Raw genomic sequence first — 144179 nt, 5'->3', positions numbered from 1 at the left:
AACTGGAGGTTCTGTTCTACTTTAGACAGGTTTGAGAGAAGTACAGGTAAATGCTTTGCACCTCAGTTTGGTTACACTGAAACATTGCTAAAGGACTTAATCAGAGTTATTTGGAAGTGTGGAGTTCAAATTGAAATCCACTGAGACTAAATTATTATGAAGGGGGTTTGATACATTCAAACTTTTACATTATAGTGAGCTCACTGGTTAAAGAAGGATGGGCCAAGGTTGCTAAGTAATAAAATCTAAGTCAAGGCCAGCAGCCTTGGGATAAAATTGCTCAGAAGCTATTAACCCCTTCCTTGCACCCAGGAAGGAGAAGGAAGTGCTTATAATTATTCTACACTGATACTTATGAACTGACATGGGGGCTTCAAAGAGTTAACAACCACTGTGTGATAGAACTTAAAGATGAGTATATCTTAATTGTAGAAACGGAGGTTTTAAGGTGTTCAAGCAAGCAAATATTGCCAGCCCTGTCTGACCAAAAAAAAAAAAAGGCTTGTTTGCAGCTGTGGAATCTTACTACAAACATTCCAGGTCCAGAATGATAAAATGAGTTGAGTGATATGTAATTGATGAAGTTACGTCATACGAGTTCTGGGGATTGTTGGTTGATATTTTGATTACATTTTGATCTGTATAAAGATATATGTGACAAACAATAGCCAAAGAATAGGTAGGGTGTTAAAAATGGCATATATGTGAAAATGCTTGCTCAGAAATTTATGATTGTTATGTAAGTGGCTGCTAAAATGTGTTTAAGTATCGTTTGGATATTATATTAAAAAAAAAAAACCCTCACTGTAAATCTGACTGAACCATATAGTTTGTTACCTCAGTCTACCAATTTATACTATAAACTGAAATTTATAATGGTTGAGCTCTATTCTAAAGACTGTTCAATGATGTAATCTTTTTAAATCAGAATTCTTTGGGATTACCGATTAGCAATTGAAGTGATACCAGGGGGCTGGTTGTTTGACTTATGACAGTAAAAGCATGTTAGAGAAAGTGGGGAGGTATGTTGGGTTTGAATTTGGAAGAAAGGGACTTTGATTTAAAGTCCATAAAGCTTCAGTATGTGGGTTTGTAAAGGAAGAATGAACGGTGTGTTCTGCTTTTAAGCAGAGGGTTTTGGAGGAACAGAAAGGGAGAGAGAAGGTGAAAGGGAACAGATGAATGTTCTGCTCTCATAATTGGCTCTTTAACTTAGGGAGAACATATAAAGTAATGTATGTGGGAAAATCACACATGATTCTTTGGACAGTTACCCTGAAGTGATTCCTGCATGACCTTGTCTTAGTCTTTCAGATGGCCTAGGTCCAGGAGAGGATACAGCCCTGGTTTATAGGGAACTACTTAATTCAGCACTCATGTGACTACACCTGATGTGTAAATACATGAAAATAACTGGGTGATCAGCCTTGTAGGGATATTAAAGGCTTGTCTGGGGGTGTGGAGATTTGTTTCTGGATTGCTGATAAGCAAATTTCTCTAAGCTGTTAATGGGTGAGACTTGTCCTTTAAGGAAAAGAAGGCCTCTGGGATCCAGTGGCAAGTGCTCTAAGGAGAGAAAAAGTCCTAGGATGGCTATAGAGAAGGCAGCCCAAGGCTCACTTTGGACTGAATTTTCCTGACCATCCTCAAGTGGAACAACAATGGCAAGTGACAGCCTTGCTTGGGGTGTCTTTTGTGACTTGGAGATATTTCCTTTCAGGGCCTTCTTCCTTCGTGACAATTCCTATGATCAGCACATAATGCAAATTGTGATATTAAAGTTTCCATTTCCTCAAACAACCCTAATAATTGGGAATTCTCAAATTGTTAGGAACATGCTTTGAGAAATAGATGGAGTTTATTCCTAGATGGCATGTATTTGTAGCCTTAATTTACCACAGTTGAGGTTTGGTTCTTGAGCTTGGAAAGATAGCTCACAGCCTTCTTGGTTTCCCCTGCCTCTGGGGTAAGGAAATACATCTGTAAGATATTGTTACTCCAGTGGTTATAGATGTTATAGTTAATGTGTACTTTGCAATGGGATATTCTTTAACAGAAACATCACATACCAGCTCTGCAAACAACTCAGGAAGGGATCTGTTCCTGTCAGAAGATGATTTCTGAGGATGAAGTCTGTTGGTTAAGATACCCAAATGCAAATGTGTGATGTTCATTGCTATTGTGTTAATGTCCTGTTCCTATCTGCTATTTGCCCCAGTACCCTTCTCTCTTAGGGGCTGACGTCCCCTTGTGACCGGTCTGCCAATCGAGGGAAGGAGTGACAGGACACCCTTCAGATCTCCAGGCAGTTCTCCACCGACCTGGGACCCTGGAATCCACTGAGGACGCACCCCTAAAGACACTGTCTGCAGCCTTCCCTCCCCCTCGTATTCCCCTCCCTCTCTCTCCTGCACATAGGTAGGGACAGATCTATACCCATGCTCAGCACTGAAGAAACTACAGAAGATCTGGACCTCCGCCCTTTTTCCCTTAGACATTTGGAGAGGGGAGGGGATGGGATGGCAGGAGACACTGAACCAGGTGGGGCCTGAGATTCTGGCCCTCCGGGAGGCTGTGTGGTTCCCCTATGGATGGCTGGGCTGGCCAGGTGGCACGACTCACCAGAAGCAGTAGGGAGACAGCTAGCAAAAGGAATACATGACCCACTCGCTTCCATTACTTCACTTTTCCCCCGCCTCTTGGTTTCCCCCTCCCTTGTCCCAGAGTATCCCTCAACTGGGAAATACCTTATCCCACCCGCAGGAGCGCACTGGCTGTGCCCCCGTTCTGGCCTACAGCCCTGGGCCTCCCCTAGCTCCCTCACTGCCCGCTGCACCCCCTCACAATAGTACCCTGAGTGACCTACTATGCCAAGCAGGACCTCCTCTTCCGTAAGGAGGGGGCCTCTGTGCAGCCTTGGGTGAGGAGTGCTGCTTCTATGTTAACCACTCAGGGATTATTAGGGACTCCCTGAGCAAGCTATGAGAAGGTCTAGAAGCTCTGATGGAAGGAGAGGGAAACTGCTGGCCCCTGGTATGCCCACCTTTTCAATTCTTCTCCCTAGTCATGTCCCTCATAGGACCCCTCATAATCTTAACCCTACTCTTGACATTTGGCCCCTGCTTTTTTAACCGCCTTGTTCGGTTCATGAAAGGCCGGCTGGGTGACACCCAGGTGTTGGCCCTCTGACAACAGTACCGACCCCTAGCGAGCCCCGGGCTGAGGGCCACAAGCTGCCTCAGTGGACAGGCCTTCCCTCTGCCCCCTAACAGAAAAAGAAGTTGGGAATGAAGGAGCCCCAAGCAGGGAGCTGCTTGGTCAGTGCAGCACATATCACTGTAGAACATCTGACCAACAGACCCCTGTCAGGGAACCTAAATGTGCCCATACCCAAAACATAGAGTCCAGGAGAAACTTGTGGGCCACGTATGGTGGCTAGTGATATGCTGTCAGGCATTGGGTATAAAAGACTCTGCACTCACAACTGCAGGTGGAACTCTTGTGCTGAGCTTCCCCTGGCGCGGACCAGAATAAAGGACCCTCCTGCTTGATTGCATTGTCTGTGGGTCTTCCATGGTGGTGGGTGACGAACTGGACCTTAACAGTCCCAGGTCCTTAGAATTTTAAAGGGTATAGAATTAGAGTCACACACACAGTTCCCCTTCCCCCATCTTAAACCCATATACTGTAGGATTTCTCCCCTAGCAATACTTCCTTCTTCACCCTACCCACAAAATCTGTTCTACCTCTCCGCATGAAAATCTCTATCACTAAGGTCCCTGAATCTCTGAACTGGACTTTTTCACTCTGAGGACTCTTAGAGACTTTGATGGCTCCAGTGTCAGTATTCTGGAACCTGGCAGCATAAACAATAATAATAACAGCAATAATAGTTAACCTATATACAGTGCTTACTATGTACCAGACATTGTGCTGTGTTTGTTTCTTTATGATTATCTCACTTGATCCTCATAATGGGTGGAGTGAGAAATTAATATGTTATTCTCAAGTCATTAATAGTTACTAATATCTAAAAGTTAGTACCCCCTACCCCTCATATCCTTACAAAAGCTTTACAGCTTTAAGTGAGTCTGTCTGGGAATTGCCCTAGGAGGAAGTCCTAGGCTGATAGTCTTAGATCCTAAAAGCAACCTGGATCAAATCTTCAGGGCCAATCTTGGGTACCCTTTTGTCTTAGAAGACTCTCTGACTGTATAAACTTCTTCCAGGAGGTCAAACCCAAAGGCTTGACTGATCCTCTCATCAGCCTCTCCTAGATAATCTAGTCCTGAACTACTCTCCTCTTTGTATCTGCCTCCAACTTCCTGATCATTTCTTTAAAATATTGATCTGCTTGGATTTATACATTGTGAAGCTCTTCTCCAGTTTCTTGAAAATGTTAATTAGCTTGAATGTGTTCATTGTAAAGCCATTGTAAAACAATTTAATATTCTGTCTCCAACCATTGTAAAAATATGAAATATGTATAATCCCTTCTGGGAGACTTGATTGCATCAAGATTCTCCTATAAGTAAGGGATTTTTCTGTGAATTTTTGGTCATTTGTCTTGGGGTCAATAACTTGAGGCAGTGCCCCACATTTTTTCTGTAACCCCTTGGGGACATCTGTATTGGGTCCGTGCCTAGAGACAGTGTTCTTCCCTCTCTCTCTTTCTCTCTCTCTCTCAAGCTTTATATTTTAAATGATTGATTTCTACAGTCTTATATTTTTTAATAAGTGGTAAAAGAGGATGAACCTTGAAATTTCCAAGGTCCCCTCAATTTCCACTTGATAGAATAACAACCCAGGGAGGTAGGTATAATTACTATCTACATTTGACACATGAGGAAACAGAGGCTGGCAGAGGTTAAATGACTTGCACAGGATCACACAGCTAAGTGTCTGAGGCCAGATTTCACTGAAGATCTTGGCTCTAGGCCTGGCAAGTACTCTATCTACCACAACATTTAATTGCCTCTAAATATAGTATATTTAAAGTACAATGTATTTATAAAGTATATTTGAATTTTCAGTTATGAATCACAAATATTTTATTTTTTTTCCACTCAATTTACTCTAAAAACATAAAGTGAGTTTCATATCCCAAGAACTTTAGTTGGAGAATTGTGGTTTAGAGGTTAGGGAGATTATGCTCTGTAAGCCATAAGATAAATTGATGAGAATAGAATCTTTATTTCTTATCAGATGCTTTCAGAGAAAATAAAGAGAAACAGCTGATTTAGTAAACAAAAGCAAAACCTTTAGCAATCCTAAGTATTTAGTATTCAAGAAAGTTATTCTTTTCCTAAACTCAGGTTCATAAATTTTCTGATGAGCTGGAGAACTTGGTAATCATATACATTTTTAGGGAATATAGGACAGGAAGGTTCCATTGTGTATAATTGAAAATCTGTTCCCCTAAAAAAGAACTACATTTCCCAGGAACCCACTGACTTCCTGTCCTTATGTATTTCCTATAGACAGGGGATATTAGGCAGGGACATGGAGGGTCCCGCCCTCTTTTTGGCCCTGTGAGGGAGCCTGGTGATGGTGAGTGAGGATTTTGAAATGGTTAATCAGCCATGGGCACGTGGTCATTATTTTATATCCCTCTTATTCCTATATTTCTAATGATCATCAATAAATCTCCTAAAATGCAATATTTTAATTATTGTACATTAATTTTAATTTTTACAGTTGATAGGCATTACAAGGGATACAAGGGAAGGAGAGGTCTAGCTAGGGGCTGGACTTACCTGAGAGAGGCCTCAGATATAGTGGGAAAAACTTCTAAGATGAAAGGGTACTGAAGATTTGATTATATCTGATTGGATCTAAGCTGAGAACTGTCAATGTAGAATCTAGAGGCCCCCAAACTTGTAGCCTAGAAAGATTTAAACCTGAAGCTTTCACCTTGTCACTTGAGAGTTCCTCCCTGAGGGAAAGTCCTACTTCACCAGTCTCTACTAACAATAGACCTTGAGTTATAGCACACTAGGTAGCAAGTCAGTCTCATAAACAGAAGGTTCTGAGTTTGATCCTGGAAAAGGGGGATGTGATACAATGGGAGAAGCTTCTAAAGCAAAAAGAGGCTTCTGATGGGATTAGCCATCCCCATTCAAAACTAACTCAGGATCTATTGTTAGTCTGAGACTGGTGAAGTAGGACTTTCCCTCAGGGAGGAACTCTTTTGACAAGTTGAAAGCCTGGGGTTTAAATCTTTCTAGGCTACAAGTTTGGGGGCCTCTAGATTCCAGCTGCAGAACCATTGGGTACTTTAAGGTTTATTGTTCAGTCTAAGACAAGGTCAGTCTAGGACTTCCCTTAAGGCAAGTTCCCCAGGGACAGGGACAAACTTTGGGGGTTCCATAAACAAAGGTGACAGTACAAAATCTTGATCTATACTACAAAGCAGTCATTCTAAAAACAAAAACTGGCTGAAAAATAGAGAGGCCAATTAGTAGAAGAAATTAGGCATATATAAACAAATGACCCTAGTAGACTAGTGTTTATAAAAATAAAGATCTCAGCTACTGAGAAATAGGCTCATTTTGTGATTAAAAACTGTCCTGAAAACTGGACAGCAATCAGACTGAAATTCAGTTTAAACCATTTTCTCACACAAGGTATAAAATAAGTTCCAGGGGGCCAAAGAAGGAAATTTGCCTTTCAGATCTATAACTAGGGGAAGAATCCATGACCAAACAAGGGTTAGAAATAATCACAGAAGATAAAATGCAGTTTTCATTACTAAAATTGGATTATAAACAAATCCAAGGCATCTAAGATTAAAAAGGAAATGAGGAAACACTGAGGAAGAGGGAGGAAATCTCTTACAAAAAGCTTCTTAGATAAAGGTCTCACTTCCAAGATATACATAAGAACTGATTAAATTTATAAGAAAAAATGCTGGAAGTCAAACTTGTAAATCAGTCAATCAATCAATATTTATTAAATGCTTACTATAAGTTGGGCACTGTGCTAAGAACTAGGGAGGCAAAAAGAAAAGGTAAAAGACATTCTTTGCCCTCAAGAAGCTTACAATCAAATGGGATAGACAGCATGCAAATATAAACAGGCAAGCTATTTACAGGAAAAATAGAAAATAATGAACAAAAGGAAGACACTAGAATTAAGAGGTTTGGGGAAAGATTTCCTGTAAAAGATGGGATGTTAGTTGGAACTTTAAGAAAGCCAGATTTCCCTGGTCATATTTTTTCAATAGTGGTTAAAGAGGGTGTATTTTGACATTTTCAAGGTCCCCTCAATTTCCACTTCACACAAACGTGAGCCCACAGTCACCAACCAATGATGAACTGGGAGAGAGGAGGGGTGAGGGGTATTGAATTAGGGACTATATAATCAACTTTGCACCTGCCCTTGCCCATACTTGGGCATGTGCCCTTTCTCATTGTTGTGGGGTGCAGAGGTGAACCCCTGGGGTTCAGGAAGGGTACCTTTTGCAAGAATGCAAGACTCCAAAACTTAGCTTAAAAATAAAAAGAGAAATTTATTAACTTATAAAGTAATGTTGAATCTGGCCAGGAGGATAGTATAGGTGAAACAGCAAGATGAAAGACTGCTCCCAGAATCCATCAATTCTGGGGATTATATATATTTTTACAACAGTGGGGACGCGATGCTGTGTCATGGTGAGAATGTGATTCTAGAGTGGTAAACACTCAGGCATTCAATTGGGGGGAGGTTGATCATCTGACCAGGGTCTGCCTGAAGACCGTCTTGGTTTAGGGGACAGATGGATGCCTGAGATACAGCCAGATGGTATCAGTGTAGCCTGGAGGTGCATCTCTATATCCATCTCAAATCTAAAGGACGGTCCAGGGATGATAATAATCTCAGGGTCTTATAGAAGTTATCAGATATTATTGGGGTAGGAGTCACAAGGACAGAAGGGAGCAAAGGAATTTCCCTGCTTACCTTGGCAGTCTCAAATTATTTTCCAGCTGTACTGTACCATACAGTCAGAAGGTAGGAAGGTTAGAAGAAAAAAAAAAGGGGCTTTGAATGCCAGACAAAGCATTTTGTATTTGATCCTGGAAGTGATATGGAGCTATTGGAGCTTATGGAGTAGGATGTGATGCAAGTGGACTTGTGCTTTAGAAAAATCACTTTGATGGCTTGAATACAGAATAGATTAGAGTGGATAGAGACTTGAGATAGGAAGACCCACCAGAGTTCTATTGCAATAACCCAAGTATGTGGTGATGCGAGTGGAAGCAGTGCCAGAGGGAAAAAAGGCTTATTTAAGAGATGTTGCAAAGGTGAAATCACAAACTTTGGTCTTATAATTCTAAATCCAAGGCTCTCTCCACTATACCAGGTTATTGGCTATTTGAATAAGTGTCTGAATTATTAAATTATAGAACATTTATTGGCTCATAGTTTTAGAAGTGGAAGGGACCTGAGAATCAGCTAATCTAATGTTCTCATTTTACAGATGAGGAGTTTAAGTGACTTGCCCATGCTCACACAAATTTTCAATTAGGCTCTTCATAAAATTGTAGATCATGAGGCAGAAGGAACTTCATGAGATAATTTCATTCAGCCTGCTGCTTACATACACATACGATTATTATATTAATTTACAAATGGGACAACCAAAGTCTGGAAGTTAAGGGACATGTTGAAAGATTCACAATAAGCAGGTAGCACAAGAGGACTTTACATGTTTTTTTTTTCCTTATTATCTCTTTGAGGTACAAACCCAGCAGTGCTATGGCTGGATCACAGGGCAGACAGTCTTTTAGCACCCTTTGAGGATAGTTCCAAATTGCCCTGCAGAATGGTTGGATCAATTCACAACTCCACAAGCAATGCATCAATGTCCCTACTTTGCCACATCCCCTCCAGCATTCATTACTTTCTTTTGTTGTCATGTTGGCCAATCTGCTAGGTGTGAGGTGATACCTCAGAGTTGTTTTGATTTGCATCTCTCTGATTATCAGAGATTTAGAACACTTTTTCATGTGCTTATTAATAGTTTTGATTTCCTTAACTGAAAACTGCCTATTCATGTTCCTTGCCCATTTATCAATTGGATTGATAAATTGGCTTGATTTTTTGTACAATTGATTTTTCTCTTTGTAAATTTGAGTAATTAGACCTTTGTCAGAGGTTTTTGTTATAAAGATCTTTTCCCAGTTTGTTATTTCCCTTCTGATTTTGGTTACATTGGTTTTGTTTGAACTAAAACTTTTTAATTTGATGTAGTCAAAATTATTTATTTTACATTTTGTGACTATAAGTCTTGCTTGGCTTTAAAATTTTTACCTTCCCAAACATCTAACATGTATACTATTCTGTGTTCATATAGTTTACTTATAGTTTCCTTCTTTATGTTCATCATTCACCTATTCTGAGTTTATCTTGGTGTAGGGTGTGAGGTGTTGATCCAAGCCTAATATCTCCAACACTGTCTTCTAATTTTCCCAGCAGTTTTTGTTAAATAGTGGATTTTGGTCCCCAAAGTGGGATCTTTGGGCTTGTCATAGACTGTCTTGCTGAGGTCACTTAGCCCAAGTCTATTCCACTGATCCTCCTTTCTATCTCTTAGCCAGTGCCAAATTGTTTTGATGACCACTGCTTTATAATATAGTTTGAGATCTGGTACTGCAAGGCCACCTTCCTTTGTATTTTTTTTCATTATTTCCCTGAATATACTTGATCTTTTGTTCTTCCAAATGAACTTTGTTATGGTTTTTTCTAATTAGGTAAAGAAGTTTTTTTGGAAGTTCGATGGGTATGGCACTAAATAAATAGATAAGTTTGGGTAGGATGGTCATTTTTATTATGTTAGCTCGTCCTACCCATGAGCAGTTAATGTTTTTACAATTGCTCAGATCTAGTTTTAGTTGTGTGGATAGTGTTTCGTATTGTGTTCATATAGTTCCTGTGTTTCTCTCGGCAGATAGATTCCCAAGTATTTTATATTGTCTAAGGTGATTTTTTTGTTCCCTTCTTGTTTTGTTTTGTTTTTTAGGGTCTGTTAAGTTTCCTCCCCCCTCTCCGTCCCTCCCTTTTTGTACTCCCTTCCCCCTACCCCCCTTAGTTTTCCCTTCTCCCTCAGCCTATAGGCTAAGATAGAAGTCAAGATCCCAATGGATCTAGATGCTCTTCCCTCTCAGTGTTGATTTCACTGAGAGTAAGGTTTAAGTATTACCTATTAGCACTCTCTTCTTCTCCTTCTTATAAGAGTATTCTTCCCCTCCCCTTCCCATGTGTATCTTTGTGTGAAAAAGATTATTCTATTTATTTTATTTCTTCAAGTATCTCTTGGTACCATCTTTGATTCCCCCCAACCCTTTTATTTTTGCATATCATCTTATAGAGTGATTCTTCTAATTACTGTAATAATGAATACAATTTTTGAGAGTTACAAATATCATGTTCCCCATATATTACTATATATATATATAATTCGATCTAGGTAACTCTTAAAAAAAGAGGGTTTGAATTAAAAAAAAAAAATTTTTCTCCTTTACCCTCTCTTTCTTATTTACCTTTTCATGTTTCTCTTGATCTTTGTGTTTGGATATCAAACTTTCCACTTAGTTCTTGTCTTTTCTTTACAAATACTTGGAAATCTTCTATTTTGTTGAATGCTCATACTTTCCCCCTGGAAGTATATAGTCAGTTTTGATGTATAGATGATTCTTGGTTGAAGACCCAGGTCTCTTGCCTTTCTGAATATTGTGTTCCAGGCCTTGCGGTCCTTTAATGTGGAAGCTTCCAGGTCTTGTGTGATCCTGATTGGTGCTCCTTGGTATCTGAATTTTTTTTTTTTTGGCTTCTTGTAGAATTTTCTCCTTAGCTTGAAAACTCTGGAATTTGGCAATTACATTCCTGGGAGTAGTCTTTTGGGGATTTAGTGTAGAGGGTGTTCTATGAACTCTTTCAATGTCTATTTTGCCCCCTTGTTCAAGAACATCAGGGCAGTTTTCTTAGAAGATTTCTTGTAATATGATGTCAAGATTTCTGTTTATTTCTGGCTTTTCAGGTACACCAATGATTCTCAAATTGTCTCTCCTTCCTCTGTTTTCCTGATATCTCACCTTGTCAGTGAGATATTTTATGTTTTCTTCTATATTGTCAGTCTTTTGACTTTTCTTTATTAATTCTTGCTGTTTTGCAAGATCATTGGTTTACAGTTGCTCAATTCCAGTCCTTAAGGCCTGGTTTTCTGCTTTAACCTTTTGATTTTCTGCTAAATTTTTTAAAATTTTATTTTTGAACCATTTCCCACTTCTCTTGCCAGAAGGTTTCCATCTTTTTGATAATCTCCCATTAAAATTCTTCCAGAGCTTGTGGACAAATTCCATTTTTTTAGAAGGTTTTGTTTTTGTTTGAATTTCCTCCTGTATTTCCTCTGTAGCCTGGGTTTTTCCTCTGTAAAAATTTTCGAGGGTCACTGCCTTTTTTTTGTTTTTATTGGAGAGTGTTTGCTCATGTGCACAATTAGCCATCACTGTGGAGGTTTTTCCTTCCCTTTTTAGTCAGAAATCTGAGTGAGCTGGTCAGGTTCTCTGTGTATGGAGTTAAGGAGCAAGGATTTTGCCTGAGGCAAGCTCTCGAATCGCCACAGCCATTTGCAGCTCTTCTCTGCACTACCTTCCCAGGGGTGCCCATGGTCTGCGTTCCCCTGCACACCAGGGTTTCAGGTGTAGCTGCTCTTCAGGGTAGGTCTTTGGTGGTATTAGTCAGCTCCCAAGGACCTAGAGGTGCCCCTTGCTCTCTCTAAAGGTGTTCCTCACTCACTTGCTGATTCTGACTCACGCTGGTTCCGTAGATTGGGTGGGAGAGGGTAGATTGGCTCACATTTGGGTAGGAGCTTTTTCACCCTCTTATAGTGGAGAAATGCCCAAATCCCACATACCTTCAATGCTGCACCCTACTGTAGGGTTCCTCCGTTCTTGTGGAAAGGGTTTTTATGGTCTTTCAAGGTAGTCTATATAGGTGGGTGCTAAGGAAAGGAAGCATCCTGTGTCTAGACTGGTGCCATGCTTACCCGGAAGTCCCCTCAGTACATGTTTAACACAAGTTTGTTTCACTGCAATGAATTTAATTATTTTTTTTAAATATGACTAACACTGTGGTGGGGAAAAGATTAGATTAGGAAATTGTGGCTAGGTTTCCCAGAGTACTATCTCAACACTCTAGAAGCCTTTCTATATTCAGGAATCTCACTGAGGAAATATTGGCCAATGTCTCTTCTATGGTGGAAACTGAGGCTCAGTGATAATAATCATATGACTAGAATTCAGAAGACCTGGAATTTCAGCCATTGAGGCAGTCAGTAAGAAAGATATTCATAGTAGAAGAAGAAGAGTTTAACCTGGGGCTTAAAGATCAGACAGGATTTTAATAGATAACTGGGATAGAAGAGCATTCAAATAGCTTAAGCAAAGGAGCTAAGCTAGGAGAAGGCACAGAGACATGTTAGGCCTTCCTTCATTAATCATAAAGAGATGATCCAAAACCTAGCATAGGGGTTCAATTTAACAGTGAGAAGAATATGCATTTATATAGCTTCTACTATGTACTAGGCACTTTGCTAAACACTTTTTGTTTTTAAACTCTTACCTTCCATCTTAGATTCAATATTGTATATTGGTTCAAAGGCAAAAGAGTGGTAAGGGCTAGGCAATGGGGGTGAAGTGACTTGCCCAGGGTCACTTAAGTAATAAGTGTCTGAGGTCAGATTTAAACAAAGCTTTTCCTGACCTTAGGCCCATCAATCTTACAACTATACCACTTAGTTGTAACAGTAATCAATAAGTCTCTGCCAAATTGAACCGAATCAAATTTAATTCAGATTTTTGAAAGAGTATCTTTTTTTTAAGGGTGAACCCTTTATTTTAAGTGTGAACCTTTTTTTTTTGAAAGTCTTCACATTGTACCTCTAAGGCTAGTCTGTTAATATGAAAATGAGACCTTGTGTCAGAGAATTTATAAGAGAATGAAATTTTAATGTTCAAACCTTACCTTCTGTTAGTAATCATAGTTCCATAACTAAGATAATGTAGTAGAATGGAAAATAGGCTGGCTTTCGAATTAGAGGACCTGATTTCTAATGCTGCCTCTGCTGTTTCCTTCATTGTAACCTTAAATAACTCATTGAATCTCCTGGGGCCAGTTTCTTCATCTGTAAAAGGAGATGACTGGACTAGATGACTTTCATGGCCCTTCCAGCCTTCAAGCTATGAATCCTATCATGAAAGCGCTTTTGGGGGGAAGAAAATCCTTTGCTGAGATTAGATAAGAAGAGACATCATGTCAGTAGCTGGTGAGGGAGAGAGCAGAGCTCTCAATGTTTAAAAAGTCTTGCCAAAAAGAGCTGCAGTAGCTGGGCAAAAGACAAACCATGTATTAATGTCCTAGGAAAGGAGAGTCCTTGAACAAAGGTCTTCCTATTTACTTCCATACATACAGTACTAAAAGGGTCAGAAATGTCAACCTGAGAGAAATGGGGGGACAGGAGGAATTGAAGTCCTCATCTCCATCTTCCAATCTAATTGATGTGCACAGCTAAGGAATAGACAACAGACAACAAATGAAGATGTTAATGTGTAAGATATCAAGGGGAAAAAACCCATCTGTGCCCTGTTAACACCTTAAGGTCTATTTCCCTAGAGAAAATGAAAGAGCAGCTAGCATTTGGCTGGTAATCTTTGGCTGGCCAAAGGTTGTCAAGGCTCATGGGGGCCTTTAAAACGTTAAGCCTTTCAACCGGAGCAAGAAGCTCTTTAGTGAAGTGTAACCCCTGAATCTTTACCAAAGGACGAAGAGGGAAAGCAGATTTTTTTTCTTTTTTCTTTCCCTTCTCTTCTTGTGCAGAAGTAGACCAAACATCCAGGAGGAAGCAGAAAGATACAGACTCAAAGAGTCAGGGGCCGGAAATAGGTTCAAGGAATGAACTCTCTTTCTACTGAGAAAAAGGCCAACCATGGATATCAGAGAGAACTAGCCCTAACAAGCTAGAGTTGAGCTGTAGAAAGGAGCCACACTAACTGACCACATAGCAAGACACTGAACCAGAGAAAATGATCTTAACCTTTTTGTATCCCAGACTCCTCTGATATTTTGATGAAGCCTAGAACCTCTTCAGAAGGTTTTGAAATTTATAAAACACAAGGAAACAAATATATCAAAATATTATATGTTCCAAGTTTACAATCCCTCTGAATTCTATCCATAGATCATCCTCATCCCAACCCCCCCCCCGACTCCCCAATCCCAGCCTAGAAAAGGTTAATATGAAGATATAACAAGAAAAAAAAAGACATCAGCATCCTCCAGTATTAGAGGCATGAATAGCCTTGGCCACACGTGTCCAGTACATGAGTACCTCACTCCCAACATCCTCTAAGTTTGTGCCCACTCTTCCCAAATGTATTTATGGGAAAGCACATCTCGGGTTTATGTTTTGTTTTGTTCTTCCAATGTCCTCTTAGTAAATGTCTTTGCTTTTAGCTAATCGTGTCTACTGGCTGAATATTAAAGGTAAGCTCACCAGGGTACCGATTGGTACTACAGAGTACCCATGTCTGTCCGTGGGGGGGCCCAAAGGACTCTGCAAATCTGTGAAGACAGTAACTGGAGAGTAACTCCAAAGGAAGTACTCCATAAGAAAAAAGATAATATTAAAGGAAATCTGCCCTCTGACATTTACATCAGATGCACAAAAAATCAGGAGAAGGAGATTGAAAGGAGAATTCTGTTGTCCAGAGGGATGGTGTGAACACTACAGCAGCTAGAGGTGTTTCTTGCTTCAGGCACAGGGGATGGGAAGATTGAAAATTGACACTACCACTGTTGACAGGATAAACTATGGCCTGAGGTTCTCAAAGAGCAGACTTTAACCTGATCCCCTTTGAAAAATTGATGAACCCATGACACCTTATATTTCCACAACACAACTAGAAAGCTAGCATCACCTTCCTAATCATCAGCATCCTCAAAACAAATGTTCTGTGGTAGAAATGGAGGCCAAGGCACTCAAAAGTTAATGACCTGCAAAATTTCTCCCTGCCTCAGAATGAGAGACAAGCCTAAAAAAGATGAGCTTTATGATATCTAGTTCAATCATTAATCCTCTCAGTCCAGTAACTTCTTAGGTTAAATGACTCCATGTAGGATTATTTCCAAATATCCTTCAAGGTTTGGGGTCATCAGCTAACCCATCCATGTGAGGATATAGAAAGATTCACTTATTATGTCTTGATTTTGCTATTGGGAACTGACCCTCCTCTGACAGACCTTCCATAAGGGGCTCCACTAAAATCATAATAAATAGTATTTACACAAAGCTTGAAGTTTTGCAAAATACTTTCCATATATTATCTCATATTTGTGATAACTATATGAAGTGTGTGGTTTTTTATCTTCATTTTATAGAGAAGGAAACTAAGGCTGAGAAGTTAAGTGACTTGTCAAGAATCAAAAAAGCTAGTTTCTTGTGAGGAGGGATTTGGACCCCTAATAATAACAGTAACTAGAATTTTTTTAAAGGGCATAAGGGCTTGCAAAGGACTTTAAATCATATCATTTTTTTTTTTACAATTCTATGAGATTATGGGCTTATCATTATTTTACAAATGAGGAAACTGAGTTTGAGTGGTGACTTGTCCAGGGTCATACTGCTAGTGTCTTAAGAGATGTTCAGATCCAGATCTTTGACTCCAGGTCAAGTACTCTATCCATTATATAACACTGCCTTCTGGGAAGGGGAGGATCCTGAGATGATTCTTTTGATTCCTTTTTACTTCTGCCTACCTGTGCAGTATCTAGGATAAGACACTTAAGAGTATTGTTCCAGGGCATCAATGTTTCAAAGGGTTTGATAGCATTTGTATTCCTCCATCCAGGAGAAACTGAATTTAGCATTATTAGAATTTTGAATGTAGCTACTATCTTGCTGATCTTGCCCTTTCCCAGAGCTACTCAGAATTGTCCAAGGGCAAGTACCACTCTCTTGCCTCCCCAGCCTCTGGCTCCCCCTCCCAGTCTCCTCCTTCTTGGACTATAAGAGCTTCTCCAGTCTGTGCATCCCTGGATCCTGACTATAACCCTGTTCCCCTTGAAGCCTGTTGGGTACCCAGAACCCTAGTGCTTTGAGACACCCCAGATTATAAGCTTCTTACCTTGATTAAAGATATTTTATAGCAAGAATAGTCAATTGGACTGTGTACCCAGAGAAGTTTTGTTGTATGGTACGTACTACAAATAAGAGTAGTTAGGGGGTAAAGTGGACAGAGTACTGAGTCTAAAGTCAGGAAGACAGCATCAAATCTGGCCTCAGAAAATTGCTAGCTGTGTGATCCTGGGCAAGTAAATCACGTAACCACTGCCATATCTGAAATGTTCTCAGTGAGTCTTTGAGGCTAACTTTTTAAGTCTGCGAAATGCTTTTAGCTCTCAGGAGGAAGACAAATTTAATATTAATAAATTTATGAAAAAAGTCATTAATCATTCTGAAGGTAAGAATACCAAACACCTGAAAGCAAGCTCAATAGCATTTAGCTTTCATATAAAGTATTAAATGTTTGATCCAGGGTCTTTCACTCAAGAAAAACATTCCAAAAGAGGCAACGGGGAAAAAAAAGTGACAGAAAGGTAGAAATAAGACCCTGCATCTAACATGGATCATTTCCATCTTGAGCTCATTCAAACAGACTTTTTAAAAATTACAATAGCCAGACTTTTGTGGTGACATTCAGAAATGTACCCAAGATGTATTGGTACTGACAAAAACATGGCCCTCGGAGTCAGAACTCTGGAATTCCATTCTCAGCTCTGCTACTAGTAGACTGTTCACCCTTAGGCAATTCATTTTCCATCTCTAGACCCTAAATTGCATGGTCTTTGAAATGAAAAGAGGAACAGAAGGATGGTTTTAATTTATGACCTTATAAGGTCTCTTTAAGCTATGATATTCTATGATCCCAGGAGATCCTTCTCTTCTCACACACACACACACACACACACACACACACACACACACACACGAATCTTTCTGGAATGTGTATTAGTTAACACTATTTCTTAAATGAAAAAGACATCATTTAGGACAAAGGTTTTGCACTAGAAATGTGTTTTATTTAGAAAGGAGAACCTCATTTCTTTTTCCTCTAGCTATTCACTCTTTCCTCAGCCTCCTCTCCCTGCACCCCTCATCTTTACTTACACAATATTGGCTTTCTTCCATTTTTTTGTCTCATCCCAAATCTTTCCACTTTAAATTGTTTTGGTTTCAAATATCCCACTTTGAGCCAACTCACTCAAGACTAACTTCCATCATAAAGCAGTCAAGAAACTAAGTCACTTGGGAGTCCAAGTGCTACTAAGTATATGGAAGTGCACAAGAAGAGCCCAGAAAAGGTTAGTGGGTATAGTGGAATAGAGCAACAGGCCTGGAGTCAGGAAGACTATTCTTCTTGAGTTCAAAACTAGCCTCAGACATTTATCAGTTGTATACCCTGGGTAAGTCATTTAATCACTACCTGCCTCAGTTCCTTCATCTGTAAAATAAACTGGAAAAGGAAATAGCAACCCCCTACAATACTTCTGCCCAGAAAACTCCAAAAGTCCAAAATTTTAGAGTCAGAGTTACTGAAAATGACTCATTAACAATTAGATGCTAAGCACAGTTGTTTCTAACTATCAAAGGAGTCCAAGTTAATGTCTAAATTAAAGCATCCTGGGAGGAAGCACCAGTTGCCCTGACCTAGTTACAAATTTCATCATGCCTTTAAAGATGCAAAGTAATTTGAATGTTTTATGATATAAACTTTTTAAAACTTTCACTACCCAGAGAATATAATTTGACAGGGAAGTGGGCAAATATATACATATTGTACTTTGTACTATACAATGTACTTTAAACCTAATTCAGTTTTTTTGGTCTTTTCAGAGCTTCACATAAATTCCACCTACCATTATAGGCATATACCCACTAGCATCCTTTTTGCTATTCTGCCCATCTTCATCCCATTTATACCTCAATTCTATTGGCCTTACTATCAAATTTCTTTGCAAAAAGGTAAAGACAATCCATACATACTGCTTATCTTAAACATATGATCAAAACTGTTATGGGCGCGGAAGGATACCCTTTTGGGTTCAGGAAGGATACCTTTTGCAAGCATGCAATGACTCCAAGACTTAGCTTAAAACAAAAAAGAGATTTATTAATTTTTATTATTTATTTATTAATTTTATTTTTTTTATATTTTTTTTTTATTAATTTAGGAATGTAGAGAGTGGCCAGGAGGATAGCAAGGTAGAACAGCACGACGGGGAGCAGTTCCTTGGGAGGACAGCATGAAAGGAAAGGCTGTTCCTCCATGGGGACAGCATGGATGGAGAGGCTGTCCCCCAGACGACATCAGTTCTGGGGTTTATATACTCTTTAGGTGCTATGTCCTGGTGTGGACAAGACTAGAGTGAGTGTTAGTCCCTGAGGTGGGGTGGGGTGGTCTTCTAACTGGAGTCTGCCTGGAGGCATAAAGATTCATTTCTTTGTCCACCTTAAATCTAGAGGACAAAAGAGGGTAAACATCTCAGGACCCTGGGTGGGGTCATTGGGTGTTTCTAGGTTAAGAGTAACAAGGATGCAAGGGCAAAGGAGTTTTCCCTGATAATAATTGGCCTGGGTTTCTGGGGGTACAGTGCCCTTGTCAAAAACCTTTGGACCAGAAAGGATTTTAAAGGACTTCTAAGTTTTATACTTTCATTTTACAGAAGAGAAAACTATGCTATAGAGAAGTTAAATGATTTGAACTGAATTAAAATGAGCAAGTAGCAATGCCAAGTCTTTCTGAATTTGCATATGCTAAATATGTTGCCATTAAAACCTAAGTCCTGCAAGAATAGGCTTGGTTTCTAGGTCTCTGCTGACATAAAGTAGGTATCAATCCATTGGAAAATGACTAAACAAATTGTGGTAGATGGGTATTTTAACTGGGTTTTTTGCAAATGTCAAGTTTGCCTCTGCCCCCTGAGAACTTACCCTGAGGGAAGTCCCAGTTTGGGACTGAACAATAGACCTTGAAATGTTTGGTGACCCCAGTTTGGGTGGGACTAATGGACATATTCAAATGTTAAATACCCTTTTTTTGTCTTAGTAGTTTCTCCCATTGTGCAAAAATTAAATTTTATCTCTAATAATAAAAATATTATATTTTAGGAGGCTTAGTAAATGATCATTAGAAATCAAGGAATAAAGAAGATACAAAATAAAAACCACATGCCCATGGCTGGTTAGCCATTTTCAAAATTTTTCCTGCCTTACCACCATCACTGCTAATGCTACATCATGCAAAAAGAGAGGACATGGGAGGCGTTACTGCCCGTTAAATACCAATAACGTGATCTCGCTAACATGGAAACACAGGTGAGATTATAGGGAATTCTGGGAAATATCAAGGACTTCTGGGGAATGAAGTCTAAGGTTCAAAATCTCCATTTATACATTCCCCCCTGAGACCTGCAGAAAACTAGTCTCTCTCATGGGTCTTGTAAACATACCAACTTTGAAATTGCAATAATTTGAGGATAAGAGGAAAAGAGAACAAAACCAATGATTGCTAAGCGCATTGACAAAAAGCCAGTTGGGGGCAGTCCCCTTCAACATAAGGGTATACATACAAAACGAATGCATTTAAACCCCACACCTTTCAAATCACCACATCCCAAAGTTCACTCTGGATCTGGTACAGCTTGTGGTCTATGGAGGCATCTTCATGGTGTCTTCTCCAGACAATTCAGTTTCTGGATTTGGAGAGGTGGCATGTTTCTTAACCTAAAATTACTCTCAAAAGGAATTTAAACTTTGCAATTTACAATAATAATAATTATACAATTGTATTAAAGTCCTTTCCCTGGTAGCCCAGCCCTTGACTTGACCTTTTTCCTTTTGTATTCATTGTAGTAGACCACTCCCAAATACCCTAGCTTCTGGCTACAATCTCTTTCCCAAGCCTGCTTGCAGCCTATCAATATTGGTTTGCTGTACCATGTTCCCCCAAAGGTATAAAAGATCCCCAAGTTCTATAATTCTTTGGAGAATCATCTAGCACTGTGATCCTCCCAGAGATACTGTCCTCAGAGCCCCAGGGTTCTGACTATGTAGTATCTAGGCACCTGGCTCTGTGATAATGGACAATTATTGGACCTATCTCTTTCCTGACTAAGGACTTGGCTTTTGCTGACTACTTTAGTAATTCTGTGTTATTTCCAAGTTAACAGTTATAATAGAATAATGGAATGTATATTACATAAGAAATGATAAACATGTAAATTCAGAGACTTATGAACTGATGCAGGGTAGAGTTGGCAGAACCAGGAAAATAAAGTACACAATGAGTACAATCATAAAAACAGAAAGAAAAAATGTGCGTTGTATGATCAACCTTGGATTCATTAAAGAGTTGAGAAAATGCACTTCTCATCTTCCATTGCAGAGATGAGGTACTATGGATGTGGAATACTGCATTGCCCTCATGGTCAATATGATGTTTGGTTTTGCTAAACTACTTTTTTCCCCTTTTAATTTTTTTAATCTTTGTTACAAGGCAAAATCTTTTATAACAAAAGGAAAAGCAGTTACATAAACTGTTGGATAAGAGAAGAAGAAAGTATGTCACAGAAATAAATGTAATGCAAAAAGGGAAATTTTAAGATCACAAGTTAGGGATTTAACAAGCAAGATGATATAAAAGTTAGAAAGCAGACAATGTGAGAATTAATTTTGCCTTAACTATATTTTTTATAAGAGTTTTGGTTTTTCTCTTTTTAATTGGGGTAGGAAGGAGAAAAAAATGCTTATTGATTGAAAAATTAAATATTTTATAAACTTTTAAAACATGCTTATATTGATATCAGTTATTATTATTAATGACATTGAGATGGCAAGCTGAGAGAGAAGGTACTAAAGCAAGATAGACATAAAGCTTTGGGGCTAACTTTACTGGCAACTTTTTTTTAATAGCTACTAGGTAGCTAATTATGTACTGAAGGAGGATGGGCAAACATGAAAATTTTGGGAAATGAGATTTTTTTTTAAGATCTTCAGAAATTAATTGTTCAGAATTTGCTACTAAGTAACTATTCTTTAGAATATAAAAGCAATCACTGTTTCATGTTTGCTTGCAGAAACTTAACATTTTGAATGGAATGAGCTTTCTAATTTAGAATTAAAATTCTAGTATTGCCACTCCACAAGTCAAGTTTTAAAAAAAAGTTCGACTTAAAGAAAACTGTAGGTGACTGTAAATTCACTGATGTAGTACTATACTTTATAAATATGACTTGTAAGATTTTTATCATTTAAAATGAAAAGAAATAAGTTTTTATTGTTTTAATTTTGTTTACTATGCAAGACAAATAGGAAAATAGGCACAAATATAAGAACAAGAGCATTTCCCCCAACATAAATGGTTAAAGAATATGAAAAAATATTTTCAAAATAAAATTGCAAACTCTCAATAGGCATATTGAAGATTGTGCAAAATCCTTAATGAGAGATGCAAATTAAAGCAATTCCAAGGTTTCACCTTGTGTGGGACTAGGTCATGAGCAATGGATCCCACCACTAAAATACTCAGGAACTCAGAGTTTAGATGCAAAGTATAAGTAGCAGTTTATTCTTTTGTGAAAGGGATACTCCTGAGCTTTGGATGCTTAAGGAATGTGGAATCATTAAAGTCAGAGTACCAATTTAGAGTTTGGGAATCCCAAAACCCTTCCTATTTATCTCCCTCCTCCCATCCAGGGAACAGGGAGTAGCAAGGTATACAAATGCAAAGGTAACACTAAACTTCCTTGATGCCTTCAAGAGATAAGGTAGTTAATTCCATAGAATGAAAACTTCCGGCCTCCAGAAAACCACCCAACCAGTCAAGGTCTTTGAAATTTAAAGTGGACAGGCTAAAGGTTTTGTTTTCAAAGAAGGGAGATTCCTATCCTAAAAGGTCTAAGGAATACAGGATAGAAAGGGTTAAAGAAACACTTCTTAGGAGGAAGACATAGATTATATCCCATACAACCTCTCACTCCTCAAGTTAGCATAGATAATAAAAAATGCAAATGTTGAAAGGGTTTGGGGAAAATAGGAACATAAATATACTATTAGTGCCATGAATTGGTCCAATCATTCTGGAAAACATTTTAGAATTATATGAGAAATCATAAATTTTTCTTATCCTTTGACCAAATGATCTCATTACTGGATATAAACTCCAGAGGTCACATAAAGAAAGGCTTGTTTATCCATCTTCTTTTTTTTTCATGGCAAAGTAATATTCCATTCCATTATACTGATGTAACACAATTTGCTTAGCTAATCTTTAGCAATAGAAATCTACCTTATTTTTTGTTTTAGTCTTTCAAATTTTGCTTTTCTTTTAATTTGTTATAAAGAAGGGTTCACTTAGAGAAGAGAGTTAATGGAAAATGATGTATAAAAAAAGGTATAAAATGTTAACAAAAAGAATTATTTTGCTATTTGTAAAACATTTAGGGGCAGGTAAATGTTAGGTAGATATTAGGAAGGATAGGTGGAAGATTTTTATAAAGAAGTCCAGGGGGCAGCTGGGTAGATCAATGAACTGAGATCCAGGTCTAGAGACAGGAGATCCTCAGTTCAAATCTGGCCTCAGAGACACTTCCTAGCTGTGTGACCTTGGGCAAGTCACTTAACTTCAATTGCCTAGCCCTTATCACTCTTCTATCTTGGAACCAATACACAATATTGATTCTAAAGGAGAAGGTAAGGGTTAAAGAAAGAAGTTCATTTTTGTAAGAAGACAGTGGGAGTAGAACGTAAAGATTTCTAGAACTCCTAAACCTCCCCCCCCCAAACAACCTGTATAATTTTTGTAAAATCCAAGATTCAAGATTTTTTTAGAGAAATTTCAGGAAAAGAAGCTTACTAACTCCTCCAATCAAGAAAATGAACTGTTTGAAGAAAGTGCCATAAAGAAACCAACACTGCATCAGAAGATCCAGAATGAACTTTGGAATGTAATTGATTGTACTGAAGGGGGTTGAACACATTTATTCTGAATGTAAACTCTCATGCCAAAGGGGACTGCCCCTAACTGGCTTTTTGTAAATGCACCTAGCAAACATTGGTTTTGCTCTCTCTCTTTTGTTTCCCTCTTATCTCCAACTATTGTGATTTCCTCTTAGAAAGTACAATATTGTATGCACATTTAGCTAGAAAAATCTTTAAAGGTATAAGCTGGTTATGTTAAATGATTCTTTGGAGAGACTAGTCTCCCAAAGAATAACAGGGGGATTGTGAAGAGTGAATCAAACTCTTTGTCTATCAATCAGCAACTTTTAAGTTAATCAATCAAAAACTTAAGTACCTCTACTTAATACCTTACCAGTCACTAAGTATGAGAGTTCACAAGTCACTTGCTAGAATGGGTGACAACTCCAGAGGCCACTATCTCTTCCCTGGACAGTGCTAGGCAAATTGAAAGGCTGTGATTGATTTCCATAAAGTGGAGGAGTGACAGGAAGTGACATTGAGAAAATTGCTTTAAAAGGGCCAGCTCAAGGATTCAGTCAAGCTCTCTGTGTAGGTGAGCTGTACTGGAGGAAGAGACTCTTTCTTTGGATCCTGAGTCAGTTTGTGGTGGTAAGTGGAGTGATTACTTCCTTAGTTCTTCAATGAGGAGACCCTATCTGCTCATTGGTGCTTCAGTGGGAAACTCCCTTCAGCATAAGTTCTGGTGAGATTCTTGGCACTCTTAGCTTTGTGTGTACTGAAAGTTCTTGTATTCTTCAGCATCTCCTGGCTCTTGGCTTCCTAATTAGGACTTTGGATTCTGGTGAGATTCACTTTCTGATTCCCATTTGCCATCTGGAGACATTAGGATTAAACTTAGGGTATTTTGTAGCTAGACAGTACTTTCTGTCTCTTTCACTACATGTTGTGGGGGGATGGGGTGGGTGGAAAGCCTATCCCCCATGATATCACTGGAATCTGGATCAACAGATGGAAGGTACTGGGAGCAGATGTGTTTGCTGCTGCCTTGGCTCCCTGAGACTCTGCTGGCCTATGGCTGGGGATTTAAGGAAGGGACATCTTGATGTGTGAGGGTGCCAGGACCTAAAGGCAGGCACCCAAGTCTCATCACTAACAAATAGGGGGCTTTGAAGACCAGAGAAACACAGAATAGATACCTGCTCTGTCTCAGGCTATGGTTGGAGAGGAGTAAGGAAGGAGCATACAACAGTGAGTGTGTTTCCTTAGGGACTGGAGCCCTTCAGCTATGGTCACTCTCAATAGAGTGAGTCCCTGTTTGTTACCACAGTGGGAGGCAGACTGGCTACTTTCAGCTGCAGTGGTGGAACTGCCTACAGACTCTGTAGCACCAGAGGCCAATCACCAACTGGGGCTTGAGCAGGGTTGGGAGTACATCCAACTCTAGATTATAAAAATTGCAATAACTAAATAGGACCAGGAAAAAATAAACACACAAAAAAAATCCTAAAACCTGAGATAACTTACATTAACACAATAGGAACCCAGGGACTCCAGAAAAAAAAAAAAGCTACTAATTAAGTCTACTGGCCTGGCCACTAACTAAATAAGCATGTAAAGGAGAAAAAAATCCAACTATTGATAGCTATTATGGGGACAGAGAAGATCTCAGTTCAGATTCAGAGGACAATGAAGTAAAAACACCTAATCTCCTACTTCAAAAATAGCAAAGAAACAACCATAAACTCAGGAGGAGCTTTTGGAAGAGCTTTGAAAAAAAGATCTCCAAAACCAAATGAGAGAGGTGAAGGAAAAATTAGGAAAAAAATAAAAGCAATACAAGAAAATCATGAAAATTATGAAAGAAATATCACCCAAATGGATTTGGCTATAACATTCCTGGGTGTTGTCAGTTGGGGATTAAGTACAGGAGGTGATCTGTGGATTCTATCAATCTCCACTTTTCCCTCTTGTTCAAGGATTTCAGGGCAGTTTTCTTGAATAATTTCCTGTAATATAATGTCCAGGCTTTTTCTTTTGTCATGGTCTTCTGGTAGGCCAATAATTCTTAAATTGTCTCTCCTTGAACGATTTTCTAAATCCTCTGTTTTGTGAATGAGATGCTTCATATTTTCCTCAATTTTTTTTCATTCTTTTGGTTTTGTTTTATAGTGTCCTGGTGCCTTGTGAGGTCGCTTGATTCTAGTTGTTGTATTCTGGTTCTTAAAGACTGGATTTCATCCTTAGTTTTTTGGCCGTCCTTTTCCTTTTCGTTGGATTTTCTTTGGAGGTCATCTTTCATCTTCTTCACCGCATCTTTCATCTGCTTTGCCTCATCTTTCATCTCCTTTGCCTCATTTTCCAGCTGGTTGATTTTGGCTTTCAAGACACTATTTTCTGTTTCCAGATGACTTACCTTAGTTTTTAAGTTCTTTTCTCAATTGTTTTCAGCCTCTCTTAATTGTGTTTTGAATTGCATTTTGAGTTCTTCCAAAGCCTGTATCCAATTCGCTGGGATTTTTTATTTTTCCTTTGCTGGGTCCTCCCCCTCTGTTTCATTCACTCTTTGCTCATTACCTGTGCAGAAGCTGTCTATTGTAATTTCTTTCTTCTTTTTCTGTTGTTTGCTCGAGTTTACCCCTTCTTTGCTCCCCATATTTGGCTGTGCTCTTGCTCCTCTCATTTTGTTTTGGTTTTGGGGTTGTCAGTCTCCCCTCTTGGAGCTTTGTCAGATCTCTTGGTACAGTCTTTAGGGGAGGAATGTTAGCTTCCCTGTCCTCTGGAGGCTTTTGATTGGATTGAGTTCAACTGGGCTGGGCTGTATGTGGTATGAAGCTTTGAGGCTCTGAAGACTCCTGGAAGGCTGGGCCGCCCAGGCTCTCTCCAGTTCTCTCTAGCTGCTTCTCCACTGTCTGCAAGTGCCTTTGCCCACCTCCCTAAACTCTGAGCAGTTCTGATGGGATTAGATTTAACTGGATTGGTCTGGATGTGCTCTGAGGCAATGGTGAGACTGGAGCCCGATGGAGGGACCCAGCCACGGACCGTTTCTCCCTGGCTTCCTCCCCGCTGTCCAAGCTGGATGCTCTGAGCCAGGTGCCCCGCTGCTCACAAGGTAGACCCTCCAAACCAGCACCTTTGCCCGCTCAGAGGTTCCCGCTGCTGCTGGGGGCTCAGCCCTCTGGGTTGTGGGGGAGGGGTCCTGGGACCTACCCTCTGCCTTCCCTTTAGCCCTGCGTATTCTCAGATTCCGGCTTTTGGGGGGCATACCTTTTGATTTGAGTCCAGAAGGAGGGTTCCCCGCTTCTGTCCTGTTGTTCAGATTGAATTTCGGTGCCCTAGGAGCATTCAGTCTGTATCGGTTAAGGAAGGGTCTTCCATGAGGTCTGAACTTTGCTGCTTGCTAAGCTGCCATCTTGACTCCTCCTCTGAACTCATATCACCCAAATGGAAAAAAGAGATACAGGAACTTATGGGGGGAAAACAATGCATTAAGAATTAGAATTTGACAAGGAGAAGCTATTTCCTAAGACAACAACAACAACAAAAAGCAAAAGTATAAAATAATAGACGAGAATATAAAACATTTCATCACAAAAACAACTGACCTGGAAAAAAGATCAAGGAGAAACAATATAAGAATAGTTGGAGTCCTCTAAAGTTGATCAAAAAAAGAACTTAGATACCACAATCCAAGAGATCATTAAGGAAAAACTTCCCAGAAATTCTAGAAATAGAAAATAAAATAGAAATTAAAATAATCCACCTATCACCACCTCAAAGAGACCTAAAGACAAAAATGCACAGAAGCATCATTGCTAAATTCCATAGGCCTCAAATTAAGGAGAAAATACTATAAGCAACAAGAAAAAAAAACAATTTAAATACTGTCAGCTACAGTCAGACATACAACACAATGCAATTAAAAGGATGCAGGACATGGAACACAGCATTTTGGAAAAAAAAAAGAACTAGACTTACAATCAAGAATAACATCCAGCAAAGATGAGCATAATTATAAAAGGGGAGAAATAGGAAACTAAAGGAGTTTCAACTATTCCTGGAGAAAAACTCAGAATTCAAGAGAAAATTGGATCTATATGAAACATACAAAGGTAATGAGAGACTAATCATAAGCAATCCAAAAGGTTAATTTATTTGATTCTGGTATCCCTCCCCCTGGGGATGGCATCATTGCCTCAGTTTGAAGGGACAGGTATGGATAGAAGACCTGAGCACAATGGAATCTAATGGAATGAGCCAAAATGATAGTGGAATAAACAAGAAGGCACTGTGGAATGGCTATCTCATATCAAGGAAGAATGAGAAGAGGGATAGCTACAGAGAAGAGGAAGATGGGGTGGAGGGCTGGGAATACTAGAACCCAACTCTCATCCGACCTGGGATAGAGAGAACAATATATACAATTAGAAGGGTAAAATTTTTCTCAACTGTACAGAGAAATAGGACAGGATAAGGGAGGAACTAGGAGACCCATTTGGGGGGACTAAGGGAATAAGAGAAAAGGAAGGGGTGGGTTAAGAGGAAAGAGGGCAAGGGGGTAAGAAAAGGAAGGGAAGAAAAGGATACCTAGAGGAGAGTATATATCAAGGGGATAAGAAGAGGGGATAAGGCAATCAAGAAGTAGGAGGGCACAGTAAGGGAATGAGGAGGGGGTTTGGGGAAAGGTGAATAGAATAAGAGATAAAAGGTAAGGTGGAAGAGTTATGGTAGTGACCTTTGGAAAGGTGGGCAGATTTGAAACTAGAAGGGCAAGGGGATAAGGGAGGGTTCTGGGGATGGGATGTGAATAGGAGAGGTATTGGTCAAAGAAAATTAAACATCTGAAAAAAGATACAGCAGAAAGAAAGGATGAGGGGGACAAGCAGTGAGGAGGAATCAAGTAGATGGAAATGCACAACTAGGAAATATGATTTTAAGTGTAATGGGATCAATTCACACATGCAAAGAAAAGATTAAAAAAAGGCCTTGAAAATGTGTTGTTTATAAGAAACAACTGAAAATGAGAGACAAACATAGAGTGAAGGTGAGGGGTGTGTAAAGGGAACCCCTTCCTCCCAGGGTTGTGAACTTTCTGCTCCTCCTAGTCAGCCCATTAGTGTGGCTGGAACACTTCAAACAGAGACTTTGATTGGCCCCTGAGATGCGGTAGACCAGCTCAAAGGGAAAGGAAGTAATGTGGGAAAAGAGGAGATAGAAATGAGACAAAGAGATAAAAAATAATAAATTAATAATAATAAATAATAATAATAATAAAATAATAAATAATAAAATAATAATAAATAATAAATAAAAAGAGATAAATAATAATAAATAAAAGAGATAAATGAGAAATGTAATGTGGGAAAAGAGGAGATAGAAATGAGACAAAGAGATAAAAGAGATAAATAATAATAAATTAATAATAATAAATAATAATAATAAAATAATAAATAATAAAATAATAATAAATAATAAATAAAAAGAGATAAATAATAATAAATAAAAGAGATAAATGAGAAAAGAGATAAAAGGTAAGGTGGAAGAGTTATGGTAGTGACCTTTGGAAAGGTGGGCAGATTTGAAACTAGAAGGGCAAGGGGATAAGGGAGGGTTCTGGGGATGGGATGTGAATAGGAGAGGTATTGGTCAAAGAAAATTAAACATCTGAAAAAAGATACAGCAGAAAGAAAGGATGAGGGGGACAAGCAGTGAGGAGGAATCAAGTAGATGGAAATGCACAACTAGGAAATATGATTTTAAGTGTAATGGGATCAATTCACACATGCAAAGAAAAGATTAAAAAAAGGCCTTGAAAATGTGTTGTTTATAAGAAACAACTGAAAATGAGAGACAAACATAGAGTGAAGGTGAGGGGTGTGTAAAGGGAACCTCTTCCTCCCAGGGTTGTGAACTTTCTGCTCCTCCTAGTCAGCCCATTAGTGTGGCTGGAACACTTCAAACAGAGACTTTGATTGGCCCCTGAGATGCGGTAGACCAGCTCAAAGGGAAAGGAAGTAATGTGGGAAAAGAGGAGATAGAAATGAGACTGTAGAGGAGAGGAGGGGTTCTTTGGAGGTCTTTGGCTGGGGGGGTCTTTCTGCGATTCCACATTGATGGCTAGGGCAGAAGACGCTCTTGTGGATTGGTAAGATTAGGGTGGTAGGCTAGGAAATATTTTTATTTCCTTCCCTCCTTATTTCTTTCTTCGACTATATATGAAATTTGTATTGTTAAAAACTACTATTATCCTCATGACTTAAAAGTTAATTATTTTATAAACAGCGACCACAATAATCTTTTTTTAAACTAATATTATATTTCCAAACCAATTTCTAAATATTACATTTGGCATAATATTAATTTTCAATATTACAGGAGCTGGAACAAAATATACTACATCTCTGCTGATCCAGAGAAGGCGGGAAAAGAAGTTATGATCTCTGACAGAGTTGGGCTAGAATGGATAGATTTGGAAGGGATGAACAAGGGAGGGGGAGGAGGGTTACTCTGAGTAATGTAACATTATCAATATTGTACCTATATCTACCGTGTTATAGCATCCATATTTTTAAAGGAAAAACTAAATGAGATACAGATGTAAATAAATAACAAAATAGCAGCAGACCTTAATTTTTCCCTCTCAGAATTAGATAAATCTAACAACAACAAAAAAGAAATTAAGGAAACGAATAGAAGTTAAGATGAATAAGATAGATATCTAGAGAGTGCACACACATACACATGCATGACATTAGTAATATATCTAAGTTTGAACACACACATAATCCAAATTTCTGATGGGACAACAATGGCTAAAACAGTGTAAATGTTCTGCGAAAGTCTTACCTTAACACTAATTCTACTATACAGGTAACTCTGCATCCCTGAGAGGTTATAGCACTGGAAAAAAGTTCCACTGGGTATGACCACACTAGCAAAATATGGTCCTGGTGATATATGTTAACTGAGAACCTGACATGTTAAAGTGATCATATTAAATGCTGACAGGAAGATGAAGAAACATGTCTGAATGCTAGATCAGCTGTGATTATTATTTTTTTAGAAAACGATATGGAAATCTACATTAAGATCTGTAAAGCTGTTCATACTTGTTAATCTAGAGATCCCATTACTAGGGTTAAGTCTTAAGGGCATTATTGAAAGAGTAAAAAGCTGTGTAAGTATGAAAATGTTCATGGAAGCTTTATTTGTTATGACAGAATAATTGGAAATAACACAAATGCAATGAATAAAAGAAATGGCTGAATAGATAATGATATTTGAATGTAATAGAGTATATCATATTATTGAAATGACAAATATTGGAAATATAAGGAAAAAAGGGAAATTTATTAGATTAAAAGAGACAGATTAAAAAAGAAGAAAAGAGAATATGGACAATAAATGCCATGATTACAGTTTTTCAAATAGCCACCATATCAAGAGAAAAACATATTCAAGTAAAACAAATCCAAAGTAAACTCAAAAATAGAGGATGTTTATGTTAGCATACATATAAAATTTACATTTTAAACAAATTGTAAATAATGTAGTTTGTGGACTTGCAGTTAATCTTTTTTATACATATGTTCAGTTAGATGAAGTTAGTGGTGTTACCAAGTATGTAATAAAAAATAAAATAAAACTTTAAAAAAAATTTTAAAAATACTGTGAAATACAGTGAAAAAAGGAAGAATAGATTTCAGACTAACTGCAATCCATGAGGAAAAATGAATTTTTAAAAATGAACAAAGTCCTAATGGGAACTTGGAATGATAGAAGTTATGATATGTCAAAGTTCAATAATTTAGTTTATATAAACTAAATATATATAATTTCAAAACAAGTTTAAATACTTGCAGTGTTAGGTTCATATTCTTATTCATTCACTATCAGGTCTAGGATATGTCATTTAATCCTTAAAATAAAAATAGAAAAATTTTAAAAGAAATCCATAGATTTATAGATAACAACTTATAAATGCTATATGTGGAGGGGATGAGGTCCAAAGACAATTTCTGAGAGATTTTTAGTTCATTAGAAAATGGCTTACAGAATTTTCTGCAGTAATTTCCATCTAAATCCCAAATTTCAAATGCTTAAATAAATTAGAAACCTGATTACTCTATTTCTTACTGCAAAATTAAACACAAAGGGCCAAATTAGCTATCAACTCAATTAGTGTTTACTTGGGCCCTCTATTCACTCTACAAGTCAGATCAGCAATCTGTGTAACTGAGAAATTTTCTACTAAGAATCCTCATTAATCAGTACCAATGACTTCACTTTAAAATCCAGAAAAACTCACATTAAACATAAGCCTGACTCCCCCAAACTAAACAGATTCTGTCACTGCTTCGCTATCATTCCCAAGCAGATAGTAAGTTTCATTTAATGGGCTAATGCTACAATTGCTTTGTTCTCTAATTTTTCTTGAATTATACAAAAGAACCCCGTAACAAGACCTAATCCCAGAAATCTGGAACCTTCTGATGTTCTACTGCAGGGTGCATGGAGAGCACGCTGAAAATTACAAACAGCATCAGGCCAGCCACAGAAATGAAACCTAATTTACAAGCCAAAGCTTTCTTCTTAACATTAAAGGCAGCAGGGTTTTAGTTGAAAAGTAATTCCATGGACTGCAGTGCTTTCTAAATGACAAAGGCATCATGACAACCAGAAAGGCTGCACTGCAATAACTTCTAAAATTATTTCTAGAAAGTAAGCCACAAGCTTTTGTATGCCATTTGCAGGGCCACATCTGCAATGCAGTCACTTAATGCTGGAACAGGGTTTTTTTCCTTTGTTGTTGCTGAATTCAGCACTCACTAAGCCTCTGTGAAAACCACAGATTTACTGGTAGATACCCATGAAAAGCCAAGTCAACACAAAACCAAATATAAATTTTCCCATGGTGTCTCAGCTATAACTGAATGAACTGTTCTTTTTTTTTTTACGCCCCCCCCCCACCAACCTCTTACATATTTCCCAAGAAAAATAAGTATCTGCCTTTATTAATATGATCCCCTTATTTTTTCCCAAATCCCTCTTTACTTCACTGTCTCCTAAAAGACTGGCCCCCACACTAGGATTTCCCTCCAAAGTTTTTATCTAAACATATCATTTTATTTGAAGAATTTATATATAACCATGAAGCTTTTACTATCTATTCTCATGTTTAAAATATTTTTACTATTATCCTCCAGGTTATAAGTTCTTGATTTTTTTTTCTTTCTCCATTCTCTCTTCTATCTACTCCAAGCTCAAAATCTATAGGAGCCAGGGGAACACTAAAAAAAGATTAAGGACCATCAGGCCATTCTACAGCCACAGAGGAAGCAAAGGCACAATTTGGAGAATATTTACTTAAGAGTTACAACAGAAAAGACAATATTTCAAAGTAGCTACCATTTTATAAAAATATACTAAACAGATGCTTTGTTTAGCAGACTGCGCTGTACGCGTTGTGCAGGGGGCCCAGGGAGCTTTAGAGTCCACTGGACAGGGTGAAGGCACATACAAGAAGGGCTTTAATACAAGCAGGATGTGGTAAGTGGATTAGGTGTCGGTGGTATAAATGTAATTGCTGGGCTTCAGAAGAAAGATATTATTACAATTAAGTGTCGAGAGTCCAGAAGGCTTTTACTGAACCAAGTCTTGATACATAGGCACGATTTCAATAGGAAGAGATTTAGGGGGCAATTCCTGGTGATGAACTGGGATATAGAAAGACCTGAGTTTGATTCCTACCTCAGACACTTCCTGGGCAAATCACTTAACTTCTCTAAGCCTAATGGGAATAAAAGCACCTTCATCACAAAACCTGTTATAAAGATCAAATGAAATAACAAATGTAAAGAGCTTTTGTAAACCTTAGAGCAATATATAAAGACTAGTTATTGGACATGGAAGGGTAAAATGGAGGGGTAATGATGACAGAGAGATGAAGCATTAAAATATGGAAGCAGAAAAATGAGTATACTTGCAGAATAGTATTACTGGAAAATCTGAGCCCAAAGTAGCTCAACAAAATTACGGCATATAAATGGAGCAGATATTACTTCACAAAAAGAATCATAGATCTAGACAAAGAAGGCATCTTAGAGGTCATGGAGTCCAGCTCCCTCATTTTTTAGATGAAGATATTGAAGTAAAGAAGAGTTCACACATTCAGGGTCCAACTACTGGAGTTTGTATAGTTGGAAGGGGGGATAAAACTGGAAAAGTGGGTTAGGGTCCTGAATGCCAGACTGAGATTGGTTGGCAGTGGTGAATCATTGAAAGTTTGGGAGCAAGCCAGTAAAATTATCTGTGAAAAATATTAGAAAGCTCACTCTTGAATGGTGGATATGAGAGACTGGTGAGAAGATGAAATGGTTAGGCTATTGAAAAAAAATCTAGTCAAGAGGCAATGAAAGCTTGATTGTGATGGTGCCAACAAGAACAGGGAAGTATTCATTTAGGTTAGAGCAAGGGTTCTTAAACATTTGGGGAATCATGGGTCCTTCATGTCAATCTGGCAAATCCTATGGACCCCATCTCAGAATAATATTTTGTTATTTATTAAATTTATTACAAATTGTATTTGTTATGGAGGTTATAGTATGTGTTTATTACAAAATAAATTACACAGGATTACAAAGGAAACCAATTATATATTTTTAAGGCCAATTATATGGAAATGGCGATGCAGCAAAGCACTGTGGAGTGCTCAGGGTGTGTTGGAGCACAAAAGACAACACGGCCATCCAATGCAGCTGAGGAAGACCCCAGGTGTAACGACTTTTCGTGCCACTGGACCCAGGCTTCCAACGCCGAGAGTGGGACTGTCTCTGTGCATCAACTCTTCCACTTAAATCTCTTTCACGCACAAGTGTCTTTGTGAACACTCATCTATCATAGATGAAAACACACAAAGACAATCGTCATCCTTGGTTACCGAGAAACTACTACTATATGGAAATAATCATCAAAATGGTTTTCAAAAGGCGAAAAACAAGTTTGAGGACTCGTCAGAAAAAGATAGTCAAGGTAGAAGTGATAGAAAGTGGTGAGTGATTGGATGGGCAGGAGGAACAACTGTGGGGGAAGATGTTAAGGACAAAGAAGAGTCAAAGCCTTGAGTCTCTGTGACTAGGAAAATTGGTGATGAAATGTCAGAAATGAAAAGTCAAGAATACAAGATGATCTATGGAAAGAGAAGTTCTGTATGTAAAAATGTCATAGATGGCAAGACTATAACTTGGAAGGCAATTTCAAGGCCATTTTGTCCAACTCCCCTATTTTACAGAAGAGGAAACCAAGATCTGGAGAAAATAGTGGTGTTCTTATGATTATACAGCTAGTAAAGGTCAGCCACTGAATCTGAACCCAAGTCTCCTCGACTACAAGTCTTAACACTCTCTCCATAACAGCAAGGATTATAATTATGCAGCCCAGGTTTTATATTTCAGAGACAATTTCAGTTCACAAAGATAAAATATGCTTTTCCTTCAATTCCAGAATTTAAACCCATTTGTCTATTACAGCCATTACATATATAATATATATAATATTTATCAGTTATCATTTTTTAAAGGGGCTGATTGAGGATCAAAAACTTTTTATCTCAAGACAGACACATCAGACAAAGGCCTTTTACCAGCAGTTACTCACTTCCTGAGTTGAGCCACTTCCTTCTTTAAACATTTCCTTATCTTCATCAAAGTGTTTTATGAAATTAACATGACAGACTTATTACAAAATCTACTTTTAAACAGCATATCCTAACATTATTTCAATGACATAGAAATCAGGCTCCTATATTCAGTACCATTATTATGGGGATGTTCTAGCATACTAACTGTCTTCCGTGAAAAACCTCATTACACCCACATTCTGAAAGGATGAGAAAGTATCAGAAAGAAAAACTGAACGCAAATCTTTCATGACTCCTGTCCATCTGTCACTAAAAGAAATCAAACCATAGAATCTCTCATAGCTGAGAGAACATCTTGTTGGATTTGTCAATTTACTAAAGCATCAGAGCCATTAAAGCTCAGATAACTAGAGATAAAGATGAAATTACTCATCAAATTACACACCATTTTTGGAAACATAATTTATAAATGATAATTGCCTTGTTGTTAATTATCATGAAATTGTACAAATTACATTTTTAAGAAGTTCCTGACAGGCATGAGAATACACTGCTAGTGGCTGGGAATTAAAGACAGCCAATTCTAGAAGAGTTTGGAATTATCAAAGAGAGATTACTCATTTGTTCCCATCTTTTGACTTGGAGGTCCCTCTACTGGGAATATATCTCAAGGGGGAGAAAAATCCCACATGTACCAAAATGTCCATGGAAATGTTATTTGTTTTTATTTTAATTACAAATTTTCACATAACTTTTCCAGAGTTATATGATCCAAATTGTTTCCCTTCCTTCTTCCTTCCTCCTCCTGGAGCTAGCAAGCAATTCAATCTGGGTTATACATGTATCATCACACAAAACATATTTCGATATTGTTCATTTTTGGAATTGAATAATCTTATAAAACCAAAACCCCAAAACATATAGCCAAATAAACAAGTGATAAATCATATGCTTCCATCTGCATTCTGATTCCAACAGTTTTTTCTCTATATGTGGATAGCATTCTTTTTTATAAGTCTCTTAGAATTGTCCCAGATTATTGTTGTTAGTAGCAAAGTCTATCATATTGCATCTTTCCATAATACATAACAACAATATTTTATGGCAATGAAAAGCACGGGAAAAAATCTGGGGCCCAGAGTAGCTCATAAAAAATATGGCACAAATGAGGGGATGCCCATCAATTGGGGAATGGCTGAACAAATTGTGGTATATGTTGGTGATGGAATACTATTGTGCTCAAAGGAATAATAAAGTGGAGGATTTCCATGTGAACTGGAACAACCTCCAGGAAGTGATGCAGAGCGAGAGGAGCAGAACCAGGAGAACATTGTACACAGAGACAAACACACTGTGGTATCATCGAACGTAATGGACTTCTCCATTAGTGGCAGTGTAATGTCCCTGCACAATCTGCAGGAATCAAGGAGAAAAAAACACTATCCAAAAGCAGAGGACAAACTGAGGGAATAGAAACACCAAGGAAAAGCAACTGCCTGACTACAATGGCTGAGGGGACATGACAGAGGAAAGACTCGGATCGAACACTCTGATGCAAATACTAACAACATGGCAATGGGTTCAAGTCAAGAACACATATGATACCAGTGGAATCACACGTCGGCCACGGGGGGTGGGAGGGAGGAAAAGAAAATGATCTTTGTCTTTAATGAAAAAATGCATGGAAATGATCAAATAAAATACTATTAAAAAAAATATGGCACATAAATGGAGTAGAATATTACTTCACTAAAAGAATCACAGATCTAGACAAAGAAGAGACCTTAGAGGTTGCTGAGTCCAACTCTCTTATGTTTTAGATGAAGATAGTGAAGCAGAGAAGGGGTAGGGCATCCAGTGTGCCAATTAATTTTAAAATAAAATAATTTGTTTTAAAAGTTCTCATTCAAAGCACTAGTGTATAATTGAAAATCTGTTACCCTAAAAAAGAACATTTCCTGGAAGCCCACTCACTTCCTGTCGTTACATACTTCCTGTAGACAGGGGATATTAGGCAGTGACATGGAGGGTCCTGGCCTCTTTGGCTTACTGGCAAAGATGGTGGTGGTAAGCATGGGAGATTTTGAACTGGCTGATTAGCCATGGGCATGTGGTTTTTATTTTGTATCCCTTTTATTCCTTTATTTCTAATGATCATTAATAAATCTCCTAAAATATAATATTTTTATATTTGAGATTAATTTTAAATTTTACACTAGCACCATCACAAGGTTCATTTACCAACAGACAATTTCACAAAAAACAGATTAGGAGTATAAAGTGTCATAAAATATTTATTTTTGTCAGAATAACTGACAGCTTTCTAAAGAGATACTTTTGGTTTGTGTTTATAACAAGCATTTCCCCCTCCACAGTTCATTCAAAATACTTCAACTCTGAGGTAAATTATGAACTTAAAAATATATATATATATATATCCACCCCGAGTTTTCATTATTAAGCAAAAAAAATTAATTCCTTCAAGCAGGATAAATAGAAATTATTCTCTCTTGTGCTAATTTGGTCAACATAAATGCACTTTACACAGCAAAGTAATCTAGTCACTTATTGGCAAATTTAAAGTGAAGATAAAGTAATTTACAAATTCTACCCCAACAGAAGGCAGTACTGCCTTTCTCATGTATTTTTTACAGTTATCAACACTTCTGGCAATGATAGGGTTGTTTGTTTAAGATTTTTAATAGCATAGACAACAGAGGTTTCAATCTCAAACACTCTGGGAAGGCATTAATCTGAATCTTCATCATCGAGATAGTCCTCAGCATTGCTTAATGTCCGAACCACATCTAAAAGAAGAGACAAAGCAACCAGATGTTAACACTTTTAACATTTACAAACTACTTTAAGTCAACAGCAATATTGTTTATCCTTAAAGTGTAGGAAAGTGGAAGGTGGGAGAGAGAAGAAACAGATTGGACTAAAATTGGGAGAGAAGCCTATAAGTATAATAGGAAAGAACACAATACATACATATCAAAGGGGCATAAGCCAATCAGAATGAACCAAATCATCCCCCAGGTCCTTTCAGTTCTGTTATCAAACTCAACATCCACCTCTATAAAGAATTGCTGTTCAGTCATTTTAAGTCGTGTCAGATTCTTCATGGCCCCATTTGGAGTTTTCTTGGCAAAGATACTGGAATAGTTTGCCATTCCTTCTCCAGCTCATTTTACAGATAAGGAAACGTAGGCAGACAAAAGTAAGTGACTTGCCCAGGATCACACAACTAGAGTCTGAGGTCAGGTTTGAATTCCAGAGGATCCACTATTTCCCACAGGACCTAGCTACTCTATAAAAAAGAAATTCCTCCTTCAATCTACATATCAACTTATTACATGTTTTGGGGATATTTCTGAGAGTCCTGCAGAAAAGATCATTAAGTACTCCATCCCCCCCCAAGAATGCACACAGCCGACACACTTATCTCTGCAAAGTACATGGAAGGGGTCAGTTATACAGAACAATTATGGACTCACAACTGCAAGTTTCAAATGGATAAATTTTACGGATAAATCCATGATTGTTCCCTTCTATCCCCCACTCCTTTACCGAGAGGCAAGAAGAACCTAATGTTCTGAATAGGCTTTGTTGTTGTTCTTTGTCCATCATCTCCAAAGAGGACCAATGATATTGGGAGGGTGACGTCTGACTCCCAACTCTGCCTCACTTAAAACAAGTTGCAAACAAGTAAAGCACTCTGAGGGCAGACACTGGCTAGCTTCCATCCTTAGGTTCCTAGCTGCCAGCATGGTGCCTGGGACATGGCAGGATTTTTTAAAGCGCCAGCAAGTTTCTTGATAAGGTCAAACGTACACAAGTGAGAGTGAGGCAAACAATGACTAAAAGAACTGAATGAATAAAAGCCTCCTCTAGCCAAGTGACAGAAGCCACAGAGCTAGAGGGGCAAGGCTTGGAATCCAAAGATCTGAGTTGAAATCTGGCTTCACACACTTACTAGTCCTATGACCCAAGGGCATGTCATTTAACCGGTTTGCCTTTGTTTCCTCATCTGTAAATTGGGAATAATAATAGCACTTACCTCCTAGGACTGTTGTTAGAATAATATTTGTATATTATTATCTGTGTAATATTGGCATATACATATATTTCTTTACGTATTTATAGATATATTAATATACACTAACACATATATATTTCAAATGAGATAATATTTGTAAAGCACTTGGCATAGTGCTTGGCACAAAGTAGGAACCTAATAAATGGTTGTTCCCTCCCCTTCTCTTTAAAAATATCTACTACGGGCAGCTGGGTGACTCAGTGGATAGAGAGCCAGACCCAGAGACAGGAGATGCTGAGTTCAAATCTGGCCTCAGACACTTCCTAGCTGGGTGATCCTGGGCAAGTCACTTAACTCCCATTGCCCAGCCATTACCACTCTTCTGCCTTGGAGCCAATTCACAGTATTGATTCTAAGATGGAAGATTAAGTGCTTTAAAAAATCTGCTAACCTAAGAGAAGCTACTCTTAGCATCTACCTATCAAAAGCATTTACACCATGTTTTAAGGAGATTTGATCCTTAGAACAATAAAGTTAATAGGCTTTATAATTATCCCCCTTTTGAGGAAACTAAGACACAGGAAGGTTAAATGAATTGCTTGGGCCACACATCAAATAAGCTTGTGAGGCAAAATTCAAACTTGGGTTATCCTGACTCCAAGTCCTGTGCTTATATCCTCTAGCTTACCAGAGGTACCAGAGAAGTAGAAAGTGTAAACAAAAAATAGAAAGATCCAAAGAAAAATGTCTAATGCTCCCTCAAAGCTGGTATTCCCTTGGATAGGGCTCAAAACAAAAAAGGTATCTTCAGGTAGCTCAGCCAATTGTTCTAGCTAAAGGCAAGAAACAGAATTTTTATTAATTTTTTCATTTTATTTTTTTCTATATTATTCATTTTTGTAATAGAGTAATCTTAAGAAGCGGAATTTTTAAAGGCACAGAAGAGAAAACTGTGGCCAGGCAAATGATGGAGTAAGGAAAGATGAAGGGAAGCAAAGAAGAAGGCAGATGGAGGAATAAAGTTATAGGAGGGGAAGAGCCTATAACAAGTTTCTAAGTTTACTTGGAGTCTATAGATCATTGGGGAAATACACACATGCCCCATGAGAAGTCTGTACCAGATCTCAAAAGTAACCCCATTTTTAAAAAACCCTTACTTCTCATCTCCAAGACAGAAGAGTAACAAAGGCCAAGCAACTGGGGTTAAGTGACTTGCCCAGGGTTTGAACCCAGGTCCTCTTCATTCTAGGCTTGGCCCCCATCAATTTTCTTAATAACTAACAACTTTGGGCAGAAAAGAATATAAGTAAGGAGCTCCTTAAGACCAAGTCTCCCTCTCCCGACCACCCCACTCGAGGAGAACCTGCATCCTGAGGCCCTGCTCTGCTGGCTGGTGACTCCTTCACAGGGTTCACTAGAAAGGAAGGCCCCCAGACTCACGCCCACATTCCCTTGCCAAGCTTCCCTCCCATTCCAGGACTCTGCTCCTTTGATATGTTATTGTCCCCTGTTAAAATTCAGGCTCACTGAGGGCAGGCACCACTTGTTGGTTTGTATTTCTATCCTCAGCATATATATATATACATACATACACACACATACATATATATATATACATACTTACAAAGTTTTTGTAATACATAAGTATTATTTTATTATAATTTATGTATATAAATTATAATTTATTATAATTAATTTTATGATATATTAGAATGTATATAAAGTTCTTATTCTGCCAGGCATTTTATATATATATATTAATAGATGCTTTATCTAACTATTCATAGCAGGCATGGCGTAATTTGGGACTCCTTTGGGGGCCCCATCCACCATGCTGCTGGCACAGGGCGGTGAGTAAGTGTTTCAGGGAAACAGCTGGTAGGGTAGATGGAAGAAAAAATTAACAGAGTAAAATTAATGGAAGAAGGAAGTGGCTTAGGTGGCTTCTGCTGAGATAAAATCAGTCCATGATGTGCCATCGCCATCACCCCAGCAAAACTCCTCCTTTTGTTTGTTTTGTTTCTTTACTTTTCTCTATTTTCTCTTTCCTAAAAATTTTGGTTTTTTATGACTTCTTGTCCTCCTTCATTGTTACCCATGATGTGTCCTAACTGAATAATCAATTAATAAACATTTATTAAGTGACTACTATGGACCTGGAACTGTGATAAGCACAAGACAGTCCCTACCTTCAAGAAACTTGCAATCTAATGAGGGAGGCAACATACAAACAAATATATGCAAAGCAAGCTATATATAAGATAAATAGGAAATAATTAATAAGGTTTGGGAAAGATTTCTTGTAGAAGGTGGGATTTTAGTTGAAATGTGAAGGAAACGAGGGAGGTCGGTAGCCAGAAGACTGGAAGGAAAAGCATTCCAGGAATGGGGAACAGTCACAGAAAATGTCTGGAGCCAAGAAATGGCACCTATTAATGGAACAGTCAGGAGACCAGTGTCTGTGGATCAATGAATACAGGGTGCTGAGTAAGATGTAAGAAGACTGGAAAGGTAGGAGGGGCACTAGGTTATAAAGAGCTTTGAATGACAAACCAAGAAAGCAGAGAGGTAAGGATAGAGAGAAAATGACCCTGAAACTTAGGGGCTACCTATTACCCCTCCCCAAGAGATGAATCTGTAACTACTGTTCAATTTAACTACCAAGAACAGCATGCAAGTTTTCTGGGGTAAAAACCCCATTATCATCTCTTGACTGAAGCACTAAATGGTGTTCCCCAAGGTAGAGGAAGTGGTAGAATTCCCTTCAACTACCTTTGGGTGGGAAGAGAACCAGGGGAAAAAATGGTGAAATAAAATGTATGCATTGTTTCTGCTTCAACATAATATCATGTGGAGTAGGCATAAAATCCTACCCAAACTCCATTTTCCATCTGTGCCTTTGTACTTTTGCCTCAGAGAACTCCCTTCTATGATGTTCAAGCTGCATCTTCTATGTAAAGACTTCTCTGATCCTCTCAGCCAGCACACACCTTCTCAGACCTCCTAGTTTTTAATTACTTTGTATTCATTCGGCATATACTTTAACATTTTTTCTTGTTATCTCCCCTGCCCTCTTGTGAATAAGGATGGTTTCATTTATTGTGTTTGTATCCTCAATAAATGCTTGCTGATTGACTGAAGGAAAGAAAGAATAAATTATGCCCTAACACTAACCTTGTCCCTCTTTTTACATTTGAGCCTTTATAGAAAGGAGGGAAGAGAAGATGACAAAGGAAAAGGAAGTGAGGATAGGAGTGGTACTTGGAGTGAGTGACACCCACAAGTGGAAAAGAATTAAAACCATGAAAGAAAAGGCTTGTCACAATCATTTCACCCTTTTTCAAATACTAAAGTAGGTGTGAATTTAGTGGCGACACAGGAAAAGTCTTCATATAGTGACTGGGTTTGAATGACGGCTTAATATCAAAGGACAAATATTCAGAGGGATTACTCAAAGAGAAATAGTGGCCCAAATGTGTTCAGTGTTTTTTCTTTTAAAACTACCACACGAGCTCTTTTTATGACTGTTGACAATCAGTGGTCTCTTTTGGACACAAATATTATGTAAACAAAGTAAGGAATGGTGTTTCCATTGAAATAGTTTTGAGCTTCTGGGAAACGATTATAGAACTTGTAATAAATTTTGAGAATGTTCTATTAAAAAAACTTGTTGGGTATTCTGATGAGCATGTATTTTATTAATTTTTAAACTTTGTAAAATATTTTAAAATAACAGATATAGCTACAAATATATCTGTAGCAAAGGATCGGAAATACTATTTGACACTGAGGAGCACTAAAAAAGAAGCCTGAGAATGGGCAGGGGAGAAGATTGTTGTGAAAACCAATAAATTAAGGGAATGAAAGGAGATGTGAAACCAATCATAAAAAGCTGTGTTACATTAGAGCACTCATTTTTATTTGGAATTTTATTTTTTTGCCTACTATAGCATTTCTACTCCCAAATGAGAAAAATAATCAAACTTACAAGTCACCAAAACACCTTTTGGGAAAATAATCTAAACAAAGTTCAAAAAGAAGGTAGAGAAGAAAGAAATAATAAATTGAAGTACCTGTCCCTTGTTTCTTCTTAAGCAGAGCAGCACAGGCAGCATTGGTTGCCATGTCCAGGGCTAGCTTCTTCTCATTATTTCTCAAGTCTGTCCTAGCACCTTTGATGACAAAAGAAGGAAGTCATTTTTTTGGGAAAGAGTATCATATCCTTAAGCAAATCCATTCCACTTTCACCACCTTGACAAAAACCCAAGGGAAGAGGCAACGTTTTGTCTTTATCTCCCATTCAAACAAATTATCACTTTTGGCAAAGGTCAGCAAGAGACAGAAGCATTGTGGAATGTACAGTTGGAAGTGTCCTTAGAGGTCATCTAGTCCAATCTTCCTCATTTTACAGGTAGACAAACTGAGGCCCAGTATGGGGAAGTGACTTCTCCAAGGTCACATAGGTTGAAGAGGCAAGGGGAAGAAGTTTTGACTTTGGAAGATAATTTTTTTAGTTGTTCAGCAGTAAAACAACAACAAAAATAAGAGGAAAAAGTTGAAATTGAGTTTCTGACACCTTCAATGAAGGAATTTGCTGCTGCAAATGTTATGATTATAGTCATTTAGGATTAAAGACTAAATCTGTTTTTTCATTCACATAGGGAATTTCTAAGTGAAGAAGCTCTCTCTACCATTACAGATAGAAATCTTCTCTGCAAACTCTACCCATAGTCTTATAGAGTTGCCTATAATGGGCGGTGAAGTGGTGACTTGCCTAGGGTCATACAATCAGTCTGTGTCTGAGGCAAGACTTGTATCTATGTGTTCCTTGTTTCAAGGCCTGTTCTCTGTTCACTGCATCCTTACAATCTGTTATTACTCTCTTTTAAAAATCTCCTTAAGATTTCTATCAAATTAAAATTAGAAAGCTTGATAAGTGGCTTACTACCCTATCTCCCCATGCCCAGTAAATTCCACATGATCAGATACATGAAAATTAATAATAATAATAATAATAGCTATTATTTATATGGTACTTTATGGTTTGCAAAGGACTTTGCAAATACTATCTATTTGGATCCTCACAGCTACCTGGGAGGAAAGTATTAATATCATCTCCACTTTTACAGGTGAGTAAACTGGAACAAAGCTTAAATTGCCCAACGTCATATAGCTAAAAAAAGTCTGGTTCCATATTTGAACTCAAGTCTTCCTGACTCAAGGCTTAGTGCTCTATGATCTGTGCCATGCAGGTACTAATGAGTTATAAAGTTTGAGAACAATCTCAAGACACTAATACATAACAGAATAAATGTGCCAAAATAAGTTTCAGGATTGATTAAGGGACATTCCTTTCTCTTTTTTTTCTCAAGATGTCCACTGAGAGGGAAAGATCGGGGAGATGGGGAAAGACTTTGATAGAATAACATTTTACATCTGGAGATTCCCTCTCAGATTAGATGAACTGATTGCACAACAATGTACTTTATTGTTTATTTATTTGTAATTTAGATGTAATTTGTTGTTTCACATAGTGCTGCTGTCCAAAATAATTTATCCAATTCATTCTTCACCTCTTCTTTAAAAAATTAAATATATAAAAAAGTAACACTTAAATGCTAAAAATAAATAAATAAAATAAAATAAAACAAATCTTGAGCCAAGAACATTTTAGGGAACAAGGAAAGAGACATTTCTTGGGCTTCATTTTTTTTCTCCTCTTGGGCAGTTACTGTCCTATTTACAAATATCTTGTCAAATTTAAGTTCTATTTCCTTTTACTCTCTTATTCACTTCTGCTTTATATCAGATTTTCTCTGAGGATGCTGAGTAACACAGATTCTACATGTCCAAAATAGAACTCATTCTCTTCCCCCAAACCCTGCCTCTCCCTCTCAACTTCCTTATTTCTGTTTAGGATACCACCATCCTTCTAAAATAGTCTATTTGCTGTTCCCCAAACCCACCCTTCCACCTTTTGTTGTGTCCCTGTCAAGCTTGCCCCTCCTGACCTGCTTCTTTGAGCTCTCATCTTTCTTTAACATTTAACACATGAACTACCACCAAGAGGAAAGTTTTCTTGATATTCCCTAGATGTTAGTGCTCTCATTCTATTGAAAAAAACAAAAACAAAAACAAAACATTGAGCGAAAGCTTATGTGTTTTTATGCTTAACTTTCCCCACTCTTCAAGTGCTCTTTCAAAAGCTCTTTGAAGGCAGGTACCATTTGGTGAGGAGGGCTCTTGGTGTCCCAGCATCTTGGACCAATGATCCTAAGAATTTTGAGCTGGAAGGAAACCTAGAGGTCCAGTGGAACCTCTTCATTTTACAGATGAGGCCCTGGGAGATATATAACTCAGCTAGGGTCCCCACAACTATTAAGTTTTTAAGGTAATAACTAAACCCAAGTCTAGCTATCCATCTACTATGCCCTGCTGCCTGATCTAAAAGAAGAATGTAGTAGGTACTTAAAAAAAAATGCTCGACACTGGATTAAAATGATGAAAATGGCTAAACAACACACTTAATCTTAGCCAAAAGACTGAGAAGCAATTCAAAATGATTAAGTGAAACAAAGAGTTTAATGTTAACTTCCCCCCACCCCCAGTTAGTGAGTATAACAGAAGAAAATGCCAGAAGGAATCTCAGACAAGGACAGCTTTGAAAATAATAATAAATATACTATAGTCTCTAAAAGAAAAGTGGCACAGAATCGAAATGCAGTTTATATACAACTTTTTTGTTGTTATGTAAATGGAAACATCTATTTTGGTTATGATTATTAAAAATTTGGTACTTTTTTTAATGGGGGGAGAAAAGAACCAAAGGAGTGCTAACCTAACGTTTAGATTTACCTTTTGCCAGAAGCATCTCTACAATGTCAGCATAACCCTTCCAGGAGGCAGCATGCAAAGCTGTGTCCCCCAACTTATTCTATGGAAGCAAGAAGAAAAAAAGATCTTTAGAATAAGAAATGTAAAAAAGAAAAGAACTGGGACAAGACCTGAGCAAAAATGGACTTTTATTGCGAGAGCTACAAATAAATGCAGCAAGGTCTGAGAGCCCAAATCTTAGGTCTTATAGGTTTTATAAACATAGGCAATGATTCAACCAGAGGGTATGACTAGGGGTTCTGAACCTTTTCCCCTTCCTTTTCTTGGGTGACTTGGTCATGAAACTGCAAGCATAGGGGCCTGGTTTCCTCATGTCACAACCTCCAGAGCATGTGGCAAGATAAGGGGAAATATACAGGCACTTTCAGCTTTACAGAGGCTTTTAATATTAATTCCTATTCTAATTATATCTTATTATTATTTTTTAATAAACCCTTACCTTCCATCTTGGAATTAATATTGTGTATTGGTTCCAAGGCAGAAGAGCAGTAAGGGTGAAACAATGGGGGTCAAGTGACTTGCCCAGGGTTAAACAGCTGGGAAGTGTCTGAGGCCAGATTTGAACCTAGGACCTCCTGTCTCTAGGCCTGGTTCTCAATCCACTGAGCTACACAGCTGCCTCCTAATTATATCTTATTTTTAACACACTATATTATCTATTTCTACCAGCTCTTATGATTAATATATCCTATACACAGTTATTCATATAACATGATCTAGCTCTTACTATAAATCTATCACACCATTACAACTTATCAAACTATTATAGAGGAATCCTTACAAATGTTTAAGTTACCGAATTAAATTTCCTCTTACAGAAAGAAAAATCCAAGTCTGTGACACAATTAGACTTAAAAGGAACAAAGTTTCACTAAAAAAAAGAGGTAGGTTTAAAGGAAGAATTACGGAATAATTTCCTCACCTGTTGATTCAGTTCAATATTTGGTTGAGTAAATAGCACTTCCACTACATCTGAAATACAAATTCAAAAGAATGATACATTTTAAAAGGAAACAGGGCAAAACAAACAAAATGAGATATCAAGAATTGCATTTGATGTTTTATGAGTTAAAGAAAATCCATTTCATTAAAGTGCTTTGAGATTAGTCTTAACAGAGAAAAACTAAAAGAATTTTAAAACTCTGAAGTGAGAAAAATATTTTATCAATGTTACTGGGGTGCATAGATTTCTATATCTTGTACCATTACAACTTTTGAAATCCAAGTTGAATATTCATGCTCAATTCTCTAGGAATTTTTTTTTTGTTTTTCATCTTATATCTATACCCACACATGTATCTATATTAAAGTAAGATATGCATAACTTGAGACATATTTGGGAAAGTTCTTACAAGAAATGAGGGGACTAAACTTGTCCTATTTTATTAACCTGATTGTCTTAGTGTAAGATTAAAATTAATATCCATTAACTCCAAGTATTATATTTTATAAGATTTATTAATAATCACTTGAAATAGAGGAAATAAAAAGAGAAAAGTAAAAGCTCGAGTAAAAAGCAGTTTTCACAACTGTGTTAGCAGAAGAGAGCGAGAGGTGGGGTTACAGAAACTTCATCTCCAAAACACAAGGACTTATGTGAGGACAAAAGTGGGATTCTGGGAAATGGAGTCCTGGGGTAACAAAATTCTAATACATCTTCCATAGCTTGGACACAAAATAGCAGCAGAGCATCATACCTTTGTGACCGCCATGACAAGCCCAGTACAGAGCAGTGCTTCCGGCTTTGTCCAAGCCATTAACGCCAACTCTATTATCCAAGCATTCTCTCAACCAGCTCAAATTGCCTGAATGGTGAAATATAAATAAAGGAGGAACTTGTTTTTGTTTTAAAATCAATATCTGCTTTCTTAGATTTCAGCTTGGAATGAATTCATCATATCATTACTTCTCTACTAATCCTATCACTGTGGTGTACTTTGTTAACAAAAATCACTCATCTTAATGGTATATTTATGAGAAAACTTGGTACAAAGGCTCTATTAAGTGTGTTCCTCTTTCTAAATAAATAATCCCTTCCCATGGAGCATAATAACTTAAAAAAAAAAACAAAAGTAGAAGCCAAGAGGAAATAGAAAATGCCGGACCGGTGCCATTATCAGCTCTTACTGGAGAAGTAATAAATGACCATTGAAAGCTACAGGCCTTACTGTGTTAAACCAAAATAGATTCTAAATATTCAAAATAATGCCTTGGTAGGATAATTTGTGCAACCTAAAAAAAAATATCAACTTATTAGCAATTCTAAGTTCACTGTTGGCCAGAAGGCTGAAAGTTATTTACTTCTTCATTTCACCAAGCTTAAGAAATTGATGTAAATTAGAGAGCTCCCTCAAACCTAGCCAAGTCATACCCACCTCTTTTGGCAGCTTCATGAAGTGGATTATCTATGGACTCTGCTTGTTCAGCCACTAAAGTGAAAAGAAAAAAAAAATGCACACCCAAAATCAACTGATGTTGCCAATTGGCACAAATGCCAAGCCTGTTAAATATAGTGTGTGACCAGTTTAAAGAAGATGGTCCTCTATCTAAAAAGTCACTATTATCAGCCCCCTGGTTTTCCTTCCCATTTTATTCACTTAGCCAAAAGGAAGGGGACAAATCAGAAGTCTCCCAGACACCTCCTTTCTCTAAAGACAAGCTAATCCTTAGGTTTAATGAAATCAGCCCTAATAAAAAGGTAATTATATACCCATTAATTAGAATGAGAAAAAAAGGGAGGCACACCACAAATGTCTTTTAAGCTTCTTCTAACAATAAAGAAGTTAAATAAACATGGAAAACACATTAATTAATGCCTGTAATGCTTTTTTTAATGACTGTAGCATCTAAAATAAAAAGAGCACTGAATTTGGGGCACAACTTAATTTGAAATGACCTCTTCAACGAATTACTTAAAATCTAAGCCTCAGTTTCCTCATGAGAAAAACAAGGAAATTGGACTTGGTGAATTCTAACGTGCTTTCCAGTAAAATACCATTATCATGACTAGTCTGAAGGGGTCGGAATAGAAGTACTTATTTTCCCATTCACGAGTTATTTTCATTGGACAAAAGAATCTTCTTTCCCATCAGCTAATAAAAGCCACAGTAACAATTAGTAGGAGGAAAATGGATGCCTATTTCCTTATCACCAAAAACAGCAATTTCATCTCTCAGAGGAAGATCTGTTCATTGCTCTCAGGAAGCCAGTAGAAGGAACAGTCTAAATATCATTTCTGATAAGAGATAAGACTGTGTTAGAATGCCCTTTCAGCTGTAGGTGATCCAGAATCGAGGTTGGGCTACCATACAAAGTGGATCTGGAGATCTATAATTTAAGGGGATTGGGGAGTTATGGAATGGAATGTTTCAAGGGGCTGGCTGACTGGAAAAATGAGGGAAACTCTTGTTACATTTTTCTACAAAACCCAAACAATTCAGTTCTTAGCCAGAAAGCACTAGCCAGCAGAGAAAGGCAGAAATGATTATGGAACCTTCCAAAGTAGCCGCACCTCTGCTTCAGTTATGCCTACAACTCCCATAAATCCCCCTCTTCTTCACTATCCCCTCTCCCTTGATTATTCAGCACCTACATACAAATCTCCTCTGCTCTACTGGGTTATATAGGTTCTTGTAAAAGTTCTTCAATTTTAACTTATGTGTATTCTTCTTTCTTTCACAACACTTGAGGGTGGGGATCTTGTATCTGATACCCTAATTCCCCACAAGTCATCACCCAGGAAGTTATTAGTAATGATAAACAAATGGCATTTGAACAGACATTTTGTGTACCTTATCTCATATGACCCTCTCACAACCTTTTTAGGTAGATCCTAGAGATATCATCTTCCGATTTTACAGATGAGAAAACTGAGGCTCAAGAAGGAAGATACCTTGCATATGGTATCAGGGAGTGTTTGAGTCAGGACTAGAGACCAGGTCTACCCTGGACCAAATCTGACCCTCTGGCCACTTGCCCCTGCTTCTGGGGGGCAGTTATTGAATGTAACTGAAAAACACCGTAATAGTAGGCTTTCATTCCACAAATTTCAGGAACAGTGTCACTATTTTCTTAGCAACAGGAAGATTTAAGTCCATATGGAAAGATGGCAGAGATGGCCATGTGATACTCTGTTCTCTAGTCAATTTTAAGACTTCTACTCATAAGACAAGCAGAGTTGGACCACCTCAGGGTGAAATTATTCAATACCCATTCTTTGCATTGAAAGGTGTCCTTACAGAGTAAAGAACATTCTAGACTGGTACCTAACCTACGAATTTCTCAATTAGCATAGTCAAAAGGGTGTCCCATAAAACTAAGAAATTGAAAAGGAGAATGAAGAATCATTGTTAACTAAAAAAACAGACATAATCACAAAATTTACCATAGTTGCTCGGAATTAGTCCAGTTCTGCCCTTTGAGGTCCCTTTCCACCAGTTGGTATCACTCTAGAGGGGGAAAATCTGTTAAATTATATCATCGATTTTAAATTAAATATTAACGTATAGTATAGTTATATTATTAATTAATAATATTAAGTACTAAATCAATATGCAAATCTGCTTTCAAATAACTTGCCCTATAAAAATTTATTTGCTCCATGAAATATAGACCTACTTATCCAAATTTATCAAAATCTCTTATATCTTAACTCGCCTTTTTTGCCCCCTAAATTACTAGATTAGCAACATAAATATCTACCTGTAGCAAATTTCATAAAAGGGGAGAGAGGAAGACTCCTGAAGAGAGGTAAAAACATTAATATTTGAAATTTTAAAGCAACTATCCAATTTCCTTTATGCCTTCTTGGTACAGACCAGAACTATTTTGTGGTTACATTAAATCTAACTTTGTATTTAAGGTAACCGTAAAATAGTTATATTAAATATAAAACTATTTACATCAAGAAACAACTTATTTAAGCTTACCATGTCAGAAATGTAGATAATATCACCTTCTTCAAAGTATAATTCATCAGGCTAAAAAAAGAGAGAGAGAGAAAGAGGGGAATTTGATTCCATGTGATTATCTATGGCTTAGTAAAATTCAGAAGACTATACAAAATGTGGTTTCCATACACAGAGAAATCAGCACAAAAGTCATATCATGGAATATAAAAGGTAACTATAGAGAGAAGAAGCTGGGTCATACCTCATGATGGATTTCAAGAAACTATTATTACTAATAATAACTAGCATTCGTGTAGTACTGTATAAAGTTTACAAAGTGCCTTACAAATATTGTCTCAATGTGGTTACATAGAATCAAGGCACTTGAGCTGAAATCCTGTCTATGTTAACTAGTTTGGGACTATGTTCTCTTAGGGACTCATTTTCCTAATTTACAAAATAGGAAGAATGTTGTTAACTTATACTATCTATTTCACAAGAACTTTGTGAGGAACACAATGGAAATCTCAAAATACTATATACATACACATACACACTGTGCGCACATGCATGGTATTAATGTGTTAGATTTTGGAAGAATCTTAGACTTAAGAGTTTTCATCTTTTTCATGGTTTGTTTTTTTTTCTTTAAAAAGGGAAGAATGAAAAAAATTGAACATCATGAAAAACAGAAAACACTCAATTTTTTTAACGGTGAAATGAGTTTTCTAATGCCTTAGATGGATTTCAGGGCATAAATAAATTTCTCTATGGCTCTCTTATTTGGAGAGAAGGGATAGATCACCAATTTTCTATACTTCTGACTACATACTTATTTCTTATAGCAACTTCTAAACCCCAAGAAACAGTATCAGTCTCTCCACTTTCCGGTGGCCTCTCCTCTGACAGTCTGACCTAATTTCAAAATCTTAAAAGGCAAGTTTGCAAAAAGTCTCATATTAACAAAACTATGCTCCAAACCAGGTGACCTCTCTTTGCTAGTATTAATTTTCCATATTATTACTAGATGAAAAGGTTTTTTTCTACAATATAATTTTAGACAGATAATAAAGATTTAATGAATAAGTAAAAGAACTTCAGACAGAATAGGAAGAGGACATAGAACAAAAGCATTTTCTTTGCTTTGTTTGTTAATTCATTTGGTGATCCCTTATTAAATGTTGGGGGATTTGTTTAAGATTTTACCCTTCATTTTGCATCTATCTAGGATTCTTTGTATTGAAAGTTAAGTTTATAATATTTTTTAAGTTTTTGCTTGTTAGAAGTGAATTCTGCCAGTATGGAAGGAGGATAATGTACTTGAGAAATAAAGTCATCAGAAAAAACTGGGGAAATGGACAAAGCTGTTAACCTGAACCAGAATAACCATTCATGGAGCTCAGGAACCACACAAACATCTCTGCTCTGTGAAGGAGCCAAGTCAGTACACTACTGACTAGGCATTTAATATTCACTGAATGAGGCTAGATGACTTATCAGGGACACAAAATTTGCAATATAGGATCAGAGATTTAAAGTTGGAAGAGTCTTGGAGGTCACCTTGTCCAGTGCTCTCATTTTTTTATTGAATCATTTTGCTTGGCTTAATTTTACTTTTTGGTAATACGAGAAGATTCTATGGGGAGGAAGGGAAAGAAAGGGCTTAGTTGAAAAATGACAGCAATATTTTAAAAGAGCATTAAGAAACTATTTTTTAGTTTTTTTCCAAAGGAAGTTAGATGACAAGAATATAGGCTAGGGTCTTCAGATACATTTCAGTCAATAAATATTTATTAAGCACTTATGAGCCAGGCACCATGCTAAGAAAACAAACAACAAACAAAAAACCAAGAAGATATTAGTCCCTGTCCTTGAGGAGCTCATGACTACTGAGGGATATAAATGGGGGATAGAAAGAATAGAACAGTGGGGCACAATATTAATAACATTTTAATCTAGAACCCATCTGCTTGAGAAATAACATGAAGATATTTTTTTTTTAAACTGAGGACTTAATTTCCACAAGAACATCTAGCCAATGGGCTGCATAGGCTAGGCCTCTTGTTCAATTATATCTATGTAATACTAAACACAACAAATTGGAATTAGATGTAGTAAAGAAAGATCATCTAACAGACAAGGAGTTGGACTAAAATGAATTTGTAAGTAGAGTGGCAAGACTGGGACCTGGGGTTAGAAGACCTGAAGTAAAATCCCATTTTTAACACTGACAATGGTTAAGTAACTTGAGCTCTCTTTCAGCCTTACTTTCTCCATCAGTAAAAAAGGAAAACAATGTGTGTGTGTATAAACCTAACTCCTAGAATCTGCTATAATAAAAGTGCTTCAAAACCCATAATGTACTTTGGAAATTAGTTATTAAGGGTTTTTTTTTTTAATTATAAGGCTCACAGAAGAAACAAAGTCAATCTGCCTTCAGATTCTCTTCCTTCCATGGTGGGGGTTATCCTTTTCATTATAAGACTATCCTACAAGACTCTATAATTATGCTACCAGTTCCATCCCTCAGAGTGGAAAGGAGAACTTTCTGGGAAGTCCAATAAAGATTCTTATGCCTGAAAAGGGGGGAGAGGGGGTAGGTTGCTGTTGTCCTTTGAAGGGGAAAAATAAGCCACAATAGAGAAAGGTTTTGGAGTGAAAGTACTGACCTGGGCAATAAGAAAATTAGATTTTAACCAGATATACAAAATATGGAAATAGATCTTCAACATCAGGACACAATAAATATACTTTATAACCAACTAGTGAATTTGCTACAGGAAAACCCCCAAACAGAAATGACTGGGTCAAGGGCCCAGAGCTACAATAGGATATAGGTATTAGAAACAACTACAAAGTCAGAACAGGGTGAATGCTCAGGGTAGGGATCTGTGGAAGCCACATAAGAAAGGATGCGCCTTCCATTATCTGGTGTTCCATTAATTTAAGATAAATCTAGGAAGCTGGCTCAAGAACCATTGAAGTCCAATCCATACCAAATCTACCTATGCTAGAAATCGAGAAGCTACACCTGGAATCTAGGCTTAAGAAACTGTGGGTATAAGAACTTCAGAGACAAAAATTAAAAGAATGGGTCAGTGAACAAGAGGAAGAAAAATAAAGGCCTAGCTCTACTTTCATTGAAGACCAGATTTAGCCAGGCCTTTTGGAATTCTTATGTGCAAAAAGAATTGGGGATCAGACATCTTCATGTACAGCTCAGGAGGGGGTGATCACGCCTTAGTCTGCTACTTGATTCAATATTATTTTCAGTTTCACCATTGCAAATTGTAGAGCATATATACCATGGGTATGTTTGTAGAGTTCCTTTTAAAATGCTATACTTGCAAGATCTTTCTCATGAGATAATTAGTTCTGAACTCCCACTGGATTATAAATTATTATGCAGTTCTCTGGAGAAATTTATTTTCACATGAGCTGTTCCCCCCTCCCTTATTACACACACACACACACACACACACACACACACACACACACACACACACACACACCATTCTCTAGGCTTAAACATAAAAATCACTTGATGTATTAAATGACACATAATAAAACAAACCCGAATAATTATTTACTATTGTTCAAGTATGAAAAAGTCATAGTCAGAGACATACTAACTGTTAATATATTTTTGAATAGTATCTATGGTCTGTGCAAGAGAACCTATTGAAACCGGTGCTGTATATTATAAAACTACCTTTTTGTTTTTCATTTTCAGCCCCTGTACCTTTCTCTGTAGTTTCTAACAATAAAAACTTTAGCAAACCAGAAGGACTACATGCTAAGTACATAGTCATCTGTGTCAAGTAGAAGTTGGAAACATATCTCCTTCCACAAGAATTTTGGATGAGATGACCAGTGACACTAAGGAGAAGCCACTGAACTAAGCCTGGGAGATTAGTAGGTAAAAGAAAGTGAGGTTTCCTGGGAGCCTAAGAGCCACAAATGTCTTCAAGGGGTTTGAGACCCTAAAGGAAATGACATCAAACTCCTTGGAACAAGGATGTTTTATAATTTCACAGAACTATATTATAAATAGACAAAATTACAACAAAGTATAATACAACAAAAGTATTGTATTACAGAATAATTAAAGCCTGATTTTTCCATTATAAAAATATAATAGTAATAGCCTAATATGATCAATAATATCTCTCACTAACAAAGAAAAGTGCCTAATTCAGAAAAAGTGCCATTTGATGAGGTCATCATGTCATTTTAATTTTTTTTTTTAAATGAGTGTGTCAGTTCAAAGCTCTGGTGATGTGTCACTAGGCTTAGAAAGAATTGATCTTGGGCAGCCATGATGCTGTCCATTTTAGCTGGGAAAAAAACAACCAACTTTTAAAAGTCCTTCTATATTTGGGGCAAACCCATTGGGCAACTTATTTCCACCTTTAATGGAATAGCTCCCAAGATACAATTTTGCTATCTATGAATTTTTTTTTCAAGGAGCAGTTATTCCCTGGACAAATTAGGAAGATGATCTCTCACATGCCCAAAGCAAACCAGATGTTTCAGATTGTCATTAACATAGCAATAATTTGGATGATTTCATTACTTTAAAAATGAAAACAGCCTGGAGGTATAAAGTTTGCATTTTCTATTAAGAAAACCTTCTCAATGTGTTTAGGGAACATCTTTCAATAATGGAATAATCCAATAATGACTACATATTTGTGGGTCAACATGGAGAAAAATATCATCACAATATGGCAAAATTATCTCTAATTCAGTTTTGTTCTTCTCTCTTTTCCTCTGTTTATGATGAGGCTATTTTTGTTGTTCATCCTTCTTTTTTTGAAGAAGATCACTGATCCCAACAGGGAGATATTGTCATCTTGATGAATCACCATAAAAAATAAGAAAACAACATGGGGGGCAGTTGGGTAGCACAGTGGCCTGGAGTCAGGAGGTCCTGGGTTCAAATCTGGTCTCAGACACTTCCTAGCTGTGTGACCATTGGTAAGTCACTTAACCTCAATTGTCTATCTTTTATTGCTCTTGTGCCTTGGAACCAATACTTAGTATCAATTCTAAGACAGAAAGTAAGGGTTTAAAAAGAAAAAAGAGGGAAAAGAACACAATATGACAGTGATAACGATTATATCCTGTATAACTCAAGAATAATGATTTTTTCACAATAGTCTTATACAATGTAGAAAAAAAGTGAATTGAGGAGACTTAAGCACACTGCAGTTTTAGTTTTTTAGTCAACTTTAATTATATTTGTTGGTAATTAAGTTGTTAAAATAGGCCAGGGGGGCACTGTGTGGCTCAATGGATGGAGAAGAGCCAGGCCTAGAGACAAGAGGTCATAGATCAAATCTGGCCTCAGACACTTCCTACCTGGATGACTCTGGGCAAGTCACCTAACCCCCATCATCTAGCCCTTACTGCTCTTCTGTCTTGGAACCAATATACAGTATTGATTCTAATGTGGAAAGTAAGGTTTTGTTTTTTTTTTAAAGGCCAGACAGTGTTACTGGGAGATGAATCTACATTTTTTTAAACCCTTATTTTCTGTCTTAGTAATAACTATCACCTGCCCAGGGTCATAGAGCTAGGAAATGTCTGAGGCCAAATTTGAACCTGCGTCTTCTAAATTCCAGGTCACCCTGCTACCCCAACATCTGTAATTTTAAAAATATAAATGGGAGGATGTAGGGAGGAAGAGAATTAATTTAGGTTAGGGGTTTCTAATATAAGAAAAGTAGAACAATGGGGTATAATATTAATGACATTTTTCTTTATGTTTATCAAAGATGAAACAAGAATGTATTTTTTTTTAAAAACCTATTTGAAGGGGATACATTTCCTCATTCTCTTATTTATCCAGAATACAAGATTTTCCCCTTCATGACCCATCATAATTCTGCCCATTAGGCTAAGCTTAAGTCTCACCTCTTTCATAAAGCCTTTAAAAACCACTTTCTCTCCTCTCAATTAATAGCACTTATTATCTACACACAACTTGGGTTGTTACTTGTAACATTTTGTTCACTGTTACTTTATCTCTGTGTGTTTATGTAACATTATAAAATAAAAACAATAGAACAAACCAAGTAGTCTTGCTCCCCTCATTATATGATAAGGCTTTCTGTGTATGATCTTGCCATGCTTTCTTTCCTCCCATAGGCACACTAGATCAGGCACGCAAAAAATATTTTAGTTGATTCACTGATTGATATGGCTAGTTCATGGATCTCTTGCTGTAAACCAAAAGAAACAAAATGTCCATAGGGTAAAATATGCAAAGCTATGGTGACTCATATTTGACTCACAAGAAAACTCTAAAATCAAACATTTCTGATATCTCCCAATGAATCAATCAATAAGTGAGAGGCAACTAGGTAGTCTGGTGGATTGAAATCCAAGCCCAGAGACAAGACGTCCTGGATTCAAATGTGGCCAGATACTGCCTAGCAAGTCATTTAACCACAAACTGCCTAGCTTTTACAGCAATTCTGCCTTAGAACTGATATTTATTATCTATTCTAAGATTGAAGGTAAGGATTTAAAGAACTCTGGGTGTTCCACAATTGAAACATTTATTTCAATAACATGTTAAAGCAACCAGGTTTTTTTTGTTGTGGTTGTTAGTTGTTGTGGTTGTTTGGTTCTATGAGGGACTTGGGATGGTCTACAACCTGGTAGAATTAATCCTTCACTTATAGAGCAGGAGATAATCTCCTCAAATTTATAATTTATTTAAATCAATCACTGTCCTCACAGATGGAGAGGTGTAGAGGTGTCTCTAACTACTAAGCCAAGGGAACTTAACATGAGGAAGATTAACTGGGGCAAAATCATAATTCAACAAAGATGTGACTAATTATATTCTTCTCTCCCATTCCCATCCTTTCGACACATAGTCAATCAGTCAACTAACAAGCATTAGTACCTGGCACATAGTAAACACTATAAAAATGTTAGCAGTTACTATAATTAAGTGCATTCTATGTGCCAGACCTTAAGATAAGAAAGATTTTACCATACCATTTAATCAAATGAGAGAAGAACTGGTCCCTAAAATGGAAGGGAAGTCACCAAAGAAAAGTAATGAACTATGAAAGCTTGAATAAAAGTATATCATCAGTGCAAACTCTAGTGTATAAATCAAAGGTTCATGTATCTTGGAATAACAAAAAGAGGCAATTTATTCCAAATAATTTTAATTTTTCTTTTCATATGGGGCTTTCTTCCTAAGAATTGAAAGTACCTTAAAAGGTCTTTCAATCTTTAGACCCCTAAGGGTTTATTATAGACCCTGAAAATTATGTATATCATGGAAAATTTGCCCAAAATATATAGTGACCCAATTTCTAATCTGTGCTTAAATCTCCAAATTCCTCCTTAAACCTTTCCAATGGAAGTATTAATCAAATAAGCAGCTAGCTTCTCTCCCATTTTCTATACTGGCTGTCTACTACCAAAACATAGAATCGAAAAGTTGGAAGGGACCTAGCTTTGCCACTCATGTGAACTTAGCCATATCACTGGACCTCCCTATAGGTTCCAATGTCCTCATCTTTTAAAAATTAGGGGGTTGGACTAAATGGTCTCACCTTTAAATCTATGATCCTTTGAAGTCATCCAGTCCAACCTTGATCATTTTACAGAAGAAACTCTGTTGTTCATCTCCAATTTATTCTGTATAAAATGTGTTTGCACTTAGCTATTTTCATGTTATCTCCATCAGACTATCACCTCCTTTAAAGCAAAGACTGACTTACCTTTCTTGACATCAGTATAATACTTAGCAAATGGCAGGCACTAAATAAATGTTTACTTACTTGTGAAAACATATTTTAGGTGTTATTCATGAGTTTCTGTGGTTTTAAACATCTAAAAAAAATTATTGGTCAACCTTCTAGTGAATAACTGCAAAGCTGACCTTAAAGGACAAAGTCCACTTAGTATTTCATGCTTATATCCTTCACAGCTTGATGGGACCTGCCAGAGTCTATTCTCCCTTGCTTTGGAGGATCACAGGTCACCACCATATCACAATGAAGCATAAGCATAGGATATTAATGAAGTTGAGTACATATTATATTTATGCAGTTAATCAAGAAGCATTTATTCATTATTATAAGCTCAGCACCATACTAAGCATTATTTTGAGAAAAGGTTCCTTCAGAGGTCCAAAAGGATCTATGATAGAAAAAAGAGTAAGAACCCTTGGCTTAAACAAAAAGAGTGATTCTCTAATATGGTAGAACTCAAGAATTACTCAGTAGGTACAAGAAGATCTTATGTGATCATGCTGTTGTTCCATCCCTCTCCTTCTCCCTTGCCTCAGGCCTCCCTATTCCCAGAGACACAACAATACTGAAAAATATTACATTAACATAATTGATAAAGCAGTGGCTGGGTTTGAGAAGACTGACGCCAATTTGGAAAGTTAACTGTGGGTAAAATGCTATCAAATAGCATCACATGCTATAGAGAAAGCTTTCATGAATGACATGGCAAACTTTATTGCTTTCTTATTTTAAGAAATTGCCACAGCCACCCCAACCTTCAGTAACCAGTACCCTAATCAGTTAACAGTCATCAATTTTAAGACAAGACTCTCCACCAGTAAAACAACTTGCTGAAGACTCACTGATGATTAGCATTTTTAGTGATAAAATATTTTAATTTAGGTATTTATGTTGTTGGTTTTTCAACATAATACCATTTTACACTTAAGAGTCTAGAGTATAGTGTAACCATAACTTTCATATGCACCAGGAAAACAAAAATTCCCGACTTACTTTATTGTGGTGGCCTGGAAAAAACTTACAATATCCCCAAAATATGTCTGTACACATATAAGTATACAGGAGATACATACAAAGAAGGCACAGAGGGAAAGGCACTTGCACTAAAGGGTGCTCATACAATGATAAACAAGGTGTGCCAGGAAAATAAGGAAACTGCCAGGGTTTCAAACCACTCACTACAAAATAAACTAATATGGACATCCAAATAAGTAAATCACTAACATAGATAATATAGGGACTAGCAGTGAACTCAACTCAAGCTAAATGGATTCTAGAGCTTCAATAGATTCTAGAGCTTCCAAGTGCCTTCAATAAAACATTTCTTTATAAGACTGTGTACCAATCAGCTCTGATGAAGGACAAAATCTCAGACCATAGAATAAGGGGTGCCTCTAGAATAAGGACATGGTGCAATCCACTGTGGTCTTCAGGTGGAAAATGGGTACACCTCCCACATACCACACTCTTAGAAGGAAAGATGAACTCTTTTCCTAATTCTATACAGACTACCTTAACTGAATTCTCCTCTTAAAGGGAAAACTTGTACTTTCCTCAACCAACTCCTAACACAAATGACAGGGACAGATCAGAACTAATAGGCAAGCCATTATCTGTACACTCCAAGAACAGAGTATTATGAGAGAATCTATAATTGAAGAGGAAAAACACCCACTAAACAAGTCACAGGGACTTTAATCTTACACATCTAATGGTGGTTTAAATATCTATATCTATATCTATATCTATATCTATATCTATATATATGGAAGTAAGAGTAGAAAGCTGGCAGCTGTCAGTAAGTTCAATATTAACTCCCTCCGCCTTCTCTGCCTGTAAAGGCTTGATAAACAGGATTGGATCATGATGAGGTAGTCATCGGTTTTCTTCTAAAGAGAGCAATCGACTTCACTCTGTGAACAAGAAATGCAGCTTTCTTGTTTGCCCTAGTTTTTCTACTCTGGTTTATCCAGTCTAACCAGGTCTATACAGGAAGCTGTTAGAAGAAATAACAAGGTTGTTCCCCATGGGGCTTGTCCTATCTTCCACTCTTAAAAACCAAAGACCAAAAGAACCACATACCATGAGTCAATTGATGTAGCTTGTTTTTTTTTTAATACTTTAAAATGTTTATTTGTCAATAGTAAAAAAACTTTTGACTGATAAAAAACATTCACAATATTTTAATGATAGCAACACAATAGAATATGCTTCATTATCTTGACAAATCTTTTTTTTACCACTTTGTGATACCAGATTTAAAAATCCATTTCTAAGTTTATTTATATCCTTGGTTTTAATGGGTATCATAGCCACGAAATGTACTTGACAAAGAGAGGTAGCTCAAAGGGATTTATAGTAAATCATTATCTGTGTTTACTAAATTATGATACTCATTTTTTAATTCTATTCAAAATCTGGCAAAGGTATTTCTTTAAATTAGGCTAGTAAATTTCTAATAAATTGATGATGTCAATCAGTTATTCTTTCAAACTAATCTGAAGTTGATTCATTTTCACATTTATTTTTCAAGGTTGAGCCATTTTTACATTACCCTCTTAAGTTTAGATAATTAAAGATAGGGCTTGAAGGTCTGGGATGTTGGGAATGTTGAGCTTGTCTATAGCAGGACCACCATCCAATCCAGTTCTAAACTTTTAACTCTGTTGCTACTTTATCCTCCAAACATGAGCAAATTATAACATCTTTGAGATAAATTCTCTACCCCAAAGGATTAATTGTTCAGCTATGTAGAGTTGACCACAGGAAACTGAGGCTCATAAATCAAGAGGTGAAAGAGACCTTTTTCTTGTTGTTAAAAGTTGTTTTTCATTGGCCCCATTAGGATTTTCTGGGCAAAGATACTAGAATGATTTGCCATTTTCTTCTCCAGAATATTTTATAGACAGAAAAATCGAGGCAAATAGGGTTAAGTGACTTGCCCAGAGTCATACAACTAGTAAGTGTCTGAGGCCAGATTTGAACTTTGAAAGATGGGTCTTTCTGACTCCAGGTCTGAAGCTCTATCCCCTGAGTCTCCCCTGAAAGGGTCCTTAGAAGCCATTTAATCCAACCTCTTGGTTTTACAAATGAAGAAAGTGAAGCCACAGAGATGTGATCCTGGTCACAGATGTGATCCTTTACTTCCAAACCAGGACTCTTTCTACTATACCACCCCACCCTGATGGCCATTTAAATATGGTGACCTAATGACAGTGTGGAATCAGAGAGAATATCCAGGTTTCAAGCCCAGGTAATTAGTCATTATCACTTCAAGAAACATTGCTATTAAATCACCACCACAACAATAACAATACTGGAAATAGCAATGCATGTTAACAGATATTAGTAATAATAGACTGCATTTGTGATTTTATTGATGGAGGAAATTTCAGATGCAAAGACTCCTTCCTCAACTGCCACTCAGAATCTGTTCTCCAACTTAAAGAGTTACCAAGTTGTCTGGGAAGAGTGAAAAGTATTGGTCCAGGGTCAAAAAAAAAAACAACAGTAAATGAAGGCAGCTAAGTAGCACAGGGAATAGAACACCAGGGTCTTCGGTTCAAATCCAGCCTCAGACACTTCTAGCTTTCTGATCCTGGGCAAGTTACTTAACCATGATTGTCTAGCCCTTGCCCTTCTTTCTTAGAAATGATACTGAGAAAAAAGATAAGGGTTTTAAAGAAATAACTGAGTATATGTCAGAACTAGCATTTGAACCTGGGTCTTTCTGACTTCAGGTCTATGCACGATACAATCATGCTAATAGGTATTTAGATAATATATTAGGGTTTACAAAGTACTTTATGTACAGTACTTATCTAATTTTATCAATCATATGAGATAGGTATCAGTATTCCTATCTCACAGAGGCTGCTAGACAGGTAGAGAGAAATATAGATACAAAGATATATATATATATGTGTGTGCGCATAAATATATGCATGTATCAAGCTAGAGATGTAGATTGGGAGTTATTTCTGTGAAACAGAAGTGATAATAATGTTCCCAAAGAGTACAAAGAAAGAGAGAAAGTATGGAATGAAGAGAGTGGAAGGTCACATTTGTAAGCCTGGAGGAAGGAGATAAGTCATAAAAGAAGCCTCAAGCCTGAGCCACAATCCAGTCACTAACTAACTCTGTGACCTTGGGAAAGGCACTTCCTCTTTCTACGCTTTGGTTTCCTTTATCTGAAAAACAAAGAAGGCTACATGAGGTCTAAATTTCCTTCCAGCTCTAACATTTTGTGATTCTGGGATGAGAGATGGAGTAGCCAGAGAGGCAGAAAGAGCCTCAGGATTGCGGAGGATTTAAAAAGCCAAAGGAGGAGAGAATTCCAAGAAGGCAGAGATTAATAGAGTTAAATAATTTAAAGGTCAAAGAGGATGAGAACTGAAAAAGGGTCACTGGATATGACATTTTAAATAGATACTGGTCACTTTTCAAAATGCAGTTGAAGGAAGGCTGGGAGTAAAGGAGGAAGGGAGAAAAGAAAGAAAGAATGAATCAAGTAATTTATAATTGCCTCTTCAGGAGAGAAATTGAATACTTACAGTTCTGGGTTCAAATGTATACAGTGCTCTGAAGACTTTGACCTGCCCTAAAATAAAACAAAAAAAAATACAATCAATTTTCAAAAACAAAAATCTATCAAGCTATCTGCATCAATATTATAAGATAACACAATCTAACAGTATGATACACATACATTTCAGTACTTCTTAAAGCTAGACAAGTATGAAATTTATGGCCATCGCCTACTATAATTCAGTTTGCAAGTCTGAACTCCAACTTGTCATCCTCATCTCTCTCTTTTTTTTAAATTTATTAATCTGTGGGACAGTGAAAATAATTAAAGGAAAATTGACATTTCTAAATGTTCATAATATTAAAAGAAAGAAAGAACAGATCAATGAATTGGGCATACAATTTTTAAAAATTATAAAGAACAAATTAAAAATCCCCAAATGAACAAATTAGAAATCCTAAAATTTAAAGGTAACAAAAATGGATTAAGAAAACCAATAAATTAATTTTTTAAAATTGAGATCCTTTTATTAAAAACAACAACAACAACAAAAGATTGACCATTGGCTAATATTACTTTCAAAAAGAAAGAAGAAAACCAAATCACAAGCATCAAAAATGAAGAGTGAACTTTCCACTAATGAAGATGAAATCAAAGCAATTATTAAGGGTTATTTTGCCCATCTCCTCTTACATTCATATAAACAACTAGACTACTTACTATGCTTCCAAATTCATTCTTCCTTTCCCTTTCCCTTGATCTAGATGTCTCTGGATCTCAAAGGCCTATATATTTAGAATAGTAAGGACTTTATATACTATCTATTCCAGGGACTGGTAAACTACGGCCAAGTCCAAATCCCTTTATTCCTGTTTTTGTATAGCCATGCAATAAGAATGATTTTATATTTTTAAACAGTTTTATTGTATTTAAAAAAATAAAAAAGCATTCTTAGCTCTGCTGTTGAATAAAACCACATGGTGAGCTAAATTTAGCCCATGGGTCATAGTTTGCCATCTCCTGACTTATTCCATTCTACTTTAAAATATTAGTGATTTCTTCAGAGTTGACCTCTTCAACTGATCATATTCTAATTTTATTGTAATTATTTATGCTCCATCTTGTGTCCTGTACTAAGTTCTTAAGGGAAAAGATCCTCTCTTAGTTGTCTTCTTGATCTCTCCAAAACTAGCACTGAGATCAATGTACTTGCTTATTTTTTATTGTAGTTCAGTCATTTTTAAGTTGTGTACAACTGTAACCCCATTTGGGGTTTTCCTGGCAAAAATATTGGAGTAGTTTGCCATTTCCTTCTCTAGCTCACTTTAAAAATAAAGAAACTGAGGCAAACAGAGTTAAGTAACTTGCCCAGAGTCACAGAGTTAGTAAGTGTCTAAGGTCAGATTTTAAGTCAGGAAGATGAGTCTTCCTAACTCTAAGCCTGGCATTCTATCCACTGCACCACCGAGCTGCCCATCATATATAAACCCAGGTTCTCAGATTTAAAATGTAATTGCAAAATAGTTACCTACAACCCCCCCCCCCACTCCCCAAATCCTTTGAGGGGGGAGCAAGGAGAAGAAGAATAGGATTGGGGAAACTTTGAAGAACTCTTCAATGATGGATTTTTTCCTTTTAAATAATAAACTTATGATCATGAGGTTCTCTATTCTTGTTATATATTCCTCAAAAATCTATAATAAATTCACCTGCTACAACATAATGATCAAGCAGATAAATAGCACAATAAAGCAGCGCACATACATGCTTCCTTGTTCATAAAAACTATAACTGTGTACACAATCAGATTCTAATAGTTTTCTGGCCTAGTCATTAAAAAAAATAAGATGTTTAAATTTTCACTTTGGCCAATTCTCCCAAATAATCCACACAATTTTGTGCAATTCTGAGAGACAAGAATTTCAAAAGGATCCCACCTTTTGTGCAGTTATTTTACAACCAACTTGTAAATTAGTACATTCTTGGGGTAATTCCTATGGGTTCAAACCCTGCCTCTATCCCTTATTACCTGTGTGACCTTGGGTAGGGTGGGTTCCCTGGATCTCAGTTTTTTCCTTAAATGTAAAATGGGGAAGTTGAATTAGATCAAGAATTCTTAACCCTTTCTCTACAATAGTCCCCTTTGGGTATTTGGTGAAGCCTATGGACTTCCCTGAATAATATTTTTAAATCAATTTCAAAAATACATAGAATTACAAGGAAATCAATTGTACTAAAATTAAAATGTCAGTACCAATGATCACATGCTACGTACTGACAATTCTAATAACTGCAACTTCAAAGTAGTGATAAGTATAAACATTTTGAGATATCTACAATAATGCCAATATGATATGAAAGTATCAGTTGCTACTAATATTATGGGGGGGAGGCTTGCCTACATTCATAATTGAAAGAAATTTCTAAATTTCAGTTAGAAATTAGAAATAAAGATATAATTTTATTCAAAAAATGTCACAGACTTCCCTGTCCTATTTGTCCATGGACCTAAGATTAATTAAGAACCCCTGGATTAGACAATCTCTAAGGTCTCCTGCTCTAGAAAGCTATGATCCTACAATCCTGTTTTATGTTCTGTTCATTTGTTTCATTAGCCTAATAGGGCATTTGCCAACCTACCCTTGTCTGTTCTTGTCTTAGCATCACATTTGGCCCAATTTTACTGTGTTAGTTTTCTCTCTATAAAAGAATTTGACTCATTATGAAAGGCCTATGAAAAGACGCAAATGAAAGGCATTTGCGAATTTATGACAGGGGCAAATCTTATTATTCTGAGGAATCTATCGGTTTCTCTAGACTTTCAAAGACTTCATAACCCAAAAAGAATTCTCATCTTGGAGAGTATTTGCCCTAGGACACAAAGCCAGTGTGCGTCATAGGTAGAACTTGAACTCACTTCTTCCTGATTTCAAGGAAGGCTCTTTATCCACTGTGCCACGATGCCTCAGTAATATTAGTAGTGTTTTATGTAACAATTCCCTGTAATCTGAGCAAGTGATAAATCTAAAGTCTTATGGCTACAGCAACATCTCTAGAAATGTATAAAAGTTACCCTTCTAACCCACTTATTTCCAAGAGATATAAAAGTCTGATTGTTAAAGGATATTTTTACATTCATGGATTTCCAAATATCCCAAGAACAAGTTCCTCTAGACAGACATTTCAGTTTGCCCTTAATGTATTATCTCTAATACAAACATGACTCCTCCTCCACCATATTGTTTGGTAGTCCCAAAGAAATGGGAGACTTTCACCAAGTCTATGTTTGTTTATTTTTTAAATACACACCCACATAACACACAAAAAAGGAAACCACTAACAATGAAGAGAAGGGGCCAGGCAAACATTTATCTGCAGACCTGATTCTCCTTTTAAGTCCAGAGATTTATCTGTCCCACTTCAAACTTTTCAGAAAGGAGTTACAAAAAAGAAACCTTATCTTGGAAACATGTCAAGTAAAACATTCAGAGTGCCAATGGCTCCACAGTTACATTATCAGTAATTCAGATAAATGGGTTACAACTAATGTTCAACAATAAGAGAAATCTCTAACTTCAACAGAAACGAAATCACTTGAGACTGCAGTTAAATTTTGTGATGGAATCTCTGCTAATTCACTCTATATCTGGAATTCTTCATCTGGAGCACATGAATATTTTAATAATTTGAGTAACTATTTCAATATAATTGGCTTCCTTTGTAATCTTATGTATTTTATTTTATGCATTTAAAAATATTCTCCTAAAAAGGGGACTTACCAGACTTACAAAGGGGCCCATTACAGCAAAAATGTTCACATTTGAAAAGAGGGTGAGGTTTTAAGGGTATTTAAATTTTTTTTAAAAGAATGAACATTAATCACCAGTAGGTTAATATTCAATTCTTTTTTATTTGTTCAACATTATAGGTAACTGACACATTTTTTTTAAAGTCTCTAGCTTTAACATTTTCCATTTTCAAAAACAAGCTGGAAGTCAAGAGAAAATGTAACAAAGCAAAAAAAAAAAGAAAATTCAGGGGGGTATAAAGAATAAATGAGATAAAAGAGGATTTATGTAATAAAAATGGTTTTTACTTAAAATCCTGTTTCATTGCATTTAGAAGTATTTATATTTAATTTGAGTGATGATCTTTACATCATATTTTCTTCTTCGATGAAAGTTCTATTCTTTTCTATAGAGGCAGCATGATTGAATTAGCAATCAGAAGACTGATATTTTACAATTCATTTGACCTCTAGCAAATCGCTTTAATTCCCAAGTTTCAACTTCTTCTTCTATAAAAAAGAAACTCAGGAAGCAAAGATCAAGAGAAATTCAGTAAAAGTGAAAGTGATTTGTTAATGCAAGTCCCATTTAAAAAGTGGTAATATTCTTCAAATCCTTGGAGAAAGTGATAGAAGTATGATACTTTGCATATCAATACTCTTCTCCCTTCAAAAACCCCAGGAGGGAAAAAAAGATCACTTAATGGAGAATTATTGGGAGTTGACCCAAAACAGAACACATGGGTCAGCTAGGTAGCTTAGTGGAGTAAGTGCCAGGCCTAGAGATGGAAGGTCCTGGGTTCAAATTTGTCCTCAGACACTTCCCAGCTGTGTGACCCTGGGCAAGTCACTTGACCCCAATTGCCTAGCTCTTACTACTCTTCTGCCTTTGAACCAATACACATTATTGGTTCTAAGACAGAAAGTAAGGGTTTAAAAAAAACACACACACAGAACAGACTGACATTTGTACTATAAAACCACCTACAGAGATGTCAAATGTGCCACTGGCCTCAGCATTGCCAGCCCTAGTACAAATCAAACCAGATTAAAATGTAATTGGGAACTATTTAGCAAAATAAGTAAAAATATAAAAGGAAATAGATAATGCTAATCTGTGATTTTCTATGTCAATATATGGCTGGCAGGGATTCTTATGTAAGGTTTAATGGCCTTGTTTCATGTGAGTTTGAGGTCGCTAATTAAGATAACTGGTATGGAATCAGTAATTAATAGCTAGCAAGAGACTTCAGAGACCATTTGATTCAGTTCCTTCATTTTACAGATGCTAGTCCAAAATTAAGTGACTTACTCCCTAGGTCACCAGGTAATAAATGGTAGAGTGGGGATTTGAACACAGGCCATTTGACTTCAAAATCAAACACTCTATCCCCTGAACCACAATGACCCTTGTTGTGGTCTTGCTCTTTTGCAAGGAAATAAAACTTTAAGGTTCTCCGATTTAAGAAAAGTATGATTATAGCTAATGGGGAAAGAGAGGCCAGAAAGATTATATGAATCATATGCAGTCATCCTGAACTGGAAGAAGAGAGTCCCCTTTTTTCTTTAATGTTTTATTTATTGACTATGTTGAAATAACATGTCTTTAAAAGGTGGATGGGATTGGTCTCATTTCACAAAGCAGGTTAAATAGATTTCCCTGTCATTAGACTCCTGTTAGCATTCCAGATTCTTTAGGCCCTGGGCTGGTCACTTTCAAAAGACAGGTTACTTTCCTGGAAACAGGGTAAAATAAAGATTTCCCTTTTGTGTGTGTGTGGAACCTAGAGAAGAGAGTGGTGGTAATCTCAGGTGGTATGCAGATACCTCTTAAAGAAAAAAAGAGGAAGGCTTTAAAAATAGAAACAAACAAAAATAGGGACTTATTTTAATGTAATATTTATTGGGAAAGGAAATAAGATTGGGAAAAATGGGGATAAATGGGGAATAATGGGAGGTTTGTAGAGGGGTAATGAGGAGTTATGGGGAGAAAGGGTATATTGCTTGGTGAGGCAAGGGAGGGAGATGCCCCCTGCTGAGAGGAAACAGCAGGGGTCCAATAAGGACGGTTTGTCGTTGAATGACTGAACTGAAGTTCAGCTCCCTCTGTGACCAGAAAAGATAGTCCACTTATCTGACTGCGAATTCAAATAACATAAAGTTTAATAACTAGTTGGGATTAGAGGTTTTCTCAGCTTCAGACCTGAGGCCAGGCCCCAGAGGCTGGCGGAGAGTTTGTCCCACTCCTGTCTACTCTCGTTGTTCTAATTCAGAATCTTAGCAGTACACAGAAAGCAAAAAGCCTGTGTCTTTGGGCTGAACCAAGAAGAGCATGCCACTCCAGACTGGGCTGAACAAGCTCCTCTCTCCTCCAACCCCAGGACGCAAGACCTCTCCCAGGAGGAAGTGCTAGTCAAAAGACCCAACTGCCACTCCCAGTTGGCCCTCCCCCACACAAACTGTTAGTCTAGTTTCCTTTCCACATTAAGTAGCAACCTTAAATTATTAAATACCTGAAATATGAGTGATATTTGTGCCTTGATGTTGTACCTTAAGATAACTAAAAAGACAGATAAAAAAAAGGATTATTTTGGACATGGACTCTGGATTACCTCTCAATAGAGTTAATCCTTATCTACAAATAGTTAATTCTATTGCCCCTCCCCTTTATCCTGGTTCAGATTTCTGATGAAGCTCCAAATTTAGAAAGAACTCTAACATGAACTTTGGTCTGGCTCTCAATGCACTTACCTACAAAAGGTTAACTTTACTGGTATCCCCCTTTATTCTGGTTAGATTTCTTTCCTTCTTTCCTTTCCTTATACCTTGTCTTAGAATTGATACTAAAAATATCAGTACCAAAGCAGAAGAATTAACTTTGACATGGATTCTAGTCTGGCCCTCAATGCTCTTACCTACAAAGGGCTAACTCTATTGAGAATTCCCTTTCTCCAAGGTTAAACTTCTGATGGAGGCCCAATCTGGGGAGTGAAGGGAAGAAGATAACTGAACACTTAAAATGGTTATCTAAGCGCCGCTGAAAGTCAGGTCCCTGGGCTCTTGTCTACAGTCTAATTTGATAATAGAATTCTTCATAATTCTGGTTATCTGATTTCCGGATCTACAACAAATGAAAAGCAGCTAAACAGAAAAGAAGGGGCAGAGAAATGACTACAACAATAATAATAAATTATAATTGATAAAAAAAATAATCATTCATTTAAGTTTTGAGTACTTGGTTGTAATAGTCTGACAAGGGAGAAACAAAGGAAACTTCAAATGGCTATTGATAATAACTCTGGGTCATCATGAAAATGAAAAATTAAGTTCAGAATTCTCTAAAGAGAAATTAAATGAGGAAAGAAGCCAAACATACAATTTCAAAAGATCTTCATCCAACTGACAAAAATAAAGCTCTCTGGCACCCAGATAAACATTATCTGCCAAATTCTTTTTCGTAGACTATCTTATTCCCTTTATATGCCACAAATGTTCCTCAAGAAGAAACTTTTAAAGTTGGGGCCTTTTCTGTGACTTCATTTAAAAATACAGAAAAGAAGAAAAGCAGTAGAGAATCAAGTGAATAGTGGTTGGTGTTGGAGTACAAATTTGTCCCATACTAAAAGTAGTCAAATGCTTGTTATGTATCCAGAATGACTTAATATAAACAAAAGATTCATCTGTTAATGGTATCTAGTATCTGCAATATGCTGTCATTTTAGAAATGCTTTTTAGCAACAATGTAAAATTATGTCTTTGACAGAACATTTTATATGACTTTCTCCTAACTTCTCTAATAAGTTTCAAGAAACTAACTTCAATAGTGATTTAGTTATAAATTTCCACATGCACAATTCACAAATTTTAACCATGCTATTTTAGTCAGAAAAGGTTAAGCTGTATCTTCATGGTTTCAGAAGATAACTTTTAATGTATAATGTAATAGTAACAATACCTAAAAAAAATTGGCATTTCTTTAATCTTTTGTAATCATTTGTAACCTTGTGATTATATCATGCCTTAACTCCAGGTAAGTCTTTAAATGAATAGAATTATAATAAAAACTTTTACTTATATAGAATTTCAAAGCACTTTTAGAGACTTCCAACTCATTTGAACTTAACCACAGAAATCAAATACTAAAATACCCTAAACCCAAATGTTATCAGCCTGGAATCTCTATCATTTTTGTTTTGTTTTGCTTTTCCAAACTGTACTGGAAGACTAGAATTTTTTTGCCTATGGAAAAGGATAAGAGCAAGGAGATATTCTACCTCTAAAAATATATAAATAACTAAGATTTACTCCAGCATGAAGTATCTTTATATTTTGATCTTTTGATGGAACCATAATGTTAATATGAAATTGCAAATCAGAAACCATCCATATGTCTTCCTTCTGTGCAATTTTTCTTCTTTTTCTTCCCTACAAACCTTTCATGGAGAATCTGTCAAACATACCTTGCATGATTTCTTTTTATATTGTTCCTGATGAAATAACACTCCACATTCTCTACCTACTATCCCCTCTCTCTTAATACAAGATTGCCCCATCTCAAGGTCAATCATTTCTGTCCACAAACCAAGTCACCACTAGAAATATGCAACATTTCAGTCCACTATTTGTCATTTTAAGCCACCCATAATTTTGATTCTTTGGAAAATGTGTTGTGAAAGGACTTTTAGCAATATAACATCATTGGGAGAATACTGGAATTAAAAACAACAACAACAAATTATTAGGTCAGAATAGGATCTTTTAAAAAAATAGGGGCAGGGTGAGATTATTAAGAACATACAGTTTTCCCAAATGCAAGAAGTAGAAAAAATTCTCTCTAACCTGCAGAAAGAGTCTCTTACCAATTTCTGGTCCACCTAAGGATGGGGTAGATTTTTTAAAAGAGTCTTAATTAATCTTAGAATGTCATAAGAATTTAACCACTTAGACAATGGTCACAGTAGTTAAGAAACCTGGGTAAAATCTTGCATTTCAGCTCTAAAGACAATGATATTCTATGAGATGTCTAAGGTCTCTGTTCCTACTAAAAGATCTATTTCATTTATACTCTTCCTTCTCCAATCCATCCACACAGCCACTAAATTTATATTCCTAAAGCATAAATCTAACCATACTGCTACCCTGCCTCAAAAATCCAGTGTTAAGATCAAATAGACTCCTCTGGAATTTAAAGTCCATCAGAGATCCTGGTTCCACTCTATCCAAGTTCATGAAAATATAGGAAATATTCTGGAAGTCTCAGTTTCTTCATCTGCAAAATAGGGATAAGAATACCCATACCACCTGTCTCAATGGGTTTTTATGAAGCATTGAGTAAACTATATAAATCATTTGTTGTTAATGTACAAACCATTAAAAGCACTCAATCAAAAAGTATTTATTAAATGTCTACTACATGCCAGGCACTGTGCTAAACACTGAGAATATAAAGGTAAAAAAAAAAACAGTTCTTTTTCTCAAGGAGTTCAGTTTAATACAAATCTACAAATCTGGCCTCAGACAGTTGTGGAGCCCTGGGTAAGTCACTTAACCCTTCATTTCTTTACCTGTAAAATGAGCTAAAGAAGGAAACAGCAACCCCCTGCAATATAAAATCTTCAAGAAAACCCCACATTGGGTCACAACACCACTGAAATGAAACTGTAAATTCCTATCAAAAGAATATTTTCCCTATATGGTTAAATTATGCCATAAGCCACAAAAATGGCAGCTGTGTTATCATAGTCAGAAATCAACTCTACAGCTCCAGTAATTCTCTGTGCTTATCAATTGCTGATAAGTTGCTAATGTGTACCACTGGCAGAAGTTTTTACAAGAATTTCTCCATACATACATACAAAAAGTGAAAGATCCATATCACACCCCCAAAATAAAACCACACATCCACTGCAGTGATGAAACAGGATGTTATCCCTCACACAGAATACAATCCAAATAATGATAATTAAAAATCAAGGCCATCCTTTTCTATTACCAAGTTAGAGGAAACAGCTGTACTATGTTGGCCCAACATGGCTCCCCTGAGCTTTGATGGAATACAGCTTCCATGAAATGCAATGATTAAGCAAGAGAACAGCCTGCTCCTGTGGATTCATAATTATTTCATTCCACAAAAACCTGATTGTTTTGGAAGTTATAAAGAGAACTGCACTCCTTGACAAGGAATTGCTGTTATCAAAGCAATAGTATAGCCAAGAGTTTTAGAACCATAAAATGCTTATATTCATAACCGTGTATCCTGAAATGAATGAAATCAATGAATAAAATCAAATGTCTATAACCAATTACAAATTTAAAAGAACATTTCTGACAACTGATAAAACATTTATATCACCACCTCGCCCTGTCAACTCCCCTGCCAAAGTTAGTCATTTGAAACATTTCTTAATTGCATCAGCACAAGTGGAGGAGGACTCTGCCTCTTTTCAAATAAATAACTAGTGTTTTCTGACAAAAGGATACTGTTTCATTAACAGTGAGTCTTTTAAAACGTCTTTTTTTGCCTCCTTTGCCCTAGAATTTGGGCAATTCTTTCAAATGTATACAGTCACTTTTATGACCCAGATCTAATAAACTTGACTTCTTTTTCCTTTCAGACTTAAAAAAAGGGGGGGGAGAGGGGACACAGAATTTTATGAAAAAACTTCTTGCCAAAATTCTGTCATAACTTTGAATTTAACTACTTTGTGTGTTATGCATGTGTTATAGATAGGCTGTATAAAGGTTACACATATATATAGCCACATATGTATTTATTAACTTTATCTTTATATTTATTCTCTATATCCTTATATTTGAGTTTCCATTAGAAAGCATTCTCTTTATGAGCAGAGATTATTTTAATTCTCTGCCCAGGATCACACAGCTATCTGACCTTAAACATCTGTTGACTGGCTGATCTTCAAATAAAAACAAAACTTTAAATTTAACTACTTAGTGTGTTATGCATGTGTTAATAGACTGTTATGAGGGCTATATGTATGCATATATATACATATATAGTTATATACATATTTATTAATTTTATATTTATTCCATACTGTATATCCTTATTTTGGGGTTTGCCACTTCCATTAGAAAGTATTCTCTTTATGAGCAAAAATGATTTCATTCTTTGCCTAGGATCACACAGCTAGAAAGTGTCTGACCTTAAACATTTGATGATTGATCTTCAAATAAAAACAAATAAAAGCTGAAGTAAATGAGATAAACTAACAGCAGTAGAAGAACCCTTGAATCAGTGACTTCGGAGCACACAAACTCACAGATAACCTTCCTTCCTTCCTGAAAGGACTTGGATGTTAAGAATGAATTGTGTCAGACTGAAATATGCCTACCTCCAGTCTCTGACCAGCTGGTGTCTCAACATTAAAACTTAAGCTGTTCATTCTCTCCTCGCTCCTACCCAGTTTTCCTGAGAGGGGCAGTGGGGTACTGTAAAAAATGTGTTAGAAGTGGAATAAAAGAATCGAAATCAAATCCTGCTTCTGCTATTTATGAGCTATGTGACCTTAGAGAAGTCAACTAAGTTCTCCGAACCATAGCTCTTCATTTATAAACTGAGGAATGTAGACTAGATGGCCTCTAAGGCCATTTCCAGTCATGAAACTCTACCCTTATGATTTGGGGAGACTGCAAAGCTGATCTTTAAGAGAAGGAGGAAAAAAAAAGGGAACCTCGGATGACACTCGCTTCAGTATGAGTAAGGGTAAAATTACATGAAAGCCCAGCCTCAGAATAAATTTAAAAAAAAAAAAAAAGAAGAAGAAGAAGAGCTGCAAGACTTAGGTAGTACATACTCTCAGGAGAAAGATATGGCAGGATTTGGAATTAATGAAAAGTAAACTTCCTGCCTCAGCTAATCCACTCCCTATCTATGTGACTTCAGGGAAATCACATTCTCTTTAGGCGTCCTTTTTCCTTCCTCATTCATAAAATGCAATGATTAGACTATCTGCCAAAGTGGCCTTGAGTAATCCCTTAACCTCTCAGGGTGTGGTTTGGTTTAGATGATTTCTGAGGCTCCTTTTCAGCCCTAAAGACAATATTCTGAACATTAAGGTCTATCTCCAGTTTATTGTCCACACAGCTACCAAATTTATATTCCTAATACATAAATCTGACCTGCCCCCCCCACCCTAAATACATATATATATATATATATATATACACACACATATACATATATATGTTTATTGTCTTTAGGATCAAATATAAACTTCTCTGGCATTCAAAGTCCATCACATCCTGATTCTTCACCCTACCTTACAAAGCTTATAGTTTCTCCCCTTCAGATACCCTACATTCAGTACAGTCATTGGTCTCCTTCCTGTTCCAAATATACAACCTTCTAGTTTCTATCTCTGTGACTCAGTCCTGCCCAAAGCCTAACCTGTACACCCTCTCTGCCTCTACTTCCTAAAATCCTCAGTCCAGGGCTTGATTCTTTTTTTATTTTATATATTTTTTTAATATATAACATAATGCTATAATAGATAAGATTTGTTACAAATATGTAATAAATCATAGTATGCTTATCCAAGAGAAACAAACTCACATCAGTTAAGGCCAAAGCGCTATGTCTCATTCTTCTTTCCTCCCTCCCTCCTATTCCACCACCCTCCCCCAAAAGGCAGGGAAGATGATACAGGATGTACATATTTCCTTGTTTGTCATGTTGTGAAAGAAGACACACATCACTTACACTAGAGAAAAAATTCATAGAGAAAATAAAGTGAAGAAGAGTATGTTCAATTGGCATTCAGATTCTGTTCCTTCTATGGTGGTGGGTATCTTTTTTCATCATGAGCCCCTTGGAGTTGTTCTAGATCTTTGCCTTATTGATGATAATTAAGTCATTCAGTTCTTAAATGATCTCATCAGGGCTAGAGCCTCTGCCAAGAACCTGGTATGAACTTGGAATAATGTTTTGTATATACTTACCTGTGTATGTGTCTTCTCTTCTAAGAGAATTGAAGCTCTCTGGGGGCAGGGACTGTTCCATCCAGTTCCAGTATCCCCATTCTCTAGAACACTAACTGGAACATGGGAGTCACTTAACAAATTGCTGATATTACTATAAATAGGACAGATGCTCAATTTTTTTTTTTGCTGTCTTTAAGCTAAATATATATTTTCTTTCTCTTCTTTTGCCCTCTACCTTCCTTCTACACACACACACACACACACACACACACACACACACCCTTGGGATCACCATGGTTCATGTGGTCATGAAGAGTCAGGCACGACTGAACAACAAAGGTATACTTTCTATTGTGCAATGTTTCCCCCATTAGACCTCACAGATAATAGTTTTTATGGGGGAAAAAAATGCAGCCAACCCTTTGAAAATGTGTGGGCTAAGCTCATTTGGCCCTCAAAACCACAGATATCACCATGTTTTTTTCGACTTGGTAGGATCTGCCTTCTCTCCTGGCATAATCATCAAAAATGTGGGGTCACCTTCCAACCTAATATAACATGAGAGTGAGACAACCATAATGCTTGCCAGTTGAGTGCATGAAGATGAGTAATATGAATCAGATCTACCCATGTAAAGCTGAAGCTAGACTGAAAGAGACCTTGAGTGCCAGAATCAGTGGTATATATTTTATACCACTGATTTATTCAGCAAGCAATGGAGAAATCACTAAAAATTTCATGTAGCCATGAGATGACTAGAGTAGTGAATTAGGAAGGATACATTTTCCTGTCATACATATTAAAAGTCCGACCTCTCACACTTATCAGTGTCACCCTAGATGACTTTGCAGATCTTTAGAACTTTCCATCAACTTTTCCTACTACTCATCACTTTGCCACCATGCCAAAAAAAAAAGAAAATACAAACAAATAATACATGATGAGTTCACCCACCAAAAATAAAGTACATGAAAATCTAAACCGATTATTACTTTTATTTCTCTCTCTATTGATTTTCCAGGCTCCAAAAGTCTAAATATAATAGGTAGCATGACCCTTTAGGTACGGAAAAGCCAAATCAACATAAAACACTTTCTAATATGCCCAGGGTTTAAAAGCCAAGTAAAAGGTATAAAGGAAACAAAGCTTGGCCCTAAGGGCATTAGTGAGAGGGTAAAAAGTTGTGTTTGTATGAAAATATTTAAGGAAGCTTTGCTTTTTATGATGAAAATTGCTGGAAATAACACAAATACAATGAATGGGAGAAATGGCTGAATATATTGTGATATTTTAATGTAATGGATTATTATGTTTTTTTATTATTATTATGTTACTGAAATGACAAATAAAGGAAATACAAAGAATATAAGGGGCATATGTGAAGAGATGAAAAGAAAAACGAATAACATATACCATGATTAAATTTGTTTAAAAAATAACAGCCACAAAATCAAGAGAAACAAGTATCCAAGTAAAATCCAAAGGGAACTCAAAAGCAGAGGATGTTTATATTAGCATTCTGATATAATTTACATATTTTACAACAAATTGTAAGCAATGTGGAATTTGTGGTCTTGCACATAACCTTTTTTATGCATTCATTTAGCTAAATGCTTTTTGATGGTGATAGAGGTTAATAAAAAAATTTTTTAAGAAAAAGAAACAAAGCTTTTTAAAAGGCCACTAGATATATATATATATATTTTTGGAAACAAAATATTTTTGTTCTGTAGGCATATAACTGTTCTAGTAAGAGAAAGAGAGAGAGAAAACCAAGAATGGCCAAGAAATAAGTAACATTGGGTAAATATTTATAGGACTAGTGCATTTTTTTTTAAAGCCTTACCTTCCATCTTGGAATAGTGGTTCCAAGGCAGAAGAGTTGTAAGGGCTAGGAAATGGGGGTTAAGTGACTTTCCAAGGGTCACACAGCTGGGAAGTATCTGAGGTCAAATTTGAACCTAGGACCTCCCATCTCTAGGCCTGGCTCTCAATCCACAGAGCTACCCAGCTGCCCTGTAGGGCTAGTGTATTTTTAAATGCTAAAGAAATTTTTTTTTCAGTTCTCAAGAAAAAAATTTGTAAGGAAGAATATTCTCTCTATATATCACCACCCCCACTTCTTCAACTATTATGTCTATTCAGTGGTTCAAGGACTTAGTTTAAGGAACTGCCAAGACCTCTGGGAAAATGAAAGGGCTAGAGATGATGATAAAAATTGATCTACCAAAGCCTCTCTCTGATGCTCCATCACAACTTGGAAGTGATCCTGAGTTTTCAAAGGTTCATATCAGTAGAAATGCAAATATTGGCAAGCCCTACAAAGTTGCAAAGATCTTAAATATGAGCTGTACTACATATATAGCCAGAAGACCAACTTTGGTAAGTTTAAAGAGACTTAATCAGGTTGACTTCAGGGAAATGAATTTTGGCTTTTGAAACCTATCTATTAAGTCATAGAAAAGTCATCTGTGTGGGTAGAATGCACAAAACCACAAGATTAAAGGGGTCTTGGAGATCATTTGGTACAAACCTCTCATTTTACAAATTGGGAATCTGAGGCCCAGGATGTCAAGTGACTTGCTCAGTCAGGCAAAAGGATATGTTACCATCCTAAGTGGTACAACCAGAATGTGAGCCTAGATCCTTTTTTAATACTGATCTTATTCACCATAATCACGCTTCCTAGTCCTTCTGGAGTCCAAGGATAGATTCAAATCAAGACTCTGGCACTTGCTACTTGAATGACCCAACACAAGACCTTCACCTTTCCAGTAGTCCTGGGAAATGTTCTAAGATCATGGTCAGCCATTTATTACTTACAGGACTTTGGACAGTCATTTAACCATTCCATAGCCCCAATAAATGTTTGAAGACTAGTTAACAAAAAGTTATCTATCTGCATCATAGGAAAGAGTTTCCCTATCAGGAATTCTCCAGAGATGAAATCATAGATTTGGACCTGACAAAAATGCAGTCTTGTACTTTGGATTGGAAAAAAAAAATCACTAATATAAGACTAGTATAAGACAGATGTTCAACTGAAAATGATATAGGATTTTTTTAGAGCACATGCAAGCTGAGTATGAACCAATAGTAAGACATGGCAGCCAACAATCTAATGCAATCTTCAGATCACTTGAGAGACATGGACCAGGGAGGTGATAGTCGTATTATACACTGTCCTGGTCAAAGCAGAGATGACACATACCATTCAGTCTCAGGCATCATGTTTTAGGAAGAACAATAACCTGCAGAGTGTCAGAAGGTGGGTGGCCATGTAAATGAAATGCCTTAAAATCATGTCACATTAGAGTGCATTAAGGAAACAAGTGATTCTTAAGCTGGAAAAAAGAAAGACTCAAGGGACAGAACAGCTATCTTCAAGTATTTGAATCTTCTGTTCATGTTCAAAGCCCTTGTTTGAAACCCTTACCTTCTGTCTTAGAATCAGTACTAAGTATTGGTTTCAAGGCAGAGCAGTAAGGGGTAGGCAATTGGGGTCAAGTGGCTTGCCCAGGGTCACACAGCTGGGAAGTAAATGAGCCCAGGATTGCCAGTCTCTACTCTAACCACTATGTCACCCTGCTGCCCTTATTCAAAGCTTTTTAGTCTTCTGGCAACTTACTCCCCAATGCATACATACTCTTCAACCCAGTGACACTGGTGTCCTTTCTGGTTCTAGGAAGAAGACCTTCCATCTCTCTCAGCTGAGAGCATTTTTCTCTGGGTTTCCCCCTTACCTGGAAGGTGCTCCCTCCTTATCTTTGCCTCCTGGATTGGATTCTCTGGATTCCTTCAAGCTCCAAAGAAAATCTCATCTTCTATAGGAAGTGTTTCTCAACTCCCCTTAATTCTAATGCCTAGACTCTATTAATTATTTCTCATTTATTCTACATATAGTTTTGTTTCCTTCTCATTCCCCCCCATTAGATTTTGAGCTCCTTGAACACAGGAACTGTCTTTTCCAGTTTTTTGTATGCCCAGTGCTGAGCACTGTGACTGGCACATAAGGTACTTAACAAATATTTGTGGTTTGTCCTTATTGTTCAAGGACAAATGACATCATAGAGTGATGTCCTGACTTGCTCTTGAAGTGGATTTAAGTGAGGCAGAGTTCCACAAAGTCATTAGCCTCACACTTTTAGTCATCAGTTCAATAGCTTTGCAGATTATCATCTCATTGGATCCTTACAACTTCTTTGAGAGATAGGTGCTATTATTTTCCCTATTTTACAGATGAGGAAATTAAGGCAGACAGAGGTTGATGACTTGCCAAAAGTCACCCAGCTAATCAGTGTCTGAGGCACGAGAATAAAGGAAAGACAAGAATATCAATTTATATAAGGCTTATAATAGTTAGGGACATGAACTATTTATCATAGGACTGAGCACACTGCAAACATTCAAAAAATGTGTGGAAGCTGATTAATGTGCATAAAGGATAGAAGTAGCAAGTTCTATGTCTTCAAAGGACATTTATAAGATTTATAAGAGTTTAACTTTGTTCAGTAAATTATCACAAAGTCCAGGAGGTAATTTCCTGAGAAGCATTAACAAAGTGATAACGGTGAGACTGGAGTCATTGGAGAGAAAAGAGGCAAAAAACCCCATCATCTTTGAAAACCAAGATAGGGATAATCAAGAGGTTATTGACCCGTACAGTTCAGAGAATAGGACTTTCAAATTCTAGTTTACCATATAACAGAAGAATTTCATCAATGAATCCTACCCCTTTAAGATTTTTTAAAAGAGATCAAACTATCAAAGCAGCTTCTAAAAACCTACTTATAGGAGTTTAATGAGAAATTGAAAATCTCCAGTTCCTATAATCAATCTGGTAAGAGACTCTTCTTTCAGTCAGAAACTGCATTGTAAAATGATACTTTATTTGCTCTTTCTGCAAGGAATTATTTTAACAGAAGACCTCCAGGAAAGGTTCCATGCCAATTTACCATTTTAATCAGGGTGGTGGTTGCTAGTTGTGTGACCACATGACAAGTCACTCAATCTCTGAGTTATTTAACCTCCACGATATTATTCTGTGTCTATCACTTTGGCAGTAATTTAAACATTCTTTTTTTTTTTAAGTTCCAAATTCTCTCTGTCCAGCCCTGCTCCACCCACTTGAGAAAGTAAACAATATGATATACATTTTATACAAGTCAAGTGATGCAAACAAAACATTTCCATATTAGCAAAGTTGCAAAAAAGAAAAGGCAAGAACAATAAGGAAAAATTTAAATATGCTCTAATCTGCACTGAGTTATCACTTCACTCTAACTGGAATATCTGAAGTAGTGCCTAAACAAGGATGCAGTGATTCTACATTTATTAGGGGCTTTGCAATAGTTATGAGAGAAAGTCTAAAGTTTCCTTCAGAGAACAAATCCTTTGAAACAACTGGATCAACTAACCTCACTCCCAGTATACTTTTGAATAGAAACTAATCTAATCTCAGTTGGGAGATCATCCTAGGGGTAAGCAGGGATTCTAGACATGAGTTCTTTGCAATTGACATGATCATAATAACTAAGTGCTTAAGATGACTTTTATTGGGTACAAAGTTCTGTTTCTGCTCAAATCACTTTGTATGAGGTCATATAAGGGTTACTGGGTTTTTCTGAACCCATTCCACCTTGCCATTTTTTACAGTACAATAGTATTTCATCCGAATCATATTCTACAACTTGTTATTTTCCAACTGATGGGTATCTCCACAATAATCTATTCTTTGCCACCACAAAAAGAGCAGCTCTAAATATTTTTTTCCCCAAATTTCAAAGGGTATTCTGGTTACAAAGTTTGCCTCCTCCATCCCAGCAACTTCCTCAACTACATTAGCCTATGTGAAGGTTTACTTTATTTTTTTATGCTTAATTTTCTCCTTTGGCTATCAAATTAGAAGGAACACTATATCTGATTCTTCTTCCCAAGTACAAAGCTTTATTCTCCATATTTCAAGCCAGTACAGTGGACTATCAATCGTGTCACCACCATACAACATTATGGAAATGCCTTAATAATTTTAGTTTGCAATCCTGCAACTCTTTTTAAGTGGATTTTTTGTTTTTGTGGGGGTAGAGAAGAGAAAGGAGAATGAACAATTAGAATGAAATTGATTTAAAAACCCACATTTTCCTGAAATCTATGATTTGAGCCAGATTCCTAGGAGTTTAGAAAAAAAGGAAAAGGAACTCTTCTGGAAGAGATAATAGAACTGCTAATAGTATTTGACAAAATATCTTGAACTAAACTATAATAAGTGAATTGATAAAAAGAAAACCAAAAACATTTTAGCACAACGAATTGCAATAGAATGTCAACTCCAAAATTTATGGGTTTTATCTATAGGGGATACAGTATACCTTGATACTAGAGAGGCAGTTTGGATAAGGTGGTAGTATTGAAGTAAAGAACCAGGTTTGCATCCTATCTCTGACATGTACTAGCTGAGTGACCATGAGCAAGTCAAATAACTTTCCTTGGCCTTAGTTTCTTCACCTGTAAAATGAGGGCTAGTTAGCCTCTACGAGTCCCTTCCAACTTTGAATCTATTACTTTATACAAATAGCTGCAGTCTTTTAGCCTTTAGGATGCTAGGTGCACTCCTCAAATTCTGATAATTCTTTTTTTTTTAATTTAGTCAATTTAGAACATTAATCCTTGGTTACAAGAATCCTATTCTTTTCTCTCTCCCCTCCCCCCACCTCTTCCCATAGCCAACGCGCAATTCCACTGGGTTTTACATGTGTCCTTGATCAGAACCTATTTCCATGTTGTTCATGTTTGCACTAGGATGTTCATTTAGAGTCTACCTCCCCAATCATATCCCCCTCGATCCATGTGATCAAGCAGTTGTTTTTCTTCTGTGTTTCTACTCCCACAGTTTTTCCTCTGAATGTGGATAGTGTTCTTTCTCGTAGATCCCTCTGGGTTGTTCAGGATCACTGCATTGCCACTAATCCATTACATTCGACTGTACCACAGTATATCAGTCTCTCTGTACAATGTTGTAAAAATGGAGATTTTGAACCCCAGACTTCAATTCCCAGAAGTCCTTGGTGTTTCCCAGAATTCCCTATAATCACACCTGGGTCCCCAAGTTGGTGAGATCACAATTGGTATTTAACTGGCAGTAACACCTCCCTCTCTCTCTTCCATTCCATTGCAATGATGTAGTAAGTAAGCTAAGTGGGGGATTCTGAATTGGCTAATCAGCCATGGGCATGTGGTTATATATTGTGTATTTTCTTTATTCCTTGATCTCTAATAATCCTTAATAAACCTCATAAAATATAATATTTTTATTATTAGAGATATAATTTTAAATTTAACAATGTTCTCCTGGTTCTGCTCCTCTCACTCTGCATCAATTCCTGGAGGTCATTCCAGTTCACAAAGAATTCCTCCCCAAACTCTGATAATTCTAAAGGTTTTTATAACTCACAAGCAGGTCTAAGAAACTTTCTCTAGTTCATAATTGTTTAATTGGGGTACAGAATACCCTGAAAAATATCCGAGAGAAAAGGGAAGAAAAAATAAAAAAGGACACAATCGAGATCAGATTGGCTCTGAAGAGCATCAGGAAGCCCACAAGAATCCCTGGGAAATCCCAAACCTAAAACCTAAGTCAAATTACTTCTCTGAGATTTCTATAACGTAGTAATAATGATAATGCTGACATTTATATAAAGATTTAATGCTTGTGAATCGCTACATATACTTTAACATTTGTGCCTCACAACAACTCTGGGTGGTAAGTCCTACAGGTATTATTACCTACATCTTACAGAGAAGGAACATGACCACACAATAAGTAGAGGCAGTCAGATCTTCTTGACTTCAAGTCAAGAGCTCTACGAGTTGTGCCACACGAGTTATCTAAATATTTATCTAGCCCTGGAACACATAACTGGAAGTTTTTCAGGGTTACCCCAACCAGAGCTGTCCCGCTAGGGTAATAAGGCAAATTCCTTTTTGCCTCCCTCCTCTCCTATATGTGGGCAGTGACTGAGGCGGTCCCAAATTCTACTCTACTCCCATATTAATTCATAAAAGTAAATTCCCTCCAAATACATCCCTTGGGTTATATACATTGCAGTTCTATAATCCTTCCTGTCTTTTTTTTTTAAACCCTTACCTTCCATCTTAAGAATCAATACTAGATATTGGTTCCAAGGCAGAAGAGTGGTAAGGGCTAGGCAATGGGGGTTAAGTGACTTGCCCAGGGTCACACAGCTAGGAAGTGTCTGCTGTCCTTGACATTTATTTAACTAAGTTTTAAATATATGATTTGAAGGACACAGAAGATGAAAGAGTCATAATGTGATTTCCCTCTGTGCTATCCTAATCCTGGTGCCAATCAAAACTTTGGGGAATTCAGAGTTGTCCCAAGTTCAGATTGTAGTCAATGAGGAAATGAAGCAATAACCTTCACGAGACTGTAAGTTTCTAGAGGGCAGGGACTGGGTTTTTGCCTTTCTATGTGTCCCCAGTACTTAGCATAGTGCTAGGCATATAGGAGGTTATTAATAAATGCTTGTTGAAATATACTCCAATGATCAATGTGAAAGACTTAACTACTCTCAGAAAATTCTGAGGGACTTATGACAGAATACTATCCACCCTCAGAGAAAGAACTGTTGCAGTCAGAATACAAATCAAAGCATACTATTTTTCACTTTCGTTTATTTGTGCTCTTATTTGGGGGGTTTGGTTTTACATGAACATTATCTTACAACAAGGAACAATATGGAAATGTTTTGCACAACACACACACAACCCAAATCAAATTGCTTATCATCTCCAAGAGGGGGAAAGGGAAGGGACAGAGAGTCAATTGGGATCTTATAATTTCAAAAAATACATGTGGAAAATTGTTATTATTTGTAATTAGGCTAATCAAATATCTTTTAAAACAAAACAACAACAAATGCTTGCTTAGTAACTTTCCCCAAATAAACAGGAATAAAGTGAGAGATATTTATATAACCCTTAAGGAAAAGACTGGAGGTACTTCCAGGCTGCAGATCAAGATCCTTAAATAGAAAGATGCACTGAATTAGTTTAAAACCATGACTTGCTACTGAAATGTGGCATACAATGATTCTAGACTGTTGATTGTGAAAAAAATGTAGGTAGATGGGCAATTTGCATGAGCTTAAACACATCTCTGTTCTTAGAAATCATTTCTGGAAAAAGAACTGTTATGAACAAATCATCAACTTTGTAGAGACTTTTCAAATGTAAATGTCCCCAGAATCTTGACCAAACCACTGAAAAATATTGTGAGGTTTCCATGAAAATCTCTGTGTTTGTAGAAACTCTCCATATTTTTGCAGACAGACAATCACTTGTGGTCTTAAACTAGTGTAGCCACAAAAACAGGCATTGAAATCAGAACAGACTTCATTTTTAATATAACTCTTTTCTTCTCCCTTTTTGGTCATCATGGGAATCTGGTCTTGTGGGAAAACCCTGACTATGCTTATTTAAGTCAGATGTTTGTATTCATCTAACCCTAGAGATGAGAGTAACAAGAAGGTCAGCAGCAGATTTTAAAAGTTAGCAAATTTTATTGAGTCTTGTGAATTAAGAAAATCATTTGAAAGGCAGTTCTAAAGATCAGTACATCAATAAATATTTCATATTTATTATAAATAATGTAAACAATAATATAATAATATCTTACTCATGTGGATTATTTATTATATAGTTCAAAAAACTTATTATTATAATGTTTAAATCCAACTTTATGTGATTAGAGCTTGTTTGACCAGGAATATCACTTTGATTTCAGTAACTGTCCAGAAGACCAGGTAGCTTCAAGGATTTTTGGTTTATCTGAGATCTTGGATCCACCCAAAACATTCCTATACTACCCACCCAAGTTTGTGTTTTAGGTTCTCCAAAATATACTGACTTCTATACCGAAATATATCTCAAAATGCCCTTCTTTTGGAGATTACTTACTGACTTACTGGCTGAATGTCAAGCACTATTCAGATACAAAGCAATAGAAGAACAGATTAAAAAACCCCAAATAGTCCCTGCCCTCAAGATGCTTAAAATACAAGTAAACAAATAGATTAAACACAATACAAAAGAGATTATAAGAGGATAGTCTAATTATTAGTCAGGAAAGACTAGTGAAAGAAGTAATTTCTGAATTCTGCTTTAAAGGAAGCTAAGTATTCTACAAAGAAGAGATTAGGAAGATTTTCATACCAGAGAAGGGATATGTGTGCTTGGAGATTAATCTAAAAGGCACAGAGGTGGGTTTCATATATCAAGAAAAGCTAGCAGTCCAGTTTGACTGGTATGAAGAATATATGGAGATTAAATTGCAATTGAACCCTTTATACATGGTCCATTATACTAGATAGTGCCAGCATTGAATACAGGCACAGTAAGCAATTGCTTCTTGTGATACAAAGGCTAGAAGAGTTTCCCACTCCATAGCCATCTTTCTCACTAGCCTGTAAGGATGCCTAAAAGTCCACCATGGGAGAATCAGTCCTCTAAAGTCAGCTTTCTCTTCCAGATCCCCAGATTAAAAGGTAATATAATATTCCTCAGGAGCAAGTACCAGTTAAAGAAAACCAGGTAAAGAAAATCATTCATTGACGCCTTACTAAGAATTAGTTTATTAGGTATAATAAGCAAAGCCATCCACAGATCCTCATGTTGCAGTGACCCCAAACCAAAAAATTATTTTGGTGGCTACTTCAAAACTGTAATTTTGCTACAGTTATGATTCGGAATGTAAATACCTGATATGCATTATGTATCTCATTGCTACAAATTGAGAGGTTGAGAACTGCTGCTCTAAAGGATGGAACCTATAAATCCTATAAGGAGCAAAAATACAGGTCAAGAACAGAGAGAGACACTACAATGTCTGGGGTGTACTAGAGCCAGTTCTTATATACATTAAATTTTAAGTATGAGTATTTACACCTGCCCAGCCAGCCAGGAAGAGCTAACAGGCCAGAAGATGGGAGGAATAGGAATGAGTAGATTTGAGTACCCAAAGTCAATCTGAAAACCAAGATGCAAGTCTACTGGCAAAGGAGGGAGGGAAGGAGACTCAATTATCATTAGCCAAATACTCAAATTTTGAAAGAACTCCAAAAAACACATGTAAATAAAGGCAGTCTAGAAAATTTGTTTAGATTCAGGCAGACAGTTTGGGAATCATAATATCAGGAACTAGATACCTAATCACAAAGACATTATGTGTGCCAGGGAAAATTCTAAATCTGGGGCTAGAGGGAGGGTGTTCACCAAACAAGTCATAAGTGAACAAGGTAGGGGAAAAAATACTGGAGACTGGCAAATAAATTTATTGGCACAGCTAGGTGAGTGGCTCTGTGGAGAGAGAGAGCCAGGAGATCCTGGGTAGAAATCTGGCCTCAAACACTTTCTAGTTCTGTGACTCTGGGCAAATCACTTAACCCCAATTGCCTGTATCCATACTGCTCTTCTGCCTTGGAACCAATATTTAGTATAGATTCTAAGCTGGAAGATTAAAAAAAAAAAAAGACCAACTTATTAAGTACTATGCTCAGTATTGGTGGAGAGGGAGGGAGGAAGAAATCACACAAAATTTAGATAAGATAGTCATGGAACTTTTAGGCTAGTAGCAGGGGGGGGAAAAATATAATGGAATTCAGTACATTAATACCATGCACTGAAAGTCGTAGAATTTAGACCTGGAATAGACCTTAATGGTCATTTTATGTTACAATCATTAAATTAATTTAAAATCTACAAAACAAAGAGCAGCAAGACAGATGATACTGAGCTGGTGAACTGATAATCTAGTGGAGATGGACATGAGGAAGTAAGCAGTCTTAAGAGTGAAGGTTAGGTTACAAGGTCAGGGAAAATAGAGCAAGTTAGAGAAAACTAGGTGACATGGTAAATAGAGTCCTGGGACTGAAGTCAGGAAGACATGAGCTCAAATACAGCAACATGCTTACTAACTGTATTGGGTGTGTGACTGAGTTGTTTAACCATTGCAGTCTCAGTTTCCTCATCTGTAAGATAAGAATAATAATGGCACCTCTCCTTCTGCCTTTAAGGCTGTCATGAAGATAAAATGAAACAACCCTTTCCTATTACCCTACAGAAATGCTAGCTAAAACAGGGAAAGCCGTTTTGTTTTGTTTTGTTTTGTTTTGTTTTGTTTTGTTTTGTTTTGTTTTAACCCTTACCTACTGACTTAGAATCCACACTAAGTTCCAAGGCAAAAGAGTGGTAAGGGCTAGGCAATTGAGGTCAAGTGATTTACCCAGGTTCACACAGCTAGGAAGTGTTTGATTTTTTTTTTTTAAGTGTTTAAGAACAAGAAAGGTTTTCATCTACTGTAGCCATTTAGGACTCACAAAGGGAAAAATAGGAGATCTCTCCTTCGCAAACACATTGTAAACTTCTAGAACACTTGGAAGTAGCCAGTTGGGTTATTTAGATTTGGCAATAGGTAAAAAAATTAACAAATTTGTAAACACAGAACATCCTTCATGCAGGAAAAAGGGAAGGTGATTTAAAAAAAAAACAAAAAAAACCAGGTTTGACACAATGCTTCTACTTTGCAGAAAGTTGACTATGGAGAAAGCAATTTCAGTCTTAGCATAGCTATTCCCCTCATTTACATAAAGAATTAAAACCAGTTTGGTATACTGAAGAAAAAAAATGCCAGCTGATGGGAGGACTCAAATCCCACACAGATCTTAGGACACTAGGCTCTGATGGGAGAGGTTTTTGTCTTATCTTGCCCTGCCTCCACACAGACCATCATCTTCATATGCTGGATCCCTATAACCTGGACCTCAGTCAAGATGTGATAGGACCAATGATATCATGGGGTAATAATGTCTTGACTTAAACATAAATTGGATTTTAGTGAAATAGAAATGCACAAAGTCAGCAGCATCACTCTCTCATTGATATTAAGTTGTTTCTTTGCAAAGATACAGGTACGGTATGCCATTTCCTCCTCCGGCTCATTTTACAAATGAGGAAACTGAGGCAAACAGGTTGAGCAGCTTGCCCAGGGTCTTACAGTTAGTAAGTGTCTGAGGTCAGATTTGAACTCAAAAAGAAGAGTCTTCCTAACTTCAGACCTGACATTCTATCTACTTTGCCACCTACCTGCCCATGAATTATTTTGTGTACATTATTATGAAACCCCTAAAAATTACACTGAATACAACCAACATTCCCTGACTTTAGAATCTTTGCATCTAGGACAAAATTTGCTGGACATATCATCTTTGGACCTCTCCTCCCCAGGAAGTAATGGGTCTGACCAGAGAGTACCTAGGGTGGAATGAATCACTGCTACCCCAAGGATGCTCTCCCTACAGAGAGTTTCTAGTTATTTATTTATTTTAAACCCTTACCTTCTGCCTTAGAACCATGGTTCTAAGGTAGAAGAGTTGTAAGGACTAGGCAATGAGGGTTAAGTAACTTGCTGAGGGTCACACACCTAGAGTTTCTAGTTTAAAGGAAGCCTGGGATAGGCTTAGTAGATTCTGTTGTTTCAAAATATTTGTTGTCCTCTCTAAAGGAATCTTTAGCCATTCTCTTATAACTAATACAAAGCCCCCAAGAAATATGGAATCACTGCATCCCCTCTAGACACTTTTTCAGATGTTCCAGGGAGAACCTGCCTGGAGTGATTTTCCTAAAGGTTATCCATGGGCTAAAATGCTAGTAGTCTCTTAAACCTAACCCAGGGTGGTGTAGTATATAAAGTGATAAATTTACATTTAGAAAGACTTAAGAATGAATCTTGCCTTAATCATTTAATAACTATCTGATGCTAGTCAAGTCCCAGAACCTTTTTAAGTCTCAGTTTCTCCATATGTAAAGTGGGAATAATAAAGCACCTACTTCACAGGGCTGTTGTGAGGAACAAGTCAAATGAGATAAATTCAAAGCACTTTGAAAATCTTAAGGAGCTATATAAATATTAACTGTTATCATTATAGTAATAACTAAGAACAGTTAAGCCCTACCTCCAACCTCCGTAACAAATTTAAAACTATATTAAGAAAGTCCTCTGCCAGTTACGCATTAAGTGGACTAAATAATCTAATCAAAGAATTGACCTTTTCTTAAAAAAAAAAAGAAAGGCAAAAAGATAGAGCAGAAGTATAGACAACATATGTCATCAAATTCGAGGAAAATGCTGTGAGGTTAAATTCTGTTAAAGTATATATACCAGAGCAGGTAGGTGGCTCAGTAGATGGAGAACCAGGCCTGGAGAGAGAAGGTCCAGGTTCAATTATGGCCTTAAATGCTCCCTACCTGTGTGACCCCTGGACAAGTCATTTAATCCTAAATACCTAGTCCATATCACTTCTGCCTTGGAAATGAAATAGGTGGATTAAATGAGGGTTCAGAACTATAAATATATATAACGAAATAACAGATTTATTTAACTAAAGGGAAAAAGAAAAGGGGATCAGGGAATAACTAACTTTATACCCAAATCAGAGGCTAAAACCCTAACAACCTTTTATACCTATTCTAAACTAACCCCTTAATTACTAATTAAGATTGGGGAGGGTTTGGAAGGAGCAAGAATAAGGGTCAAAGTTAATCTCACACAACTGAAGTCCACTTTAGGTCAAGTAGAAGTCCCAGTAGGAAGTTACTAGCAGCAGCTCTGTTGAAAATCCACTCCTCAACAGCAGCAGAAGCAGGGGTAGGCAGAATCTCAGGAAAGACACAGAAGAGGGAATCAATCACTGGTTCTCTGGGTCCACCCCAGAATAACCAGACAGAAAACCCTCTTGGCTCTCCTGACTATTAGGGAAAGCAAGAGCCTCTCACTCCTCCAAAGAAGACAACCAACTGCTCCCAGAAACTGTCTGTGTGTTCAGTTCCTCAGCTCCTGAGAGCTCTGGAATGTTAGTCCTGTCTTTGCCCTGTGGGATCTCCTGCTTCCTGCTTTTAGCAAAGAGATAATTCTTACAACAGAACTAATACTTATTGATTCTAAGAAGGTAAGGGTCTAAAAATAATAATAAAGTAAAAATACTACAATCTTTTCTTTTCCTAAACAACAAATTGAGAAATGCACACTGTGATTAAAATTTCCAAAGTCTACTGCAGGCTAAACCTGGAACTAGGAAGTGAATGGCATGAAGACAAAGCAGTAAGTAGCATTCATGAATTCCACTTAATATCATGAAATCACCAACTCTCCTCAACACTGGAGGCTAAACTCTGAACACATGACCAATTGTTAATAGTCTCCCCCCCCAAAAAAAAACTTTTTTAAAGCCTTAGAGGTAAGCTACTGAAGTACATGTAAATATTTCCTACACTTTGGAACATTTCAATCCTGCATAAACTGTTATAGATGATGAATCATTTTCTCTGCATAGATTTTATATCTACTTACAAGTGTATGTGTTATTTCCCCTGCTATAAAGCAAAAGGCTTGAGGACAGAGACTTGATTTTTTCCTTGTATTCCTACTGCCTAGAACAGTGTCCAGAACATTCAAAGGGTTTAATAAAAGTATTAACAAATTAATTTCTTATTTACCAACTTATACAGTTCATTTTTCCAATTATAAACACAAAGTTCCTGAATTTGACTTTGAAACTAAACATGGCTACTCATTTTTTAATTGAAATTTTTTATTTAATTAATTAATTTAGAATATTTTCCCATGGTTACATGATTCATGTTCTTTCCCTCCCCTCCTTACCCCCTAGCCAACGAGCAATTCCACTAGGTTTTACATATATCACTAATCAAGACCTATTTCCATATTATTAATATTTGAATTAGCATGATCACTTAGAATCTACATCCCCAATCATATCTCCATTGACCCATGTGATCAAGCAGTTGGTTTTTCTTCTGTTTCTACTCCCACAGTTCTTTCTTTTGATGTGGATAGTGTTCTTTCTCGTGAGCCCCTTGGAATTGTCCTGGATCATTGCATTGCTGCTAGTAGAGAAGACCATTACATTTGATTGTGCATGGCTACTCATAATGGATTAATATTCACTTCAATAGTTACTGAGTCCATCAGTATAGTATCTCATATACATTTAAAGCTTAAAGAACAACAAAAAAAAGTTTTAAAAGACATTCACACAGATTCTGAAAGTTACCAGTTCTTGGAAGCTCTCACATGGCAAAAGTGTAAAAGCAAAATAGTGGCTTTTCAAAGTTAATTTGTTTTTAAATCATCAATTCGTTCTGAATATCCTTTGTTATATTTTGGGTGCTACCATCTTTAAATTTTCCTTATTCCATGATATTATTTTGATTCATTCCCAATCCCTCTCTCCATGCATTTTTTTTAAACCCTTACCTTCCATCTTGGAATGAATACTGTGTATTGGTTCAAAGGCAGAAGAGTGGTAAGGGCTAGGCAATGGGGGTTAAATGACTTGCCTAGGGTCACACATCTGGGAAGTGTCTGAGGCCAGATTTGAACCTAGGACCTCTGGCTCTCAATCCTTTGAGCTACCCAGCTGCCCCCTCCCCATGCATTTGATTAAGTTCTCATTGACATTAATCTACCACTAAATTTTTAATGAAATATCCCATTCAAAGGCACAGAGGTGGGCCTTGAGTTCTTAGATGCGAGGGGGTCCTACACAAGATGGAAATGTTTGATGATGAGTTTATATGCATTGTCACCAAGAAGTTGGTTACAGTAATCTATGGCAATCAAGTCACCAGGAATTTGAGATAACCAATTTAATAACCAAGGCATGGAGGGTGTTCCCATAATGATAAAACTTGACTTATGGTTAAATTAAACCTAAAATAGTATCTGTAATTTATAGTTATGTCTTACCCCACTGAGAGTTACTTGTACTTTTTTTTTGTCCCTCTTTCAGTCCATATACAAGAATACAATCCTTAATTGTCAATTCCATCTCCAAATGTGGCATAAGAAAAGTACTTACTTGTAATCTACTAATCATCAATCTGATTAGACTGTAACTTTCTTGAGAGTATACGGCTGTTTGCTTTTCTTAGTAACCCTAATACTTAGAACAGCAATTAGCACACAGTAATTACTGAATAACTGCCTGTTGACTTCATTTAGTTTGAAGACACTGGACTGAAAAAGAGCAGTGGCTACACAAAATTGCAGCAATAGGAGGGGTAGACTGTGGTGAGTAGGGTTACCATTAATTGAAACAGGCAGGAAGTATCCCTTCAGCAACTGTTACTTTGCATACAATGGGGTTAGAGCAAGCTTACTCAACTGTTCCCTTCCCCCACCTTTCTGTCCATCATTTAAAAGCACTTTCAGAGTTCGGATACAACACAAATATTATACTAAGTGTTTTACTATTAGAAAACTCTCCCTCCAAGAAATGTATTATCTAATGAATGAATCTATGAGAAAGAGAAATGAGGAAACCCATCAAAGTGCTATAACAAGCAAATAAAAAATGACTCCTAGAAAGTGAGTAGACCAAGATGATTTCGTGCATCAAAGTAACTAAGGATTCTAAAATCGCTTTGAAGAGAATTTTTACTGTTTTTTGCTATAAATAAGATATACACATTTTGGGTTAAAATTGTCCATGATTTGGTTTTGAGAGAAAATCTGGTTGATTCGTTTATCAAGGGCTTAGGGGTTTGTTTGTTTTTTTCTTTTTATCACCCCTCAAAACCTGAGATTTCAACAGTGGTCAAAGAAACTCTGGCATAGAAATTTCCTCAACCAAAGCAGATCTAACTGTCTTTAACTTAAATGCTTAAGGGAGTTGGCTAGAGAACTGAGAAATAAAGTGACCTGCTCAAGGATAAACAACCTATTATGTGTCAACCTATCATTCATGCTACCTCTAATAAGAGATTAGTATAGAGTTAAAATGACAAGTAACAGCAAAATGTAACTAACAGATAGGACAGTAGATCTAGAAGTGGAAGGAACTTTAAAGGTCATTTACTCTAACAACCTCTTTTTTTTTTACTCTTACTTTTTGTCTTAGTAACAAGACAAAAGGACAAGGGCTAGGCAGTTAGGCTTGCCTAGGATCACACAGCTAGAATATGTGTAAGGCCATAATTTGAACCCAAGACCTCCAAGGCTCCTGTCCTGGCTCTCTGTCTACTGAGCCACTTAGCTGCCCCTAACTTTATTTTACAGATGAGGAAATGAAAGTGACTTGCCCAAGAACATAATGACTAATAAATAGAGATAGAACCCAGAACCTCTAGCTTCAAATCCTGAGAGCTTTCCACCATACCATCACTTTGACCTTTAATGTTAGTTGATATTTTTCCACCAAAAATGTAATTTAGTGAGAATTCTTTATTTTTTTATGATGTAATCATGAATGTTAAAATGATTTTCAAAGCAGAATTTTAGTTTTCTTATTTAATTAACTTTAGTTCTCTGTATTATGCATCTTCACTATTAAATAATAATCAAAGATATGGAATATTTATGAGGCTTTGCTTTTATCCATAAAGTCAATATGCCAGTAGGCAAAAATAGCACAGGTCAGTCAAGAGCAAGACTTGAGGCTTATAACTAAAAATTATATTTGTAAAACGTGCTTAAATGTGAAATTTCTTATAAAATTTAGCTACAGAAGTAATTTCTTCTATTATCTCTAAATCTCATTCTTTGCATTAAGTATTAGGAGTAAGTTTCTAAAGAGTTCTTGGATAGCAACCTGTAAACCTCAAATTTCCTTAGACTTATAATTGTTGAAAATTTCACCATTGGGATATTTCATACTTGGAAAATTTCTTACTGATAGTCTATTGGAATGGGAACTCCATTGGCATGGGAGGTTCCTTCTCTTCCCTTCTTAAGATTACTTTAGGACAGAAAACCTTTTGCTGAACAATGGAAAGGACTTTGACCTATGCTTAAGCATAGAACAGGAATTTCTTTGAGTCTTGATTGATTTTAGAATTGATACAATGGAGATACTTGGAATAAATCTCCACCCTATTCAGTCCTAATAGGATTGAGTAAGGGCTGCAGCCTAGATCAAAATTTAATTATTCCAATCTCTACCATACTCAAGTTAACAGGATTTAGAAAGGGCTGTAGCAAAGGAGTATAGATTTAATCATTGGAAAATATGACCTTCAACAGACATGTGCAAAAAGCCAGAAACCTCTGGGCGGTCCTGGGTTAAGCGAGAGCCTCCATTGACAGGGAAATTGATGAAGAGTGATTGGTAGATGTGAGGACTGAGGGGAGGCAACTTGGATGGTGTCCTTAAAGATAGGAGGGTCTGGAGACTGGAGAGGTTGAGTTTTTTGGTCGTGGTGGTTCCTGGGCTCTGAGGAAGCTTGCTCTGAAGGAAGCTGAAGGTGGGGGCCTCTGAGACTGTTTCTCCATTTTGGACACGTGAGTAATAGGGACTGATCTCTTTTCTTTGCCCCAGCTATCTAAGGGCTTGGGCCTTTTGGCCCAGCCTAAACAGAAGGGGTATTTAAGCCCTATTCCCTTCTCTCCCCTTTCTCTCTATATATATATCTCTAATTCCTTTCTTGCTCCTATTGTAATTAAACTCCAAAAAAGACTGACGGCTGACTTGACTTTTTCATTTAGGAATTACATAGCTGATTCCTTGGCGACCTTAAATTAATATATATCAGTCTTTTAAAGTGATTCCCTTGTAACATTGTGGCTGACCACACGGGAGTCTAAAGAATCCTCTCAATAAAACTTTTTCCTTGCCTTTTTACTATACTGTTTCACCACTTAGTCCTTTTTTTTTAACAAAAAACTTGGCTTAAAGACACAGCTGCTAGAACACGTGAGTATAAAAAACTTTTTCTCTTTTCTCCTTAAGTTAAATTGGAATCAGCAGTTTTTTCTTTTTCTTCCCTTTAATCTTAAGGGACAGCTGGGTAGCTCAGCGGATTGAGAGCCATCCCTAGAGGCAGAAGGTCCTGGGTTCAAATCGGACCTCAGATACTTCCCAGCTGTGTGACTCTGATAGACAGAAAACAGCTGTTTTTAAATCTCAGCAACAGGACTCTAAAGTCCTGGCTGGAAGAACTGTTTCTAAATATCCTTTCCCTTAAGGAACAACTTCCTGGATTAAAAAAAAAAAAAACCCTGTGGAAAGTTTGTTGCTTTGCCCTGCTCCCCACGTGTTTTGTGAAATTACAAAATATACATATAAAAATGAGTACTACATTCTTTGACAATTATATGGCAGCTGAAGAAGTAGGGGCATTGAGGAATGAAGGATACCTCCAAATTTTTATATTAATAGGTACTGTCATTTTTGTACTCCTCAATACTATATTTAGAGATGAAAAAATAAAAAATATTGAGGATAAAATAAAACAAAATGAGGATAAAATAAAACAAAATGAGGATAAAATAAAACAAAATGAGGATAAAATAGAAAATATTGAGGATAAAATAGAAAATGTTGAGGATAAAATAGAAAAAAATGAGGATAAAATAGAAAATATTGAGGATAAAATAGAAAATATTGAGGATAAAATAGAAAAAATTGAGGATACAATAGAAAAAATTGAGGATACAATAGAAAAAATTGAGGATAAAATAGGAAATATTGAGAATAAAATAGAAAAACTTGAGGATAAAATAGGAAATATTGAGAATAAAATAGGAAATATTGAGGATAAAATGGGAGATATGGAAGATAAAATAGGAAAAATTGAGGAAAAAATGCAAGCCCAATTAGAAGATCTAAAATGTTTCTTACAGGATCAATGGGCAAACACCCACTCTACCAGAAACAGACCTGTTTCTGAACCTTTGAATGAGGAAATTTCCTTCCCTGAAATAGAGATGGAAAACACCTTCCCCATAGCCCAGTTAACAGACTGCTTCTCTCGTGCAGTGCAAATCTTGTCTGAATTTAATCCCCAAAACCCTTCCCCTGCAATCCCAGCTTCTCATGTTCCTTCTCCTACAGAAAACCAAATTCCAATGCAAGGGAGATCTTGTCCTCCTAGAGAAACCTGTCCTTGTCAAACTGACCCACAGGTGCAAAATTCAACTAGAGGCCTGTTTCCTCTAAGAGAAGTACCTGAAATAGGACGAAATGGGGATGTGGTGACTTTAAGACATAGGATACCGTTTACTCCCCAAGAAATAAATGAATTTACACGAAATATCCCCACATATGAACAAGATCCTTTTCTAGTAACAAAAAAGATGGGAGACATATTTTTTCAATATAATCCGTCTTACAAGGACGTTGAGAGCTTACTACAGGCTTTTTTAAGTGAACGTGAAAAAAATAAAATAATTGCTCATGTCAACAAAACCCGGGGGCGTAATGCAGCACATTGGCCATCTCAGGATCCCGAATGGGACTATAATAATCCTGAGGACTATCTACAACTATACCGTTGTAGAGAGGCCATCCTCACAGCCATGAAGGAATGTGCGGACAGTACAGATAAGTGGATGGAACTGGAAAAAATTAAGCAAAAGGAAAACGAAACACCCTCCAGATTTATGGACAGAATTATCGAGTTTGGGGACAGATACTTAGATTGGGACTTAAATAAAGAGAATAGTTTAAGACAAGTTAGAAGAATCTTTGTAAATAATTCATGCAAAGTAATTAAAAATTATTTTAAAACACAATGCCCAAGATGGTCAGATATGGACCTTGAAGAATTGCGAAAAACAGCTATATATGTTTTTAAGGGAAACGAAGAAAAGGAGAAAGAGAATAATGATGACATGGAGGAAATGAAGAAAAAAATGAGATGTGTAATAGATAGGATAACTAAATTAGAAAGTGGGCATGATAATGAACCAACGACAATTGCCCCTCTCCAGAAATCCAATTATCAATCCATTACTTGCCACTTCTGTGAGAAGAAGGGCCACAAAATGATGGAATGTAGAACCTTTCTTAAGATGTTTGGAAGGAATACACAGTTTAATAATGGTTTTAGAAATAATAACTATAGAAATTATGATAATGGTTATAGAAACCAAAATTCTAGAAATTATAATAATGACTATGGAAATAACTATAATGAATATAGAAATAAGAGCTTTAGAAACCAGAATTATAGAAATAGGAATTGGGAATTTAATGACAATGCTCAAATTGAAGAAAATTTTAATGATTATACTCAACAATATATGAGAAATGGCGCTCGTCCAAAAATTACTCGAGGTACTAATGACCCTCAGAGAGGTGCCCTTCAGGGGGGTGCCCAAGGAATATCCCAAACACAATGATGGTGCCCGGGGGGGGCTGGGGCACAGGAATCAGAGGATACAACCTTTGATTTCCCAGACCCTGATGTCCTACTACCCGTTGTCCCTATCCACTGCCCTCCCCATACTAATGAACCCCATGTTACCTTAAAAGTGGGTAACACCTATTATGATTGTCTATTAGACACCGGAGCTTCCTGGTCTGTATTAAAGAGAACACCTGATTTACAATGTTATTCTATTGGCTCAGAGAATGTAATGGGAGTATCAGGAATAACCCAAAGAGTTAAAAGACTTCCTCCTAGAATGGTGTCTGTAGGACCCCTGGAGGTACAACACTCCTTCCTTTTGATGCCTGACTCCCCTTTAAATTTGCTGGGGAGGGACCTTCTATGCAAACTCAGAGCCACAATAACCTGCTCCCCAGATGGCTCATTATCATTAGAAGTACCAGAGGAATCTTTAAATTTACTCCCTGTACTTCTCTCTGAAAACCAGGAGGCAAAAGAACCTTCCATTTTTGAAATACCTAAAGATATACCGGAGTCCCTTTGGGCCACATCTTCTTCTGATGTAGGCTTACTTAAATCTGCTGTTCCTGTGCAGATAAAAACTAAATCTAGCCCACCTCCTTCTATCCCTCAGTATCCCCTCTCAAAGGAGGCAATTGAGGGTATTACACCAGTTATTAACTCATTAATAGAACAGGGAATAATAATCCCTTGCAAATCTGAATACAACACGCCCATCCTGCCAATTAAAAAACCAAAAAAAGGACCCGATGGCAAGCACATCTATAGATTCGTACAGGATCTAAGGGCAGTGAATAATCATGTTATAAAGAGACACTCCGTAGTTTCTAACATACATACTATTATTTCATCTATTCCTAGCACAGCTACATACTTTACAGTAGTAGACTTGTGTTCAGCTTTCTTTTCCATACCAATACATGAAAACTCCAGGCATATTTTTGCTTTCACCTGGAAGGGCTCACAATATACCTGGTGTCGGCTGCCACAGGGTTATGTCGAAAGTCCGAGCTTATTTGAGCAAATTTTGAGCCAAGACACAGACAATATAACATTTAAAAATAGCAAATTAATCAAATATGTAGATGATCTACTCTTGGCTTCAACAGATGCAGAAACATGTCAAGAAGATAGCAAACACCTTCTTTTGGAATTGCACAAAAGAGGACATAAAATCTCTAAGGATAAAGTTCAATGGTGTCTCCAAAAAGTAGAATATTTGGGATTCATCTTGACTGCGGGTGCTCGTTATATTTCTCCAAAACGAATTGAGAACATTCAAAAATTGAGTGCTCCTACCACTAAGAAACAGCTGAGAGCAATTTTAGGAGCAACAGGGTTTTGTAGACAATGGATTCCTTGCTATGGGGAAATCACTAAACCCCTTATAGCATTAACAAAGGATTCAGTTCCTGAACCCCTCAAATTAGAGCCTGAACACTTGTCAGCTCTAACAGATCTGAAAAAGGCTATCATGTCTGCCCCTGCTCTAGGCATCCCAGATTACAACAAGCCATTTACTTTATATGTGCATGAGCGAAGAGGAGTAGCCTCTGGTGTGTTAACTCAGACTTTGGGACCTTCTCAGCGCCCAATTGCTTATTATTCTGCCCAACTAGACCCAGTAGCAGCAGGAGCACCACCATGCCTTAGAGGAGTAGCTGCTACAGCCTTACTAGTAACAAAAACCGTTGATTTAGTATTGGGATGTCCATTAACAATAATGTGCCCACATGAGATTGAAGCATTATTGGTAAAACATAGAACACAGGCATTCTCGGATCAGAGAATTACAAGGTATGAAATAACCTTATTAAATAGTGAAAATATTACCTTGAAACGCTGTTCAACTCTTAACCCTGCCACCTTGCTTCCAGATTTACCCACTTCAGGAGAACCACTACATAACTGTGAAACATTAGTGTCCATGGCAGAAAAGCCTCGAGATAATCTCTTGGACACTCCCTTAGACAATGCAGATCTGATTTTATTTACCGATGGTTCCTCTTTTATGAGGGATGGCATACGTTACACTGGAGCTGCCGTAGTCTCAGAATTTGCCACTGAATGGTCAGCTTCACTACCTTCTAACATTAGCGCTCAAGGAGCAGAACTCATAGCTCTAAAACAAGCTTGTATAATTGCCAAGGATAAAAAGGCAACTATTTATACAGATTCTAGATATGCTTTCGGCATTTGTCACTCAGTCGGGATGCTATGGCTCCAAAGAGGATTTTTAACCTCAGCTGGAAAATCCATAGCTAATGCAGAAATTATTAATGAAGTTCTTTCTGCTCTCAAACTGCCTAAAGCCCTAGCTGTAGTTCATTGCTCTGCCCATACAGGTGGCTCTGACCCTGTCTCTAGAGGAAATGACCGAGCAGATGCCGCTGCAAAACTAGCAGCCATAGAAGGACCTGGATTAATTTTAACATTAACAACCACTGATAATTTAAATTTATCACTCTCCTATAATGAAAAGGAAGTGGAAAAATGGAAACAAAAATTTAAAGCAAAACAAATTAATGGAGTATGGGTGTCATCTGAAGGAAAACCCCTGCTCCCTAGAAGTTTCTATAACCAAATTTGCCAATCTATTCATAAAAATGGTCATTTTGGCACCCAGGGCATCGTGGACTCTGTCAAGAGAGTATGGATAGCCCCTGGTATAACTACTGTAGCCTCTAAAGTATGTTCAGCCTGCCCTATTTGCCAGGCATATAACCAACATGCATATCGTGGAAAAGCCTTTGGGGGACGTCCTCTGGCTTACACACCTTTTGAACATCTACAGATAGATTTCATTACAATGCCAAAAGCTGGACGTTATAAATTTTGTCTAGTAATTGTAGATCAACTAACCAGATGGCCGGAAGCATTTCCTACGACCCGAGCCACAGCAGATTTTGTTGCAAAGATGCTTTTAAAAGAAATTATTCCTCGTTTTGGCCTACCAGCACGTATTGACTCCGATAGAGGGAGTCATTTTACCGATTCTGTCTTAAATCAAATATATTCTTGCTTGGGGATAACTCCAAAATTCCATGTTCCATATCACCCCCAGAGCTCAGGCCAAGTGGAGAGGATGAATAAAGAACTTAAGACTATGATTGGCAAATTATGCACTGAGACCCATTTAAAATGGCCTCAAATTCTCCCTCTGGCCCTATTTTATCTTAGAAGCAGGCCTAGAGGAGACTTACATATTTCACCGTGTGAGATGCTTTTTGGACATCCGCCTATACAGGCTAAGCCTTTCTCCCCGGCTTATACATCGCTATTAGGGGGAGATATTACTATTGCTTCCTATATACAGGAGTTACAGCACAAACTACGTGAACTTCATGAATCCGGAGCTGCAGTACAAGCTGGACCATTAGACTTTTCTCTGCATGACCTGAACCCAGGAGATAAAGTTTATATCAAGAATTTCAAGCGAACTGGAGCAACTGAACCTTCATGGGAAGGACCATTCCAAATATTATTAACTACTCCAACATTTATAAAGATTGGAGAAAGAGACTCTTGGATTCACTGCTCACATGTGAAGAAAGCATCTTCTGCTGAGACTGATTGACTCTATCCTATCATATGAATTGTGACTCTATCTTATCATATGAATTGGAGATAATAATCCATAGACAAATGGATGTTTTTTTTTCAAGAATATATTGAATTACTGATTTTTTTTCCTTATTTTTTCTTATTTCTTTTTATTTTTTGATCAGAATATTTGATTTTTTTTCTCATTTTTTTGTACTGAAGGTACACATAATTAATATTAATATTATTTTTTTCCCTGCAGTAATACAAGTTAATATATATACTCTTGCTATAATATCAATATATGCCTAAAAGCTTTAAACTATGGGAACCTGCCATTTATTGATAAAATATTATAGGACTGTGATTAATGTTTGTGTCTGATTCCAGGAAAAGGGATAAAAACAAGGAGCACACACTAAACCTGAATAGTGCCAATAGAGCACACATGAAATATTAAAGTGAGACTCAAGGTTGCGACGCTTAACTTATGTTTAAGTCGTAGGACTTCCTTGTATCTACACTCCTTTCGAAGTACTCAAACAAGTAAAAAGCTTGACTATCTTGCTGGCTCCCTATATCTCTGAAGGAAAAAAAATCAGACAAGGGAATGACATTTCCCCATCAAAATAAAATTCTAATTCTTTTCTTCTTATATTATGGCAACTTCCTGTAGTCTTGGCTACAAATGGCTAAGTGAAATATTACTGCATTCTGTCCTACATACTTGTGGGATAGAAATTACTTTAAACTGGACCTATACAAGGTCTATTTTGAGTTTTTCTTATGTTTTTGATTATTTTTTCTATTCTTTTGATAATTGACACATACAACCCCATAATTGAACATTGCATTCTGAGCTAAACTTGATATTTTTTTTTTTAATACTTACTTCAGGGGGGATTGTATTTTAATTTAAAATCTAAGAATTTTTGAATTTTTTTTTGTTTGAGATTGTATTTTTATAAAAATCCAAGACTTTTGTTTAAGATTTTACTTTTATAAAAAATTCAAAGATTTTGATTTTGTTCAAGAAAAGATCTTCAAGAAAGAAGCTTGAAACTTTTATATCCAGAGAATGAACTGTTGCAGAAAGATGCCAAAAACCTACACTTCATCAAGAAGATCAAGAATGAACTTTGGATGTGATTGATTGGACTGAACTTTTGATTGAACATTTATTGTAACATTTATGCCAAAAGGGACTGCCCCTAATTTGGCTTTCTGTCAATGCGCCTAGCAAACATTGGTTTTGCTTTCTTTTCTTTTCTATTTCCTCTCACTATTCTAATTTCTCTTAGAAAATTGAATATTGTGTATATCTTTAGTTAGAAGTGAATTTAGAACTACAAAATGATTATGTTAAATGATCAATGGGGAGACTAGTCTCCCAATGATCATCAGGGGGGATTGTAAACCTCAAATTTCCTTAGACTTATAATTGTTGAAAATTTCACCATTGGGATATTTCATACTTGGAAAATTTCTTACTGATAGTCTATTGGAATGGGAACTCCATTGGCATGGGAGGTTCCTTCTCTTCCCTTCTTAAGATTACTTTAGGACAGAAAACCTTTTGCTGAACAATGGAAAGGACTTTGACCTATGCTTAAGCATAGAACAGGAATTTCTTTGAGTCTTGATTGATTTTAGAATTGATACAATGGAGATACTTGGAATAAATCTCCACCCTATTCAGTCCTAATAGGATTGAGTAAGGGCTGCAGCCTAGATCAAAATTTAATTATTCCAATCTCTACCATACTCAAGTTAACAGGATTTAGAAAGGGCTGTAGCAAAGGAGTATAGATTTAATCATTGGAAAATATGACCTTCAACAGACATGTGCAAAAAGCCAGAAACCTCTGGGCGGTCCTGGGTTAAGCGAGAGCCTCCATTGACAGGGAAATTGATGAAGAGTGATTGGTAGATGTGAGGACTGAGGGGAGGCAACTTGGATGGTGTCCTTAAAGATAGGAGGGTCTGGAGACTGGTCGTGGTGGTTCCTGGGCTCTGAGGAAGCTTGCTCTGAAGGAAGCTGAAGGTGGGGGCCTCTGAGACTGTTTCTCCATTTTGGACACGTGAGTAATAGGGACTGATCTCTTTTCTTTGCCCCAGCTATCTAAGGGCTTGGGCCTTTTGGCCCAGCCTAAACAGAAGGGGTATTTAAGCCCTATTCCCTTCTCTCCCCCTTTCTCTCTATATATATATCTCTAATTCCTTTCTTGCTCCTATTGTAATTAAACTCCAAAAAAGACTGACGGCTGACTTGACTTTTTCATTTAGGAATTACATAGCTGATTCCTTGGCGACCTTAAATTAATATATATCAGTCTTTTAAAGTGATTCCCTTGTAACAAACCTTTGTCTGCTGTGTTGACATGTCAGAGAAGTTCACAATTCCTATCTAGACTGCAGTATGCAAAAGGGGATGAAAACAGTAAAACTTCTGGTATAGGAGTATTTTTAGAGAGTATTTTCACAGAAATGGGGAGGAGGGGAGAGGAAAGGGATAGACGTCGGTTTTGGTCTGGGATCTATCTGATTTAACAAATACATATTGAAGACCAACTATATAAATAGGCATTATGTAGGGAACTGTGCTAAGGAATGGATGTGGTAATGACAAAATCAAGCATTACCTCAACCTTGGCACTACAGGATTTCAAAAGCTAGAAAAGAAGATAAGAAATGAACACAAACAGCTCTGTTAGAATGTGATAAGTGCCACAATAAAAGCACAAAGCACAGGCCTAGGGGTAGAAATTGAACCTATGATTTCACTGAGTGAGGAAATTCCTCATACCAAAAAGTAGTTTTGTAATAAAAGTCTCTGCAATTTATAGTCTTAGAAAGTTGCACGTGCATTAAAAGGTTAAGGACTTACCCAGAGTCACACATTATATTTTAGAGGCTAGATTTAACCCAGATTCTCCTAGTTCCAAGGCTGGATCTCTTCTTCACAAGAGAGAAGGAGGGAGGGAGGGAGAGAGAAGGAATGAGCCCTTTAAGTGCTTATTATGTGTCAACTAAGAGAATACAGCACTACACCTAGAGTCAAATACTGAACTCAAATATGGCCTCAAATACTTTCTACCTGTGTGACCTGGCAAGTCACTTAGGTTTCCTCAACTGTAAAATGAGCTGGAAAAGGAAATAGCAAACCATTCCAGTATCTTTGCCACAAAAATCCCAAATAGGGTCATGAAGGGGCTGACACAACTGAAAACAACTAAATAACAACACATGCCAGATCCTAGGCTATGCACTGGCCATACAAAATGCAAGCAAAAAAAAAAAAAGACTACCTTCCCTCAAGGAGCTTATATTCTACTTGGCATTTGAGCCAGGCCTTTAAGAATAAAATTTCAACAGGCAAAGACAGGGAGCAGGAGAATTTGTGGTCTGAGAATCCAAGGTGGAGTTAGAAAAGAATGAGCAAAGGTAGAGATATAATAACTTAGAAGAGAATGACAAGTGGTGGGAAAGGAGTAGCTATAAAAAAAGATTTAGGGAAAGAAGATGAAGAGACTGAAAATCAAAACTCCTCAAGTTTGACATATATTTGTTAGACTGTCTACCAAGGAGCCATTTGATATTTTTAGTAACAAGATGGGTCACAGTTGTGATTTAGGACATTAAATCTAGCAAGTGTAAAAGATGGACTGGAAAGCAGAGGAAACAGGGACAGTTCATTTAGGAGACAAGAAATAAATGAGAAGTAGGTGGTAAAAGAGGGAACAGAAAGCAAGAGAGTAAAATATGGATCCATGTTAATGGGGTTTAAAAGGACAAAGAGTGCTATCATGAAAGAAGGCAATGGCTCAAATTTAAGAACTAGATTCCTAATCTATCACAAATAGAAGGCTGAGTTACTGTGACAGATTCTGCATCATTATAATAATCTACTGAGGTTTTTTTTTTTAAGTAAGCCTTTTTTCCCTGACTCATACAGAAGCAAGGAGCAAACATCATCACAGACATTTCCTAAATTGTCTCTAGGCACACTGATTCAAGACATCATTTGATTGATTTCCAGGGCATTTTTTCCCTTGGTAGTTGAGTACCAAGGAATAATATTATTTTTGTTTGATAAGTTGCTATCTTCTGACAAATAAAAACCAAATACCCAATGATGACATTTGATCTGCTATCTGAAGCACAAGTTCCACTGTTTTACTGTTAGGAGAGAATGTAGGGTAGTAGAAAGGACACTAGACTAGGCATTAAAAGACTTTTATCTTGATACCATATGTGTAACCCTAAGCATCTCAGCCTGAATTAACTCATCCATAAAATGGGTATAATAACAGTAGTTGTCCTACCCTAGCTTAAAGACCTATCATGAGTAAACCAGAAAACTTAAAATTAAAAAAAAATGCTGATTCACACCCAGTCTTTTAGTCAAAGAGCAGCTATGCAATAAGTGGATAGAGCCTGTGCTTGGAGTCAGGAAGAGGCTCATCCTCCTGAGTTCAAATCTGGCCTCAAACACTTATTAGCTGTGTGATTTGGACAAGTCACTTAGCCCTGTTTGTCTCAGTTTCCTCATTTGTAAAATGAAGAAAACCACTCATGTATTTTTGCCAGAAAACCTCAAATAGAGTCAAAGAAGAGTTTCAGAAACAAATGAAACAACTCAACAACAACTCTGGTCAAAATAATAACAAAGTCTAAATCCCTCTTTTTTTAGTATGATTGTAACAACAATTTTGTGAATTCATTTGTCATCATCATTCCCCTCCTCTGAAGCCTTAGTCCCTCTATGCTTAAGTGAATGCTGCTCATGAGTAGCCCTGGCCAGAAAACAAACAAACAAACAAACAAACAAAAACATTACCTAGTGCTAAACCTGTCCAGTAACAACAAACAGACTTCGAGACCTTTGCCAGGTCCATGTAAAAAGCATTTCCAACCACAAGGTAGACCATAAAAGGACACACCTAAAGCCTTCAAGGACTAGGGTTTCCTCCATCCCCCAGGAGACACAGGGTTTAGATTCAGTATGGTTTTATTCAAATTTAAATCCCAATGAATTTGTAAAAATGTTGGCAATCAATAATTTTTGAATGAGAGGCAGTTTGGTCTAGCAGCCTCCTTAAAATATTGGTTCATTTGTCACAGACCTGTTACATGACCCTGGGCAAATCATTTAATCTTTCAGTGACAGACAACTAAGACTAAAAGTTTCATAGCAGCTTCCGATATACATTAGTAAAAGAAATTTCATTGGCAGTACTGACATTCACTAATAAAATCACAAATGTAGTAAAATAATTTTTTTCCAAATAAGGGGATTTATTCTCATCTCTCATTTTTTAAAGGAAGACAACTATACCGTGCTTGAAAACAACATAAATTTAGAGATACAAGAATAAAAGATGTGTAGAATAAAACGAAAATCCTTGAAATTCCTGAACAGGGCAATAGAAAATTTTATTTTAAACTCCGATAATAATTTTTATTAAAGTTCACCCTTGAGGGCTTAGCACAGAAACATGAAATTATAAAAATCTCCTGGATGAAGAATTACTACTTTCTTCGACATTCATTAGCATCCCACTGAAACACTAGATTCAGAAATCAGCTGTCTCTTTCTTCCAGTCTCCAAAGAACACAAAACGTTTCAGTAGCAACGATAAAAGTTTGCTAATGAATCAAGACTATCTGCCAAGGTAGCTGCTTGTTGGGGCATCTCTCTCCCCTTTCAGTAATTCTCCACTCAGGACAGCAGGCTCTTCCTTTCCGGCTGGAACCGCCAGATGTAGCCTTCTTCCCCCCCCCCCCCCCCCCCATTCACCACGAAGCTTTTATTGCGTATGTATAAAAGTGACAGTTTCCAGCAGTAATGGCCAAAGCTGCAGGGATTCTTCCGGCCTTAAAGCATTAGGCCGCTGGAGTTGGCTAAAAGCTTTCCAAAAATGAACCCAAAGATCGATTGAGTGTATTTGCTCTTCCTTCCAGAGAAATCCCTAAGGACTCTATACTTACCTCACCTCACCCCACCCACCATGCACTTCCCACTTTTTGATCCGCCGTGACTCTTGACAATGACACAATCAAAAAAAAAAGGAAGTATCTTTAAAAATCGTTTGGAGAACATTTTTTAAAGCTATAATAAATCGACGGGCTGTATCTTCCCGAACAGCCCTCCAGGAACACCAGAAAGCTGCACGTGTGTGCACCCACACCCACTCAAAATTCTAGTGTCATAAAAAAAAAAAAATCCTTTCTTTCTTGAAAGTCACCAATTACCGTCTGAAATGGATCGATCTAAAAAGAGAAGGCTCGGGCCAAGCAAGCCCCCTACCCCAGGACAGCGATAGGAAGCAGAGATGGCCTGTCAGGGGAGGAGAAAGAGGAGGGGGGCCGGGGTCGAGCCCCTCCCTTACCTGGCTTGACTGGTTTAGGTGGCGGCTTCGACATCTCTCTGGCTGGGGCGGCTAATCCGAAAGCACAGAGGAGGGAGTAGACAAAGTATCGCGCTCTGCGCTTTGCAAAGTTTCAGTCTTGTTTCTCAGCCCCTCTCTTCTTTCGTCCGTCTGAGATTGGCCGAGCCCACCCCTCCTCGAAAGAGAAAAAGACTTGAAGGGTGGTTTCCTCCAAGTTGCCCTCAGGGTCCCGTACGAACTGCACGGGAGAGCTCCGTCAATGAGGAAGTGAACGCTACATCAGCAAAAGCTAATTGGCTCTCCGGTCCCGAGCTCTCCAGCTGCTGCAGCAGCAAATGCATATACACAGTAGAGATGCGGAAGCTGCGGCGGTGGCGGCCGGGGCGGCGGCAGCAGCAGCAACTTGCCCAGCCCCAAGCCGAGCCCAAGCGGGATGGAACGGCCCCTGGAGAGAGCGCGCGACTGAGCGAAACAGCGAGCGCGCGGACACGGACGGCGCGCCCCCGACCTCTAAGCTGCTGCCTCGCGCGCAGCACTAAAGCGTTGAGCTCAATCTAGGGCCAGGGTGCGGGCGCGCGCCTCGCCGCCTGCTAAGGCTCCGCCCCCAGGCGGGAGCAGGGAAGGAGTGTAACCCAACGGGGCAGAACTCGGGGCGGCCTGTGGCTTTCCATAGTGGCCGCCCCCGGAAGGTGCTGGACCCTCCACGTTTTCCACTTTAGTGGCGCGGGTCTTGGCTGATCGCCCAGACTGACGGCTTGCACTGGGTACTGCTTTTCCCCACTGGGGTGCCTGGGGCGCAGCGGTGCCTGCCCGAGATTGCGGACGCTCAGGCGCCCAGGTGAGTACTAGACCAACGTCGCTCTGCTACAGCTGAGTCCCTTCGAGGTCTCCTCCCGAGTGCTTGATTTGCAAGGCGCTTGACTGTCGCGCTGCACCTACAGTGCCTCGCTAAAGGGTGCCATGAAGAATCTCCTTGGGGGGAGGGGTCTGATAATGGCGCACTTTTCGAAGCGCGTGTTATAACCTTGAACATTCCACTGTGAGAGCTGCTACCTGGCATGGTGAATAGAGGACTGGCCTTGGAGATAGGATGACCTGTTTTCGAGATCTGACTGAGGCGTCCTGGGCCAGTCATTTCACCTCCTAGTGATCCAGGCCACTCTGAAGTGTAAATAGTCCATCTGCATTAATGAAGGGGTTTCCATACCTTGCGGGCCCTCCCAGGGCAAGGAAATTACAAGTTCCCTTCTAATGTCATCACCACTCCTCTATGTAAAATAAGTAAATAATTACCTAGCTTCTGATAGTAAGAGGCAAATTTAGACCTGATGTCAGGGGGGGGAAAAACTTCCTAAAAATTTAAACTAACCAGAAGTGGACTGCTTCTATTAGTAATAAACTTCCCTTCCTTGGAAGTCTTCAAACAATTTGTTACGTGTGTTGTGGAAAGGGTTACCTTTTGGCTGTGAGTTGGACTATGTTAATTCTGTAATGTTAAAGGTCAAAAGGCTCATGAAATTTAGAATTGAATTAGTCCAACCTTTTGATTTTACATGAAGAAACTGACTTCCCTGAAGTTACATAAATAGTAAACATCAGAGGTTCAGTTTGACCCCAGGTCCTCCAACTCCAGAGTTGGTGCCTTTTCCACTATATTATTACTCCCCCAAAAGTATCTTAATCAGTTACGATTAACACATATACTTACTTTCCATCTCGACAACATTTTCATGAATACAGTCTTCAAATGAACTGGGAACATCCTTGTTGAAGGTATGAGAAGGAAATAGGCTTTCCCAAATTCTACAGTAAACTGCATCTTTACAGTCATATCTGACTGACATATGAAAAATAAAAGTTCCCCAACATACTTGTTATTTAATGTCAAGGGAATAAAAAAGCAAAATTCATGTTGAAAACTGCAGCAATGTCTCTATGCACACATAAAATTTGGACAAAATTCCCTTGAAAGATTTAACAACTGAGGCATTAATATCAGATTAACAGCTAGCAAATCAGAAAACTGGTAGACATTCTTACCCAACGTGTTTGCTGGTATTATGAAACAGGCTCCAAATGGAAGTGATTCCCTAGAGATTATAAGGTCTTCTAAAAGTCACCTACTCGGAGATGGCATTGTGCTAAATGCATCAAGCCTTACAACATTTTGCAGACCCCCGGCCTGCCCCCCACCCCCCAACCTCAGCAAGATCCATGATCACTTCTGAAGTTTGGGAGTCATTTATACATACAGTTAGGAAAAAGCAACTGGATGGAGGACCCCTGTTGTTCAGAAAAAGCCCTCAAGTTGGCTGGACAGCTTATATATATATATCCATACATACATCTTGGATAAACACTTAAGATTGGTTAATGAGCAAAGCCCAGAGTTGAACAGGAAGAGAAAAATGGAGTAAATTGTTTTTGGAAAAAGTATGTAGTGCTTTTAATGATCCCTAAGCTTCTCTCAGAAAAAAAAATTTAAAAAAAAGGTCCATCATTTTTACTCTATTATTCTTTTTTAAATGGATTGTCATCAAGTGTGAATATTTATACAATTATACATTGCCCTAATTGGAAATGTATTAAAGTTAAGATATGTAACACCCATGCAAATAGAGGATGGAGAATAAATAGGCAAAAGATGAGGGAAATTTGTGTCAGATAGGTTTGAGGTTAAGTTTTACCACAAGTTGAATGAGTCAGCAGTGTCCTGTTTTGTGGAAAAAAAAAATGCCAAGCAAAATAAACCTTCTACTATACTCTGAATTTATAACATCCTTGTTAAAATTTTTATTTGTTAAGTTGTATCCAACTCTTTGTGATCCCAGCTGGGGTTTTCTTGGCTAAGATACCAGAGTGATTCTCCATTTCGTTTTTTCAGTTCATATTACAGATGAAGAAACTGAGGCAAACAGTTAAGAGATTTGCAAAGGGTCAAACAGCTAGTAAGATGTCTGAGGCTGGATTTGAGCTCAGGTCTTCCTGATTCCGGGCCTTTTGCTCTATCCGCTGAACCACCTAACTGCCCAAATTTTTATGAATGCCCTTTAAATGGGATCTGGAGAAACTAAATCAGGATATAAGAGAATAATTAAAATGGAAAATAGGTCTTAAGAGTTCAGTTTAAAGAAATTAGGATTATTTTAGGCTAAGGAAGGGAAAGCTAAAATGTGGCCTTTGATGGAACAAAGGGTTTTTGTGTTTTTTTATTTTTAATCCAAGAATGCTGATTAGGTATTTTCCATGTCTTTAGAAAACAGAACAAGTGGAAACTGACACATTAAAGTGGTAAATATTTTTATTAGATATAGGGAAGGAACAAATTGACTTTTAGAGTAATAAAACTCCTGGATTGACTCCTCAGAGGTTGTGATATCTTGGATATCCTAAATGATGAAAAAGTATTTTTTTCAGTGCCTGCTATTTACAAAATATTATGCTAGGTAATGTGAAAAATATAAAAAGTATGAACTGCCCACTACAACTTCTTTTCCAAATGTTTTTATTCCTTTTCAAACCTCCTAATATTCCCTTTCCCCTACCTTCCTAGCTAAGAATCTTCTTTCTTATTTCACTAAAAATATATATATATTTTTTTTTAATTTTACTGAAAGCTCACTCTTTTTTGTCTTTTTCATCCCTTATCACCCAGATGCCTTCTGCCACAATCTCCTCTTTCATTCCTGTTTCATATGAAGAGGTGTCCCTTCCCCGTTGCAAGGCTAATTTCTAAATTTACAAATGAACCCATTCTACCCCATCTTTGGTAGCAAATTGCTTCTTTGGTTTGACCTACACTCTTCCTTATCTTCATTCTCTCCCTGTTTACTGGCTACCTATAAATAAATATACTCATATTACTTCATCATCAAAAATTAAAAACTTCATTTGATCTATCCTTCCCCACCCCCATCTTATCTTTTCTTTTAAAAAACATAATTTGCTTTTTGACATTCTTTTGTTTTTAAATTTTGAGTTCCGAATGCTCTCCTTTCCTTTAAGCAAGCAATGTGATATGAATTATACATGTGAAATCATGCAAAACATTTCCATATTAGCAATATTTCCCAAAAAGCAAGAAAAATAAAGTGAGAAAATTATACTTCAATTTGCACTTAGGATAGAATTTTTTATACTAAATCCTTTGGAGTTTTCTTGGATCATTGTATTATTCATCAGAATAGCCAAGTTTTTGTGGCTGATCAGTTGATCTTCATTTAATATCCCTTACTGTGCCAATGATCTGGTTCTGCTCACTTCACTTTGAATCAGTTCGTATAGTTCTTGCTATATTTTTTTAAATTTGGAAATCTTTAATTAATTAAGAGTATTTTTCCATGGTTACATGATTAATGTTCTTTCTCTCCCCTCTTCCCTCCCCCTCCCATAGCCAACAAGCAATTCCACTGGGTTTTACATGTATCCTTGATCAAAACCTTTTTCCATTTTGTTGATGTTTGCACTAAGGTGATCCTTTAGAGTCTACATCCCCAATCATATCCCCTCGACCCATGTGATCAAGCAGTTGTTTTTCTTCTGTTTCTGCTCCCACAGTTCTTCCTCTGAATGTGGATAGTGGTTTTTCTCATAAATCCCTCAGAATTGTCCTAGATCATTGTATTGCTGCTAGTAGAGAAGTTCTTACATTCGATTGTGCCACAGTGTATCAGTCTCTGTGTATATTTTCCTGGTTCTGCTCCTCTCACTCTGCATCAATTCCTGGAGGTCATTCTAGTTCACATGGAATCCCTCCAGTTCATTATTCCTTTAAGCACAATAGTATTCCATCACCAACAGATACCACAATTTGTTCAGCCATTCCCCAATCAGAGGGCATCCCCTCATTTTCCAATTTTTTGCCTCCACAGAGAGCGCAGCTATGAATATTTTTGTACAAGTCTTTTTCATTATCATGTCTTTGGGGTATAAACCCAGCAATGGCATGACTGGATCAGTCTTGCCATATTTTTCTGAAACTACCCGCTCTTCATTTTCCTGTAGCACAGTAGTACTCCATCACTATCATATGCCACAACTTATTTAACCATTTCCCAATTGATAGGCAGCCCCTTGATTTCCAATTCTTTAACGCAGAAAAATTTGCTATATAAACATTTTTATACATATAATTCCTTTTCTTTTTCTTTGATCTCTTTGGAATATGGATCTAGTAGTGGTATTATTGCTGGATCAGAGTATATAGTTTTTACAGCCCTTTGGACATAGTTCCAAATTGTTCTCCAGAATTGTTGGACCAGTTCACTACTCCACCAGCGATTCATGAGTATACATCTTTCCCTCATCCTCTCCAGTAATTATCACTTCTGATAGATGCAAGATGGTACTCTAATATTCTTCTGATGGTACAAGGTGAGTAGGAGTCATGGATACCACAGACAGTTTCTGAAGAATTAAAATTTCAGAACACCCAAAAGGCAATGAGGAGGCCCATGGTGAGTAAGATTATTTTTGACAACCAACAGACATTTATTTAGTGCTTACGTTGTGCCCAATATAAAGAAATACAAAAACTCTCCCTGAAACTCCATGTAAAAATAACTATTGAAATTATATACCAAATTGAAGGAAATTAATCTTGGAGAAGAAGGCACTGACAGGGGCAGCTAGGTGGCTCAGTGGATAGAGAGCCAGGCCTAGAGATGGAAGAAGCCAGGTTCAAATATGGCTTCAACCAAGTTCTAGCTTGGTGACCCTGGGCAAGTCACTTAATCCCTCTTCTGCCTTGGAACCTATTTTTAATACCAATTTTAAGACATAAGGTAAAGGGTTTTTTTTTTGTTTGTTTCTTTGCTTCTTAAAGAAGAAGAAGAAGAAGAAGAAGAAGAAGAAGAAGAAGAAGAAGAAGAAGAAGAAGAAGGTACTAGCAGCTGGGAACACTAGAAAAGAATTGATGCATAAGGTGGGGTTTGAGTTCAGTCTTGGAGGAAACCAGGAAAACCAAGAGGTGGAGATGAGGAAAGAGGGCATGGCCAGGCACAGGGGCTGCTGCTGCATAGACACTGCTGGGATATGAAGTGTCAGGTGAGAGGAGCAGTGATTAGGATAATGCAACTGGATATGATATAACATAACACAACATACTATGGTAATATAATATAATAATGTAGGTGGTGAAATGGATAGAGTGCCACTGGACTTGGAGTCAGTCTTTTCAAAGTTCAAATCTAACCTCAGACACTTAGGAGCTATGTGACCCTGAGCAAGTCACTTAACTGTGCCTCAGTTTCCCCATCTGTAAAATGAGCTGGAAAAGGATATAGCAAAACCACTCCAGTGTCTTTACCAAGAAAATTCTTAATGGAGTCACAGAGAGTTGGACACAAGTGAGCAATAACAGCCATTGGATATAAAGTGTGAGATGGGGAGAGGAGAAGCTTTGAAAAATAGTGGACTTATGCTGTCTTGAAGTCTTCACTTCCTTATGCTGTCAGTGTATGAAGCTGTGTTCACAGAGGATTGAAAAGCCTTCAGAATGTGGCCCCATCCAGTGTACATGACTCCCCCACACACAGCCTGAGGTCCAGCCAAACTGAATTTCACATTGCATTTCACAGGCAACACTATGTCTCATCTGCATTCCTTTGCCCTGGCTTTCCTCCATCCCCGGAAGGTTCCTCTTTCCTACTTCCACCTCTTAGAATCCCTGAATTACTCAAGGAACCAGCTCGAGTATCACCTTTTGCAGGATGTCTTTGCTGGTCATGACTGCTAGTGCTGAAGGTTAACTGTTTTGTGTGTACAGATGCAATGTGTACAAACAATATAGAGAGGTTAAGCAACTTGAGCAATCACACAGCCAGGAAGTGATAACAAAACCAAGATTCTAACCCTGGTCCTTTCACTCCAATCTAGAGTTCTTCCCATTATAACATAACTCCTGCAAATCAGTGAGCTAGTACAGTGGATAGAGTGCCAGGCTTAGAGTCAGGAGGACATGGGATCAAATTCGGCCTCAGACACTTCCTAGGTAGAGGACCTTGTATGCCTAGTTCTTGCCCTTCTGTCTTAGGGTGGTTACTAAGACAGAAAGTAAGAGTTATTTTTTTAAAAAGAATGTATTGGCAATTATTAGATTCCATAATCTGTGAGTTCTCTAAGATTACCACCACTTCTTTCACTTCTTAGTTATATACAAGATATTTCAACACTCAAAGGTGTTTCAAATTTAATAGAGCTAACTTTTAACTCATTTGGGGCAATTAGATCCCATAGAGACACAGGAAAAGAATAACTCATTTAACTTTTTTTTCTTTCCATCTCAATATTATTATTTATTCCTAGCTGTGTGACCCTGGTCAAGTCACTTGACCCCCATTGCCTGGCCCTTACCATTCTTCTGCCTTAGAACCAATACATAGTATGGATTCCAAGACAGATGCTAAGTTCTAACTCTAGCCCCAGCACTCTAGTCACTGAACCACCGAGCTAGCTGCTCAATAGGCACATACAATAAGAACAACACTTAGAGGAGACCTTGAAATGAAACAATTGAAAAGAGGATTTAAGACTCATAACTTAAGAAAGGCTTGCATAAAGATTTCTCAATGTTTTGAAACACTGACAAAAAAACCCCTAGCATTAGTATTCTATTGGATTTCGTATCTCTAACTAAAACTCTGTTTCCAGACCATAACAGTCTGAGAAGCCTTTTCTTAAATTTTTACAAGCCTTAGGCAAAAATTGTGATGTAAATGTAAATTTTTCTTTACACCTTTTCCTGATCTCTGTCCAACTTTTTTGTATTCTTTGGGGGCTTCTTCCTCACCAGTGCTCCCACAACTACCCCTTTCCTCAAAGCATCTGGAAAATGAATTATATCACTAAAATGTTAGTGGACTCACTGTCATTCTTTCAAAGAAAATCCATACCTAAAAAAATTTTAAATATCCAGAAATATGGTAGTGGTTAGCCTAAAGTAATAAGTCTGTGACAGTGTGATCACAGACAGTAGTATAGAGATAAGAGAGATATTTGTGCAGCAAAGGACCATCCCTGCTTCCCTAAAATCAGAGCACACTGTCTACCCATGAGGTATGATACTATATGCAGAATACACAAGTAGAATACAAATAATAAATACACATACTTGATTATTAGATAATTGACTCCTTCACTTTAATCAGTATCTGTTAAGTGTCTTCTTATATATAAAGCACTCTGCTAGTTACAGAGATAAAATGTGAAGTAGCTGCTGTTCAAAAGGATACATCCCAGCTGAGTTAAGGCAAAACAACTTGAAAAGCAAGAGGGCACTCCCACACATGAGTATCCGGAGATTTTCCATTGGAAGTGGCTCCTAAATTAAGACAAATGAAACTAAGAATTCTAAGAGGTAGAGCTGAAGAGGGACTATATTACAGGTATGGAGCACAATCTTGTAGAGACCCAGAGTTTGGGGGTACAGCTCAGTATCTTAAACAGAACTTATCATCTTTCCCCAGAAGTCCTTCCTTATCAACATCCCTCTATCTCACAACCTCATTGTCATCCTGTACTGCTCTTGCCCACTCCCTCCATATAGCCATCTGTTGTCAAATCTTATTATTTCTACTGTGATAGCATTTCTCATACAAGGCCCTTTCTGTCCACTTAAGGTAGGTCCTCCTTACCTCATGCCTAGAGCTTCTGATTGGTCTCTTTGCCTCTAGTCTTTCCCACTCTGATTCATCCTCTTCATCCCATACTCAGCTGCCAGAGTGATTTTTCTAAAGCACAGATATGACCTTCCCCTCTCCCCACTATTTAATAAACCCCAGTGACACCCTCTTAGAAACAAATACTCCAAGATCAAGTATAAAATCATTTGGCATTTAAAACCCTTCCTACCTTTCTGCTCTTCTTATAAGTAATTCTTTGTTCTCTGTGCCTGGAATTCTCTATCTCACTTCCAGTTTCTGGCTTCCTTTAAGATCTAGTTCAAATCCCACCTTCCACAGAAAGCCTTTCCTTCCCTTGTCCCTCCTCTCTTCCCCTGCCAGTGCCTTCTCTCTGAGATGACCTTAGATCTACTCTGTATTTATGTTGTGTGTACAAAGTTGGATGAACTTCAAAACTATTCCACCCTAATCAGACCATTCTTTAGAAGATCTGATTTGGCTATTTCCTGATCAATAACAATAGAGATACTTGGAAATAATAGAATCAGGGTCTTGGAAACCCACATTCTCCACCCTACTCAGTGTAACAAGATTAGGAAAGGCTGTATCAAACTCAAGATTTAATTATTTGAGAAAATGGCCTTCAACAGGCATGTGCAAAAAAAGGACAGACCTCTGGGTGGTCCTAAGTCAAGCTTGAGCCACCATTGGCACATGTGAGACGCAGGAAGTGAGGTAGAGAACAGCCTCTGGAGTTCTCGGGACATCCTGTGAGGAGGGGTAGAGTTCAGTTCGATCCTGGAGCTTGAGTATTGAGGAGCCCCGAAGACAGCTTTCCTCCAGATTGGTCACGTGAGTGACAAGGACTAACCCCTTTCTCTGCCTTGGCTCTCCAAGGTCTTAACGCCCGAGTTGGCTCAACCTGAGCCAGAGTGGTTCTGAGTTAAACTCCTTTTCTTCTCTCCCTCTCTCTCTAATATTTTCTTCCTCCTGTTGTAATTAAATCACCATAAAAATTTGGCAGCTGACTTGGGTATTTTATTATTTGGGATTTCCCTAGGTGACCATTTAAATTTAGATTTTTTTCAGTCTCAACTATAATTTTAACTCTTACAGTTGTTTGTGTGGTTTCTCCCCAATAAGACTATGAACTCCTTGGGGCAATTGGTAATGCTGAGGATAGAATTGGAGTCAGGAAGACTTGAGTCAAAAATCCATCCTCTGGTCACCTTCTGGGCAAGTTACTTAACCTCATTTGCCTCAAAAACAAAACAAAAAAATATCATCTAGAACATGAGCTCCTTTAGGGCAGAGATCATATAGTTGTTATTCCTCTATCCTCAGCACTTAGCTCTATGCCTGGCACACAGTAAGCACTTTAAGCTCACCAACTGACTGGCCTGGATGATGGCAGCAGCCACCTCAGGGGGGATCCAGGCCATCAAGAAAGAAGGCATAGGCTCAGAACATTCTTCTACCTGGAACAAAAGTACACATTTGTTGGAATAAATTAGCCGGGTTAGATAGGAGCTAGTTTCCTAAAGAAACCTCACCCCAGGTAAAGATGGTACTTATAATCAAGCACAATGGCTCATACCTGTAACCCTCTGCTACAAGGAGGCTGAAGCTGATGGATCACTTGCACATGGAGGTCGGTGTCTGCAATAAGTTGGGTATTAATATGTTAAGCCCTGGGATCTAGGGCTGCCTAAGGGAGGGCAAACTGGTCCAGAGCCAGCAGTAGCTTCCCTATGGATCAGTATTGGAATTGAGCCAAATCTATGATTGGCTACTATGCTTCCAGCCTTCAGATTAGGCAACCCAGCGGCAAAATATAAAAATAAAAATTTGTGGTAAGTTATAGCAGCCTTCAACTATCTCTGATAAAATGGCATGAATGATAATTTTAAAACCATTGTTTTAAGCCCTGTATACATAATGTGGATTTTAAAAATTGATTAGTAAATTATAGAAATAAATTAGTGAAATGGTTACCTTAGCCCAAGCTAGTTGTTAGCAGACATGCAGCATTGGAGTGTGGAGCAGAGAGAAGACAAGCTATTATTAAAGCTCAGCTATGAATAGTCAACAAATTTGAAAATCCTTATATGAACAACAGAGATGATTACAATTTTTTTGTTAGCACATTCTATGTTGTGATTATTTTATTTATAAAAAATTCTCTTATCAATTTTTTTTTTAATTTTAGAAAGCAGAAGTAACTTGAAAGCAAACTATGAAAGCATTTGTCGTTGGAATTAGTGGGTAAGTAGTAATCAGATTGCTTTCTTCTGAACTGAGAGAGCTGAGAGAATCATTTTCCCAGGTGGTGAAGAGGGAGGGAAAGGGGTCATTTTAGAGGACAGGAGCTCACTTCCAGGGAGGCTGGGCCTAAGTAGGTCACACAGAATAGTGGAGCTCTTAGAAGCCACAGAGCAAGTGGAGGCCAGATACCTAGTAGGAGCAGGGAGAAGGTGAAAGACAGTAGCTAAAGGGCCTAGAAAGGAGAATTTGGGAGAATTGGAAAAATCTGACCCTAGGGGCAATACACTGAATAACGACATTCTATTAATTCATGTTGATTTCTTACATCCTTCTCAGCATCAGCCATGATCTCAGGGACCAAGTGGTAAAATCAGTCTCTCCTGGGTAATGTTCAGTTTTAGGTATCCAGGGACACTGTGAAAAGGAAAGGAGAAGGTCCTGGGATAATGGTATAATGGCTAGTCAGGATGTACTAGTGAGCTAACCCCCCTCCCCACAAGAGTATTTCCTCCCTGCTCAGAGAGCTGATGGCTGCCCTCTGTCCTTAATTCGGTAAGGTGGAGGCACAGGTAATGCAGAAGTCTGTACCAGATTAGGGACACCACAGAAGTGGAAGTTGACAGTTGGTTAACCCTCACCCCCCTGGGTGTCCTGGTCTAACCTCTTGCTAGAGGAAGATCAATGATTTTTGAACCAGGACTTGGCTTTACCTGGTTCTAATAGAGATCTTCCTCCAAGATCCAAACCCCTCCACCCGCCAGCCCTCTTTATTCTTCCTTTTAAAGATCTGTATGCTAATTATGTACAATTGCTATTTATTTGAGATGGGATAACAAGGGGGAGATCAGGGAAGAGGTCAAACAGGGGTTCCCTAAGCTAAAAGCCCAGACTGAAGGTGGATCCTTCAGCTTTGACCAACAACTAGGACTGGCCTGGAAGCTTTATCTATCTTCTTGTTCTCCTACACTGGCTACCATAATCTAGTATTAAAGAATCAGCAAATGTCTTTAGATGTAGCCAGCAGGGAGGGAGACGTTTCAGGCTTCAGGACTAACTCAGCCTGCCCTTCAGGGTAAAACCCTCTCAGGCAGCTGAATGTCCAGTCAGTCCACACAGGTCTTGAATCAATAGAGACGGAATCAGTTCACAGTCACTGTAGGCATCGGATATGATCGGGAAATCCTCAGGAAATGTTGAGTTTCCAATCCTGAGGTGGGACATGGGAGCTGCTTCACTCCAGGGTTCAGAACTGAACTGACTGAGAGTTCTTTGGTCCCAGAAGTCCCTGCCCTGAACATTCCAACTGCCCTGTCTGTCACTCCTGCTTCTCCAGAATCCCATTTCGACTCTGTGTAAAATCTTCCATTTCAAGACAGATGTGCAAATCAGATACCTGGAACAGCTCTAGGTTACATTAACAAAGATTGCCCCTAAAATCTCTTCATGTTTTTGTGATCCAGTAAATGAGAGATTGAAGATGAGAGGATGACACATTAAAAATATTTTAATGATCTCAAATATTCTTTTGAGTTCTATATTTTATGAGAATTTATGTCATTGAATCAAAATATCTTAGAAAGAGGAGATATAAAACTAGGAGAGCAACCAGAGGTTATGGTTATTCAATTAATCCAGGCAAAAGATAAAGGCTTGAACTGTGGTGATACCCACATGAGTGAAAAGCAGAGGACAAATATGACATGTTGCAAATGTAGAAATAACAGGACTTGGCAATTGGTTAAGTATGAGTGATGAGGAGGAGAAAAATGATAAAGATGACTCCATGGTTCTGGATGCATGGAAGGGTGGTGGTACTCTACATAGAAATAAGAAAGAAAGAGTGGGTTTCAGGAGAAAATGATAAGTTCTGTTTGGGACATACTGTTTCACTTTATAGTTCAACGGGATTATACTTTGGAGGTGATTATGAGTTTGTAAAGGGTAGATCTGCTGAGTCAAAACCAAAATATATAAATTAATTAAAAGCAATTTTTAAAAGAGAAAGAAGATAATCAGGATTTCATTAAGTATTTAAAAAGTCTACCAGTCTTCATGGAGACCCCAACGTGTACTGAACAGGACTAATTAAGCAGTGACTTACCAAATCTTGTGTCATGAAAAATGTCTATCTATACACATATGTACATATGTTTTATATATGGAATCTTGTAAGGTAGCTTACAAAAAGCACCTCCAGTTAGGTAAGGAAGGCTCAAATGAATTAAAAGTTAGTTGCATTAAATTAGAAACACCTTTGAGTGTTGAAATACCTTGAATAGAGCTGAGAAGTGGTAGAACTGATGGTAATCTTAGAGAAGAAGAAATAAGAGATAGGAGAACTATGTCAAATAAGCCAGGAGAAAAAAAGTATTTGAGAAGACAGGTTAGTAAACAGTGTTTAAAAGTACAAGAGAGGTCAGGATGGAAGAAGCCTGAGAGAAAGTCATCATATTTAACAACTAAGACCAGAAATTTTAGATATTGTAAGGGTTAAATTTAGGGGTTGAGACTGCATATAATTATTGGTCACCAAGGATTTTATTTATAAAATCCTAAATGAAGCACTCAAGTCAGAATGGAATTTTATGGTGATTTAATTACAGCAGGAGGAAGACATTAGAGAGAGAAAGAGAGATTACTCAATACCACTCTGGCTCAGGCTAAGCCAAGGCAGGAACTTAAGGCCTTGGAGAGCCAAGGGAAAGAGGGGTGTCAGTCTTTCCCATCTGAAGGAAAGCTGTCTTGTGGGGGCTCCTCCAAGCTCGAGCTCCAGGATCGACCTTGCACTCAGCCCTCTCCACAGGAAGCGAGGAGAACTCCAGAGGCTGTTCTCTACCTCACTTCCTGCACCTCACATGTGCCAATGGTGGCTCAAGCTTGGCTTAGGATAACCCAGTGGGGCAGTTAGTTGTTTCTGATTTGTCATTTGCTAGCATATGCCCGAGTAATGTAGGTGTGCACGTTCTTGGGTGCTAGACCAAGCGAGATGGAGAGAATTTTAAAATTACAATATGTTGCCTAGTTTTTCTGGACTTTGTTTCCCTTTTTTTGTTACCAGGGGTGGCTCTTAAGGAGGGGTGAAGTGAGAACTACACTGGAAACTAAGTGATGAAAATAAGGGAAAAAATCAATTTAAAAAATTTTTTTTCTAAAAAAGAAATGTGCTAGCCTTAGAGTTTCAGTGGAGTAGTGGATTTAGTATCCTTGAAAATGAGTAGATAATGAGGAAATGAATCAAAAAATATAGACTGTCCTTTCTAATAGGTAAGCAGGGAGGATCTAAGGAAAGAACTAGAGAGACTAGCCGGTTGAAGTAGAGTAGTCTCCTAAATCATTAAAGGCAGGAAAAATTTAGCGAATAACAAATAACCCAAGATCAGTAAATCAATGAATCAGTCAAAAAATATTTATTAAACATCTGTTATGCCTGAGGTAGCAGGATATGAATACAAAGAATGAAATATTACCTCAAAGAATTTGCATTCTATTGGGAGTCTCCACCTTGAGTCTCTCCTCTCCTGATTGGTGATTCCTTTCCAGAGGCCACCATTTTAACAAGGACCCCAGCCATGCTTAATTTTACTCATGCTTTGACTTGCTCTGTCCTCCTCCATCTCATCTATTGCCTTGCCCTCCACTTCCAGAAATAAGGAAACTAGACTAGTTGACCTCTACAATTCTTTTCCATTTCTATGATCCAGTAAAAAAGGAGAGGCAGAAAGAGAAAGAAACAGAGTAAAACTGCCACCATGACCCAGAGTGAAAAGAGCAATAATATTTATAAAAAAATAATTTTGAAAGATTTAGAAACTCTGAACAGAGCAATAGAGCTCCCAAGATAAAGCATCCTATCCAGATTGAGAGAAGCCTGACAGAGGGGCTAGACTCAGGCTTCAGATTAAAACATTTGGGGGAGCATATATAATGTAAAAATTTGTCTTACTTCACTGTATATATTTGTTAAAAGGCTTTGCTTGTCTTTCTTCTCCCCCACACCCAACCATTTCCAACGGGCATGTGTAAGGTAAGGGGAGAGGGAAAGAAAATAGATATTTGTTCTTTTTTTTTTTTAATAAAATTTAATTGCAGAAAGAGAGAGAGAGAGAGAATGCCAGGTTACTATGAGCACCAGAAAAGGGACAGATGAACAATATAGGACAAGTAAACAGGGATTAAAAATAGAGTAGGGTTTTCAAAAAGTTTAAATACACAAGGAGCTAAGAAGATATGGGCTAAAGAGGAATAAGAGAGGAAGAGATGGCAGTGGAAAATATAAATGCTCTGAATGGCAGAGATTGGAGGTAGGAATTTGCTCAGGACAGGGGAAGTATCAGTAATTGTAATACCAGTAATTGATTGAATGAATGAATGGGTGGTAGGGTTGATGGCATAGAATGGAATACTACCACATTGTAAGAAACTAAGACGGAGGTTTCAGAGAAACCTGGGAAGGCTTGGATAAGCCAATGCCAAGTGAACAAGGAGGATAGTTTATACTATAATACCAGTAGAATAAAAAGGAATATTAATAATCAACCATGACCCCAGGAGACTGATGAATGATGTTACTTTTACCTCCTAATGGAAGTGTTTAACTCAAGCTACAGAATGAAATGCACATTTCTGGACATGACCAATATGGGAATTTGTTTTTCTTGATCATTTGTTACAAGGGTTTTGTATTTTTTCCCCCTCCTCTACATCAGGTAACAGAACGAGAAAATAAAATGCTTGTTAATTTAAGAAATAATTTTCTTTAAAAAAATTCTTTAATGCTTTCCACCTCCAGAGAGAGAACTGTTAGAGTTAGAATGTAGATGAAAATGTATGATTTTTCAATTTCTTATTTGGGTTTATGGTTTTATAAGATTACTTACAAAAATGAACAATATGGATATATGTCTTACATGATAATACATGTATAACCCAGATGGAATCACCTGTCAGTTCCAGGAAGGTGGAGGGAAGAGGGAGAAGATGATAAGTTCAATCATATAACTTGGGAAAACTTGTGTAGAAATTTGATATTATATGAAACTGGTAAAAAAAATGAAAATATTTTTTAAAAAAGAAATTCTTTAAAATAGAAGACAAGAGAACAATATATAAAGAAAAGGAGAGGAAACCCACCATGCGTGAGATTATAAATGGGAAACTAAGACACTAAGAAAAAGAAAGAAGTATCTTTGGATGCTTAGGACTTAGGCAATTGGTATTAGACTTATCCACCAGAAGTGGTACGATTAGACTCTGTAGAAGAGGCAAACTTTTGTCCTAGGAATGCAGATTGGAATCAAGGAGAGAGTGACACCAAGAGAAAGACTTCCACCCTTGGTCAGAGAAAGAAGATATAAATAATGCAGATAGTCAAATTAATTGGCAATGCTTAGCCTAAAATATATCTAAATTATTTTTATTATTTTTGTTGGAACTGGTTCTGACTAGCTCAAACCAGAAACTGGTAGAAACCAGAGAAAGTGGAGGCCCTGGTGGCCTTTTGGAGGTGTTTAGGTAAAAAGGGAGCAGAGAAGGAAGGATCAAATGAAGGTTTTTCAGCCTGGAGCCATGGGCACGTTTGTAGACAGAAAAGAATTAGTAAGTAATGAGAAAAATATTAAAATAAAAGTAAGATTGAAAGAGGAAGTAATCCCAGGAAAACCTATTTGTAGTAATTAGGGTATGAAGAAAGAATGGAAATATGTTACAGAGGTGAGACTGAGAGAACCTAACAACTCACTCTCCACAGAGGCTCTTCTAAACTTCAGCTGAGAATATGAGAATTAATAGAAAAAAATTGACTCTTCTTCAATCCTCTTACTCAGATGACTTCTGTGCTTATCTTTTCTTCCTGTTTTACATGAAGTGGCCTTACTCTGTTTGTTCAAAAGATCTCATTTCCTCCCATCTCTTTCAACAAATTATCCCCTCTTTCAGTTTTTCCAGTCTCTGCTTCCTTTGCAGCCTAAACACTTTGAAAAAGCCATCAACATTTGGGTCCTCCACTTAAATAAAATACTAGCAATAATTAGATGGAAAGTTACATCTTCATTAAAATGAACTAGAAAATGTATAAAATAAAAATCCCCACCAAAATACCAAACTAGAAATCCTAAAAAACTAAACATGAGATCAATAAAATTTAATGTAAGAAAATCATTGGATTAATGAACAAGTCTAGGAGTCTTATGGGGAAAAAATCAACAAAATTGGTAAACTGTTCATTAAATAGATAAATAGAATTAATATCTGATTAAAAAAAAAAGAAAAAACCAAATCACCAGCATTAAAAAATGAAAAGGGTGAATGAAGAAATTAAAGCCATTATTAGGAGTTGTGAAAATATTTTGCACTTGATCTTTTATATAAATATTAACACTATAAGTGGCTTAGTATTGATCCTCTAGAAGAATGGAAGAATGAACATTCTACCTATTGTTTCCTATGAGGCTCCCTGATTGCAGGGCATACATTGGGTCCCATGTTTTCTGGTGAGACAATAATGGTTTAGAGAACATACATATTCTACAAAACTTTTACTTTAACATTCATCATAATATGGAGGTAATCAAATTGGTCAAATTAAATGTTGATAAGAACATGGGTAAACAGATCTAATATTACATTGTTAGAGCAACTGTGATTTGTTTGTTGTTGTTGTTTTTTTAGAAGGTTTAAGACTGTTCATACTCAGTGATTTAAGGATTTCAGTATTCAGCACTAGGATTAGACCATAAAGGCATTATGGAGAGGATAAAAAAGCTTTGTTATAAAGGACTCATACCTGTCCCTTCCATTCCATTCTCACCTTTCTACCTAGACCCTTTATTACCTCTGAACTATTGCAGTCTTTTATCTGGTCTTCATGATTCTAATCCTTACTTCCTCCAGTTCCCTCCAGAGGTAACTACCAGATAAATCTTTCAAACATATTTTCTTGATTGTATTGCTCTTCTCTTCCAAAACATCCAGTGACTCCCGTTTTCTACTTCTAAGGCGTCCAATTCAAGACGTCCAATCTAACTTTCTACCTTTTTCTCCCACTATCCCCTTCTATTTCGGTCCTCTAGGTTATACCCTTATATTTTCCTGACTTTTGTTCCCAGCATGCTCTTTATCACTTGTGCCCATCTTCATCACTTAACTATCAAAATATCAGTCTTCCCTTGAATGATAGCTTAAATGTTACCTCTTCCATCCAGTTCATCCACAGAATTCAACAAATATTTATTAAGCAACTACCATGTGAAAGGCATTGTGCTAGGCACTGGGAATACAAAGACAAAAATGAAACCTTTTCTTTCCTCTCATTAAACTTGCATATTATTCTATACACAGATACATGTGATACTAGTAATTTAAGGGAGAGAGCACTATGATCCAAGGAGATAAGGAAAGGCTTTTTGCATAGGGAACATAGGAATTGGCACCTGAATTGAACCCTGAGGGAAGATAAGGTTACCAGGAAACAAAGCTAGAGAACAAATGCATTCTAGGTATAAGGGACAGCCCATAAGAAGACAAGAGGTGAAATGTTGAAAATTTGAGACCAGTTTAGAGAGAACAAAAGGCACACAAATAAGGCTAGGGGTAAGGGGTGGATAGAGTGCCAGGCTACAGAGGGGAAGTCCTAAGTACAAATTTGGCCTCAAACACTTCCTAGTTGTGTGCCTGGCAGGTCACTTGTACTCCCCATTGCCTTACCCATATCACTTTTCTGTCTTGGAACCAATACAGAGTATTGATTCTAAGACAGAAGGTAAGGGCTTTTTTATTTTTGTTTTTGTTTTTTAAGAAAGAAAGTACCTGGGAAGAAGTCAGTAGACTGGGAAGATAAAAGAGAGATAGAATCAGAGAGTCAAGGAGAGAGCGATAGATAGAGAATCTTGAGATGATCAATGAAAAGTATCTCTTGGAAGAGATGGGATCCAAAGGCACCAGTAGAATGGTTAATTTTGGCAAGGAGGACTACCTCTTCCTCAGACTGGAGCAGAGGAAGAAGAAATGGGAGAAAATGAGATCTGAAGACTAGAGTAAGAGAGATGAGGCAGCTCATGGTAGGTGACTGATTTATTCAGCAAAGTAGGAAGCAAGGTCATCTGCTGAGAGATAAGAGCATAAGAATTGTTGGTGATTAGAGGGGAGAAGAAAAGCTATTGAACAGCTGCTATAGAAAATGTGATGAGAGTTAATCAGAGAAGAATAAAAGAACTCTAATGCAGCCAGGAAAGCCCACTTGAAATTGGTTAATATGAATCTATGGACATAATTAATAAAGTTGCATGATTTTTTCCAGTAGAGTATAATAGTTCAGAACAGGAAGTGACCCCTGGTTAACAAAACAAAACAAAACAATGGAAGTACAAAAAAAAGACATAAAAGTAGGGATGATGGACTGAGAAAATATTTAGGGAAAGAACAATTGGAACTCAAAGTGAAGACAAAGACTTGATTTAGGAATAAAGCGGAAAAAAATTGAGGGTTATGAATATATATGAATATAGAAAAAAAATTTTAGGAATAGATCCTTTTATTCCTCTGCTTATTAGTATTTTCGACATAGGTTATTTTAAGTTATATTCCGTGTGTATCAGGTGTTTTTATTGTCCATCCTTGATTTTTGAAGAGGACTAATGATATCAGAGGATGATGTCTTGACTTACTCATGAATTGGATTTAAGTGAGGCAGAGTTGCACAAAGTCATCACCTCACTCTTTCTTCTAGAGTCATCCAAGTCCAATAGCAAAACAAAAATCCAGATGATTGGTGATGGTCCAAGTGAATATAGAAAATTTTAAAGTTCATGGTTGTGGAGGTAGCATAGTTTGGAATTTTGGCAAAAGTTAATAAGTGACCTTTCTATGTAGCAATTAGAGAAGAGTAAAGATGGAAGTCATGGGAATCGAGGAAGTTGAGGATTTGGAGGCTAGAATATTCAAGGTGACATTAAGTTGAATATTTATGAGACCAGGAGTTTAGGGGAAGGGGAAGCCTGAGCCAGGTACTAAAATGCTGGTGAAAGAAGCTAAAATGACCAAGGGACCAGTATTTGATATGAACTAGGATATGAAAGAGCAATAGAGACAAATGAAATGAACTTCAAAGGAAGAGAGTGTTGAGTGATGGTGGCAGAGAAAAGATTCATTGATGAGCAAAGAATATTCTAATACCTCCTTTTGTGGCCAGTGTTCCAGGGGAAATGAGAGGATTAGCCAAGAGGAAAGTGTAAAAGCTGGCTTGAGACAGAACTTCAAAAAACTAAGGTCTCAGCAACTGTCCCATCACTTCCAGTAAATTCAAGGAAAAGAAATGAAAGCAGTGCCAGATTTTATATTCTTGGGCTCAGAGATTGCTGCAGATGGAGACTACAGCCATGAAATTAAAAGTCACTTGCATCTTATAAGGAAACCCATCTGGACAGCATACAAAAAAAACCAGAAATATCTCCTTGTTGACAAAGGCCCATATAGGTATAGCTGTGGTTTTCCCAGTAGCAAGGTATGACTGTGAGAGTTGAGTGCTACAGAATCAACACTTGCAAATTTTGGAGCTGGAGAAGATTTTTGAGAGTCCCTCGGACATCAAGGAGATCAAATCAGACCATAATTAAAACAAAATCATTCAGACTGTTCACTGAAAGATCAAATAGCAAAGCCAAAGCTTAAATACTTTGGCCACATGATAAGAAGTCAGGAGTCATTGGAAAAGACCCTGGTGTTGGGAAAGATTGAAGGCAAAAGGAGAAAATGGCAGCCAAGGTTGACATAGTTAGTTTCACAGAAACAACAAAACATGAACTTGGGTAGACTTCACAAGACAACGGAGAATAGAAGGGCCACAAAAAGTTGGACATGATTGAACAACAGAAATAATCCAAGCCTGAAGAGAGTACCCAGGCATGAGGCATTGCCCAAAGAAGCACAGGTTTCTGTGAGCACAAGAAGATGAAGCGTATGAGGGGAAGGGATATAAAATGTAGAAGAGTTTAAAGATGGAGGGGATGTGACAAAGGGAAGCTCAGAGGCAGAGGACCATCTATGGGAATGGGGCCACAAGATTTAGGGATGAGAGTAGCCAGGGAAGAGCTTTTACCTTGGCAGAGATAAGCTCAGAAATTGGGGGTCACTGGCATTGTAATGGAAAGGCAACATGGAAATATGGATGTAGAAGATGCATGCAGACTGGAGAGAAGGTTTGAGAAAGGCTCTAGAGCTGAGGAGCCCAGGAAAGGCTTCCTGCAAAAAGTGATGCTGGATGTTAGTTGGCTCAGTGGATTGAGAGTCAGGCCTGGAGACAGGAAGTTCTAGGTTCAAATCTGACCTCAGACACTTCCCAGCTGTGTGACCCTGGGAAAGTCACTTGACCCCCATTGCCTAGCCCTTACCACTCTTCTACCTTGGAACCAATACACAGTATTGATCTAAGACAGAAAGTCAGAGTTAAAAAAAATAATAAGTGATGCTTGAGCTGAGTCTTGAAGGAAACCAGAGTCTAAGAAGGATTGTCTTCATTCCATTGTCTCTCAACACCATGGTCCTTGAGTGGTGCTGGGGCACTGGTTTCAGGGACAGAGGTGTCCTCAGCAGCAGTGGGTCTTGCCTACCTGGTTCCTTTTGGGGGACAGAGAGTTGAAAGCACTGTTTTCTCAGATGACAACAACAATAACATTATTTTGAAGGTTTTCAGAGCCTTTATATGTTACCCCGTTTGATCCTCACAACAACCTTGTGAAGTAGGTGCTATTTATTATCCCCATTTTTACAGATGAGAAAACTAAGGCTGAAAAAAAAGTGTTAGTGACTAACTCGGGGTCACATAGCTAGGCAGTGTCAAGGCAGGATTTGAATTCAAGCACTCCTAAGTCCAGATGAGTGGACTCCCATCAGCTAGAAAGAAGAAAGACCATAGGTTAAGGCCTCCAAGCCCTTTTCCTGAGAGGATGGGTTGGGGGTTCTGGACCTCCCAAGTCAAGTCAGAGAATTGAATCTGGGAGGAAGGTATCAGTAGAATTTCCCTTGGATCGTCCCCAACCAGAAATTCTCTTTATTTATAAATCATTTGTGCCTCTCTTATTGCCCATCACAGACTACATTGTATTACAGTTATTTCTCTACATGTTTTAGCTACCCTTCTAGATTGTAAACTCTTTGAGGCTGAATCTGGAGTGAAATCTTTTCTATACATCCCACAAAAACTATGGCTTAACATGGTTTCAAGAAGGATTCATTTAATAAGAGCTTCACAGAAAATATACCATTAGGTCGGTTGTTTTGAGTAGCTTCTTTGTTCTCTCTCTGTTGTACATTCAATTTATTTCAAAAATTCCATTCATCTTCTTTTTCTTATAGTAAATTGTATAGTTATTAGGACTCTTGCAAAAGGTGGGATTTGAGTTGAGTCTGAGAACAGGAAAAGGGTATGGTCACCAGAAAATAGGACTTAAGTGACATTGTTTAGTTGTCTTCAACCCTTCATGATCCCATTTGGGGTTTTCTTGGCCAAGATCTTGCAGTGGTTTGCCATGTCCTTCTCCAGCTCATTTTACAGAGGAGGAGACTGAGGCAAACAAGGTAAAGTGACTTGCCCAGAGTCTCACAGCCAGTAAGTGTCCAAAGCTAGATTTAAACCCAGATTTTCCCAACACCGTGACACCTAGTTGCCCTCAGACCACCCTAGAGATACCCTGTACCAGGCTATGTTACATATAGCCTTAGTTTATTTCTTCCAAGCTAAATAAGTAGACCTATTGCTTAAAACTTAACCCACAGGCAGATTTTTTTGCCATGTCCACCATAAGTGGCCATTTGCTTCTTTTGATATGTCTTTTTTTTTTAATAGCATCAGGCTCTGAGGACCCCTATTGCATGTTCTTAGATAGCAGCCGTTGTTTTGAATAAATTCATTTGTCATTGCTTGCTTTGATATGAGTCATTTTAAAGGCCGGTGTGGTACAAAGGTAAGAGCACCAGACTTAAAGGCCGGTGGTCAAATCCTGCAGTGTGAACACGTGCAATGCATTGAACTGCTCTTGTCCTCAGTTTCCTCGTTTGTCACAGGAGGATAATACCTGCAGTGCTGACCTGAGGCGGTTCAGATGAGGTTGTGTTTGGAAAGTGCTCCAAAAATGTCTGTTACTGATACCGTTGATATAAAATGAACTTTTCTTTCCTTAATTTTTTTTTCTGGTTCAGTGTGACAAATGGTGGGAAGACAACTCTGGCCAAAAAACTCCAAAAACAGCTCCCAAACTGCAGCGTCATCTTCCAGGATGATTATTTTAAGGTATCTTTGAAACTACTTTATTGGGAGGTCCGCGGGCATGTTCAGGAAAGTACTGGATTGGTAGAGCAGTTGCTAAATGTTGGACCTGGTGGGAAGGGAGCTCCGGGTCAGTTAGCTCATCCTCCACTAGGGGGCACTACGAGTTAGTCATTTCTCTGCTTGGGGTTTGGAGGATTTCTTTCATTCATCGGGCCATTGCGTGTTTAATGGTATCGCCACTAATGAGGACACTTATTTTAAAATTTTTATCATTTCTGCCACCCTTAATATTTCTATTGATATTCACATTCATTTTGTTCCAGCCAGAGTCTGAAATAGGGATTGATGAGAATGGCTTTCTACAGTATGATGGTAAGGAGCATCACTTACAAATGTTATGTACTAGTGTTCATTTCTCTCTTTTTTTTTTAATTAACAGAGAACAAATTTTAAAATTTGTTCAAATCTGTCTTTTAAATCAGAACACACCTAAGCATGCGGAACAGTTTTCATTAATTAAATCTTTTCCCCAGTTTTGCATGTAAAATTTGAGTTTTGAAAGCAGTTGTGAAATTATCAATGTTCTGTCTAATGCCAAATTAGCCTTCATTTTGGCAGGACTGAATTTTTTAGTTCCTCTTTCCTAAAGTTGCTGGAAAGGGGATTGTCATATCATATTTGGCCCCCTGGAGACCTGGCGGGGGGCAGAACACTCTACCTTCCTGCTATATCCTTCCCTAATTCTCCTTTCCTCGGGCAACATTACTCTTTTCTGGTTCCCTCTGCTGCCCACAAAGGATTGTCCATAGATCGTAGAGACACAGTTCACATTCTTACAGAAGTTGACATTATTCCGAAGGTAAAGAATTTTTACTATAACAGAGAACCTTTTTGTAGAGATCATAAGCCTTAGAATATGTTAACAGAATATCTTGTCATTATAAAGGGGTGTATGTATATATTTATTTTTTGTATTTATGTATTATATAAATAAATATATTTCTAACCTGTACATATAAATATATATTTACATATTATATAAATAAATATATTTATTTAAATATGTATTTATAGTCTGTATCACGCACAGTAGACCACAGATTACTAGCAAACTCTTAAATAACTAGTGAGCTTTTTTCAAGTGACAGTAGTAATAGCTATCATTTACTTGCCACTTCAAAGTTTTCAAAGCATTTTCATACTTTATTTTATTTCATTTGATCCTCAAAACAACCTTGTTAGGTCAGTGCTATTATTACCCCTTTTTGTTGTTGTTGTCCACTTGTTTCAGGAGTGTCCAACTCTTCGTGACTCCATTTGGGGTTTTCTTAGCAAAGACCCTAGAGTGGTTTACCATTTTCTTCTCCAGCTCATTTTTCAGATAAGGAAACTGAGGCAAACAGAACCAGAGTGTTCAGTAACAGTCAAAGAGCTAATAAGTATGTGAGGCAGGATTTGAACTTAGGTCTTCTTGACTACAAGTTTAGTACACTAGATGTGTAGGTGAAGTTGGAATAAAAGTTGTTTTCTCATCATTTCCTTCGATTATATAGTCCACTAAGAGAAACAAAAATATTTATTAATTTTTTATGGTTACTTCTTTAGCTGAAACCAAGGCATTTCCCCCTCTTTCCCCCTGTCCCTTTTCTGGGGTCCATTTAAGAGCTTAGTAGAATATTAGGGGTGAACCCAATTGTGTGACTGTGTTAAATCTTGCAAAAAAGAAATTCATAATGTATGGGATGAAATTATTGATGCCCTTAAGAGTCAGAATTTTATACTATGTTTGTGTTCTTATGACCCATACAGTCCTCCCAGTTCTTTCTCTCCCCCAAGGTACTCCTCTCTGGCTTACTGCTCTGATATAGTTGTTCAAGTGTTAGACCTGGAGTCAGGAAGACCTGGGTTCAAATCCCTCCTCTGATACTTCTTTTCTGTGTGACCCTGAACAAGGCTCTTAACCTTTTTCAGTCTCAGTTTCCTCTTCTATGATAAAGATATAGCCACTTGCATCAATTTGGTCCCGATATGGGGTCTGTCATGGATCTGTTCTCCCAGTTCTGAAAGCTGGCTCCAATGACTCCTGAACTGAAGTGTATCCTGGACTGCTTTATACTCAAAAAAGCAAAAGGTGGAATGGAGATAGTTGGGAGGGGAAGGACAATGGGGGAAATTATAATGATTAAAAAAAAAGACATCAATATAAGTTAGTTTACAAAAAACAGCCAACACAGAGAGCCTTTTACCCATTATAAATGCAACAATCCCAGGTAAAGAGACCTCAGATGTCATGGGAGGTAGCATGGTAAAGAGAAAAGAATATAGGATTTAGTGTTAGAAGATCTGGGTTCAAATCTCACCTGTGACTTTTTTTAAACAAAACTAGAAGAGTAGTTGACATTGAAATTTCTTAAAGCATAGTTTTTTCTTACTTTTTAAGAAAACAAATTAAGTGCATATATTTCCAAGATTCTCACTAATATTGTGAATAATTATCCTAGAATACAAACTGGAAAAAAATATTATTTTCCTTTCTCTTCCCCTCTCCTTCACTTCATTTTTAGTTTGCTTTATACAACAGAGCCTCCTTTGTCTAATTCTTGAACAATAACACACACTGGTTTATCCAGTGGTTGAAGTTTTACTGGTATTGTTCAAAATCTACATAGTACTATTGCTCTAAAGTTTTTTTTTTTCTGTCAAAATGCTATATATTTAAATTCCACTTTCATATGAGTAGATCCTTTATAAAATTACAAACACACAAAATCCACTCACAAAAGATGCTTGAATTCCAAATGTGGTGCTTAAAATATCTGACGTTCATTTTTTGAAGGGCAAATACAGTGCTGGTATTTCTGTGGCATTTACAAATCTCCAGAAATATTCAAAACATCTTCTTGTAGGCATCTTCATCGCTGCTCTTTTATATTTGGTGTTTTAGAACTTGAAGCTCTTAATATGGAAACATTGATGTCTGCTGTCTACTCCTGGATGAAAAACCCAAGAAATTCCCTAGAATCAGATGCCCTGGAAAGTGCTGAGGAAGTCCCTATTTTAATCATCGAGGGTTTCCTTCTCTATAATTATAAGTAAGCATACCATCCCATCATTGATTCTGAATAGACAAGGAAAATTCAAGAACTAACTGTGTTCTCATCTTAGGCCTCTTGATACTTTATGGAATAGAAGCTATTTCCTGACCATTCCATATGAAGAGTGCAAGCGAAGAAGAAGGTAAGATTTTAAATTGCCTTTTTTGTATTGTCATCTGTATCAGTTCTGTGTGTGTGTGTAAAAATAATCATGAATTAGTACTTTTCAGACATCTTCGGTTGTCTATTTGTCAGGAGAGGTCTTAGTTCTTGGCTCTAAAGAACTTTTGGTTTGGTTTGATTTTTACTGGCCATTCATTCATAGGAATGAGTTTAAAACAATGTTCATTCAGTGTCCCTTGCAATTGATTAAGGAAAGATGGAGGGGCAGCTAGGTGGGTCAGTGGATAGAGAACCAAACCTGGAGACAGGAGGTGTTGGGTGCCAGCGTAGCCTCAGATACTTCCTAGCTATGTGGCTCTGGTAAGGCACTTGACATCAATTAATTAACTAGTCCTTACTGCTCTTCTACCTTGGGGGGGTAGGGGGTGAAGAGAGAGAGAGAGAGAGAGAGGGAGAGAGAGGGAGAGAGAGAGAGAGAGGGAGAGAGAGAGAGAGAGAGAGAGAGAGAGAGAGAGAGAGAGAGAGAGAGAGAGAGAGAGAGAGAGAGAGAGAGAGAGGGAGGGAGGGAGGGAGAAGATTGACAAAAACACCTATTATTCTTTAGCTTTTTTTTTTCTTATTCTATAGGCTATAGATCTAAACTTCATAGAATGTCAAAGCTGGGAAAGTAAATATGTTGATAACTACTGGCTCTCCAGTAAAAATATATGCACAACATATTTTTAAGTTTAATCTGGTTTATTAAGATTTTCCCATCACTTTCTTAAGTCTAGAGGATCCCAAAACAAAATAAACAAAATCCTGATTTTGCTGATTTTGAATCCAGCATTTGCTGATTTCCAAACTATAAATTCTGTCAGTTGGAGCTGGCATCAGCACACCCCTGACTGGAAAAGGTCTTTGAGGTCACATAGTCTAATCGCATCATCTAGCTCTGACCTTGGTGATACTCAGTTAACCTAGAAATGGATTTCTCTCTTTTTCCCTCCTTACTAAGTCCTTATCCTCTACCATTGTTGCCTGCCCTGTTGGACTAGATTCCCATTAGTGCAAATAATGAATCCCATGAAGTGGTCACATTATTCAAATTCCCACTGAGCTGGATTCAATTACTATATTTTTAATAATTGTAACTTTGAATAGTACAAATGTTAATGTGTGACTTCATGGATTCGTCATTTGATCTAACTGGAAATGTAGCTATTTTCCAGCTGCCCAATGACAAGAGTCTACCTTGTCCATCCTCTCCTTCCACAGTGGCTTCCTGGCACATAGGAGGCACTTCATTAATGCTTTATTGAGTAGTTGATTGATTAATCCCTAGACTCTCTGATGGGTTTCTTGCAGAAGACATGGAAAAATTTATATCTGAGATAAATATTATATACTATAATAAGTAATGTCAATTAAAGTCATTTGATTAAGGCATATTTTGCTGTTTTTATATCTTCAAACATTATTTTAATTATATCTTCCAAAAATATATACTACTGTTAATCATTAATTTTACATAGTGGAGAAAAAAAGAACAAGAGTCAGCATAATATAGCAAATGGAGAGCTGGCCTTACAATTGGCACAAGTGAATATTTGCCTTTGCATGCATATATGAATATACATATATATAGCTATAGCTATAGCTATAAAAAAACCTACCATGTTTTTTTAATAGTACCAGGGTCTATGAACCACCAGATCCTCCAGGATACTTTGACAGTTATGTGTGGCCAATGTATCTAAAACACAGAAAAGAAATAGAAGATATCACGTGGAATATAGGTATGTGATTTTCTCTTTAGTCAAAGTATTTTCCAAAATCATTTTTCCTTAAATAAGAGGATGAAATTTAGGAATTTTCTATTTAAAGGTGATTCTACTGGACAACTTTCCAATGATTATACTTCCTGGCCAAAATAGTATTGCCCTTTAGGCTTCATCACCTTGTCTCTAGGGTGTTGGCTATTTTTGTCTCTGTTCCCAGTCTTCTAACTCTTGCCAAAAGCCAGTCAACATTAGGGCAACCCTAGATACCCAATTCAGGAAGCAGAAGACAGTGAGTAGAAAGAGTTTTTTGAAATTTGAAGATTAAAGGATGTAGGTCAGTTGAGGTCTGCTACTTACTACCTGTGTGATACTACTGTATAAATCATTTAATTTCACTGGTCCTCAGTTTCTTAATCTGTGAAATCTATTAAAAATATATAAACATTATTTTTAAATTTTAAAATTTTTTTCTTTACTATCTACCTACTTTATGGTGTTGCTATGAGAAAAATGTTTTGTGAATCTTGAACTATCATACAACAAAGAGTTTTGTGAATAGGTGAGAAGAGAGGCAGCTGAACAGACATAGGGGAATGAATGTTCCCTTTCTCTTTCCCCATCCCCAAGTGGCAGGGCAGCAACTTTTCATTTTACTCTATTCGCCCTAGCAAAAACACAAAGTATTTTCTCCTGAGAAGCTTCTGTTGGCATCCTCTATTGCTCTTTTAAAGTGGGGAAAGAGGGGTAGAGGAGGAAAAAAAAGTCTACAGAGAAGAATTATACAGGGAAAACATTTTTCTTGAATATATTCTTAAAATAATCTTTCTATCACCCCTCCATCTACCTTTTCCTCTCCCTCTTTCCTGCCTTTCACAATTTTTTTCATTTCTCACCTATTTTCCAGTCCTTCATCTTCACACCCTCCCCTATGTCCAATTCTACTTTGGTTGAGTATTTTAGATAATTGTACTATGAGTCATAGGAGCATTTGGATTTTTTTTAATTAAGTTCACAAAAAGGGGACAATTTTTTTTTTGTTGTTGTTCAATTATTCAGCCTGTGGAACCATGAAGATTGCCCCCAAATGAGAGTACTTGGTTAGGTCCGTTTCTATTTCCTCTCATTCCACCATCACCACTCCTTTTTTTTAAGTTTTTATGCTCAGACATCAGGCAAGTAAATCAGATTGAATAAGGGCTCATGTCCAGATTTGGGGGTGCAGAAAAGGTAGAAATCATGGCACAAGCCACGTTTGCTTTGTTTTATTTATGCTTCGCTTTCCTGTTATTCCCTTAACAATATTTGATTTTGCAAGGTACATTGAAACAAATTTGACTAAAGTATGTAGGAAAAGAAGATCCCTACATATTTTGTAATGTTAAATAAATACAGAAAGAGATTCATGACTTCTCATGACTTCTTTATGTCCCAGATTCCAATTTCATTGATCTAACCATAAAGATTATTACAGCAATCTCTCTTATTCAAGTCCAAGAAAAAGAACAAAGAAATAAGATTTACATAATTCCCTTAGCATATTTATCAGCCATAAAGTATAAATTCATATGAAATTCATGTTAATGATGAACATGCCTGCCTCAAAAAAAAAAAACAACCTTTAAAAAATATGTATTATCCTGGCAAGAAAAATCTTTGAACTGATTTTCTCCATCTCCTATGACAGTGAGCTGAGATTTATGACCAGCTGTGTCAGCTTGGCTGTGGATCTGCTTGAATGACTTGACCAATTTAAAATAGATTTTTTTTATGGCCATAATCATGTGTTCGTTATTTAAACACATTAGCACTGAGAAGAGTTGTCAGTTTCATCAAATGAGAATAATGTATGTACCAGAAAGTTATTGTTTCTATTATTAAGAATAATAATAAGTTTATCCACTAAGGTCCCACTCTTGTGCACCAATGGATTATATAGAGATCACCCTGGGTCCACAAAGGCTCTGACAACTGAGTGTAAAGCTGATATGACCAAACTGGAAATGCCCCAAGTACAGCCTCAGCAACAGGTTCTATGCCCAGTTGCACCAAGCTGGACAGGCTCACCACCAGGGGGCTGGCCACCAGCTGGTGAATTCTGGCCTTAGCACCTCTCAAAAACCATCCACAGAGGCATTGATGAGATTTCTATCTGTATCTGTGGAAACCCTGGCTCACTGAAATACAGAATTATTCAGCGTCTTTTTTGTTGTCTTAAATAACTGCCTAAAATAAGCTTCCTCATAATCTTGAGGAGTTCAGTAAATTGGTGTCTCGTTTTTCTTTTCCCTTAGTGTATTTAGATGGGACAAAATCTGAGGAAGACCTTTTTTCACAAGTCTATAATGACCTGATAGAAGAACAAGTAAAGCACAAATGTAAGTACGGTCCTATTAAATGGGTTAGGGAGAAAGGAGAGAGACCCAGTACCTCTGTATGACCTCAGCATGGTTTTGTAACCTTTTTTTGTTAAGCAGGGTTAAGCAATTTGGGTCATGAAAGTACAATAAGGCTTAGGGATGGTGCATGGCTGGGGAAATTGCCCTACAGCTCAAGGGTTCTTAACCTGGAGTCCATGAACTTGTTTTTATAATACATAATAACATAACTGTATTCCAATATCATTTATTTCCTTTCCATTTCCATTATAATCCTTTCCATTTTATTTTATGTCTTTAAAAGCTTTCTTCCAGAAAGTGTACTCATAAGCTGCACTGGGCTGCTCCTCCTGACACAAAACAGGTTAAAAACCCCTCCTTTAAGGGCATTCAGTGATTTATCTCAATAAACCATTTATAAAGCACCTGCCATGTCTAACTGATTAATTACTGAGTAAAAGGCAGCTTAGAGAGTTGTTCTTGAATTCAAGTCCTACCATGCTGGCACTGTGATCCATCACACTGCCCCCCCAGGAACTCTTGCAGAACATTTGCTTATCAATAGTAGATTGGCATCTTCATTGGGGAAAGTTCTTACATTGATGAAATCATAAATCTGGACAGAAATTTTAAAAAATATGCTGGGTGCTGATTGCAAAAACAAAATAGTCACTAGTCAATTAACATTAAGAGTCTGTGCTTAAATGCTGAGGATGCAAATGAGTAAAAAGAAAGACTGTTCCTGCCTTCAAGGAGCTTGCTATCTCATGGAGGAAGCCTGACCACAAATGGAAATTTAAAAGGTGGAAGGAGGAGATGCCAGAGGGTCCCCAGTGAAGGGGGGACATGATGTTTGTGAAGTAGACATGGTTAGCTGGGAAAATCTTGGAAGGAGTTCTTTCCTCCACTCTCCAAGGAGAGGCCCCTGAGAGTGCTGAGTTAGTGCTGAGTATTTGAGCTGAGTCAGTCTTCCAAAGGAAGAGATTTCAGGTAATGAGCTTATCCTGGAAGAGGCATGATATTCATGGACACCTCAAAGACCAACTGCTCTTGAAGTTAGCTGAAAAAGTCTGGGCTCTCCCCTCAAGGGTCTTGCATTCTAATGTTCTCTCTCCAAGTCACCAATGATCTCTTTTTTGCTAAAACTATTAGCCTTTTTTCACTCTTGACCCTTCTAAGACCTCTCTATAGAATTTTACACTCTTGATGCCTCTCCATTTGGATACTCTCTCCTTTGAGTCTTTTACTGATTCCCCAAATTACTGGTGCACCCCTAAATTCATTACATATGTATCCTGTGTTTATTTGTCTGGGAATGTGTTTGCTCCTCTACCAGTAGGATGGAAGCTACCTGAAATCAAGGACTGCCTCACTTTTATATTTGTAATTTTCACTTAGGCACATAATAAATTCTTATTGAACAGTTGATGATTTTTTTTTCATTCAGAGAGAACCTCATCAATCCTCATGTCTTAGTTATCTTAATGATATTATTCACTTGTTTCAGTCATGTCTGACTCTCCTTGACACCATTTGGAATTTTCTTGGCAAAACTACTTGAGGAGTTTGCCATTTTCTTCTCCAGCTTATTTGACAGATAAGGAAACTGAGGCAAACAAGATTAAGTGATTTACCAAGGGTCACCGAGCTAATAAGTGTGTGAGACCAGATTTGAACTAAGGAAGAGGAGTCTTTCTGACTACAGGCCTGGCACTATCTACTATGTCACCCACCGCCACTTAACCTCAGTCTGCCTCAGTTTCCTTAGCTGTAAAATGGGGACCACAGTAGCACCCATCTCCATGGGTTGAAGGTGAGGATTAAGTGGCATAATATTTGTAAAGTGCCTTACACATAGCAGGTTCTTATTTCCTGTAAGTATTCTTATGGTCCCCATGTTACAAATGAAAACTGAGATTGAGAAGTTTAAGCGATTTGCTCAGGGTCACCCAGCCAGAACATGTCTGAGGCAGGATTTGATCTCAGGTCTTCCTAACTCAAGTCCTATACTCCCTCTGCTGTCCCACCAAGTGCCTCTAGTGACTATTCCTATTAATTTGTTGCTTGGTTTCCTCTCATAATTCATATTAACATTATGCTTCACACTTTATAAAAGTGCTTTCTGCATAATAGCTATAAAAAATAGACTCGAATACAGGACTACAATCCCCACAAGCCTTTGCTCCACTTCCCCAGAATGCCTTGTAATCTCACCTGGGCCGAGATCGAGAAGGTATTTAAACTGATTCAAAGGCTTTTGAGAGGCTGGGACTTCTGTTTTGGGGCAGGTGTGGCTTTTTTTCATAATGTAGGTGAGGTTGTGTCTAGGCCTCTCTATGGCCTGGACACGTGTCTCTTATCCTGTATTTTCTTTAATCCTTAATCTTCAATAAACCTCTAAAAATTATAATACTCCTTGCAGAGAGAAACTAATTTCTACCTGCCTCAGTCTCCCCTAAATTTTAACTGTTATATAGCCCAAAGAAATCATAAAGGCAGTGCAAGTGCCCTGATCAGCTTTTGCCCTGTTCAGTTGCCCTGATCTCCTGACAAGTGCTGGCTGAGGACAAGAGGCCATCTGAGGGCAGTTGTGCCTCCTCTTTCCTGGCCTCTCCCAAGAGGCTGGCAACAAATGCTGCATTGAGAAAGCTTTTTCACCTAACTGCCTTCCAAGTGTTTTTCCCTCCCTGCCACCCAAAGGATGGTTTAAAAACAAAGTTTTAACAGGCAAAGGAGAAGGGGAATGACAAACATTATACCACAGATGATACAGATCACCCCTTTATCACCTCTACAATGTAATACAAACAGTAATTCATTGGTGAAGCCCCCAATTTTGGAAATATTAGGGAACTCTTGCCAGCTTTCCCTGTTCCAGGCCAGAATCCTGGAATAGGAGAGAGTCTTAATTTGTTTTTAAAATTTATTCTAGAGGAGATGCCATTCACCCAGGGAATTGGGGGAAAGAAATGATTATAGAATTGCTTTAGCTATTGTTTAAATTCTCTCTCTGGTCCCATCTACCTTCTTAATCCTTACATCTTCCAGGGCCAGGCACACAAAAACACACCTAATAAAATGTGTGTTGAGTGACTGAATGACAGTGTGATAGGGTACAGAAAAATTATAAGGAAATGTAAAAATCAGAGGTATTTTGTAGACCACAGTGCCATAAAAATACAAGCAAAATTATATAGACCTAGATGAAAACTTAATGACATTTTGAGGCGTGAGGGGTTTAAAAAGCAAAAAACACGACAGGACAGAGCTTTGCCATCACATATACCTGTAATATATTGGGAGGCTCATAAGCACCAAAATAAAAAACAAAACCTACTTTCATCTGGACTCAGCATAGGGTATTTCAGAGTTCAGATGTCACATTAAAAAGTTGATTCAGGGGGGCAGCTGGGTAGCTCAGTGGGTTGAGAGCCAGGCCTAGAGATGGGAGGTCCTAGATTCAAATCTGGCCTCAGCCACTTCCTAGCTGTATGACCCTGGGCAAGTCACTTGACCCCCATTGCCTAGCCCTTACCATTCTTCTGCCTTAGAACCAATACACAGTATTGATTCTAAGACGGAAGATGAGGGTTTAAAAAAAAATTTATAATTCAGCAACAGCTAAGTGGCTCTGGGGTTTGAGAGCCAGGCCTAGGGCTGGAAGATCCTGGGTTCAAATCTTGCCTTAAACACTAACAGTGTGACAGAGTAAGTCACTTCACCTCTATTCCCTAGCCCTTACTATTCTTCTGCCTTGGAATCAATACACAATATTAATTCTAAGATGGAAAGAATGAATTTTTAAAAAATAAGTAATTCTCACTCATGATTGTTGCAGTCACTGTGTGCTAAATTTATCCCTTTGCTTCCTAAAATATTCATGAATATTCAGCCCAGCCTTTGGGTCTGTTACCTCCTTTACGATGATAAATCTGAGTCTGTAAAACTATTGCTGGCAGACTACGGATTGGACTGCAACCCATTAAACATTTCCATTGTTTAATCAGTTGTTCCCTCTTAAAACTGTGGTCCCTATTCTTGTTAATGACAGTTGCACAAAATATTCTGTAGTGTCTCTGAATCCATTATGCAATTTAAAAGAAGAGTTGCTAAATTCTTTGAGAAAAAAGCATCCTATTATGGGGTCTAAAGCCAAAGTAACTTGACTTAGAAGAAAATTGGAACTTTGATTAATTATTATGAGCAACTTTGGCCCAAGAGAGCTAATGATGAAATAGTCTTTGCCTCAATCAAGAGCTGGAGAACACAAATGCAGAATGTAGTAGGCATTGTCAGATCCTATTACTGTATCAAGCCATCTTGCTTAAATGTTTGCCCTTGTTACAAGGAAGGATCCTCTGTGTGTGTGTGTGTGTGTGTGTGTGTGTGTGTGTGTGTGTGTGTGTGTGTGTGTGTGTGTGTGTGTGTTGGTGATGTGGGGGGGGAGAATTAAAAAATATAAGGCTTTGTCACTGAAACACAAGACTTTTTCAAAGTCACTGATTTTGTGGTTCCTACTCAATAGGGTACCCGAATAATTATTCTTCATTAACAACCTTTCTTTTTATATTTGCCTTAAAGGTTCACAGATAGCCCCCGAGGTGCCTTCTAGCTCGACATCTGTGATCCTGTGACTAGCATAAAGAGAGGATGCATCAGAATTCTTTCCATCACAGATTAGGAGAATCTAAAGAAGATATTTAGTCACATAAGCAAGAGAATGATATACACAATGACGACTATAATGCAAAGGAAAATAATATTAGAAGCCTTCAGATTACGATAATGATTCATTGATTTTTGAAATCTGATGATGGGATCCTCTTGGTAGAGAGATGATGGACTAAAGGTGTGGAAAGTTGCATATCTTTCTATGCCGTCATCTGATGGTCAATGTCACAAGCCTCATGGGATGGGGAACGGCTTGCTTAACTGTTTTTTTACAAGGGAGGGTTGTATGGGAATACCAAGAAGTGATAATGATGTAGAAATGATTAAAACCATCAATAAGAGACAAAAGAACACTGTTTTTCATTTTAAAATTTTGCTATCTTTGTACTATTCTCATCTCTAGTTGAGGCTTGTCAGCTCTAATGGGGTGAAGCACAGATGAAAGGCAGACCCTTTCATCATGCCCAGAAGTTTTGAAGTAAATCAAAGTATCTTCCACCTCTTTTAGGCATTGGATCCTCTGCTGTTTCCTCACAGTCCTAAAGTGTTCTCAGATCTCTCTTGCCCCTGCTACTCACATCATCAACCCAATCATTCTCCTTCTCCTTCATTGCCAAAAATCTAGAGAAGAATTTACACTTGCTGTCTCCATTCACTCAACCCCTTGCAATCTGTTTTCTGTATCCCCTGCCTTATTAACATGACTCTCTCCAGGGTCACTAAGGACAGCCTTGTTTACTAAGCTCAGTGGTTTCTTTCCTAATTGATCCTTTTTGCCTCGTTTGGACTTCCCCTCTTCATGGATACCTTTATCTCCCTCCGCTTCCCTAACACTGAAATGTTCTCTTATTTCTCTGTCCACCCATCCTATCTCTTTTGCTAGCATCTTCTGTTATCTTTAACAGAGATGTCCCCTAATTGCCTGTCCTTGGCCCACATACCTTCTCTTCCTGTACTGGGCAATGCCATCCACTCCCTAGATTTTAATGAACGCCTCTGCAAATGAAGCACAAAGCTATGTTTTCAGCTCCAGTCTCCCCAAAACTTTTGTCCCATATTTCTACCTCCTTGCTAGATGTCTCTTTCTGGATATCTTGGTGGCACTTTTAAGTTCACCATGCTCAGAACTGAACTCCAACATCCAGCCCTCCCCTTAATTTCTCTATTTCTGTTGGTTCCTCCATCGTCCAGCCCAAGCTAGGAACCTTGGAATTTCAAGTTTCCCTGGCTGTGCTTCTCATACCATCCAGTCATTTGTCAAGTCTGTTAATTTTATCTTTGCAATCTGCACTCTCTTTTCCGCTCCTACTAAAACTACTCTTTACTTTTATG

The 144179-nt window shown here is 37.5% G+C and overlaps 2 protein-coding genes and 2 long non-coding RNA genes across 7 annotated transcripts; 1 reads left to right on the top strand and 3 right to left on the bottom strand.

Moving 5' to 3' along the window:
- Positions 1 to 36928: 36928 nt before the first annotated feature.
- On the bottom strand, positions 36929 to 107813 carry OSTF1 (osteoclast stimulating factor 1). The gene is made up of 10 exons (XM_007498541.3): positions 107676 to 107813; positions 62812 to 62858; positions 50514 to 50564; positions 49970 to 50033; positions 47961 to 48014; positions 47283 to 47390; positions 46508 to 46557; positions 45547 to 45625; positions 42765 to 42863; positions 36929 to 37459 (listed from the first exon to the last, which is right to left on the bottom strand). Exons 1-10 carry the CDS (start codon positions 107707 to 107709, stop codon positions 37401 to 37403), a joined length of 645 nt encoding a protein of 214 aa, XP_007498603.1. The 5' UTR covers positions 107710 to 107813; the 3' UTR covers positions 36929 to 37400.
- On the bottom strand, positions 77219 to 107041 carry LOC130455611 (uncharacterized). The gene is made up of 2 exons (XR_008913669.1): positions 103646 to 107041; positions 77219 to 94199 (listed from the first exon to the last, which is right to left on the bottom strand). It is a non-coding gene; the product is annotated as an uncharacterized LOC130455611 (long non-coding RNA).
- Positions 107814 to 108376: 563 nt separating the features above from the next.
- Positions 108377 to 143195, top strand: NMRK1 (nicotinamide riboside kinase 1). 4 transcript variants are annotated; one of them, XM_056806335.1, is made up of 10 exons: positions 108416 to 108513; positions 113515 to 113598; positions 118506 to 118561; positions 130751 to 130841; positions 131144 to 131192; positions 133765 to 133912; positions 134010 to 134057; positions 135710 to 135816; positions 138093 to 138176; positions 142758 to 143195. In XM_056806335.1, exons 3-10 carry the CDS (start codon positions 118533 to 118535, stop codon positions 142808 to 142810), a joined length of 609 nt encoding a protein of 202 aa, XP_056662313.1. In that variant the 5' UTR covers positions 108416 to 108513; positions 113515 to 113598; positions 118506 to 118532; the 3' UTR covers positions 142811 to 143195. The 4 variants fall into 4 exon arrangements, with proteins under 4 accessions (XP_007498599.1, XP_056662313.1, XP_056662311.1 ...); XM_007498537.3 differs by lacking the exon at positions 113515 to 113598 and having other exon boundaries at positions 108377 to 108513; positions 133986 to 134057; XM_056806333.1 differs by lacking the exon at positions 108416 to 108513 and having other exon boundaries at positions 133986 to 134057.
- On the bottom strand, positions 115717 to 118456 carry LOC130455610 (uncharacterized). Its single transcript, XR_008913668.1, has 3 exons — positions 117894 to 118456; positions 117674 to 117774; positions 115717 to 115995 (listed from the first exon to the last, which is right to left on the bottom strand). It is a non-coding gene; the product is annotated as an uncharacterized LOC130455610 (long non-coding RNA).
- Positions 143196 to 144179: the final 984 nt, after the last annotated feature.

Source organism: Monodelphis domestica, chromosome 7 (genome assembly GCF_027887165.1).
Source record: "Monodelphis domestica isolate mMonDom1 chromosome 7, mMonDom1.pri, whole genome shotgun sequence".
Taxonomy (NCBI): domain Eukaryota; kingdom Metazoa; phylum Chordata; class Mammalia; order Didelphimorphia; family Didelphidae; genus Monodelphis; species Monodelphis domestica.
This window is presented reverse-complemented; position numbering and strand designations above follow the sequence as displayed.

Coding starts and splice junctions, on each gene's coding strand:
- NMRK1 (XM_007498537.3), top strand. CDS start 118,533: ATGAAAGCATTTGTCGTTGGAATTAGTGG. Junction 118,562..130,750: donor TTTGTCGTTGGAATTAGTGG/GTAAGTAGTAAT, acceptor TTTCTGGTTCAG/TGTGACAAATGGTGGGAAGA. Junction 131,193..133,764: donor TGGCTTTCTACAGTATGATG/GTAAGGAGCATC, acceptor TTGGTGTTTTAG/AACTTGAAGCTCTTAATATG.
- OSTF1 (XM_007498541.3), bottom strand. CDS start 107,709: ATGTCGAAGCCGCCACCTAAACCAGTCAAGCCAG. Junction 50,565..62,811: donor ATACATTTGAACCCAGAACT/GTAAGTATTCAA, acceptor CTCTTTTTTTAG/CCTGATGAATTATACTTTGA. Junction 47,391..47,960: donor TCATGAAGCTGCCAAAAGAG/GTGGGTATGACT, acceptor TTCACCATTCAG/GCAATTTGAGCTGGTTGAGA.